The sequence below is a fragment of the Raphanus sativus genome, chromosome 6 (assembly GCF_000801105.2).
Source record: "Raphanus sativus cultivar WK10039 chromosome 6, ASM80110v3, whole genome shotgun sequence".
NCBI lineage: Eukaryota > Viridiplantae > Streptophyta > Magnoliopsida > Brassicales > Brassicaceae > Raphanus > Raphanus sativus.
In genome coordinates this window covers 19465611-19595610 of record NC_079516.1, presented here as the reverse complement: position 1 = coordinate 19595610, position 130000 = coordinate 19465611, and the positions used below count along the sequence as shown (strand labels likewise).

At 33.6% G+C, this 130000-nt stretch overlaps 21 protein-coding genes, 1 long non-coding RNA gene, 1 other non-coding gene and 2 pseudogenes across 27 annotated transcripts; 13 read left to right on the top strand and 12 right to left on the bottom strand.

The window, feature by feature from the left end:
• Positions 1-11038: 11038 nt before the first annotated feature.
• Positions 11039-13265, top strand: LOC108806068 (farnesyl pyrophosphate synthase 2). The gene is made up of 10 exons (XM_018578094.2): positions 11039-11340; positions 11414-11554; positions 11642-11845; positions 11941-12029; positions 12122-12173; positions 12260-12355; positions 12437-12481; positions 12561-12650; positions 12741-12812; positions 12902-13265. Exons 1-10 carry the CDS (start codon positions 11107-11109, stop codon positions 13028-13030), a joined length of 1152 nt encoding a protein of 383 aa, XP_018433596.1. The 5' UTR covers positions 11039-11106; the 3' UTR covers positions 13031-13265.
• An 804-nt stretch (positions 13266-14069) lies between these two features.
• Positions 14070-15732, top strand: LOC108812084 (DNA-directed RNA polymerases IV and V subunit 4). The gene is made up of 9 exons (XM_018584241.2): positions 14070-14228; positions 14317-14382; positions 14465-14533; positions 14622-14696; positions 14785-14896; positions 14988-15065; positions 15171-15204; positions 15290-15358; positions 15474-15732. Exons 1-9 carry the CDS (start codon positions 14177-14179, stop codon positions 15546-15548), a joined length of 630 nt encoding a protein of 209 aa, XP_018439743.1. The 5' UTR covers positions 14070-14176; the 3' UTR covers positions 15549-15732.
• A 4055-nt stretch (positions 15733-19787) lies between these two features.
• LOC108812081 (subtilisin-like protease SBT5.4) lies at positions 19788-23031 on the top strand. The gene is made up of 9 exons (XM_018584235.2): positions 19788-19875; positions 19968-20080; positions 20161-20258; positions 20326-20490; positions 20574-20676; positions 20748-21629; positions 21708-21825; positions 22087-22300; positions 22384-23031. The coding sequence occupies exons 1-9, from the start codon at positions 19792-19794 to the stop codon at positions 22917-22919; spliced, it is 2313 nt and encodes a 770-aa protein (XP_018439737.2). The 5' UTR covers positions 19788-19791; the 3' UTR covers positions 22920-23031.
• A 333-nt stretch (positions 23032-23364) lies between these two features.
• On the top strand, positions 23365-26315 carry LOC108812082 (probable galacturonosyltransferase 4). 3 transcript variants are annotated; one of them, XM_018584238.2, is made up of 9 exons: positions 23365-23557; positions 23636-23670; positions 23751-23792; positions 23877-23952; positions 24045-24217; positions 24386-24633; positions 24717-25074; positions 25159-25734; positions 25855-26315. In XM_018584238.2, the coding sequence occupies exons 1-9, from the start codon at positions 23455-23457 to the stop codon at positions 26128-26130; spliced, it is 1887 nt and encodes a 628-aa protein (XP_018439740.2). In that variant the 5' UTR covers positions 23365-23454; the 3' UTR covers positions 26131-26315. The 3 variants fall into 3 exon arrangements, with proteins under 3 accessions (XP_018439740.2, XP_018439738.2, XP_018439741.2); XM_018584236.2 differs by having other exon boundaries at positions 23366-23557; positions 24042-24217; XM_018584239.2 differs by having other exon boundaries at positions 23367-23557; positions 24042-24205.
• Positions 26302-28376, bottom strand: LOC108812083 (myb family transcription factor PHL7). Its single transcript, XM_018584240.2, has 7 exons — positions 28136-28376; positions 27780-27926; positions 27580-27656; positions 27425-27467; positions 27288-27345; positions 27120-27189; positions 26302-27038 (listed from the first exon to the last, which is right to left on the bottom strand). The coding sequence occupies exons 2-7, from the start codon at positions 27895-27897 to the stop codon at positions 26538-26540; spliced, it is 867 nt and encodes a 288-aa protein (XP_018439742.1). The 5' UTR covers positions 27898-27926; positions 28136-28376; the 3' UTR covers positions 26302-26537.
• A 2132-nt stretch (positions 28377-30508) lies between these two features.
• Positions 30509-32419, top strand: LOC108813394 (NDR1/HIN1-like protein 2). Its single transcript, XM_018585934.2, has 3 exons — positions 30509-30643; positions 30827-31684; positions 32091-32419. Exons 2-3 carry the CDS (start codon positions 30875-30877, stop codon positions 32175-32177), a joined length of 897 nt encoding a protein of 298 aa, XP_018441436.1. The 5' UTR covers positions 30509-30643; positions 30827-30874; the 3' UTR covers positions 32178-32419.
• Positions 32420-32687: 268 nt separating this feature from the next.
• LOC108813395 (fasciclin-like arabinogalactan protein 19) lies at positions 32688-33500 on the bottom strand. Its single transcript, XM_018585935.2, has one exon. It carries the CDS (start codon positions 33435-33437, stop codon positions 32688-32690), a length of 750 nt encoding a protein of 249 aa, XP_018441437.1. The 5' UTR covers positions 33438-33500.
• Positions 33501-33603: 103 nt separating this feature from the next.
• On the top strand, positions 33604-34963 carry LOC108813396 (cytochrome b-c1 complex subunit 6-1, mitochondrial). The gene is made up of 5 exons (XM_018585936.2): positions 33604-33725; positions 33839-33873; positions 34291-34375; positions 34516-34605; positions 34688-34963. Coding segments are annotated over exons 2-5 (210 nt in total). The 5' UTR covers positions 33604-33725; positions 33839-33871; the 3' UTR covers positions 34721-34963.
• A 319-nt stretch (positions 34964-35282) lies between these two features.
• Positions 35283-36949, top strand: LOC108813466 (CAX-interacting protein 4). 2 transcript variants are annotated; one of them, XM_018586029.2, is made up of 3 exons: positions 35283-35388; positions 35621-35716; positions 36002-36949. In XM_018586029.2, exon 3 carries the CDS (start codon positions 36061-36063, stop codon positions 36814-36816), a length of 756 nt encoding a protein of 251 aa, XP_018441531.1. In that variant the 5' UTR covers positions 35283-35388; positions 35621-35716; positions 36002-36060; the 3' UTR covers positions 36817-36949. The 2 variants fall into 2 exon arrangements, with proteins under 2 accessions (XP_018441531.1, XP_018441532.1); XM_018586030.2 differs by having other exon boundaries at positions 35342-35388; positions 36036-36949.
• A 317-nt stretch (positions 36950-37266) lies between these two features.
• LOC108813465 (uncharacterized) lies at positions 37267-39285 on the bottom strand. Its single transcript, XM_018586028.2, has 3 exons — positions 39038-39285; positions 37656-38812; positions 37267-37559 (listed from the first exon to the last, which is right to left on the bottom strand). The coding sequence occupies exons 2-3, from the start codon at positions 38770-38772 to the stop codon at positions 37528-37530; spliced, it is 1149 nt and encodes a 382-aa protein (XP_018441530.2). The 5' UTR covers positions 38773-38812; positions 39038-39285; the 3' UTR covers positions 37267-37527.
• Positions 39286-42631: 3346 nt separating this feature from the next.
• On the top strand, positions 42632-44362 carry LOC108806371 (BTB/POZ domain-containing protein At2g13690). The gene has a single exon (XM_018578464.2). The coding sequence runs from the start codon at positions 42698-42700 to the stop codon at positions 44261-44263; it is 1566 nt and encodes a 521-aa protein (XP_018433966.1). The 5' UTR covers positions 42632-42697; the 3' UTR covers positions 44264-44362.
• A 1191-nt stretch (positions 44363-45553) lies between these two features.
• On the bottom strand, positions 45554-47157 carry LOC108806946 (sec-independent protein translocase protein TATC, chloroplastic). Its single transcript, XM_018579163.2, has 4 exons — positions 46763-47157; positions 46376-46665; positions 46005-46295; positions 45554-45925 (listed from the first exon to the last, which is right to left on the bottom strand). The coding sequence occupies exons 1-4, from the start codon at positions 47028-47030 to the stop codon at positions 45716-45718; spliced, it is 1059 nt and encodes a 352-aa protein (XP_018434665.1). The 5' UTR covers positions 47031-47157; the 3' UTR covers positions 45554-45715.
• Positions 47158-48271: 1114 nt separating this feature from the next.
• Positions 48272-50585, bottom strand: LOC108808022 (pentatricopeptide repeat-containing protein At3g05340-like; annotated as a pseudogene).
• Positions 50586-51054: 469 nt separating this feature from the next.
• LOC108808021 (origin of replication complex subunit 4-like) lies at positions 51055-52778 on the top strand (annotated as a pseudogene).
• On the bottom strand, positions 52773-54641 carry LOC108813216 (fructose-bisphosphate aldolase 3, chloroplastic). Its single transcript, XM_018585706.2, has 4 exons — positions 54398-54641; positions 53979-54248; positions 53788-53897; positions 52773-53625 (listed from the first exon to the last, which is right to left on the bottom strand). The coding sequence occupies exons 1-4, from the start codon at positions 54551-54553 to the stop codon at positions 52986-52988; spliced, it is 1176 nt and encodes a 391-aa protein (XP_018441208.1). The 5' UTR covers positions 54554-54641; the 3' UTR covers positions 52773-52985.
• Positions 54642-70647: 16006 nt separating this feature from the next.
• Positions 70648-71484, top strand: LOC108809342 (E3 ubiquitin-protein ligase RHA2B). The gene has a single exon (XM_018581490.2). It carries the CDS (start codon positions 70750-70752, stop codon positions 71209-71211), a length of 462 nt encoding a protein of 153 aa, XP_018436992.1. The 5' UTR covers positions 70648-70749; the 3' UTR covers positions 71212-71484.
• A 1499-nt stretch (positions 71485-72983) lies between these two features.
• TRNAN-GUU (transfer RNA asparagine (anticodon GUU)) lies at positions 72984-73057 on the top strand. The gene has a single exon. It is a non-coding gene; the product is annotated as a tRNA-Asn (tRNA).
• A 143-nt stretch (positions 73058-73200) lies between these two features.
• Positions 73201-75561, bottom strand: LOC108811187 (amino-acid permease BAT1). Its single transcript, XM_018583226.2, has 8 exons — positions 75350-75561; positions 75003-75263; positions 74910-74928; positions 74603-74822; positions 74341-74522; positions 73969-74258; positions 73750-73879; positions 73201-73679 (listed from the first exon to the last, which is right to left on the bottom strand). Exons 1-8 carry the CDS (start codon positions 75535-75537, stop codon positions 73332-73334), a joined length of 1638 nt encoding a protein of 545 aa, XP_018438728.1. The 5' UTR covers positions 75538-75561; the 3' UTR covers positions 73201-73331.
• A 6680-nt stretch (positions 75562-82241) lies between these two features.
• Positions 82242-83639, top strand: LOC108808020 (putative F-box protein At2g02030). The gene has a single exon (XM_018580226.2). The coding sequence runs from the start codon at positions 82242-82244 to the stop codon at positions 83622-83624; it is 1383 nt and encodes a 460-aa protein (XP_018435728.2). The 3' UTR covers positions 83625-83639.
• Positions 83640-90149: 6510 nt separating this feature from the next.
• On the bottom strand, positions 90150-91573 carry LOC108808019 (reticulon-like protein B15). Its single transcript, XM_018580225.1, has 5 exons — positions 91537-91573; positions 91202-91385; positions 90948-91077; positions 90788-90857; positions 90150-90700 (listed from the first exon to the last, which is right to left on the bottom strand). Exons 1-5 carry the CDS (start codon positions 91571-91573, stop codon positions 90150-90152), a joined length of 972 nt encoding a protein of 323 aa, XP_018435727.1.
• Positions 91574-103572: 11999 nt separating this feature from the next.
• LOC108808018 (uncharacterized) lies at positions 103573-104829 on the bottom strand. Its single transcript, XM_018580224.1, has one exon. It carries the CDS (start codon positions 104827-104829, stop codon positions 103573-103575), a length of 1257 nt encoding a protein of 418 aa, XP_018435726.1.
• A 2021-nt stretch (positions 104830-106850) lies between these two features.
• On the bottom strand, positions 106851-107918 carry LOC108811166 (reticulon-like protein B15). Its single transcript, XM_018583208.1, has 5 exons — positions 107882-107918; positions 107503-107686; positions 107249-107378; positions 107098-107167; positions 106851-107008 (listed from the first exon to the last, which is right to left on the bottom strand). The coding sequence occupies exons 1-5, from the start codon at positions 107916-107918 to the stop codon at positions 106851-106853; spliced, it is 579 nt and encodes a 192-aa protein (XP_018438710.1).
• A 1132-nt stretch (positions 107919-109050) lies between these two features.
• On the bottom strand, positions 109051-110443 carry LOC108805980 (60S ribosomal protein L7-2). The gene is made up of 6 exons (XM_018577990.2): positions 110227-110443; positions 110032-110129; positions 109890-109947; positions 109697-109776; positions 109509-109611; positions 109051-109426 (listed from the first exon to the last, which is right to left on the bottom strand). Exons 1-6 carry the CDS (start codon positions 110398-110400, stop codon positions 109211-109213), a joined length of 729 nt encoding a protein of 242 aa, XP_018433492.1. The 5' UTR covers positions 110401-110443; the 3' UTR covers positions 109051-109210.
• Positions 110444-111896: 1453 nt separating this feature from the next.
• LOC108837335 (uncharacterized) lies at positions 111897-113851 on the top strand. Of its 2 annotated transcripts, XR_008934947.1 has the most exons (5): positions 111897-112182; positions 112800-112856; positions 113019-113162; positions 113357-113477; positions 113563-113851. It is a non-coding gene; the product is annotated as an uncharacterized LOC108837335 (long non-coding RNA). The 2 variants fall into 2 exon arrangements; XR_008934946.1 differs by having other exon boundaries at positions 113019-113477.
• A 10422-nt stretch (positions 113852-124273) lies between these two features.
• Positions 124274-127084, bottom strand: LOC108806225 (uncharacterized). The gene is made up of 6 exons (XM_018578276.2): positions 126381-127084; positions 126057-126274; positions 125760-125976; positions 125241-125326; positions 125066-125157; positions 124274-124780 (listed from the first exon to the last, which is right to left on the bottom strand). Exons 1-6 carry the CDS (start codon positions 126681-126683, stop codon positions 124557-124559), a joined length of 1140 nt encoding a protein of 379 aa, XP_018433778.2. The 5' UTR covers positions 126684-127084; the 3' UTR covers positions 124274-124556.
• Between the last annotated feature and the right edge of the window lie 2916 nt (positions 127085-130000).

The window sequence follows — 130000 nt, the reverse complement described above, 5'->3', positions numbered from 1 at the left end:
TTATAGTCGTTTTTAAAAAGTCAAAATATAACATATAAGAAAAAAATGTAAAATTTTTATTATATATTTTTGTGATTGATTAATATCTTTGATCTTACTATTAAACTAGAATAATAGTGCATGGTGAGCTTATATAATAAAATTAAAAAATTAAATATGTATATGTGTTTGAATTTTTTTAATATGCATACAATTATGTTTTCTTTAAAATAATCATTTATATGTTGGGCGGAGCATTTGTAATTGTGAATTGAATTATATTTTAAATTTATGATAAACATGATCGATTTGAGCTTAAATTTTTTATCACTTTTTATACCTAGAAAAATCATAATGTGGTCATCAAGTGAATTTCATTACAAAAACAAGTTTTACAATTTTTTAAATAATTTATTTTAACATCACTAAGAATTTTTTAATTTTTTTAGAACCATCAGCTTAATATTATTTCAAAAGTCAATTTACTTTGACCTTATTATTCACCATAGTTTTAAAAAGTTTCTACTAAACGTCTAAATTGATACAACCAATTTTCTTCCCTTAATTTGTTAGCTGAATATATATATATATTTTAGTTTGAATATTTATTAAATAAAATCCATATTAATTAAATTTTATAATCATTTGTATATTTTATAACAAAAAAATTAAGCCATTGATCACAAAAAAATTCAAAGTGGGATGTTTAAATTTCTAATAATTGATCTTCGTTTTAAAAAATTCAAAATATAACATATAAAATAAATCTATTTTTATTATATGTTTAATGTAATTGTTTAATATCTTTTAATAATATAAAATTAAACAAAAAAGAGCTAAGATACAAAAATTGTTATCAAATATTTACTATTTATAATCATTAATTGTCATATATGCGTTAATCATATTAGGTAATTCCGTAGCTTTTATTTAAGAAAAGTGCGAGACCTTACTTTAGTTAATAGGAGGTATGATATCATATAGTTGACATTCGATGTATTTAACGAGATATACAAATCGAATTGGACCACCATATTTTTCAATTTGAATGTATGATGACGCGTAAGATTAATTGACTATTTAATTGATTGCCACATAAGCAAGAGTTTTTTTAAAATTATTACAAAATTAAAGTTACTATTTTTCAAATATTTCTCATTTAATATATAGGAGATACTAAAAAATTACAAGAAAATTTCACAGCCATAGAATTCAAAATGAGAAAATAACCAAAATGGTAGAGAAATGAGCACAAAGTTTAAAAACAGAACATTCATCTAATCTATTAAAACAGAGTCTTATTTTTTATCTACTATAAACAAGTCTTAGTTAGACCATTTATTTGGTAGCCTAACAAAATAAAAATCTAATTTACCTATAATATTTTCTCTACACTCTCATAACAACCAATCAACCTTTTATAACGTATTTACACTTTTGACCAACCAGTTTTACGCTTTACACTATAGAACGATTCCATCATCAAGAAGGTTGAATGTGAATAATATCTATTATCTTTCTGACTTCTAACATATAATTGTCGAGCTTACATAATTCAATTTCTAGAACTCGAACAATGACGGATTGAGTATGTCTTTTCGTATGTCTACCAGTCTGATTTTTTGAATGACTACCTATTGACGATGTCAGTATTAGTTTCTGCGTGACTACCTATTGCCGATGTCATATTACTTATCACTTCGAATCAGTATTAGTTCATGTCTCTCCGGATCAACTTCTAACATCATCAGAAACACGGAATCATATTAGTCTCTGTCCCAGTATCTTCTTCAGACTTTTCACCAGGTGAAGAAAAAGACTTCCATTGGTCCTTTAATATCGGTTTACTTTTGTAAATCTTGGTCCAAACCGGTTCTCATAATAAAAAAAAACACGATTTACATAAGTGATACTTTTTTTTTTAATTAAAGAAAATTATATTAATTCATCCCATAAGATATTGGGCTCGGAACAGTACAGACGCGACGGAGAAACAGTCGGAAACCTAAAAAAAAAAGACCATATAGCTAAGACAAAACAACAAACAGAGCACAGCAGATCTAGAACAAAATCTAAATCATAAGAGAAACAGAGACTCGAGCGAAGAAAAGACGACGCAAGGGGTATGAAACCCCAACTCCGACGAGCACGGATGGTTAACAAATCCCGATGTTACCGAAACTTCACGCTGGCCGGCGTGCACGAACCGACCATTGATCCATCGACGGCTAATCTTCAGAGCCAGAGCCATCCTCGGAGGCATCCCGCGGCCCCGAACGCTGGGATCGAGAAGAAACCCAACTCTCAAATCATTCTCCGCCAAGCTCGTTCACGCCTCACCGTCGCACACGACTCTCGGTTTCCACGCACAAACCGCCATCTCCAAGACGGGCTCGTCGACCACCGGAAGCCTCCCACAGCGAGGGCGCAGAGAGAAAACCCTAGTCCCGATAGATAACTTGCAAGAACCCGGTGTGCCTCCGCCATCCTCTAGCAGAGATCGACAACCTTCTCTCGACGACCTACCAGAACCTCAGTCTCTTCATGGCGGACCACCGCGACAGAGTCCAAAACACCGTAGAGTAAAAAGAGATGTGCCTCCGGCGAACATCTACCTTCCATCAATTTCGTTCAGGATCCGACAAACAAGAAAAGAAAAAAGGAGGGAGGGAGCATCCTAAGAGATCGACAGTACGTCGATGGTCGGAGCTCTTCCCAAACGAGATCTACTTTTGGGAAAGTTTTTGAGAGGAGCGCCTGTAAACAATCGCCGTTCAAAGGCTTTTTGCCAAACTTACATAAGTGATACTTAACATACAAGAATAGATAGAATATATAGATAAATCGTCTAAGTAAATTATCCAAGAATATTCTCTTACTTAACTATACGTCTATACATAATCCAATTCCTCGATGATAGCAAGATAATATCTAATCTATTAAATCAAATAATATCAAAACAAATCACGAGTATTTCCAATTCCCAACGACAATATATTCGCTTTTAAATAATAACAAACCTAACAATATCCCCTATGTATATTAATCTTGGAGCATTGCAACTTTTATATATGTTCCATCTAAATATATATTACATTTTTATTAAATTAATTACTAAATTGGTTATTAGTGTATAAAAAATATTCACAATTCTTTCCTTAAATAAAAGTTACGGAATTAACTAATACGATTAACATATGTATATGATAATTAATGATTATAAATAATAAATATTTAATAAAAAAAATTGTATCCTCTCTCATTTTGTTTAATTTTATATTATTAAAAATTTAAACAATCACATACCCACAAAATAAAATTTATATTTTTCTTATATTTTATATTTTGATTTTTTTAAATGACTATAAATTACTAAAAATATTAAAAATTCCACTTTGAATTTTTTTATCAATGAATGAATTTTGCTGTTTTGTTATAACAAGATACAAATGATCATAAAATCATATGAATATATGAATTGTCATTTAATATATATTCATATATTAATATCGTTTATATTAAAATACATACAATATAAAAATACATAAATATATTAATTTTGAAATTTGCATTGAAAAACTATCACATTAAAAATTTGGTATTAATGGTTTTAATTTTTGTTACAGAAAATATACAAATGCTAATAAATCATATGATAATAAATATTTATATTGAAATATATTATATATCTATGTCATATATTCAAATTTAATCATATATCATATCAAATAAATAAAATAATTATTTGATTTACCTACTAAAAATATTGTAAATAAACAAGAGATATTATTTTGATTTATGTAAATATCTAATCTCATATATCAATACTATTAAAATAGGAGCGATATTTATCGACTACTTTTTGGACTATCAAAAAAGTCTATGTTGGTCATTTCTCTAATAATCTAATTAACTTAACATATTATATATATTCATATATTTAAATATCTAATTTAATTGTAATTAAATATACACAATTCCTTAAATAGAGGAACTAACTAAGATATTGTTTTTATAAACTAATGAATTTAATTTATATAAATACGATATTTCATTAAAATGACTTAAATTTTATTTATTAATGTAATAAATAATTATATATGTCTATTAATTCGTATATATACAACTATATATTAATCCTAATGAAAAAAACATACATGAAATCTTTTTATCTATTTACAAGTAGTCTAGATTGGACAATTTCATTGATTTATATTCTATTTTTTCTCTTACAACTAACTTAATTACTATTAAATATATACTATATTCAATCTATTATTTTAATATTTTCAAAATAAGATATCTAAAAAGATATTGTCAAGTATCATTTTCCAAGATTTTATTTGACTAATATCTTTTAATATCTTTTTATTTAATATGTAAACATAAAATTCTTTTAAATATTTAGTTTTAAATAATTAAATTCGTATTAATATTAATAAAATTATTTACAAATATTAATTCTTTCATTATAGAACAAGAAATAATACCCATAATATTTATATTCATAATTAAATTAGTACATCAACTAAATATAAAGTGACTTAATTCATTTATTAAATATTTACAAATCATAAAACTAAAGACTAACATACATTCATGAATTTTACCACATATACTTCAAAGTATTAAAACAAAATAGTAAATTAAGATATATAAAATAATAAATAATTACATAGTTAAATTAAAATATCAAACATAATCCAATATAGTATGATATGGGTTGAATGAAATATAGTTAATTTATAAAATATTAAAGTAAGCTTTGACCAGGATAAAAATAAAAAATAAATTTTTACTATAATTTACAGTTTTAAAATATAAGTAAATTAATAAGGACGGGTTATATAAATGAATTATTTTAGTTTCATAAAATTATATTTATTAATTTTAATTTAATTATCTATAAATAAAAAAATTAATAAAAATACATGTATGAAATTTCTAATTTTCAGTAAATAAATTAATGAAAAAAACTGATTCCATATATCCGGGTCAGGAAAATATAAATATATTATCTTATTTCAAAAATAACAGAACGGTTTATATATCTCTTGAACAAAAAATAAAAAATCATAATTGAACTGAAACAGAAATCCAAAACGAAAACAACCTAAAACCAAAACCAAAACTGAAAATCGAACATCATATTTAAACATATTGGTGAACAAAAAGACGGGTTAAATAAATTTGTCAACAAAATATATATATATAAATATCTTATGTCCCAACGAGAATCATCAAAATGCAAACTTTTAAAATTGATAATAATCTCAGATATTTAACAAATCCGAAAGATCAATGTATAAGATAATGACAAAAAAAAAATTTACATGCCCTTTGAAAGGGCGGGTCAAACTCTAGTTTCTTATTAAAGAGAAACAATTATTAAAAGTAACCTTACTTTGGTATTTTAATTACAAGCATACTTTATAATGATGTTTCACTTCTAGATTCACTTTCAACCAAGTTTTACAATTACTCTTTCTATACTAGACTTATTACATATAATTGCAATTGATACCACTCATATTTGACTTGGTACATTGTAATTTATTGTACAACTAGGACGGGCCCGCCCTACGGGCAAGATTATAATTTTGAAAATAACTTAAATAATTAGAGCAAATATTTTAGATTTTTGTTTAATATTTATTTTTACTTTAAAATATTTTGCTCTATATTAGTATGAATCATTATATTTTTATTGTTATTCTCTATTCAGTTTTATTCTCATTAAAATTAACTAAAGTTTTCCTTACAATTAATAAGATTGTTTATTTGAAATTTTATTCTGTTTTTATTTTGATGGTATAGAATTGTTGATTTATTTGTTTAATTTGAAGTTATCTAGTTTTATTTATTCTCTTACATTATTTTATATCGTGTGTTTCATATTCGACTATATAATTACATATTTTATTTTTACACAGTTGTGGATCTATGTTTATAGTTTTTCTTAGAATTCTTGAAATAAATATTCAAAATGCATTCTATATTTGTTTAGTTAGAATAACTTAACATATATCTTTTATATAAAAAAATATTCATTTTTGTTTTTATATTTGAATAACTAAACATATATCTTTTATATATAAAAAATAATTTCTGTTTTTATATTTTATTTTTATTTCTATATTTTATTCTATTTTTCTTAACATTTGTTTTTATTTTTATTATGTGATTCCACCGGACATAAAAAAGATAGACATTTTAACAGAGGACGGCGACGCAAACCGATAACAGGATCCTTGAAATCATCGGCAAAGGAAACTACAGAGACATGTGTGCAGCAGTCAACACACACACGGGAGAAAAAGTCGTGATCAAGAAGATTAACAACGGCTTCGAACACATCTCCGACGTGCTTCGTATTCTCCGTGAGGTGAAGCTTCTTAGGCTCCTGAGGAGACTCTCGCTATTGAGTTCAAGAAAATGGACACACGTTAAACAATCAAGTCCATAATGCAAAAGATTTAATGATACAGTGAATTTTAGTAATAAGACATGTGTCGTCTTCTGATGCATCAACTTTATTTTAATTCATTTAAATATATTTTTATTTTCCTCTCATTTTCTATATTTTCTAGTTGATGTTAATGTTCAATATTTTAATATTACATGTTTGCTTGTAACATGCTTTAAATTTAAAGTTGTTTCTATGACCCCTGTATGTCACATGTTTTAGAACTTTGTTTTAAAATTTAATGGGTCTAAATTCCTAAATAGAAAATTGCACATTAGTTCGATCCGTAAATAATGAATTCGAGAGATAAAATGAGTCCAAAAAATCCGAAAAGGTTCCACACAGAGTCATCAAATCCTCATAAATTACTGAAACTCATAAAAGATTTCCTTAAAACTTTCATGATTTATGTTGACCTTTGAAAAGTTCATGCTTAAAATGGCCTAATTTTGAAAGTTGGGAATTTTTATGACTTTTTTTCGTTTGATTTTCTTTTTGTAATAATTAAATCTCAGCTTCAAGACTAATCTTATCATGTTCTCTTTTGTTTATGTACAAAAATTCAATCGAATACACAAAATTCAGCAGAAAAAAGAGTTGAATCGAATAGTCTTCGTACCCTATATTCACAAAAAGTCTTAAGAGAAAACAAACAGTCAATCTCTATAATTATATACAGTTGAAACAAAAAGATAAATAAAGAATTTATGTCTACTGGCTAAAAATAAATCTATCCAGAAAAAAAACTATAAAAAGTAGAAACGAAACACACAAGGAGAGCCAATAAAAGTGAATAGTATAGCCATGCAAATTAAAGCATTCATATAACTCAAATATACGGTTACATTGAGATCCAGAAATTGGAACTACCTAACAGATATAAACTCAGCAAATAGACATATTCTACATTACTATAAAATAAGAATCAATAAAAATGCAAACCATGACCAACAAATCAATCAATATAATGATTAACAAATCATAATAAAAATCTCAACTATAACATCTGCGTTATTGTTTCAAACATTCTACGCTTTTTGCTCTAAAATAATTACAATTAATTTAATGAACCACTCCATATCCTTTAGTTTCTGAAATGGTTTTAAGCAACGATCTACATGAGATCTTTGCGTAAATGTGATCAGAACTATTGGAGGTTGCAGCCACAAAAATAGAACCAAATTCATCTTTCTGAGATGTATACAAAAAGAAAGTAAAAAAAAGGAGTGCAAGACCAAAAAATAGAGACATGGCGAAGTTAATGCCAAAAGAAATAAAAAAAAGAAAGTTGAATAATTATAAATGTTTACTCCGTAAAAAGGAATTCAAATTTGTTTATAATGATGATAGATCCTTTATGTTTAAGATAAAAGTCAGTAAAACTTTCATGATTTATGTTGACCTTTGAAAAGTTCATGCTTAAAATGGTCTAATTTTGAAAGTTGGGAATTTTTATGACCTTTTTCCGTTTGATTTTCTTTTTGTAATAATTAAATCTCAGCTTCAAGACTAATCTTATCATGTTCTCTTTTGTTTATGTACAAAAATTCAATCGAATACACAAAATTCAGCAGAAAAAAGAATTGAATGGAATAGTATTTGTATCCTATATTCACAAAAAAAGTCTTAAGAGAAAACAAACAGTCAACCTCTACAATTATATACAGTTGAAACAAAAAGATAAATAAAGAATTTATGTCTACTGGCTAAAAATAAATCTGTCCAGAAAAAACTATAAAAAGTAGAAACGAAACACACAAGGAGAGCCAATAAAAGTGAATAGTATAGCCATGCAAATTAAAGCATTCATATAACTCAAATATACGGTTACATTGAGATCCAAAAATTGGAACTACCTAACAGATATAAACTCAGCAAATAAACATATTCTACATTACTATAAAATAAGAATCAATAAAAATGCAAACCATGACCAACAAATCAATCAATATAATGATGTTTTAAAAAATCATAATAAAAATCTCAACTATAATATCTGCGTTATTGTTTCAAACATTCTACGCTTTTTGCTCTAAAATAATTAAAATTAATTTAAATATTTCAAAGAAAAAATCAAAATTTTATAGGACACGGACCTAGTATCTATAATAATAATATCCAAAATAATATGATTTTTATGTTTAATATTATTACTACCATTTCCAATTTATCTTTTATACATTGAAATAATAAATTACTTAGAATTTATAATATATTTTATTAATTTTGTGAATATTGAAATCCATTCATACACTTTCAAAATTATATTGGTTATGTCCATTTCTACAAATTCATACCAATCATCATTTTAATTTTTAATTATTTTGAAAATAATCATAAAATATCCAAACAATAATGAAAATATATGTACACATCTTAGGTGAACAACAAAACTCGTGCAATGAATACAGCTAGTCTTATTTGATTTAATTAGAACAATAATAGATGTACTTTTTGTTTAAGTGTTTTTTTTATTATTTCAAGAAATTTAATTTTTAGATACCACCTCAAAACATAATCTTAATTAAAAATAAGTTTGTGGCTACAGAAGTTTTGTACAAAACCGGTAAAAACTGAAACTGTATTCCAAAATGCTTAAATACATGAGATATTTAAAATATTTATTGTGGTTTTAAACAAATATTTAAACAGAAGTAATTTTATGTTAAATTTCTGTACCTTTTCACGTATTATAAAATGTATATTTCGTTTGTTGTTTTCATTTTGAATTTAGAAAATTATACGGTATGTTTTAGTTTATAAAATTTTATATGATTTAAATGAATAGTCAAAGTCAAATTAAACCTGTAAAAATATGAACCGAAACAAAATTTATAAATATCTAAATGAAATTTAAATAACTACTTCCAAAAATTTGAAACCAAAAATAGACTCAAACCAAAATCTCATTACATAATTAAACTTAATATTTCATTAATAATAAATGTTACAATATCACCAACTTAAAAGATTTAGGAGTGAACTATATATTTAAGCGGATAAAAAAAGAATGATCATGTTTTAATAACATAAAAATATTTTGATACGCGTTTGAAAGTGCAGGATATTTTATGATATAAAACTTCATTAATAATTTTACAATTTTTTGTTAGTTTGTAAGAATTTTGTCTATTTAAAATATTTTTGTAATTAAATTAGGGGTCTTAAATCCAATTCTGATAACATGTACTCTTCTTCGTAAAATTTAATTTAATGAAATTTTAATTAAATTTCTAAAGTTTTAATAATTTTGATGTAAAAATAACGAGCACTCTTCTTCTCCTTATGAATAATAGTTGAATCAATCTTATTTACCCAGTATATTGTGTTGATCCTGGGCTGGGCCCCTTTTGAGTTTTTGATTATTTTCAATAAGGGGGGATTTGAAGAAAAAATAAAATTCTTTCAAATTCTCAATTCAATAAGCCTCCCTTAGTGAAAGTTTTAGTTGATCAAAAAAAAATTGTGTTGACCTTTTCGGCATATACAATATTACACATGTCGAAATTATGGTTTAGACAACATAATAATCAAAAACTTCAAATCAGATAGTATTTCATTTAAAGTGATCAAATAAATCATATATTAATAATATACTTAATGTCATACGATAAAACATGAAAGAAAATTTAATATAATTTTGACCGAACAATATATTAATACATAAATCTAATTGTCTTTTTGTAATTATATAATTGATCCAACACATCTTTAATAAAATATATAACACGATATAGTAGCGCAATATATAGTATAAACAATAAAATAAAATAACAAGACTATAACTATTAAATATTTTTATTTTGAAAATTTTATATACTTATCGTAAAACATATATTTGTGCGGACGCACGGATAAATTTATTATTAAACTTACACTTTAAACAAGTTAATAAGTTATCTACTCTAACCTTCTCCGCATCCCTTTGTCGTGGATGAAATCGTTTTTATCTAATAATCTAACTTGTATAATCCGTAAACAAAAATTTTAAAACTCACATTTGTGCAGTTAAAATTTGCGAATAATCCACCATATCCGCGAATAATATTAAAAATAATAGTTTACAAAAAAAATATTAAAAATAATTATTTTAGTTATATAATAATTATTTAAATTGTATTATTAAATGAATTATAATTAAAATAATATAGATATTTATAATAATTTATCTATTTTTAAAAAATTATTATTTGTAAATAAAAATCTATTTTAAAAAAAAAATTGAGGGTTGGTGGTATCCGTGACATAAATTCTGCTGATCCCCACTTGCATTCGCTTCGCCTAAAATAAATTTACCCCGCAAATAAAAAATTTCAAACCGCTCAATCGGCATGGACCCTGCATCGGGTCAAACGAGGCGGGACGGTATAGAGCAAAATTCCCAGAGCGGTGAGTCCTCCAACTCCAAGTGACCAAAAAATGCCCCGACCCAACACGACGCCGTGGCATCTGAAAAGGCCCATTATCATCTGGGCTTCTCTCAGCCTCTTTCTTAATTAAATAAAAATTAGAAAATTATTATTGGCTGCGCTGGCTTTCCTTGACAAGTGTTAAAGTGGGAGTTAGGAGCCAACAACCCCGACTGTCTTGGGGGAAAGTAGATGGCACAGGTCCGTAAATAACAAGAAACAGTAAAGGGTAATTTGGGGAAGAAAGCTTAAATGAGTTTGAGTGGTTGTTGTAGGAATCTGAGAATCACAATAAAGGCTCTTCTGCATTTACATCTCAGGCGATCCAGTCTCTATCATCGTACCCAAAGTAGGCACCTTTCATCCTCCTCTTCAATGGCCGATCTCAAGTCAACCTTCCTCAACGTCTACTCCACCCTCAAATCCGACCTCCTCCACGACCCTTCCTTCGAATTCACCGATGAATCACGTCTCTGGGTCGAAAAGGTACACTCTTTTCAGATTCTTCTCAGATCCGTATCGTGATTCTCTCTCTCTCTCTTTCTTTCTTCATTGCCAGATGTTGGATTACAATGTACCGGGAGGGAAGCTGAATCGTGGTCTCTCTGTCGTGGACAGCTTCAAGCTTTTGAAGGAAGGTGAAGATTTGACCGAGGAAGAGGTTTTCCTCTCGTGTGCTCTTGGTTGGTGCATCGAATGGGTATGTTAAAAAGTTTCGACCTTTATTTGAATCTCTAGCTAGATCCTGTCTTAATCTCTTGTTGTTTGTTGTTGTGTTATGTTTCAGCTTCAAGCTTATTTCCTTGTGCTTGATGACATTATGGATAACTCTGTCACTCGACGTGGACAACCTTGCTGGTTCAGAGTTCCTCAGGTTGGTATGGTTGCAATCAACGATGGGATCTTACTTCGCAATCACATCCACAGGATCCTCAAGAAGCACTTCAGGGGAAAGCCTTACTATGTTGACCTCGTTGATCTCTTTAATGAGGTTAATAATCTGTCTACACTCATTTTTTACAGAGCTGAAGCATTGGTAATTAATTTATCATCCTAGTCTATTCTTTTTTTTTGGTAATGATTTAGGTAGAGATGCAAACAGCTTGCGGCCAGATGATTGATCTGATCACCACCTTCGAAGGCGAAAAGGATTTGGCCAAGTACTCATTGCCAATGTGAGTCAAAAGTGTGTGTGCGTTTTCAAAATATTTGAATATGAAAAGGCAGTACGTTTTTCTGACTAATGAAAATGGTTTTCAACATGTAGCCACCGGCGTATTGTCCAATACAAAACTGCTTATTACTCATTTTATCTCCCTGTGAGTAGAATTTCTTTTGTTACTCATTCTATAGAGTATATATATTTTTAGATATTTCTTGTAACGAGCTTTGTTTTACTACTTAGGTTGCTTGTGCGTTACTTATGGCGGGCGAAAACTTGGAAAACCATATTGATGTGAAGAATGTTCTTGTTGACATGGGGATCTACTTCCAAGTGCAGGTAGTTTTGCTGCTATTGTAATTCATGAGAGTTTTTTGATAGGCTAATGCCAGGAGCTTGAAAGTTCTTGTTTTTGTGTAGGATGATTATCTGGATTGTTTTGCTGACCCAGAGACACTTGGCAAGGTTTGTTTTTTTTCGGACTTATTTGACTGTGTTAATGTGCTTACTTGATGCAAGCATGTTGGAACGTTTGATAATGCAGATAGGAACGGATATAGAAGACTTCAAATGCTCCTGGTTGGTGGTAAAGGCATTGGAACGCTGCAGCAAAGAACAAACTGAGATATTATATGTAACAATCTTATTAGTTTTTTTTTTCTTTTTCTTTTCAAAAGGTTTTGTATTTTGGAACGTGAAAGAGGTTTTATTCTGATAATTGTAGGAGAACTACGGTAAACCCGACCCATCAAACGTTGCTAAAGTGAAGGAGCTTTACAAAGAGCTTGACCTTGAGGTTTGAAACTAGTTGGAACCTACACAACTAACATATGTTTGTTCTATGCTAATTTGGATCTGGTTTGATGATGTTTGTGAACATGATAGGGAGTGTTCAAGGAGTATGAGAGCAAAAGCTACGAGAAGCTGACTGGAGTGATTGAGGCTCACAAAAGTAAAGCAATCCAAGCAGTGCTCAAATCCTTCTTGGCTAAGATCTACAAGAGGCAGAAGTAGTCAGTCTTAAGCCTTTCCAGATTATGTCTTTGATTCTTCTTTGGTGATTTGTGTAATTCTGTTAAGTGCTCTTCATTTTCTTAAACTAAAAAGTTATCATTTCCACTTTTATCTATTCACAAAATTTCGTCCCTTTAAAAAAAATTATATATTAAACCTTCAGTTAAAATGCAGGGATGGAAACTACAAAGATATGGCTTTGATAGTTGGTTATATTAAAACAACAGTATACATAGTTGTTTTTTTTGTCATAAATTGATGATTATCAGTTGATATCATATAAGTAATAGATTGTTAGAGATTATTCTCTGCAAACAGGCGTGTGTTCTTAAGTTTGGAGAAGTTGATTTCATCTGAGATAGTAACTCTGGTGAATCGATTCTGTGTGTTCTCTTTGATAATCAATCATATATAGTTGAGTGCTTATCACCAGTATATTGTAGACAGAGAGAAATCTATTTGCATTCTAGAGTTTCTGTTGAGACTGTTTGTAATCTATATTGCCATACAGTTTGAAAAACTTGGATATGTATGTAATCAACTCAATGAAAACCATAGTCCCCATAGAAGTGAAGTTGAAGCCCAAACATTCTTTATTCTTCTTATGTTTTGAATTGCTGACTTCTTGTCTCTAGTGAAAAGCTTAAGCTAATGTTTTGTGATTATTTTATAGATGATCCGTTTTCATTCAAAAGAATATGTTGATGCTCCGCCTTAAACCTCTTTGTATATATGTTTGTATGGATCTGATTGGTTAGTATTGTATCTTTAGATTTTTTGTTTTAGAAATTAGACTGTGAACTTTTTAACTGTAGTTTAATTTTTCTGCCATAGATTTATTTCTAAAGACATCCAAAACACCAAACAAATGCTGTAGAAAACTTGATTTCTAGAGCTAATACAGTACATTACTTTTTCTAAATTTTGGCTTTAGATTCATCTTTGACTATCTCAAGCTCTAGTTCGCATGGAGATTCAGTTTGGGCCTAATTTATGAAAAGCATAAAAGCCCATTCACGGCCCGTTAAGTACACTGACCAAAGTAAAAGCAAATGAAGAGAGACATTCTAGAATTGCCATCTCCGCCGTTTGTTGCTGACGACACTCTCCTCCTCTTTGCTTCCGTCTCGATCATCGGCACTAGTCATGTCGGAGAAAGGAGGAAAAGGGTTCAAATCTGCTCTCAAGTCTGCTTATGGTATCGTATTTATAAACCAACTTTCATCAGATTTTCTTACCTTCTTTGTCGACATTGTCTTATTTTGAGGGTTTCATGGTTTATGTAGGAGCCGGCAAGGACGATAACTCAACCAAGTCCAAGAAGACAAGGAAAGTTCAGTTTGATCCTCAAGGTTTGCCCTTTTTTTGCATAAAGCTCCCAACTTTAATCGTGTGGTGACTCTATAAACTGTTCATCTTCTGTGTTCGTCTTAGGCCCACGAGAGTCCAAGTACACGTTTCTTCAAGACCCTGATGACCAGATTCAAGGTTCTTCTGCTAAAGGTATCAACTTTCGTCTTTGTTTGATATGCTTTTCAGTCTTTTGATTGTGTCTCGTTTGCTTTAAACTCTTGCCTTTTTGGAACTATAGGTGGGAAGGGAAGCAAGGCTAAGAAGAGCTCTCTGTCTAAAGAGTCTCAGCCGCTTGAGCTTAAGACTGATAAGGGTTAGTTAGTTACATCTCCTACTTTCTCCACCAAGGCCCTTCTGTGCTCTCTGCATGTTAATACATGTGTGGTGGTGTTTGTTTGCAGAGCTTCCGGAGAATGCAAAGTGCTTGATGGATTGTGAAGCTTTTGAGATTCTACAAGGCGTCAAGGAACAGATGGCTGTTCTATCTGAAGATCCTAGCTTAAAGCTTCCTGTGTAAGTAACAACATACACGATATTGTGTTTTGTTTTTTCCATGCGGGAAAGGTCTTTGGATTCTCACTAACGTTGTGGTTTTGTTTTTCAGGTCTTTCGACAGAGGACTGGAGTATGTGAAGTATGGTCGTTGCTACATGAATCCTCAGTCTGTCAGACAGATCCTTGAGTATCCTTTTTTTAGCTGTCTTCCTTGATCTTTGATGCAGATTTGTGCCATTCTCTTATGTGATTCTGTTCTGTGTTTGTAACTTAACGAGTATGATGATATCAGGCCTCTGAAAAAGCATGGTGTCTCTGAAAGCGAGGTACTGAACTTAACCAAAGAGCTTTCATTCATTCAGACAACAAACCCTAAGCAGGTTTCTAAACTTTTTGTGTTGTATTTTGCAGATGTGTGTGATTGCCAATGTTTGTCCAGAAAGCATTGATGAAGTCTTTGCTTTTGTTCCATCCATGAAGGTATGCATTATCGCTCGGTTCTTATGCTTTATGTGTATATGTTTTAGTTTCATCTGTGACAAAGCCAATCTGAGTTTATTTGTTCGGTGCATTTTTGGTTTGTGGATTTATACAGGGAAGAAAAGACAAGATCAGTGAGCCCTTAGAAGAGGCATTGGCGAAGCTCTCCAAGCTCAAAAGATCTGCTTAATGATATGATGTTATCCAAGCTGTTTAACCATAGTAGTAAAGTAAGGATGTTTAAGTTGGGCTTGGGTTTTTTCTTTGGCATTAAAATGAACCTACTACGCAAGGGTCGGGTGTTGTAAATGATCTAATGATGTGATAACAACATTTGATGTAAGTTTTAATCGTTATGGAATGTTCTTAAATCATCAAGCACATTAACCAGTCACTTGAGTTCATTTAACGACAGATGTCAAACTGAAATCTAGTTTCTTCAGAATCTGGACAAAGCTTTAGCTACTTCTACACGATGTCCTTACACAACCAAGTGCTTTGGTCCTGCACTTTTCACACCTCAGACACACTTTTAGCACCATGATTTGCTGATCCCAGTGACAAAATTTTGTTAACTGTAGTTGCTTAGCATATCTAAGATGAAGATACCAATTGATATCAGTGACTTGCTTAGAGAGATGTACATAGTTCTCGTTATTTTGACTATTCGGCAAATCTCTCTTTTAGGGTTAGCGTTCAGATACCCATTCAGATTCGGTTCTAATCTATTCGGGTTTGAGGTTTGGGATCAAAGATTTCAGTCTTATGGAAAACATGACAAATCAGCAAAATCGCTTCTCAAATAATAGTATAGATGACTTACAAAATTATTTTACCGTATTTTAAAATTATTTATAAGAGTTTATCAAACATATATTAAATGAGAAGTCACTTGATTGATTTTTTCTTACATGTCCATCATTTTTTAAGTTTTAAGAAAACTGTTATGTTTTTCCTGGTCAATAATTTTTAATTTTTTTCATTTTAGTTTAGATTTAAAATCAAAAATAAATTTATAACCAGTTAATATCACTTGCCAAATAAACTAAATTATACTAAAATTAATGATTATGGTAACTAACTTTTGAAATTATATAAGGAATAATAACGTTTGATCAATTCTCTTTTTATTTATAAACTAGTACATATTATAATGAACGATTTTTTATAACTTTTTAATTATTTTAATTAGTGATAAATAAAAGGTAAGTCTAGAATTAATTATTATCACTTGCCAAATAACCTAAATAATATTACAAATAATAATAATATGATAGCTAATTTTCAAAATTATAGAAAGCGTAATAATGTTTGATCAATTCTTTTTATATTTATATACTACACAAAATAATGAATATAATACAATTTATAGATATCGATATAATAATTTCATATTCATATAAAATATAATTGTATCTATAATAATTATTAATCGCTTGTAATGTTCATATATACTTTATAAATAATTAGGCTTTAAAGATTGAACGAATTATATTGAACGGAACATGTAAGAGCTTTGATTAAAAAATGGTTTGCATTTAAATCAAATAATAAAGTAAAAAAGTAATGTTATGATTCAAAAGAATTATAAGATGAATTTTTGGTTCATTGATTGTATTATTTGTATTACTATTAGAGAGATAAATAAATATTTGGCCAAAAATATAAAAAATAGCAAAACATTAGTAACAATTTGATAAAAAAAACGAAATAATCATGAAAAAAATAAGAAGAGGCCGAAAAATGTATAATATGTATTAGAGAAATCAATGTGATAATTATATGTATAATTTAGTAATTGTTATTACTAACTATTCATCAGTTAATTTTACATCAATTTTACGAAAATTTTACAGCATTCTATTCATAATATATTATTTTCATACAAATTTATATCTATGAATTTACGGACAATCACTTAGCAGTATTGCATTACGTCGAGCTGATCCATTAACTATTTTTTGTTAGCTTCTTCTTCTACGTTAAAACCTGAATTGGTTTATGATCAAAGAGAAGTGCTTAACTACCACAAAGGAAATACAAAAAAAAAATTGTTGTTCTTTATCATGGGAGGTTGATGATATTCATCAAACTGTTCTACATTCCAGTTGTACCCTTATTTTTATCATATTTACAATGTCATGTCAACTTTAGAAAATTTTAATTAATTTCACCCATTAAAAACTCAACCAATATCAGATTTTAAAGAAAACTCAACCAATTAGAACCAATGATTTTCAAAACCAATCACATTACCACGCAATCATAATCAAATGCCACAATATCAAACGAGTCATTTTCCTGCTTTATTATCTTCTTTTTTTTTTTACAAATTATGTAACATTATAATTTATTCACGTTAATGAACTTTGTTAACGAAATATCTAATATGAGCTAGCAACCTATATAAATGTGAACCCATAAAACAAATACAATCCTAATCCGTAAATATAAAACCTAATAATGATAACTAAATTTTGATTCGCATGGATTTGATTATTGGATAAAAATGTTGGTTGTTATTAAGTATTAATTTTTGAATTTTGATCTACACATTTATGTTAAAAATAGATATTTAATTTTTTCATATCCAACCAGGATCCGGAGTTAAATCGGTAAATCCGGTGATTATATAATCTGGTTCAAATTTAATGAAAGTTTTGTTAATAAAAATATGATAAACCCGATAAAATATCAAACAACTATAAATAATCTGTGACCTAACCATGGTTGGCCCATTAAAATCCTAGAGAAAACTGATAATATTTCTAAAATTAAACTTTTATATACTTTTAAGTTGTACATAAAATTGAAAAACAATTAGATTTTGTAATTTTCTGTACTTTGCTGATTTTTTTTATTATTCGAAAATGATGAAAATGATGTTAGAAAACCAAAATTTATTTATATGACAATATATATTATTTTGTTATTTAAATTTTTTGATGAATAATTTAAGAGAAATTTCCTTAAATAGTCATTTTAGTTCACAAAAATAGTCTTTTCAAGGAAAAAAATGACCAAAAGAGATTTTAATAAATGGTAAATGTGCATTTATAGCCTTAGGTTTTTAGGATTAAGGGTGAAGTTTGAAGGATGAGTTCAAATTAAAAATAAAAATAAAATTTTCAAAACAAAAAAAAAGTATTTTGGTCATTTTTTTTTGAATGCTATTTTGTCGGAAATATTTCAAAATACATCAAATAGAATATGATATAGACTATCTTAATTAATACATAATTGACCGAGTTATTGTTTATATTTATTTCTGTAAATCTTACATATTTAAAATATATTTAAGGGTATATACATTAAAATCTATATAAATTAATAATGTTGTGACTTTGAAATTTTATTAATTTATAGAGATATTAATTTTAAAAAAGTTTCCTTATTTAATTTTTTAAAAAATATATATTTATTCTAAGATAAAAAATATTTTATTTTAGTGTATAGACATTAATTGTTATTTTTGAAATTTAACATGTATATTAATGTTATTATATTATTTGGAGTATATAATATATATTGCATAGAACTTAAATGTGGTTTTAAATATTATATTACAAAATATCATCAAAAATATATTAAGTGTTAAGAAAATATAAAGATAATTCCATTGTGAATATAAAAAGAATATAATAATAGGTTCTTACTTAAATAAAATATGTATACATATAAATTATTAATATATAATTTTAATGAGACCATATATAATTACATAGAATTTTCTTTAAAAAAAATATAATTTTATTATTTTATTGATTTATGTCAAATTTTGAACCGTCCCAAACTGGGACCAACGAACTTTATTAATTTATAAAAATTATTAATTTATCAAATATTAATTTATAGAGGTTCTATTGTACTTAGTAATATCATATGTTAAGAAAAATTGTATAAGATATAGTTTCTTAAAAGTATTCTACTTAGATCAAGTTACATCCATATAATGTTTTTATTTTAATAGTATTGATCTAAACCATAAACCATGTTTTCTGTACAAATATATTCCTAACACTATTTGTTTTTTTTTTTCTAAAAAGTAATTGTTCTTTTTGAAAAATATATATTAAACTACTACTATAAACAATCATCTAATTTCTATTATTAATTTATTATACTTCTATATTGGAGAAACTTATATACGAACTTCTATAACTTAATATATATATATATGTAACAATATGTATTAATTATATATGTAACAATAGGTATTGTAACTTGGGCAACAATATATGTATCCCTTTCTTATTAAAACAGAAACACAACTTTATGATTTAGATAGAGAAGAATCCATCAAAATAAATAATTTATGATTTATTTCTTTTTGTAGAAAATGTATGATTTATTTCTAAAAAATATTTCAGTTTTAATAATATATGGATTTAGATACAAGCTACCGTATATATACTATGCTAGATACAGATACAATGCTATCAGCTATGACGAAAACTCTACTTCCATTGTTAATCATCTTCTTTCTGTTTCATGTCCCTGCTTTTGCTGTGAAAAAGGTAAGTATCTTCTAAAAGGAACACGTTCTTGTTACCTATGTGAGCTTTTATATATTAACAAGAACAAGACTGTTGTTTTGATTTGACTATAGAAGTCGTACATTGTTTACTTGGGATCTCACTCACATGGCCCTGAAGTCTCCTCCTTAGCCCTTAAACGTGTAGCTGAATCTCATCATGAGTTGCTTGGAACCTTTTTGGGAAGGTAACATATGACCTTGACGTGTCTTTTCTTTTGTGCTTATATTCTTAGGGTTTGATCTGATTCCCATGCATCTTTTACAGTCTTGAGAAGGCTAGAAACGCAATCTTTTACTCCTACGGCAGACATATCAACGGCTTTGCAGCTGTTCTTGAAGAAGAAGAAGCTGCAGCTATTTCAAGTAATTCAAAACTCTCTTTCTCTTTTGAGTTTAAAACAAACTTCAATTGCTCTCTGTTTGAACGCAGAGCATCCGAGTGTGATCAGTGTGTTTCTAGACAAGGGAAAGAAGTTGCACACAACACATTCCTGGGAGTTCATGCAACTGGAGAAGGACGGTGTGATCCCTTCAAGTTCCTTGTGGTCAAAGGCAAGATTTGGTCAAGACACAATCATCGGAAACATCGACACTGGTTTGCAATTTTTCACTTTCCTCTATTCCTTTATTTACTAATAAATAAACACTAAACCCACAAACCATCTTTGTTATCATTAGGTGTTTGGTCTGAATCCCAAAGCTTTAGCTCAGGTGGTCTTGGACCTGTTCCTTCTCGATGGAAAGGAAGTTGCAACACCGCTGGAGATGTTCGTTGCAACAGGTTATTATTACATCTTTTTTGATGTGTGTACAAAGTATATAATATATAAACTAACAAACTACTATTTATAGGAAGCTTATAGGGACAAGGTACTTCAACAAAGGGTACTTAGTTGCTACGGGTCATAAAAGCAACTCTTCCTTTGAGTCAGCTCGTGACCATGAAGGTCACGGCACTCACACGCTCTCAACAGCAGGAGGAAACTTCGTCCCTGGAGCTAGCGTCTTCGGTGTAGGCAACGGAACAGCAAAAGGAGGCTCTCCATTGTCCAGAGTAGCTTCCTACAAGGCCTGCTGGCCTCCCTTTAACGGCTCTGAGTGCTTTGACGCTGATATCTTGGCTGCCTTTGATATGGCCATTCACGACGGTGTTGATGTCCTCTCCGTCTCACTCGGTGGTGACCCTGCTGAATACATGGACGATGGCATTGCCATCGGCTCCTTCCACGCTGTTAAGCAGGGCATCACTGTGGTATGCTCCGCTGGAAACTCTGGTCCCGCCCCTGCAACTGTCTCGAACGTAGCCCCTTGGATACTCACCGTAGCGGCCAGCACGCTCGACCGTGAGTTCCAGTCCTTTGTACAGCTTGGGAATGGTGAACGGTTCAAGGGAGTGAGCATGTCGAAGGCCTTGCCTGATGTAGGGAGAATGTTCAGCCTCACAACGGGAGCTCAAGCTAAACTTTCCAATGCATCTGCTATAGATGCGATGCTTTGCAAAGAAGGCAGCTTAGATCCGCACAAGGCAAAGGGAAAGATCATGGTGTGTCTGAGAGGAAACACATCGAGAGTGGACAAAGGGAGACAAGCAGATCTGGCTGGTGCTGTTGGTATGATACTATGCAATGATAAGGCATCAGGGAATGATATCACAGCTGATCCTCATTTTCTTCCTGCTACACATATCAACTATTTCGATAGTCAAGCCTTGTTCTCTTACGTTAACTCCACTTAGTATGCCCCCTCTTATACTTGTTTTCTTTTGTACTTCTGCTTCATCGTTTTGATTATAATTAATATGTTTGTTTACAGTTTAGAGCCCATGGGAACTCTTACTGCACCTGTACCAGCTTTTGGCATCAAACCAGCACCGTTTATGGCAGACTTCTCATCTCAAGGACCTAACACTATCACACCAGGGATCCTTAAGGTTTATTATATTTCTTTCTCTTCTTAGAGCATGTTTATTGGGGGTTATTAGCGTGAAATTCTTAGCAGGATATAGGAAACCGTCTCTTAACTTTTAACTAACCCCCCCCCCCCCCCACTAAACATGCTCTTAGATGTATGCATAGTTTTAAACATCGGGGTAAATTGGTCATATACCCAAAACGATTTTCTTAAAATCTGACTTATACCCAACTCAAATCGGTTTAAATTGTTGCTTACTTTAGAGTATGTTTTTGATTAGCCTGACGTTACTGCTCCTGGGGTAGACATCATAGCGGCCTACACAAGAGAACAAAGTCTCAGCGGCTTGGAGCCTGATCCTCGCACGACTGCATTCTATACAGAATCTGGCACTTCCATGTCCTGCCCTCATGTTGCGGGTGTTGCCGGTCTTCTCAGGACAATGCACCCTACATGGAGTTCAGCTGCTATCAGATCTGCTATCATGACCACCGGTATATATATGCTAACAACCTCCACCTATTCTTTTACCATTTGAGATACACACTCTCATTTTTTTGCTTTCACGTGCATGCAGCGAGAACACGAGACAACAGAGTTAGTCCCATGCTCAACGGGTCTTACGTGAAGGCAAACTCGTTCAACTACGGATCAGGGCATATCAGACCAAACCGTGCAGGAGACCCCGGACTGGTCTATGACTTGACAGTGCATGACTACTTGGACTTTCTTTGCGCAGTTGGGTACAACCAAACAATGATCAAACTTTTCTCAGAGAGCCCTTCCTACAAATGCCCCAAGGAAGCAACTGTGGCGGACTTGAACTATCCATCCATCACGGTGCCTAATTTCACAGGCGGCTCTGTGACTGTGACCCGGAAACTGAAGAACGTAGGAACCGTAGGCACTTACGCAGCAAGAGTGAGGGAGCCGTATGGAGTGTCCGTGAAAGTTGAGCCGAGTGTGTTGAAGTTTGATAGAGTTGGTCAAGTGAAAAGCTTTAAGATGACATTGAAAGCTAAATGGCTTGGAAAAGACTACACCTTTGGTGGTCTCACATGGACTGATGGCAAACACTATGTTAGGAGTCCTATTGTTGTCTCTACCGCCTAGTTGATCTGATCTTCTTTCATTGAACCTGTTTTATTAATATATAGCCTTTCGCTTTGACTTTATACCTAATGCTGTCACAACAACAATTTTATACAATTTTTTTTTTTGATAATTTTTTTTATACAAGTTTTTAATCGTTTCGTTTCTCAAAACTAGTAATAACAAGGCCATGGAGTGTTCTCAAATCATCAAGGATAGCAACTCATGTCACAGAGTTCATTCAAAAACACATAGCAAATTTGAGACATTCAGTGCCAACTAAAACAGTGTCGGTTTAACAGATTAGTGAGCTGTGTTAAGTGGAAAATCTGGACCACATGATCTTAACACAGAAACAATTAAACATCGTTATCATTATAAATAATTAAATATATTTTAAATATATTCACCGAGAAAGGGTAAAAGCGTCTTTTGAAGAACATCTAATTTTCACTTGGTTCTCCTCTCTCTCTCTCACTAAAAACAATCATTAGCGCGAGCATATTGTTCTATCTCTCTCGATCTTGATGCGAAGGCGAAGAGGAAGACGAAGACGATGGTGAAGTTTCAAAATGTTGTTCTTTTCTTCTTGCTCCTCACGGTAGCTGCTCCCATCCTTCTCTACACCGATTCCTACACCTCCGTCAACACCCCATTTTGTCAGTTTCCTCTCTCTCTCTATCTCTCTAATCTCCGATTTGGTTGGTTTCTTATCCTCTCTGTGTTTGATTCTGTAGCTAAACGCGAGTTCCTCGAGGACGTATCCGCCCTGGTCAGTGTCATTCTCTTCTTCTTCTTTTTCCTCCATGGCTGAGAGTTCTTTAAATTTACGCTTTATTGTTTCTTGTTCAGACTTTCAATTCCGAAGAGAATCGTTTGAATCTGATTCATCGGGTACTTTTCTCTATCGTTGCAAGCTACTTGATTCGCTTCAGATCCTTCTTAAATTTGCAATCTTTGTTCCAATTGTATATTTAGGAATCTCCGGTAGATGTTAGAAGAGGAGTCGTGGGTGTAGTATACTCCAAACTAGACTCGGATTCTCCGTCTATAAGTACTGCCACTTCCCCTTTTATCTTGTTTCTTTCCTCTTCCATCTCTTTATTCTTTACGTGTTGGTTCACAAAAGTTTTCTTTTTTAAGAAGCTAGAGACCAAGTGTCTGCTCGAGTTCTTTCGGCCACCGACGATGAAACTCAGTCTCAAACTGACAATACCATCAAACAAGTCACTGATCATGCAGTCTCAGAGATGGACAAGCCAAATGACATGCACGCTTCTGATGAGAAGGAGAAGGCTCACAATACGGTACTTTTCAATGTGAATTCTACACTACATGGTCACAATTTTTCTTTTAATGAGATTGGTTTCTCCTCATTGATAGGCTCTAGGTTTGCCTTTATGCGTTGGTAGTATAGCTTAGAAGAAGCTGATTAGTGTAGTTGTCCTGTCCACTTAATTTCCTGCTCCGATGTCATCATCTTGTAGGAAAGGATGCGTGTTCAGTTGACCCAGAAAGAGCCTAAAGACTCTGGAGCTGAGAAAGAGAGTGGAAATGTGATGATCCCTGATGCTCAGGTGAGGCATCTTAAAGATCAGCTGATTCGGGCAAAGGTCTATCTTTCACTTCCAGCTGCCAAGGCTAATGCACATTTTGTGAGAGAGCTTCGTCTCCGTATTAGAGAAGTTCAACGGGTTGTCGTAGATGCCTCCAAGGATTCCGATCTGCCAAAGAAGTAAGTGTCCTTAAAGTGCAGTTGGAAAAAAGGTTCCTTCCTGTGATTAATTTCTCTGGCGTTTTTTTTTAATAATACACCAGTGCTATGGAAAGAATGAAAGCGATGGAGCAAACATTGGCCAAAGGCAAGGAGATTCAAGATGACTGTTCCACAGTGGTTAAGAAGCTACGTGCAATGCTCCACTCAGCAGAGGAGCAGCTACGTGTCCATAAGAAGCAAGCCATGTTCTTGACGCAATTGACTGCTAAGACGATTCCAAAGGGCCTTCACTGCCTCCCTCTACGCCTCACTACCGATTACTATGCTTTGAATTCGTCTGAACAGCAATTCCCCAATCAGGAGAAACTAGAAGATAATCAGCTGTATCACTATGCCCTCTTCTCTGATAACGTTTTGGCTACATCTGTTGTGGTTAACTCTACCATAACCAATGCCAAGGTAAGCTTTGACTTTGTACGTCTGATTAAACATTTAAATAAGCTTCTTTGTGTAAAACTCACTGTTTTAATGGTTTATTGGCAGCATCCCTCAAAGCATGTCTTCCACATCGTTACTGACAGACTCAACTATGCGGCAATGAGGATGTGGTTCCTAGACAACCCACCAGGCAAAGCCACCATCCAGGTTCAGAACGTTGAAGAATTTACATGGCTGAATTCAAGCTACAGCCCTGTTCTCAAACAGCTTAGTTCTCGATCGATGATAGATTACTACTTCAGGGCACACCATGCCAATTCAGATTCCAACTTGAAGTTCCGGAATCCAAAATACTTGTCCATCCTTAATCATCTTCGTTTTTACTTGCCTGAGATCTTCCCCAAGCTCAGCAAGGTGCTCTTCTTGGATGATGATATAGTTGTGCAGAAGGACCTTTCTGGTCTTTGGTCAGTTGATCTGAAGGGTAATGTCAACGGTGCTGTTGAGACTTGTGGGGAAAGCTTTCATCGCTTCGACCGTTACCTCAACTTCTCAAATCCACTCATCTCCAAGAATTTTGACCCTCGAGCTTGTGGATGGGCGTATGGTATGAATGTTTTTGACCTGGACGAGTGGAAGAAGCAAAACATCACAGAGGTTTACCATAGATGGCAGAATCTGGTACGCAGGAAACATATTCACAAATGATTTAGTTGCTTGTAGATGTGGGGGATGTTGCATCTTTCATTGCTTTCAACAATGGTTTGCTGATCTTATACACGAACTGTTTTGAACTTGCAGAATCAAGACCGAGATTTGTGGAAACTAGGGACGCTGCCGCCTGGTCTCATCACATTTTGGAAACGAACATACCCGCTAGACCGGAAGTGGCACGTGCTGGGTCTTGGATACAACCCTAGTGTGAACCAGAGGGATATTGAGAGGGCAGCCGTCGTGCACTATAATGGCAACCTCAAACCATGGCTAGAGATTGGGATCCCAAAATATCGAGGCCTCTGGTCAAAGCACGTCGACTACCAGCACGTTTACCTCAGAGATTGCAACATCAATCCTTAGAATTAGAGTCTCTCTATTGAAGAGCACTGTAATATGATTGAAATCTTTATTCCTTTTGTTCTTTTGATATCTTCATTACATGAAAACCAAATTGTAGATGATACGGTAAACTACATTTGTTCTGATGTTATTGAAATATATCAGCTACTACTGTCACTATTTGTAATGAAATAGCTTCACAAGAATCTTCACTGTGTTGGGTATAAGAAAGTACATTTGTTTTGTATTTTTACCAAATTACAGTACAAAACGACATATATTCATTGTTCATGCTAGTGGCAGTGTCTATAATTAAGAGAGTTGTGATCACCTCACTAAGAGGAAACTCCTAACTATTAGGAATAAGCATAGACAAACAAAACTACATGTGATACACTCAACTACAGATGCCACCTGATACACACAACTCATAGATCGTCTCCTGAAACCTTGTCCAATCCATTTTCAGCCCCAAGCAGTGATGTAGAGGGACGGTCAAAGCCGAGAGCATGGTCTGACTGATGGTAAGAAGCGTTCAAGCCTGATTCTAGTATTGGGTGCGCCACTACCATCTCCTGTGTATAACCAGCTGCACCTCCTCTCACCAATCTAGGCCTCTTTGATGATCTCTCTTCTCCTGCGCTCTCGTCTTGAGACCCAAGGTTACACCCTGAGTCTGGTGTCAATGGCTCCCGGTAAGATGAAAGAGATTCGTCAACTGAAAGGCTTTTGTCTGGTCCACACTCCTTGCCAGATTTATCTTGTAGGGGAGACTCAGATGTTGGGGCAGGTGTGGCAGGATCTGATTCACCTGTTACTGGGCCTGAGGAGGGCTCGCCAAGAGCTCCACTGAGTCGTTGTTGCTCTTCAATTATCTTCTTCAAGTACTTCCCTTGTGCTTCTATCCGTAGTTGGAGCTGTCTTTGCACCTACAAAAGCATCAAAGAATGTCACATTTACGCACACTAACTGCTTGACTATTTCTTAAAGTAGCATGGGTGAAGGCATACCTCTAGTTGCTCGTGCAATCGTTTCTGAACTTCCATCTGCAGCTTAAGGGCTTCAGTTATCTGCATTCCACTGTGATTGAAAAGTTAGTCTCTTTATGATCATTTAAATTGAAGCACCAGGCAGTAGTAAGCACCACAAATCAACTCAAACAATGAAAATTCACGTACGATGAACCGTCCAACCCAGAGAGCACATCCCCAGATTCTTTCTTATCAGTTTTCTTCCCTGAAAAAACAAAAATAAGATACCAGTTTCAGCCAAATAAGCATGGAAGAAAAATGAAGGAAAATTAATGTCTAGCTACCTTCAGAGGACGAATCTGGCAGATACTTTGCAAGTCGATATTTCTGAGTTCAAAACACATTTGCCAAAATCAGCAAAAAGAAACTGGGTGTGATGCAGACAAGGTTAAGAGAAAGAGAGGATAGAGTAGACAATGATATCATATTCAGAATATACCTGTAAGTGACTCTTGACATGATAAATAGTTAACCCTTGAACACCCATCACTCTAAGAACGCCTTTAGGTGTGGCTCCTTTTGAAAATAATAAAAAAAAAAAGAGAAGAGATTCAATAACTCTAACCATAACCAAACAAACAAGTCGTCTCATCTCATAGAGAGATAAACATGAAGATAAAAAAAAAAGGGGAGACTGACTATCAGGGCCACCAAGTTGAGCAACGGAATCAACGAAGCGTTCGTGTAGCTCATGGGTCCAACGCAAACGTTGTTTGGAAGCATGACTCGAATTGTTCCCTCCGTTGTCTGCTTCCATCAGGGCTAATAATATATAAACGTGCAAACCTAGGCATACAAAAAAAAAAAAGATTGCTTGTGAGAAACATTCAATTTGCTAGAACATTAAAGCTTGTCACTTTGGAACTAATACGACGTCGAATAGGTCGATAAAGTTTCCCCAGATCATAGATTTTCCCCCACTAAAAATAGAAGGGGGGTTTTGTTGCTAGAAAGAGAAAGCAGAGATGAAATCGAAGGATATAGAACCAACGAACCTGTGTGTGGCGGATCTACAAGAATCAAACGACGGCGTCGTCACTCCATTTTCGGAAGAACTTTGCTCTTCTCCCCACACTCTAAATCCAATCCGATATAGGTTTTGTCTGTACGCGGGTGATGTTTTGGATTTCACTCAAGTCGTTGTAAAATTCCGATTGTTCCCGAGGAGCGGCGGTGCTGCAGAGTCCACCGGTCGTCGTCCCCTCTCAGCCTCTTTCGATAGATCGATTTCGAGACACTAGCATTCTATCTGATTTAATGGGTCGAATCTCCCGCTTTAGGCCCATTAAGACCCGTTAAGGCCCAAATATTATACAAGTGGTTTATATCACTTTGGTGGGTCCGACTCAGCAGCTTATTTCTTTTCCGGCTTCCACAGCTTCGAAAATGTTGAGATGCTTGATATAGTTCTCCTTGTTGAGATGCTTGCTGAGAATGTTGGCATTATTGATGATGTATCTGGAAGAGCAAAGCTTTTTCCTTGTCCTGCCTGACGCCTTCCTGGATGCATTTCTCATATTGTGGATCTTTTGATAGAACCGTATTTTATAAATTACGGATTACTAAATATTGTAAAGAATAAAAATGATAAAACTATATCAAAGAGTAAGAAAAAGATGATACAACTGCAGAGGCGAGATATTATTTTTTTCCTTAACTCAAAATACGTTCCGTAGTGCGACGGTTCGATAACGTAATGAATCCCATGATACAACTGCAAACAATTTTTTGAATTTGCGTCACTATATCAGAAACCTGGCGAAACTAATTTTGTGTTGTACTCTCAGACACAAAATAAAATAAAATAAAAACATCACTATTGCATATGGAGGAATTGTACTTGTTGGTTTTCAAGTGTGTCTTTCGATCTATTCTTTCTAAATGGCTCACAAGCCTTTATATAAAAAATACAAAACATCACATTATGCTTTTGAGAAACCATAACATACAAGAGATTAATGGAGTTTTAAAGTCAAAAAAATCAATATTGTCATTAAAAAAATTTAATTCTTTTGACTTAATTTTTAACGACAGCGATAAAAAATATATTATATATTTGACCAAATCAAACATAAATAATATTTCTTTTAATTTGGGTTTGCATTTTATGTTTATACAAACATAAATATAGTCATGAATAAGTAATGGACATAATATCCAACTAACAAATTCAAACCCAAATATCCAATATATAACATTTGTTAATTTTTAATATTTAGCCAAATTCATTTTGGACTTCCATTTCTCGTTCAAAACCAACTCTGATTTTGACATACGAGTACACTATTTCATAGTGTCAAACATTCGGTTATTCCGACGAATGTCTTCGTCCCGAAACATACCGGAAAATGATCTTAAACCATTTCGTCAAAAACGAGTTCCGGCATCTTTACCTCTCTTTCGAAGACACTGGAGCAGTTACAGGTATTTCTTTCTTTCCAAGTTAGGAACTATGTGATCAGACTCTGTAAGCTATAAGGTTTAACAGATTAGCTTATCAACTTCTGTGTGATGGAATCTTATTGAAAACCGGAAGTTTTCAAATGCGCTTGCTGTTTTGGTTGTTGCCTCTGTTGCGTGGATAGTGTATGAGGTACTATCCTGCCAAGCCTTATGTGATACTGATGTAGCGAACTGTAAACTGTACTATCCTGCTTGCCTGATAATTTTGTCCCCTGCAGGTGTATTTCAATTTTTCAAAGCAACAGACCCATTCAATGAGCGACGGCAGACTGCTTGGACCAATAACTGCCTTCTGGGATGTTATATTGCATTTGTGTTGCTATGTATTATTTGCTATCTCTGGACCCCGTCGCAGAACTCTCAAAGGTATGTTTTTGCAAGCTATGGACTTACTGAAACGCAAACTGTTCCAGCTGAGCATGTTGTGCTAGTCTTGTGGACGCCTTTTTGGCTAGATGCTAGTGGTTCAATTTGTTGTGTCTATATAGAGAAATGGATGCTAACTGTGACACTAATGGCTTGGACAGATATGCTTATTCTGGAGAAGTGGATGAAGAAAACGAGGAAGTTCAATCTCTGACAGGGGGAAAGCAAGATGGTGATATTAGCTTTGTTAAGCTAGAGAAGAATACAGGCTCGGCCACGGAAGAAGATTTTGAAGCAGATAAGAGGGAATGAGAGAGAGAGTCAGCAAAAGAATAGGCTGCCATCTGTGCTTTGATAAGTAAATATAGTGTCTTTTAGCATCAAGGTCAACTTTAGCACAAAGCAGCCAAAATGATTTTACACAAATTATCTTCTTATGAAGAGTAATTGCATGTTTGTATTTTGAGGTGTCTATCCTCATTTGTTTTCTAGTACATAAAAGCCTCTGTTTCTCGCCACATGGAATCATCAGTTTCTCAATTTGAGTGTTGCATATACAATCATTTTTGGGGAACCATTTTCCCTTAGGAGGGTCCAACATCTGAATCATGTAACCGTTCTCTGTTCAGCTTAACCTCACTCAGCATCCCATTTGAGTCTACTTGTATTCGAAGGTGTGTGTGTTTTCTAAAGTTTAGAATTTGGTGTAAGAAAGATTGAGATTTGCCTTATTTTATCTTTATTTTATTTTTATTGTGGTTAAAAATCGTATATTAATTAGTCGTGTCAACACTGTCCTGACGCGGAAGTCTCTCTCTCTCTCTCTTTTGCTCTGTCATTTTTTTTCCTCAACACAGCCATTGCGGTGAGACTGGACAGGGAGAGAGAGAGAGCTTCCACCTACCATGCCTCCACCTCCGCCTCCTCCTTCTAGACCCAGTCTCAACGGCAACACAGGTCATCATATCCCTCCACCACCTTCAAGACCCAGTCTCAACGGCAACACCAGTCATCACCATCTCCCTCCTCCACCTTCAAGACCCAGTCTCAACGGCAACACCAGTCATCACCATCTCCCTCCTCCACCTTCTAGACCCAGTCTCAACGGCAACACCGGTCATCATGTCCATCCTCCTCCTTCTCACACGGTGAGGCATCAGCAACCGTATTACCGTAGCTACTCCTCCTCCTCCTCAGCCTCATTCAAGGGATGCTGCTGCTGCCTCTTCCTCCTCTTCTCTTTCCTAGCCCTCCTAGTACTCGCAATAGTACTTATCGTGATACTAGCGGTGAAGCCGAAGAAACCACAGTTCGATCTACAGCAAGTGGCGGTAATGAACATGGGAATCACCTCCATGGACAACCCCAACCCTAGCGTCTTAGATCCAACCACCGCCTCCCTCTCCTTCACAATCCGGATGCTGTTCACCGCCGGGAACCCGAACAAAGTCGGGATCAGGTACGGTGAGTCCAGCTTCACGGTGCTGTACAAAGGCTTGCCACTTGGGAGAGCGACGGTGGCGGGGTTCTACCAGGAAGCGCACAGTACGAGGAACGTGGAGGCGACGATTGCTGTGGATAGAGTTAATCTTATGCAAGGCAACGCCGCTGAACTGGTCAGAGACGCTTCGTTGAATGATCGAGTCGAGCTTACGGTTCGTGGAGACGTTAGCGCTAAGATCCGAGTGATGAACTTCGATTCCCCAGGCGTTCAGGTTCTTCATTTTCTTTTCAGTTCTTGTCTTTTTTTTTAGCAACTTCAGTTCTTGTCTCAAAGCTTCATTGTCGGATCTGTGTTCTTGGTGTGAACGCTAAGAAAATAGAAATTACCGCAAACAGTAAAAAACAAACTGCGGGTTAAATTGAAAAGGAAACGAAGGATTTGTAGTTAAGTAATAGATTCCTTTACACCGACCACCACCACTAGTCCTACTCTGCTTTCACTTTTGGCCTTTGCTTCTTCTTCACTTTTGATTTTTTCTAGGAAGGATCCACGTCTGCACTTTGCATTTTTTTTCTTTAATCCACCAGCTAAAAAGATTCTATTTTAGACTTTTTAAGTCTTTAAACTTCCATTTATTATTTCATTTAATGTGAAAAGAGTGATGTGTTTTTATGTAGGTATCGGTGAATTGCGGGATAGGCATTAGTCCGAGGAAACAAGCTCTGATTTACAAGCAATGTGGTTTTGATGGCCTTAGCGTCTAATTTCAAACTGTAACATATAAATTCTAGTGATCACACTCCCAAACTGTGTGGAGGAGTTGCAAAAGAAAAAACAGAAAAGTTCGAAGTTCCAAAGCCAAAAGTGGTAAAGAAACGGAACAGAGGATCCATCTTGGAAGTTTTGTGTGTGTTTTTGTTTCCTTTGTACAAGCAATATTTAGAAATGCAACAATGTTGTTTACTAAAGTCACTAATCACTTGAGTAATTAGCATATGTTTCTCTAGATGCTACATATCAAAAAGTTCCGTGATTTTAGACATTATATCTGAAAAGAAACAAAAAAACTTTGGCAGTTTTCAGCTACCTTGATTTTTGTATAACCGATGGTAATATTATTGTCAGAAACATTTTTATTTGAAATTCAATGTAACACAACAACTATTCACACCACTCGCATACATTTTCCTATGAAATTTACAAAATCCAAAAAGGCGTCATTTCGAGTTGGCCTAAGAAAACAAATGATCCAGTAAGATAAGGCCACGTGTCCATCAGAATCCGTTAATCCAAGAATCCCCGTCACCAACGATCAGATCTTCTTCCAACGGCGGTTGTGAAACTGGAACCTCCCCAATCCGCGGCGGCTCTGCTGGTGTACTGCCGAAAAACTCAATGTAATCCTCTGGCGACGGTGAAATCCACCACGTGCTCCTTGGCGATGGCGAATATGCCGGCGAATCAACGATAGGAGGCAAAGCAAAGGCGCGGTTCTCGATGTCAGTCCAACGCGATCTGCTGAGCGGGAGAATATTAGCGAGGCCGTGGACAGCGATATGCCGATCATAGAAAAGACGGGGGAGGTAAACTTCGACGCCGTCGAGATAAACGGAATCAGAGGAGGAAGGCTTAGTGAGAAGGAGAGAGTGCGAGGGGAGGAAGGTCGGGACAGATGAGGCGTTAGGGAGCGATCGGAGCTCGGAGATCGTGAGGCGGAGAGGTAAGGCGTGGAGGCGGAGGGTGGAGATGTACATGGGGAGAGAGTACCTCATGTCGAGGTCAAAAAGCATGGCGTCGGTGGGGACGAGGAGGGTGAGAGACTCCGCGGAGAGGAGATCGAAGAGGATGTCGGAGGTGGTGATGGCGTTCGCGAATAGAGCGCGGCCTCTGACACGGAGGAGTGAGATGGCTATCTCCAGCTCTTCCGATGGGACTGCTGCGACGGAAGGAGAAGAGAGACAGAGGATGAGTGCGACGAAGAGAACGAAGGACGTGTGATGATAAACTGATGAATTGCTCGCCATTGTTGTGAAACTGAGCTGAAAGAAAGATCTAAGAGGTTCGTTTCACAAGTGAAAGAAGCAAGAAAGCTGAAGCAGCGGTTACGAGTTTGTTACGGAAACTGAGTCTGTTATTTTAAACTTATGGGCTTAATTAATGGGCCTAATAAAAACTGATACGTTACAGGCCCATATACTTCAGAAGTGGCCCGTTTTGTAACCGAAACTTCAACCATACAAACGAAGAAGACGATGAGAACGGGGGAAAATCGAATCACAACAATTAGGGTTCATCGTTTGGCGATCGATCAGGTAATCTCACTGAATTCTAGTTTAGTGTATCATATAAAAGCATTTATCGTTCATAATCTAACCCTACGTTGTTATTCTCTGACGGAAATAATGATTCATTTTTCTCCTAACAGTGAAGCTTGCGATCCTTTATTTCCAATTTCACCATGTAAGTTCCTTATTCTGCAAGCAATTCTCTGGGTTATAATCCTACTAACCATTTACATTTTAATCTCACCATATAGAGGGGTCTCTTATATAGTTATATGTTAGAATTGAATAATCTCCTTTTGTTATCCCTTAAGATTGTAGTTTATAATATTGATGGCTGTATTTCATATCGTAATCTGGAATTGTTAGTCTCTATTCATTTTCTTACCTAGCATATATTTTTGAAGGGTTTTAATTTATGAGTAAAATGTTTATGAGAGCTGTGTAGTAAAAAAAAAGGGGAACTTGAGCTTCATACCTTAAAAGCTCTGCTTGATGTCGCTCTGTTATAGTTTTAAACATATCATATAGCTAGTTGGTTTATTTTACTTATCTAACGTTTGATGTTCCATCCTACTCTGTGGTGTGATTACAGGGCGGATGTAGAAGTTGTTGATCCGAAAAAGTGCCTCGAGGAATCTTGCAAACCAAAATGTGTGAAGCCACTACTTGAATATCAGGTGAAATATGCGTATACAACTTAGCTGTCATTTGTCATAACCTTGTTTTGCTATACACTAGTATGTACTTACGACATAAAGGAAGCGACTTGTTGTGGGTTCACACAACTTCACATCTTGTTTTTTGGTTGTGGGTTCAGGCGTGTGTGAAGAGGATCCAAGATGATGAGAGTGGCCACAAACATTGCACTGGGCAGTATTTTGATTACTGGCAATGTGTTGACAAATGTGTAAGTGTGTTTGAATGGTGTGTTCCTATATATACACGTAAAGTTTCATTTCTAAGATGAATATCGTTTTGTTGATATGCAGGTCGGACCTAAGCTGTTTGCGGAACTAAAATGATGGGAGAGGAAGTTGGCGTATTGAGTCTCTGTCTTGTATTTTTTTTTTCTTTCTCGAGGGTTTATATAAAATGCAGTGGATACTGAACATTACTGCAAACCAGATTGCAACTGGTTCCTTCTTGGTTTTGTTTCTCTGGCAAAGCTGCGAATCATTTTATCTGTTGGAAGGAAGCCTTTTTTGAGTTTGTGATACTTCATTAATGCCTAATAAATGAAAATAAGAATGCGATACATTTCTGTACGGTTGTGGTTTGTCTTCAACTGTTGTTGGATGAAAGTTTGAACAGCATCTTAGTTTTTAAAAGTAAAAGATCGAATGCTATTGTACCATTACCAAAAACACGGTGAAACTGGTTTAAGGTGAAAGTGATGTAGTTAGTCATTACGCAGGGGAGCCCATCGGAAATGACTTGAAAGTTTTACTCGGACAGAGAACGTAAAGAAACGGCAAGCTGTGCTTAACTTTTACTTGTAAGCGACAAGATGTGTTTGGGATTTATACATAAACGGCACGTAACACAGGTTAAAAATAAGTCGGGTTTATATGCGGACAAAACACGGGAACATATTAATTCCGGACAAAACCTGTCGAAGAACATTCCCGAAAAAGAATAAAGAGAGAAGACGAAGCCCTAGCGTGTTTGCCTTCTCCTTCCTTTCCTTACGGTAAAATATCTCAAATTTCAGATCTTAGTTTAAATCAAATTCGCGGTTCACCGATCTTTTAGATCTGTGTTTCAATTTCCCCTTATACCTTGTGTTTTGAGTTGTCTTGATGCTCCGATCCACTCGACTTTGTTGATTTCTTTAGTCTTTTCTATAGGTTGATTTTGTGTATGTTTAGTTTCTTGGATTCTTAGGATAATATAGTAAATATGACGCCTCCCCTCTTTCGCAGATTCGTTATCAATTCGCTCTCGTAGCTTTCAGGAGCCTTGCTTGCTTCGCTACGCTTCTCCTCTTGGTCTAATCTTAGAACTCTTACTCGCATCAGGTAAGAAGTTTACTTCATATTTTTCTCCTCGCATTAGTATCAAAGCTTTTAGATCTCTCTAGGTATTTGCAGTGGAATGCTAAACCCTGATAGAAACAACTGTAAATATGTTGAAATTCTTGTTTTTGATGCTTCGTTAGGAGTTGTTTTTTTTTTATGAATATCCCAGTTAGTCTCTGTGTTTTGGCCTTGATTGTTCTTGATAAATTCATTTGTTGTGTTGTTGCTTGTTTTCTGTTGATGGAAGAGCTAACATTGTTTTTTTTCTTTCTTCTCTTTTGTGAGATGCACTTTTGGTTATATTCATACCAAAATGCAGATTTTCAGCTGCTTTCTGAATCCAAATGGACTGCAAGAAGTTCATGCAGATGGTCGAGGAGAAGAGAAGGCAAATTCTTGAGAAGAAAGAAGCTCCTTTGAAATGGGAGCAGAAGCTTGAGGCGGCTGCTAAGGCTGCTGAAACCAAAGAAAAGAGGTCGAAGAAGCGAAGAAGACAGAGTGGTGAGTCTGAATCTAGCTCTGAAAGTGATAGTAGCTATGAGTTGAGAAGAAAATCGAGAAGAACTCACAGTAAGCACCGAAGGCATTCAGATGACAACGATAGGAAGAAAGATAAGAGATCCAGAAGGCATAAGAGGAGGTCCTCAAGTTCAAGGGATGATAGCAGTGATGAGTACGAAAGCTGGTTAGAGGACGAGCACAGGGTGAAGAAGATAAGGAACCACCGGAGGCACAAGTCGCATAGCTCAGGACAGACTTCTGATGATGACACTGCTGAAGATGCCAGAAGAAGGCATGCTAAGCATCACAGGCACGGTGAGGTGGTTACTTCAAGTGATAACGAGGAAGAGAGAGGAGGAAGAATAAGACACAGGCACAACAGAGGTTCAGCTACCTCCAGCGACTCAGACTCAGAAGATAGACGGAAGAATAGAAAGAGAAGGGAACATAAAAGGTATCGATGGGAAGAGTCTTCAAGTGAGGATGATGGAGCAACGCGAAGGAGAAGGCATAATCATAAACATGACAGAGAGTCATCATCCGAAACTGATGGAAGGGTGTCAGATGAGAACAGAGAGCACAACAGCATAGACAAGTGAAAATGTGAACGGGCATTAAAAAGTGAAAGTTGTTTAATTCTTACCATCATCAGAACTGAATGTTATGTGCATCCCAGTCAAAACTATTGTGTTTAACTGCTTGTGATACTCTCTTAGGTTATTTTTCATTTTACATCAGAACTACGCAAGTAATCCATAGCAGAAGCAGAAGCTCCAACCAACTAGACATTGAAGCCATTCCATGCTCAAATAGCTGAGGTTGATTTGTTCAGTTGCTTGAATGAATCCTATCCAAACGGATATCATAAACGAATCCGACATGGATAGAAACAAAAACCAAAAGACAAACTAAGTGAAGCTTCGGACACCCAAAACCATTCAGGTTGTTGCCTGGTCGTGTGATAGACCTATCATTAACTAATTCATGACTGAAGAACGCAAAATGGTCAGATTCATTTCACCGTCCATTTTCTCCAAGTTACGACAAAGAATCAGAACAAAAGATCACCAACGATACTATCTTTTATATAAATGAAAACTTTGGTTCCGAACAAAGCTTATTACTATTAACAAAATTACAAAAGGCTTAGAAACAAACTACATAACAAAAAAAAAAAGTTGAAAAAACGAAAGATTGGGACCTGATGCAAACCAGAAACATTAAACAAAATGAAAAGTTTTAAAACAGACACTATCCAGTGAGAAACACACAGCCTCAAGCAAAGACTTGAGATGATAAAACACTCTTCTTCACCTTCCTTCTAGCCTCCCCCCGCCATTGCCTGGCTCAAGACACAACATATCACATTGAATTAGATAGCAATGAAGAAGGAAACATATTATATATATACACTATTTACAGATATGGAGCTTCTTACATGGAAGAAGGCTTTCGGTGAATGGGAACACAGCAGGGTTCACAAACCGAGTAGGAGGCCTGCCCTTTCTTTTCCACTTTCTAGTATTGAAATGATAACTCCACAAGTGCGTCCCAGTCACACACAAAATCTCCTTCTCTGATGACGTCACGAACAATACAATTTCATCGTCCATAAATGGAAAATCATCTCTGGTTACAAGCACCCAACCAGCTTCTTCTTTCCACACCCATACGTCAAAGTAATCCGCATGTAGAACCACCAGCGACAGAGACCCTCCCATGTTTATCAGATACGTACCACCAACCGTTATCCCGTCTTCTTCACGCAGGTCCGTCGAGTAGCGAGGCAGCTCCACAACTCCGAACCTCTCTTCCATATCCACAGAGAGTATCACACCAGGATCTTCCAAAGAAACAAGCCAGTAGATCTTCCCTCCTGCAAAGACATGACCTGATCTGTGCGGGCTGAAACAAGCATACATTGGTAGATGAAGCACAGAGCCGATGCTCCTCCACGCGCCGGTACCAGAAGAATACACTTCACATTCGTACGTTTTCTCTCCAACAGAGAATATCCTGAAAATTTTGTACTCGCTAACGTCAGGACCGTACGCAACTCCGATACTCGGTTCGGTCCATAAAGATGGTCTGCCTCGAGGAAGAAGCAGAGTCTCTTCAGTAGACGGGTTACAGATCCATATCTGATAATCCTCTTCGCATTCATCAGAGAGTTGGTTGATGCAGCATACTAATCCGTTGAACGAAGATATCATGTGCATGTAGTGATGATCAACGGTTCTTCCCGGAGGATCAACCGTGGCATGGTGTCGAAAGCTGAACTTGGACTTCCCTGGTTTCAACAGATACAGCTTCATAGCGCTGTCTACTCTAGGACAAGCTATGTATGACGAGGGCTTCTTGTTTCTCGATTGAGCTAGCTGTTCTGTAGCGAAGCTTTTGCTGCTAACCGAGCCGTGCCAGTATCTGTTAACCGTTTTCGCTGTACGGATGGATTTTACTGAGAGTCGAGATAAGATGTCACGAAAGACATCCCCCGCGGATTCTACCTTGTGCCATGTCACTCTCTTGCGATGCTGAGCTCGCGTCTCCACCATTTTCTTTTTTTTTTAATGTTTGCTTCTTGTTGCTAAGCCTCTGCATGGACAAATTAAAGAAAAAAACGAAATTCACAATTGCGAATTAGCAACAAATCATTGAATATTGATTCCCACGTGATCGATCACATCAAATCAGCAACACAATCCATAATTTCAATTTCTATGTGGTTTCCATTTTCGTCATCGATCGCTAAAACGCTCGGATCATTCATAACGGATTCAGGATCAGAAAAGCGGCAAAAGAAACAAACCATCGCTTTACCTCTTAAAGACGAGATAACGGCGAGAGATTAATGTGGTGGCAAGTGAGAGAACGTCCAGAAACGGAAACAGATTCTTCATGACGGCAAGAGTATCTATTTTTGTTTTTGTTTTACTTTCTTTTCCCGTGAAAATCGAGATAAGAGTGTGAATCTGAAGTACACGTGTTTGGTAAGAGAGTGAAGAAGAATCAATTCGTGTTGCTGATTCTGAGATTAGAGTGACTGACGAGTTTTTATTTAGCTTTTGATCCCTAGACAGACACTAATTGGGATTTGGGAATTCGGATATATCCCCGTTTCTAAAGGTGAGCTTGAAAGCCGTTCGGGTTCGTGTCGAATAATCTGAACTTTTTGAATCTTTCGCGCTCATCTCGAATATTTTTATCCGAAATATTTATTAGAATTTTAAATTGATTTATTTATACTATTATTTACGAAGTGAATTTTCGTAACAAAACTCTCAGTTTAAAAGTTAAAAAAATTAATATTATTTATATCTTTAATGAATAAAATATTTATTTTAACTCTAACTAAAAGTAAAAATGAATTTAGTTTTTTTATTAGATAATTTTACACTATCTTTAATGAATAATTAATTCTTTTAATATATAATTAATCATATATAAAAAACGAATTTCAATAATGTAGTAGTTATCATTATCTAAAAATAGTTTATATTTCGTTATAAAATCTTTATTATCCTTAATGAATAAATTAATTAATTAAAATATAGTCAAAAACGAATTTCAGTGATTTAATAATTCTTATAATATAAAAATATTTTATATTATGCTATCTAAATAATATAATCTTACATTATAAAAGTTTTTAAGAAGATAATTTATATATATATATATATTTATAGTTTTATATATATGTAAGTATTTACAAATTTCTCTTATGTGATACAAAGTATTAGGTGTTTTCCTGCACCATGTGTAGTAAAATTGTTTTCAAAATTTAATTTATATTTAAAATAAGGTTTATTAAATATTATAGATTTTATTATTTTATCCATAAAACATGGCTTTGAATAATGTTTTTGATTACGTTATTTAAATAATATATTTTATTTATTTAAATATTAAACTAAGATAAAATGGTTTTTTATTTAAAAATATATTGTATAATTATCAAAAATTTGAACTAACAATATCTATGGAATCTGTAGATATGTAAGAATCTAATGATTTTACGATTAGGAATCAAATTTTTTGAAAAATTGTAGCAATTTTTTAAAGATTTAGTAATACAAATTGTATAACTATAGAAAATAAAATAAAATATAATTTCGAAATTTTAATGCTATATATGAATATATTTATTTTATAGATGATGTATATACGATATTACCATATTTAAATAAGTTTATCAAAAATAAATATCAATATTAAATGTAAGGTAGAGTTATTACCATATTCTAAAAAGTTTACCAAAAATATAAATCAACATTAAATGAAATAATCCATGTCATATTTTTCGGAAACCATGTTATCAATTTTAGTAGCCATGTCATATTTTTTTGTGAAACTGAGTGTAGAGAGAACATGTTACAAAATCACTTCTCAAATATAGTCTAGGGGATTTCTGTTACGGTGAAAAACTTTGTATATATAAAGAATTTTATTGTTTCTTTTATTATTAAATATTTTGAATGCATGAACAATAATTTATTTTTGTATTATTTGAATTAATAATATATATATTTATTAATATTTTTAGATACTATTATTTATGAAGTGATTTTTCGCAATAAAACTCTCAACTTGCGGCCACAAACCATGAATCCTCTGATCATGTATGAACGTTACCACCAGATTATGGAAAGATGTCTTAGAAGTGAAAATCAAGCTGCACCCTACATTGAAGGAATCAAGTTGTACTTTGTACAGGACAGCACGACAATGAGGCTGTTCCACCTTAAGAAATCTGCTAACAAAAATGAAACATATCTATACGGCATCTTAATGTTATTCATAGGAAACCCCAAAAAACACTTCAAGTATACATTCACATGCCAAACACACAACAATCCGTCATCGATTTCCAACTACCATCTATCATTGACAATCAAGTTAATTTTAAGGACTCAACAACTGAAAGCATGGAATTCATGTTAACAAACCATGACATTCACCACCCCAACTCAACCTTATTCAAGAGACAACCAATATGTGATGAATGTACTAAAAGACAACGATAATATCTTAGCTAATGATCTATAAGTTATTCTAACCATCAAAAACTACAACCGAAAAGTGACTGCAAGACTTGATGTCGATCTAATCAATCACCAATCTAGAGGGAACTAATACGCCTCTATAAAAAAGAAAAACAATATATGAACTATATACTTTGGAAATTACGACTATGTAAACGATATTTGCTCTCTTGCTAGCGGCACAATTTCCATTTTCCATCAATGAATTTGTACAAACATAAATTTTCCAATATGTAGAGAAAATAATCTTTGATTCTAACTTAAATAGAATTAATGTGGTTTATTATGGTTAAATTACAGCTTCATTTCTGTATTGTTTTCTACTTTGGTTTTAATTTTAAAACAAAATACAAAATAATTTATCCCAATAAGTATATATTTTCCATTCTCATCATTACTTTCTCATAACAACAACAAATAACAAATACTTCTCAAACGTAAAATAAAGCTAAATCTATAAATTTATACTTCAAATGCCAAGACTAATATATACAATTCGCATTTTCCTTTCAATATATCTTCACTACTAAAGTTAATAGACATTATCATCACCATGGATCAAAAAACATGCTTCACAATTCCAGGTATAACTAAAACTTTTAATTACCATCCATCTTAAAAAAAATGTCTACATCAACAAAACACAAATTACAACAATACAAAAATATACTTCATTCCACACAGAAAAATTAAGACACATATCTATACTTCATTTTTAACAACTAGTCATTCCGTTAGACCATAATTTGATATACATTACAATTAAAATAATATATATACAACATAATTTAAAATGAAAATTGCACAAATAGACAGACATATACGAAAAGAAAGGACATGTTTTTGATGCTGTTATCATCACTGAATCAAAATTAGTAATTTTGTCATAATCCACAAGTTGGGAAACCAAACAATTCATCAACAATCCAAATCTTAAATTCCCTAAAAGTTCTATAGAAAAAAAAGGACTAGTTTTTGTCGCTCATTTTTTTCTCTTTGCCATCCATAAAATTTCAACACTCATGGTCTCTTTAATCAAATTGTCGAGACGCTGAAAGAAGTAGAGATAACCCCATGTCTTTAGGAGGATCTGTCAAGCCTCAGCTGCAGAGTTGTGGAAATATATTGAGTTACCTGGATGGATCATCCATGTGAGAAAATAACCAGTTGGTCGCCCCAGAGCATTAGAAGTATTTATGGCAATGAAGCTGGTTAAATCCCATCGAGACGAGTTGTGCAGCTATCTCCTTATATTGCAGAGAAACTATGAAACATATTAAACCTGAGTCAACTAACTCATATATATTAAAAAAAAAAACTAACTCATATAATATTATTTTCTTCGAGTCCTTTGCCTGCTTTCTGGTTTGTTAAAGGCTTCTAAAAAATTCATCAAAGTTAATAGCAAAACAAAAACACCAGAGCACTTCACTTGCTGATGACAATGGGCCTGGGCGACTCCGAGCAGCACCGTAAACCTACATATTCCGGCACGGGTCCTCTTTCTAGGCGACGATCATGGTGCTGCTCTTTCGCCGTACCGCCGGCGAGTCCTGATGTTCGTTCAATTTCATCTCGTAACCACATACAAGCCAAGACCCAGACCCAGCCGCCGCAGCATCGGAGGACCAAACCGGTACCTTGCTCACCGCAAAGCTCTAGATCTGCTTTAATCGACCCTCGTCGGATCTTATCTCCGGGTCGTGTTTCTCCCATAGATTCAGATCTCAACATCAACCCTATGCAAGAGACTAGTCATGAAGAAGAAGTGGTTGTAGATTCGTTACCAAATCTTCGTTCAGAAAGTTTCCGAGCACCTAAGATCGAGACAAGTGTCTCAGATTCGGCTAGGGTGAGTCTGAACGGTGGAGTTTTGGTGCTGGAGCTTAGCTCGGAGGTTCTATCAGCCAACTCGGATGTGTTCGCTGCTGCTTTGATTGCTGCTGACAAGTCTTCTTCACCTTTGCAAGTCTCTGATGTGGAGAATCTTGGCGTTTTTAAGGAAACTCTACAACTCATGTTTGAGGAACGCAATGGCAACGGCATTATCAAGAAGCTCATGAAAATGGGTGTTTACAGAGCCATTGATGTACTCGAGGTAGCCGCTGGAATCAAATTCTCTAGAGCCGTCTTTTCGTGCCTGGAGTATCTCCGAGCTGTTCCGTGGACAGAGGACGAAGAGGAAAGACTGAGGAGAGTTCTTGCAGTTCATAACTTGGATGATGCTGAAATTTTGGCAAGGTTTAATTCTAACGAGACAGAGAACAACACACAAGAGAGCTTATCGAAGCAGCTTGTTTGGTCAATAACCTCTTGCAGCCATACAAATCCTCCTAGAAACGAGCTCAAATCTCTGGTGAAAGGTATTCTTTGCAAAAGTTCAGTGTACGAAAAAGAACAGCCTGAAATCAACAAGGAAGAGATATATAAAGCAGGCAAGTACTGTGTGGATTCACTTGTTAAACTGTTTGGAAAGGGAAGTAGTAACAAGAGCGGAAAGCCATTGGTTGAAGGTATATCGAGGGAAGTGGAGAACATTAATTGGCTGTTGGAAATCATGATAGACCGGGAGATAGCAGAGGAATTCGTGGAGATATGGGGGAAGCAAAGAACGCTAGTGGAGATGCATGAGGAAGCGTCGCCGATGGTGAGGTACGAATTAAGCAGAGTAACAGGGTTAATGTTTATTGCAATGGGGAAAAGGAGAGTGCAGTGCGGAGGAGAAGCAAGAGCGGGGCTTGTAGATATGTGGTTCAGGCCAATGTTGCTAGATTTCGGGTGGCTGCAAAGGTGCAAGAAGGGATTAGACATGAGGGAAGTGGAAGAAGGGATGGGGCAGACGCTCTTAACACTGCCATCCAAGCTTCAGTATCAAGTGTTCATGGAATGGTTCAGGTGGTTCTCTAAGCACGGGACTGAGTGTCCTAATCTCAGTAAATCATTTCAGATTTGGTGGCGCAGGTCTTTCCTTAGAGGTGTTGATTCTTCTTCTACTTGTAGGTGAGACAAAAGTGTTTAAGAGACACTGTTAGGGTGATAGCTTATGTAACTTTTTTCTCCTCTTGTATGTTGTTTCCACTTTGCTATGTTTGCATCGAAGCTAGTTTAAGTCTAAAAACAAAAAAACAAAAACACCATATAATATTAAGAAACAGGCTAAATGATAAAAGGAAGTGGAACAGAGAAGGAAGAACAAGATATACCTCTTTATTATTAGTTGCCTCCTGCAATGGAATGTTCAAAGAAAGAATACAGTCTTCCCTCTTATTTATATGAGACCTCCCAGATGAACAAAGGATCTTATCTTTTACTCCTAACTTGAAGCTCCTAAGGGGTCTAAATCTGATCTCATGTTGTTGCCACGCTCAACTTTGTCTAGCAAATGGAGGAAAAAGTCAAGAGCATCCTACAAGGCAGAATGGTGTTAGTGAGTGTGAAATTTTAATGAATTTAGTAAATAGATGAGGTGGTTTGGATAATATAAATATGTATAAGTTCAAATAATTTTCTCTTAAAATTAGGCATACCTCTGTTACAGGAATAGAGTACTTCCCAGATAGTAAACCATGTCCAAGCTTTGTCCTGCCACCAAAAGTTTAGAAAATGAATATGAAAACCTGTCATTCAATTGTCCCTCATGGAAATCAGATATAAAAAATATTGAATAGCATAGGAAAGCCATAAGAAAAACTTGAGGATGGATCATGAAGATACACAGAGCATGTACATATATATAATGTTAAAACCTTTTTTTTTATCTTTACAATGTCAAAAGTTCAACCGCATGATAATAGGAACTCCAGAGTATAAAAATTCTGGCAGAAACTCCAATTGCATTATTGAGGTCCAAAGTTGGATCAGCAGGAGCCGTTTCAAATGCCAACTTTTAGCTCTGATGTGAATAGTGTATCTGTAACAATTTCAGTACCAGAGCTTACTCCAGGAATTCTAAGAGTAAAGGTTTGTTTTGTATTTACTTATACAAGTTTTTTTTTTCTTTTAAAAAGGAAACATTGGCAATGCCATCTACCTGCAAATAGAGTTACCCTGAAATAAATGAATGGGTCGAGAAAAGAATCTGCAACGTAGCTGCCAAGTAGCAACTAGCAAAAGAAATGAAACGAGCATCCGTCTTTTAATGCAATTATATTCAACTTGTTTCAAGAGAGATTTGCATATAACATGTTGCAGATCATGTTCATGGTAATGGTTGGAACTATCCCTGTCTCCATCATATTGTGGGGCCTTTTGAGTATAGGGTCATGTCGTTTACGTATAATAAACACCAATCTCCTCAACCTAATGTGCTCTTTTTGGTTGCTAAAATTTATACATCCAAAAAAGATTAAGATTCAAATGAACAATTTAGGTACCAAACTGTGGTCTCTTGCATGGAAAGTGATATATATACTCTACAAGATACATGACTTTATTTGTCTTTGAACAGCCAAGTTCCTCACCGACCTGTGAGCTTGACCATCCACGCACCACCCAAGTATAGCCCCAGAAGCGGCGTTGCTAGGAGCATCTGAGTGACAGGGTCTGTCGAGGGCGTGACAACAGCTGCTACAACCACCGCACCCACCACCACATATCTCCATATTGAAAGCATTTGATCTCCCGACACCACCCCTACTTGTCCCAGGAGTAACTGAATTACCGGAACCTGTTAAAACCAACAAAAAAGTCAAATTCCAAATGGTGAACATACCAAAAAGATGTATATTATTCTCACTGACACTTACCTGGAAAGAAAGGCCGGTGCTGAACATAAGAACTAGCACAAACTCAAAGTACTGGTCGATAGACCAGAGAGATTCAACCACACCTTCAGCGTAATTCACAAAGAAGTTCAAGGCAGCAGGGGTTAACACCCAGTAGGAGAAGGCAAGTCCAGCATAGAAGAGCAAGGAGGAACCAAACACAATCGGCCCCAGAAACCTTCTCTCAGCTCGTGTCAGACCAGGAAGTACAAAAGCTATGATCTCATACAAGATCACTGGACTCCCTAGTAGAAGCCCACAGTAACCTGAAACCTGCACCACAACAAACAAACAAAAGAAATCATCTTTCTTGTTCATTTGAGGAAGCTAAAGAGTCCAAGCGGCTCTCTGACCTTTAAAGTAGTGAAGAAAAACTCGCCAGGAGCTAGCTGAAGAAACCTTACGCCCTGATTTTTGACTGGGGCTTCAAGAAACACGATTAGATCTTTGGAGAAGGCGAAGCAACCCGTGATCGCAGCTCCCACGGCCAAAACAGAGACGAAGATTCTCTCACGGAGCTCCTCCAGGTGATCGAATATAGTCATCTCTTTGTCATCAGGGAGCTCCTCTTTATCTGGATAGAGAAACTCATAGATGGAACTTGATTTATCTTCTTGCTCAAAGGATGCATCTTCTTCCACACCTGTTTAAAAAACAATTCAAGAAGAGTATATATCAAAATGACAATCCTTGATCATCCGACAAAATACAAACAAGAACACATGAGTGTTTGAACATACCTGGTCTGTCTTGTACGGCAGAGCCAAGACTAGAAGTAGTTTCCGTTGGTGAATCGCCGGAATTTTCATCGAGAGCTGACAAGCGAACCACGGGTCTTAAGACTTTGCCACACCGTCGCGTTGCACCGTATCGGAGTCCACCTTCCTTCCACGAGTTGCAGAATTTCACAGTGTAGTAGTAGGGACGCTTTCTAGGCGAATCAACATCGCGACTTGTGAGGTGGAAATGGTGGATTAGAGCAGCAGAGCTCGTGCTTGTGCTCCCCATATCTTCTTCTCTACGATCAATCAGTCCTTTGCAAGAGCGTCAGAAAACGATTGGTTCCAGTTCGCTAGAGTTTCCTTTGCCTCATCAAAATTTACACAACCCAACCCAATCCTTTCGTCTGTTTTTCAACACTTCCGCCATAATAATAATCTACACAATATGATGAAAACGACGTCTTAGAGAAAGCAAAGCCCATCACGGCCCAGACACTTCCTCACAAACATAGGGAAACTCTAGTTGGACATTTCTTTGGGGTTTTCGGTTAGACCATAAAGAAAAAAATGATCAACATATTTTATTTAATAGATCAAAAGACTTCAATACCTTAGATATTATAAATACAAATAAAATATAAGAAAAAATAAAAAATATTAGATTATATGTTTTTAAAAGTTGATTTTTTTTTATAAATTTGAGAACAAGATAACACTTAGAAATTTCATAAAACTGGGATAATATATTTAAATAATTTATTTTTTTGATACATTATATTTTTAGATATACTCGGTCTTTTCCAAACTATACGCACTATAAAATTAGTTTTAGTACGATAAAATCAAATTAATTAAAACAGAATCGAAATAGAAAATGAGTTTGGGTTTGATAGTACTGAATAAATCGAATGGATATTTGATATAGTAACCAAAACTGAATAAAAATAAGAAATTGATTAGTTAAATATTAGTATATTTATAAATAAATTTTAATAATATATACATAGTTTATTTTATTATTATATTCATAACTAAAACATTAATTTTAATAATTTATTATTTTGTTTGACGTTAAAATTAATATAATTTTTGCCATTTTCATCCAAATAAATAAAACAGATTTTTATTTGTAATGGTAAATATTTGTGCTAAAATATATTTATATAATAATATTATGATATTATTATTTTCTTTCTTTTACTTTTATTTAAATAATGTGGAAAATATTATATTTAAAAGATAGAGTAAGGAATACATATTGAAAAAAGACCAAAATAGCACTAAATCAAGTTTTTGTCACAAAAATAACATCACAAAGAATAAAATGACCAAAATAATTTTTATTGAAGGGTAAATATGCATTTATAACCTTTAGGTTAATTAATTTACCACTTAGGATTTAGATTTAAAGGGTGGAATTTTAAGAATGTGCTCAAATATTTAAAAATAAAAAATAAATATTAAAATTTTCAAAACAAAAAGGTGCTATTTTGGTCATTTTATTTTTTGAGTGCTATTTTTGTGACAAAAACTTGAAAAATGCTATTTGAGAGATTTGCCCATACATATTTATGTTTTAATTAGTTTTGATTTCTAATCATATAAACTAAAATTTGTTACAAAAGATAAATACACCTCTTATCAGTTCTGTAACCTTCATCTAACATAACAACAAACAATTCAGAAAGAACATCATGTATAGCCTCTGCTTGTAGATGCAACTTGTCGTTGACAGAAAACCTGTGTATTTGATTCTCGATTTCAATCCAACTTACGCCTGCTTCTTTACTCACTCCCATTGCTTTCATTCTCTTGATCGTCTTCGCCCTCTCCTTCCACTGTCCTCTAGATGAGTATATGTTGGCTACAAAATATGAGGAGCTGAGCTATCAGGTGAAGACAGTAATAACTGCTCAGCGGCATATCTCCCCATTTGAGCGTCATTATAGAAACTACAAGCACCAATCAGTGCATTCCAAACATGACAGTCAGGTTTCTTAGGCAATGACTCTATAAAGCTCTTTGCTTCTTCTAGACGACCAGCTCGGCCCAACATGTCAACGATACATGCATAATGCACCGGGCTAGGCTCGATTCCATGGACATCTTGCATAGTTTTCAAGAGCTCTTGGCCTTCGTTGATCAACTTTACATGGCTACAAGCATGGAGCAGTGACAAAAAGGTAACATCTGTGGGATTCACGTCTTGCCTTATCATTTCTTCGTATAGTTTCAGGGCAGCCAATCCGTGTCCATGGCGAGCAAACGATGCGATCATTGAGCTCCATGAAACGAGGTTCCTTTCTGACATTCTTCTAAAGACGCTGAGTGAATCATCTAGATCCCCGCGTTTGGAGTACATGCTGATGAGTCCGTTGTTAACAGAGGTGTCACCGGAGAATCCTCGCTTGATAACCAAAGAATGAAGCTGCTTGCCTAAACCCAAGGAATTATCGACAAACGAGACTCCAAGAACAGCTGAAACTACGTTTGAATCTATCTCAACGCCAGCTTGAAGCATTCTAATGAAGAAATGTGTAGCCTCTTCCTCTGACCCATTTTTTGCTAAACCAGCTAACATCACAGTAATCGAAACTGCATTAGTTTCTTGAACAGACTCAAAGATCCTCCAGGCATCTTCAATGCTTCCACATTTAGAGTACATATCCATTAGCTTAGTCTCAATGCGTAACTCTGATTCAATCCCAAGTTTCCACAAAAGAGCATGAATCTGTTTCCCTTGTATTACCCTCCGTGACCCGGAACAAGCGGATAGAGCACTCATATAAGTTACTGAGTTTGGTTGAACCAATCCTCTACGCATCAAACTTAACAATCTTAAACCATCTTCATGCAACTCATTTTGTACCAAACCAGTAATCACAGCCGTCCAAGTGATGACGTTTCTTTGCCCCATTTCATCAAAAACCCGTCTCCCAGAAACCGAACATCCACTTTTGTAATAGGCCGTGATCAAAGCGCCCCCCGCGGTGATATCCTTGTCACAACCGCTTAAAACTGCTAAACCATGAATCATCTTGGTCACAAGACACAACTCTGGTGTATCGCAAACCGATAAAGCCATCGTCAAGGTTGCTTGATCAAACCCACCGGGTCTAAGCATGCTCTTAAGCAACACAAAACCGGACTCGATCTCTCTGTTCTTCAGCAACCCACTCAACACTTCATTCCGAGAAGAATTATTTCTCATGGGCATTTCGTCGAACAGCTTGAGCGCATAAGCTAACTCTCCGCGTGTTACGTAGAGTTTGAGCAAGGCGTTCCAAACAACGAGAGCCTTGCGATGGACGTCAGCATCTAAGGGCTCGAAAAAAAGCAGGGCTTTTGACAATGGACGCGTGGAGACTAGGACCCAGATGAGGAAACGAGCCTTCTCTGCCGCTGATGGATAAGAGGAGGCTCATATCGACGTGGTTGAGGAGAAAGGTCGAGACTTGATGACTTGGGCTCGCCTGGATTGGGATTTTCCAAGTGCATAAGATGGTGGACAAGCAAGAAGGAAGGTGAGGGGTCAGTTTCTGTATTATCACCCATCTCGAATTCATTCACCGAAAAGAAAACAGAGTAACTCAAAACACTGGTCTGCTCTGTTTTTGATAGAATGTGCTTCTCTGTGCCTCCACAGAATAAACCAAGACTGATTCATCATGCAGACTATGTTCGCAACGAATCTGTTACGAAGAGATTCATGCAGACTATGTTTGTTCATTTCAAACTTAATAAAAAGCATGATTTGAGTTATAAAAAAAAATCTGTATTCAGTTTTTGCAGTATTTTATGTTTTGTTTTGTTTTGAGTTTAGAGAAAATGAACTGTCCGGTTTTGGGTTATGATGGGGAGAGTCATTTTCCCGCCAGTTATTCACGTTATTTCCGTTTCTAGATAATATGCTCTCAGAATTTGAAATGACATCGTTTCGATGAAGCAAAAGCCCATCACGGCCCATAAACTTCTTCTAATGCTTGGCTTATGATGGGGAGAGTCATTTTCCCGCCAGTTTCCAACGTTTTCTTATGAGCAAAGAGTCTCGGGCGGAGAAATCCCTAAAACTGATTCGCGGGAGGCTCTGCGATCCTAAGTTCGTCTTCAGACCGCATTCCGTTTCTACAGACAGCAGCAGGTTTCAACTACTTCAGCTTCTGTCTGAAAATTCCGTAAAATTGGATTCATAAAAAAAACTGTCTCTTTCTTTTTAGCAAGTTGAAGTTCATTGTATCGAACTCTATCACGTAAGGATGCAACAACTCCATCTTGCAACTCGGTCCTCTCGGTTCTGAAAAAGATGTTGTATGCTCCTCCTTCAACTCTGCTTCTATATACTCCTCGTGGCTTTTGATTTCTTCCTCAATCTAAGAGAAGAAGTTGACAGGTAATAACTAATAAGCAGCTATTTTTCTGTAATGAGCAAAACACTTTCTTCCAATGAACTTGTTTTGATAATCTTTTCAGTTTATTGCAACACCTGCTGTCTCTACCAGCAGACTCAAGCTTCCCATGTGGATATGTTTCTCAGTTCAATGAAAAGATTAAGGTCCTAAATATCCACATCCAGTCAGTACTATGCATTAGCTTTTTTTATGATGCCAGTTCTTGTTCTAAAAAAAACTGATAATTTTCAATTAATGTGCATAGTATAATATCAGACACGAGATTTAAAGACATGCTGAGGACATTTTTAAATGCCAATTCTACTGTCAGCAGTTTGCTGAAGTTTATGTAAGTTCTTCATTTACAAGGGTGAGCTGTTTCTTGTTAAAATAGTGTCACTTCATCTGTGTTGAGGCGATCTCTTGATGTTCCGCGCTATTTCTTCAATGATTTTGGAATCCGGCCTCCTCTCTCTTGAAAACTTCAAATCAGCATTTTCAAGTATGCAAAGGCAACCAAAGTTGGAAGCCGTTAGAGGTACGATAAGCCAACTAGAGAAAAAATTAGAGTCACTCGATTCTGACTGAGGATTTGTTTTGCCAAGCTGCGGTGTTTACTTATACATTTTTCTTGGGGAGATAATTAAATCAGTTTGTGTCAAACTGTGTTGACTTGAGCAGATTGTTCTATACTGGAGCTTTATCTTTTAGTATGCATGAGGAGGTTAGAAGTGAAAGGCAGAGCTCATACAACTTCTTCAGTGTGATGAAAGGTAATCTGTTACTTGAACCTGGGGGAAAAAATGTGGGTTGGAGCACTATGAAAAATGACTTGGGGTCCCATGTGTGTTTCCAGAGTATAAGACGATACATGATTCTTTACAAACCTCGGACTACTATGCGCAAAATGTCTGCCTACGGGTAAGTGTATAGCTCAGATGAGATGTAATGGTTTGTATATGGTGGTGATCCAAAATTGTTGGCATGGAAGGCATTTGAGCACCTGAGAGAGCAGGAAGTTATATGCTGCGCAGAGAATAGAGGACAGTCTCAGACATGTGAGTACCGTCCCATGAAGCTTTTAATATCAGCCTCTGAGCTTCACCAGGGAATGAGATCTCATGCGTGTTGCCCATGTAAGTCCATTTTTCATCTATGCTCACTTTTGCCTGCTTTTATGTTTGTAAACTAATTACAAACTTGGTGATATATATTTTCTGCTGAAACAGACCATTCTTCTCAAGTTATTGGACCATTGATCTCTTTGCTTTATTTTGTTCGTTTGGTATGTTAAACAAGTCTCTAATGACCCCTGTGATATGTTATTACTTATTTCATAGTGAAGCTACATTGTTAAGAACCAATCTTTTCAACCTTTGCTGCCTTGCCAGTTATATAAATTACATATATTAGAGGGAGAGAGGGAGCTTGTCAACATAAAACTTAATTTCTGATTACCAGTTCGCACACAAAGAAGACTAACAAGTGGTCAACTATATCTACTGTACTGAATCCCATCTAATAACAGAAGTTTATACTCAAAGGTAGCTGTCCGAGAAACAGAAACTAATCTTCTCTTTGTGCCTGCGAGATCTCCTGACAAAGGGGTTAACCACTTCACTTACAGACTGTACTTGCTGTGTTAACTAACCAAGTAGTTTAATATCTTGAGGAAATATAGATTTAGAGTTTCTCACATACATATATCATCGTCACTTTGTGAGTTTCTTTCTCATGGATGGAACAAAGATAAAACAAAAACAAAAACAAAACAAAAAAGGTGAAAACTTCAGAAAGAGACAACAAAGGGTCCTTATTAAGATCTCTTCAAGTTGGGACCAAATTTAAACAAATCAGTAGGTGTAACCCTTGACGAACATTCCTTTCTTAGCATCTTCATTCTCTCCCTCCGCTGAGTATTTGCCGAGCTGAGCCAATGAGTTGGCCTTTGCCCTAACCAAGAGAGCCTTCTGCGAGTCCTCAATCTTCTCGGGCTTCCCTTGCCACGTCCTGAGCACAGAGTTCTGCAGGGCACGCGCGTAAGAGAAGGACACATGCCACGGGTTCGGGCTCTGGTTCATGGCGTTCAGGTTCAGCGTAGCCTCCGCTTCAGACTGTCCTCCAGACAGAAACATGATCCCCGGAACAGCCGGAGGGACTCTCCTCTTGAGCATGGTGAGCGTGTATTCAGCTACAGTCTCGGGAGAGGCCCTGTTCTTGTGCTCAGCGCCTGGGGTAACCATGCTGGGCTTCAACAATATCCCCTCGAACATAACATTGTTCTGCGCCAAGTAGAAGAACACCTCAGACCAGACTTTCTCAGCAACCTCAAGCGTCCTCTCAATCGGGTGGTCCCCATCAAGAAGAATCTCTGGCTCCACTATAGGCACAAGCCCGTTGTCCTGAGAGATGGCAGCGTATCTCGCTAAACCCCACGCAGCTTCCTTCACAGCTAGTGCTGAAGGACCGCAAGGAATACTCACAACTGTCCTCCTGCAACAAACACATATACATACTCAGATCAACAAAAAAAAAAAAAATCATCACAATGAATATACATAGCCAGAAGAACATCAACCTATAAGAGTCAAATTGTTAAAACTTTCAAGCTAAATTGTCTATTAGAGTCTAAAAAATCTGAGGGATAAGACATACCACTTGGCGAAACGAGCGCCTTGCTTGTAGTACTCAGCAGAACGTGAAGCCAATCCATCCAAGCCTTGGCACCAAGACTCCTCATTGGAGCCAGGAAGGGGAACCAAGCCCTGTATTAAAAAAAAAAAACATACGATGGTGAGTAAACAAGAATTCAAATGATTTGATCTGTTAATTGTTCTGAAAAGAACCTTGTCAACTTTGATGCCAGGGACGATGTTGGCATCGTTCAAGCAGTCGACGAACTTCTTGCCGTCTTTGGTGGACTGGTAAAGCGTCTCTTCGAAGAGAATAGCACCGGAGATGTAGTCTCCGAGGCCAGGGGTGGTTAGCAGAAGCTGCCTGTAGGCTTGACGGTTCTCCTCGGTGTTGTCCAACCCGATCGAAGCGAGCCTCTTGCCGCAAGTCGCGTTCGACTCATCGATCGCTAAGATACCTCTCCCAGGGGAAGCAATCGTTTTCTATTTTAACAGATTTAGGCGAATCATAATCAGAAGAATCATCACGTTAAAGAGTTCGAATCCAGTGTAAAGTGTAAAGCTAAACTATCAATTGAGAGCGATAAACACAAAGCTACACTAATAGGCGGTATAGTGGAAGGGAGACTCACGGCGGTTTTGACGAGTTCGTCGGAGTAAGAACCGGCGCGGATCGCGAAGGAGACGCGACGAGGAGGAGAGGGAGAGGCGGAGGGGTGGGCGAAGGAGCGGTGGCTGATCCGAGGAGAAGAGAGAGCGTTTAGCTTGACGAAGCTTGAAGAAGCCATGGTGATGATCTCGAAGACTCCGCTAGAAAGAGAGAGAGAGATCTGAGATTGGAGAGTGAGAGAATAGACAGGCAGAGAGGCTTTGATTTGATGCGAATCTTTATATATATTTGGCATCGATTCCCCCACCAACTCCCACCCAAGCGCCTCCTTTTCCATTTTACCATCATTACCCTTTCGTAAATGAGGGATATTACGGTAATTAGTTACTAGACGCCGTTGACCAAAACAAAAAAAATGTTCATTAGACGCCAACAACTAACGTTCATTAATTTATGTTTTTGTTTCAGCAAGTAAAAAGCTTTTACCAGACACGCTGTGCTAACTCCAATGGGATACCAAAACACTCCAAATCTAATGTAATTTCATTCCTCCAAAACACTCAAATTTAATATAATTTCATTCCAATGAAACACCAAAAATAATATTTTCTCACTAAATTCTGTGTGATGAATAGTATTACACCAAGTTATATTTTATCATTTTTCATTGAATAGTATAATTCAATTATTATTATTAATCAATTCAAATTTGTTTCAATTGTTGCTATTCAGTTCAAATTTGTAACTAAACATAAATATATTATACTATATATATTTATATTATTTTTACATAAATTAAAACATTGATTATGATTTTTATTTAAGTTATATTTAATACTATTAAATTCACCAAACTCTAAAATAATTTTTTATTTTATAATATAGTTAAACATGTGTTACTAACTAAAAAAAATTACTAAAATAAATATATTTTTATGTGCTGTTGATAGTTAATCTTTTGTAATTTTTAATATAGTATTTTATATAAAATAAATACATGAATAATATTGTTAAATCAAAAATATAAACGTAAACAATTTTATAAACATAAAATTACGAAAATTTACAAACAATCAAAGTGTGATAAACCAATTATGTATCAATTTCAAATAATAAAAATATTAAAATTATTAAAATATAAAACATCAAATAATATATGATATACTTGGAGATAACAAAAAAAATTTAACACCAAAACACCAAATTTGGTGTAATTTTAACACTAAATTTGGTGTCATGGTTGGAGATGTTTTAAAAGTATCCATAATGGTTGGCTTTATTTTCATCTTTAAAAGTTTACTTTTTTCAAAAAGAAGCAAAAAAAAAACATTTCTCTCAATGGTTTGCTTCATTTTCTCTTTTCAAAAATAATATTATAAATATATTCTATCCACACTCAACTATATTATATCTTCACTTTATTATTAATTGTTAATAATACTATCTTATGACTTTTCAAATTAACTATTTTTACCCGAATATTTTATTTTAACAATAATCCAACACAACTATTACTTAATATAACATTATAGATTAGTGCACAAACATTAACAAATAAACAAAGAACATTAAACTTTATTAGGAACATTAAATATATAATTTCGTACAAGTAATCAACTAAAATATTCCAAACTAAAAAAACATACTTAATTATCTTACATTCTTCTAAACTCAGTTAAATTTCTTTAAAGTGAATATTTTCATGTTCGTCGATATTAATATCTAATTAGGTGAAAATAATAATATAAAATTCAAAATTAATTGGGTGATACTAACGTATATAATTTATTTCATCAAAAACTAAAATAAAAGGTAAAAACTAAATTACAATTAAAAATGTTCATCTTCAAAAAATAAGATATTAACAATATATCTTCAAATTTGAAGAAAAACTGTTCATTATTTCATTTTGAAATAGGAAATAAATTACCATTGAAATAAATATTTTTTCAAATAAAGCAAAAAAATGAAGCATCATTGGAGATACTATGAAATTTATAATCAAAAAGCACTTGTTACCAATAGTTTATATAATTACCAATATGACATGACATTTTATAAAATATGAATTTTAACTCGAAATTAAGTAAAAGAAATTACCAATAGTTTATATAATTTCTACAAGTAGTTTAATATTAAAACCTCACATCCAGACCAATTAAGGTTCGAATTGCGGTTTGAATGTGGTAAAGCCCAACTATTGTTGTTTCTTCTACCCAAAATACCCTTTTTATTATACCCCTTGCCTCTTCTTAAAAGCCAATAAAAAGACTGCCAATCGGATGCCATTGCTATAGTTTTCTTAATAAATAAATACTTAAATTATATATGACCTAATTTATAACTCTAACAAGTGTGCGAGAGAGAAGGCCCGGATACCCAATTTATAATAAGTTGGGCTACGAGTAAGTGCGCATTTATAAAACAAATAGGTAAACGGGATACCTTCTCGAGTAATTGGTTGTTGGGCCAAGTATTAATGGGCTCAGTTCCAGTTAAAGATTAAGGAGTCTACGACGGCTTAGGCTGTCATTGCCTGTACATAGCTCGAAGCTTTCGTTATCTTTTGCGAAAAGCCCCATTTGCGGACATACGTCCAAACATTGGTGTTAATCATCGTAATCAGATGAGGAAAATGTGAAAGAAAAGAAAGAGCTAAGAATGTGCAAGTTCCCAGAAAAGTATCAAAATGAGAAAGTAAAACTATTTTGTTTTTATCTTACCCAAAAACAAAAACTACCGTGCTTTTATCATACTTGCTTACATATACATATCTCTGTTTTACATGTTTCTCAAAATTTGAAAACTATCAAGTACGAATGTACGATTGGTAGGTATGCAAAATTTATATTTAAATTATAATTAAAGTGAATTTTATCAAAATTTATCATTTTGTTTTTCACAGAAGTTTAATCCAAATGCACTTGATGGTATGTCACTCACTCTTCTATTTTATTACAACAGAAGTCACAACTTTTATTCATGTGTGATTTTTTTAAAAAGATTGATATTTCTTAGAAAATCATATTTTATTTATTTCTATTTAACATGTTGACATACTTAAGATGTCACATTTTATATAATCAACACATATATAACTTCACCTATAAAATTGTTTTAATTTTACTTTTAATTATAAAAATTCTGTTGACAAAAATCTAAAAAAGTCTTACAAGAATATTTAAATATTTTATATAATAATGCTTTAATTAATTTGGAATTAGTAGTATTCAAATCAATTTAAATTAATTATATGAATTAAATATTAAAAACTATACTAAATTAATAATAAATTTATTTTATTTTTTTAAAATATTTTATTATAAATATGATGCACCATTAAAAGATATTTAATGTAAACCATGTATAAAATTTACTAAAATAATAATCTAAATTATCTGAACATAACAATATATTTATTTATAAAATCCTCATATATATTAAAATTATAGATGCAAAATTATATTTTAAACACAACAAGGAAATATAAATGATCCTAAGAAAATACATATTCTATTGTATAACTAAATAAATGTTAAAAATATTTTAAAAATCTTATGATGATGACAAAAACATTTTTCATGCAAACTGTAGAAATAATAAATATATATTTTGAAGGGTGTTATCTTTTTGATTATTTCAATTAAATTGTATAAAAAAGTCTTTATATATTAATAATGTCAAATAAAAACTTAAACAATAAAATTATAGAATTACATTATATATAGCATTAAAATATAAATCATATATTTAAATGTTTACGATTATATCAAAGTTATGTATTTATAACCTAAACATAAAAAAAGTAATCGAGAATAAAAAATAGAAAAGGTTAAAGAAACCCCCCCCCCCCCCTCCCCCCAAAAGACCAGTTCCTATACTTTTGACTTTTGAGAACAAGATAATTGAATTACTAATTAGTAATAATGAACCATTTGATATTGACATACTATATTGACCCATTAATAAGATGTATATATTTTAATAGATAAGAAGACTTATATATTATACAAATCCTAGTTTAAATTTATATATGTTTGAATTACATTACATAAAAAATTATGTTCTAATAATATACCTTTGAATCTGCATATTAAAAACAAATCAAAATTTTATTGAATATTCAATCATTTATTTTATTTCTATAAATATCTAATACTAAATGCTTAAAGATTAGTGTATACGAATATTTTAAATTTTCATAAAATTCAAAAAAATACTAAATAAGAATTATTTTTTACTACTACATAACTTAAATTGAAACTAGATTCATTTATTAGTTTTAATAATAGATAAGGAAGTAGAAAATAATTTTCAAATATTTTGAACTTTGCCTATATTAATCTGTCAGATAATCAAACACAATCTAACAAAACATTAATATAATAAGAAGCAACAAATATATGTTTAAAATAAAAATTGAATAAAACAAACAAAATTTAAAATTTAGGTATTTGAAAAATAATATAAATAATTAAATATATATATATATAAAAATGAAGACAAACATCCGCACGATTGTGCGGATCAAGCTATATTATAGTTTATATAGTATCTACTTTATACTAGGTCATAGTCTTTGTTGTAGTATTATTTATCGTGTTCACACACATTACATTCAATATTGAACCATCAATAAAAATACATTATTAGTTATTGTGTATACGAATGTACGATTGGTATGCAAGTACGAATGTACGATTGGTATGCAAACTTTTATATTTGAATTATAATTAGTGTGAATTGTATAAAATTAGCATTTTGTTTTTCACAGAAGTTTACTCCAAATCCCCTTGATGCTATGTCACTGTCTCTCTTTATAGTAGCCTGCTTCATACTAGGTCATAGTCTTTGTTGTATTATTTATCGCGTTCACACACACGACATTCAATATTCAACCGTCAATAAAAGTACACTACTAGTTATGGACAGGACTTTGGGCTGGGTGAACCTTTAAATTCACCACTTGATTTATGACTAATCAATGTGACATGTGGATAATTAAATAAAAATATTAAATATATTTAAAAATAGCTAAAAAATAATAATGTCAATTCTAAACCCTAAATTTTAATTTCTATGCCCTAAACATTAATTCTTAAATCCAAACACTATACCCTAAACTCAAATTCTAAACCTTAAACTCAAATTCTAAACCCTAAACTCAAATCCTAGACCTTAAACCCAAACTGTAAACCTTAAATCTAAACCGTAGATCCAAATGCTATACCCTAAACCCAAACCGTATACCCTAAAACCAAATTCTAAACCCTAAACCCAAATCCTAGACCTTAAACCCAAACTGTAAACCTTAAATCTAAACCCTAGATCCAAATGTTATACCCTAAACCCAAACTGTATACCCTAAAACCAAATTCTAAACTCTAAACCCTATGAATTTACGGTTTGGGTTTAGGGTTTAGGATTTGGGTTTAGAGTATACGGTTTGGGTTTAGGGTCTATGATTTGGGTTTAGGGTATAGAATTTAGATTTAGGGTTTACTGTTTGGGTTTAGGATTTAGAATTTGAGTTTAGAGTATGCGGTTTGGGTTTAGGGTATAACATTTGGATATAGGATTTGGGTTTAGGGTATAGGATTTGGGTTTAGCGTATACGGTTTGAGTTTAGGGTATATGATCTGGGTTTAGGGTATATGATTTGGATTTAGAGTATAGAGTTTTGATTTAGGAATTAATTTTTAGGGTTTAGAAATTAAGATTTAGGATTTAAAATTGGTATTATTCTTTTTTTAGCGATTTTTTATCTACATATCACATTGATTGGTCATAAATCAAGTGGTGAATATAAAGGTTCACTCGAGGAGGTGAACCCAAGTCTTGTACATTAGTTATTGTGTATACGACTCTCACTCTTATCTTTTTTTCTCTCTTTCCTTCTTTCTTTTTGTTCAATTGCAAACTCGTAACGTAATTGCTTTCTTTTGCTAGGAGCATTTTCATTGGAGATTTCTTAACCAAAGTATCACATCCACAAAATAATAATTAAAACAGAAATAATTAACAAATGCTTCAAAACGTGTATCTCAAATAAATATTTTAAGAACTTTTTTAAATACTATAAGACACATGTCATATTTAGATTATTGGTATAAAAAATTAATTTAAATTAATACTAGCAGATTTAAAAGATAATAATATCTTATTGTTAAGATACTCAAATGAACATTCCCACTGTTAAGATTGTTCTAAGGGTCTGGTGAAAAAGAACATGAACATAGTGCCAGTCTTAATCAGGTTAGTCTTTTTATATAAACGAACAAATTTGATTAAAAACATGGGTAAATCTCATTTTTCTGTTTTAAGACTATCTGTTTTATAGAATATATCATTAAAGCAAAAATTATTCTATAATAGAGTTATTATATTTTAGGATAAATTATAGAGAAGAAAAGATAGTGTGCTATTGAAGATAATCAAAAATGAATGGCCTGACCTCATTACTCATTTAGATCCATTCATAATTAACCCAAGTCTTCTAGTCTTCTTCTAGACTGCCGACACGTCTTGGAATAAATAAAATGTAGTGTTGTCGGAGATCTTTGATTAAACAACTTAGCTCATATTGATGATAGCTTCTTTTTTCCGAAACAAATATCGATGATGTCGGGACGCGTTGGTCCAAGAAGACATTGGAAGTTGGTGCTGCCTGGGTATTACGTGATTCAAGAGGTACGATTCTTCTTCATAGTTGCCGCTTGTTTTCTCGAGTACGGTCGAAAGCAGAAACGTATTTTCTTTCAGTCGTGTGGGCAGTGGAAAGTATGGTATCTCACAAATGTCAGCAAGTCTACTTTGCATTTAAATGGGGGTTGCTGGTCAATGCTATCAATAGACCACGAACATGGCCTTCCTTCAAGTTCAAAGTATCAGAGATTCGATGTTTGCTTGAGGAGCTTTTAGGCTGGCGAGTCCTCCTTGAAACCTATCATGCGAACAGAGGAGCCCTCTTAATTGCAGACAGTGTGGTGACGGGGAACAGATTTCAGTCATATGTGGCTACTGGTGCTCCAGGATGGCTACTCAATTGATTTGTATGGGGTTGGTTTTCTGCCTGTTGTGGCTTTAGTATGATTTTTTGGTATAGTATAGTGTGTACTTATATCTTGTACACTTTTGATGCAATGAAATATGGTAGTTGGCAAAAAAAAAAAACAAATACTGATGATAGCTAAGCATTTTTTAATTTAAATATATTACTCTCTTTGTTTCAAATTTTACTCTAATGTAAAATATTAAGAAAAATTATCTTTATTAAAAATATTACTAAATTATTATTTAAAACTAATTTATTTAATTATAAATAGAAATAATAAAAATTCAATATGTTACACAATTTTTAATAAATTTGAAGTTAAATAGATTTGTGTAAACATTATCTATTATAAAATAATTTTTTTTCTCTAAAATATCTAATATATTGAAACAGAATGAGTAAAATCAACACAGAGTCAATTTGCCAAAAACCCAAAAATAATTATGAAATTAGGTAAGTGCACATGATGGGACAACTTTGGTGACTATAAACCAAAGTGCCATAGGAAAAGATTTAGAGTATTGAGTTAATTATGAGATAAGTTGTGTGTATAGCATGCAATTTCTCAATCAACACGTGAAACAAGAATTTTAGAATGGTTACAAGTTCGACTCGAACAAAAACTCATTATTCAATGTATTAGAAGAATAGTTTAGTCCACACACTGGCTAAGTATCTATCTTATTAAAAATCAAGTACAAAATCATTTTGTTTGGTTACTTGGATAAGAGTATTAAAAAAATTTGGTGTGCTTGGAAACATGGGTTGTAGTCTTTTTAAAAAAAAAAAATTTTGTTTGGAAACAAAGATAGTAGTATTAAACAGAAAAAATAATGGTCTTAAGTTATTAAGTTCATTATAAAAGAATGTTGTCAATATATATATAAGAAAAATACAATACAAAGCCCAATTTGAAATACCAACTCAAATTATGGTTTTTATATTTCATATTAAGTTTTTAAAATATAATATATGTAATTATTTATATGATGATACATATTAAATACTATTAATTATATGATTACTTATATGATGGTACATATAAAATACGATTAATTATCTGATGAAATTATACGATATATAATAATGACTAAGGATTGGTTTTCAGACATCCATACGGGTTTGGTTCTGATCGGTTTGTGTTTCGGATTTTCGAGGTCAAAGATTTCAGTCCTATTAGGATGTTTCTAAATTTTTGTTTGAGTTTGATTCGGATCTTTGCGGGTTTGAGTTTGGATAACCTATTTAAATTATTTTTAAAGTTTTAAATCACTATATATTTTAAATTTCTCAAAATCTATAAATAAAGTAATATATTACCTATAAATTTAAATAACATATGTCAGAATACTTAAGCTTAACATATCAATTGGTTTGATTTAAAATTTTGGATACGAAATCAATAATTATTTTAAGTATTTTTGGTGATTTGAGTATACTTTAACTATTTCAGATATTTGTTTTTGACTATCTATATACATTTTCAAGTATTTTAAACCAATTTAAAAGTATCATTCTTGATGTTTTATATACGTTAAATATAAAAATAATTAATATATAAGTATATAAATCTATTTTTAGATAATTTCATGTACACGAATACTTCGGTTCGGATCCGATTCGGTTCTTTAACTAACAAAATTTTGAATAATTCGAATATTTAATCAATTTATATTCAAGTTTGGTACTATATTTACGGATTGGTATCAGTTCTGTTCCTCGGATTCATTTTGCCAAATCCTAATAATTACATGAAAAACAAATATCATCATATTTTTTAAAATATACATCCGAGGAGGTGCAGAGATCAAAGCCTATAATCATTTGTTTTAACAACAAGCCAAATAAATATGTTGATTGAAGAGCGAATAAAACAAAACTAGAGAAATACATAGTTTACCAGAGATACTCTATGTGTCTAATTTATTATAATTTTTTTTTTGTTAAAATAAATAAATTCAATAATTACAAACAAATAATATATTTCATAAACGTGAAAAATAATATCCGCGCTTTCGAAGCGCGGATCAAAATCTAGTTTTAATTAAACGATAAACCTTATAACGCGTCTTGATGCAGTTCAGTTCACATTACACATGTCACCGAGAATAATTGACTCTCAGATCTTCTAGGTACTTGTTCACGCTTCACCATGCTCTATCATTTTCTAATACGATTTATAAAAATAATCAATTAGCTGATGATCTTCCAGTTCAGGAAAAATAGTTATTTGTCTTTTAACGCTGAAGTTACACCAATCGAGTATTGACTGGTTGGTGCGTGGGGAGAGGCATAGAGGACCACGTTGTTGCTTGCTTGGCAATTCTTATACAAACAAACCATTGTCCTTTTTTCATCCTTTTTTTTTTTCCATCTAATAGATATATATTAAGAGTCAAAGCCCAACAGGCCGAAGCCCAAGTATTACAAACATACAAGCCCACACATAGGGTAACCAGAACCACATTCAAATAGGCCATAAGACTTAAAGCCCAGCAGAAACGAAAACCCTAATAATCGAAAACCCAGCACCTAACCACGCGTCTAATCTGTGATCTATGCGGGACACGTGTCGCAGCCTCAACAGCAAAGAGCTACACGTCGCACAGCTACCGCGTCTTCACCGCCACGATTTCATTCCGGTGATAACAGACACCGTTTTACCGGGAGACGTCCAAATCCACCGCACATATCGTCGAGCCCGGCTCTCTTACTACGCGGAGAGCGTCATCGGGACTTCCCGATATCTCATCCAGAAGAGCCGTCGGAGTCGACATCGTCACCACCGTGGCTTCTTTCCCCAGAGAGCATCACCGAACAGTCGGGATCTCATCCTGAGGCACCGCCACCACACATGCAGAATAACTAGCCGGAAAAAAACAATGGTTCAAAACAGAACCGCCGTCTAAAAGGAGGTAAAAGCCGACCGTTCGCCTTTAGGAAAAAGGAGCAACGCCGGAGTCAAAAAGCCGGACGTTCACCGTGAGTATGGAGACACGCCGGAGCCGATAGTCTGCCGTCCACCGATGAGAGGATCGGCGCCGCACAAGAAAAGAGAAAAACAGAGAAGATTTCAAGTAAGGAGGCCGGACCGACGGAGGCTGAGTGAACCCATTCCACCGGCCGGAGACAGTAATTTACGGTGGAAGTTCTAGAGAGAGGCGAGAGCAAAATTCTAGAGAGAGGTCTTGCCGAGTTTTCGCTTTCCTTTTTTCATCCCTTCTTCGTTTATCTTTTTCATTCTTTACTTACCCAACTTAAATTGATATTTATTATTCGATTAAACACAAGAACGTGGACCTATAGATTGGTCACAATTAGAGCACTGATCATCGACTACCAATAATGGAGCTGGATTTTGGTTTCTAGAGTTACGTGAAACACATTTTTTTATGTAAAAACACACTAACGTGCAAATCTTAACCATTATTTTATTGTTATTGGCACCGATGGCGTCTGGATCAAATCCTGCTTATCTAAACACAAAATATTCTGGTATACCCACCGCAAAATTGCATTCGGGTTATTTCAAAAAACTAAGTGACCATCACTTAACAGATTTATTTATACTGGTATCTAACCTGAAATCTTTGTGAATTTACCTAGATCTTCAACCACTTCTCCATAGAATGAGTTAGTGGTAAAGTCGGCTTAAATTTCATAAGGTCATATTAGTTTGAAAGCTAAATAATATGTATAATTGTTTTTGCTATTTAGAAACCAAATAATATATACATTTCAGGGACTAGGATAAATACTTCTCCTGTCTTTTCTCATGATCAGTCTAGTTAGCATATCTAATTAATATATGAATGGAACTTAGTATTGCACTTTTTAAAAATACAAATTAGTATTGTTTTTTTTAGTTTTTAAAACAGTGTTTTAACTTTAGCTACTAAGATTATAAAACAGCAAACATAACAAAACAAATATTGAAATAAACAATCAATGAGTAACATACTAAAAGTGTGATTGTATTGTAGTTCTAGCGCAAAAGATTGCGCTATAAATTTTGTTACTCCTATTAACTCTGGAGCATTACCAATCAGATTCAACTTTATTTTCTCTTATGATTCCAATCACTATTGAAACAAAAGAAAAAAAACACACTACACGTTACTCTACATTTTATTAGAGTATTTGTTTCTTTGTTTTCCTCTCTATCTCTCAACTGTTTATTTCCTCCCAGTTCCATCTTTTATATTACTCAATTTCTCTAAAAATTATCAATTATACGCTAGGAGCCCGACTGGAAATCATGATAATTTTTTAGCTAGAATTACTTTTCTTTCAGTTCAGCTTATACTTTTACAAATCAGCTAAAATCAATTTCTATCATTTTTTATGTTCACTACTGTTTAACGGGAGGGACATATTATTATACTTTATTCATTCACTGATTTTGAAGTAAAAAATAAGTTACACCTGATTTATTTTTTATTTTTATTTTTTTACTCTGACTTTTCCTATTAATTATTCTATTTGAATTACTCCTACTTACTCTAAAATTCACCAGTGACACCCTAAATATTGTATTTTCGAAAACAAATAATGTTCTTTTCATTCAGCATATATATACATAAGATATTTTGATTGTATAACAATGTGAGAATAGAGAAGACACGCACGCGTTATTGATACGAAAGAAAGATTCCATCGGAATCACAACCAGGGAATGAAGATGACAAGATGTGGAGGAGGTGGTGAGTGTTTTTAATTAGGCTTCACTTACTAATTGCGATGTTAATAACTACTCCCTCTGTTTTTTTAAAGATGTATGTTTTGATGTTTTCACACATATTAAAAAAACACATTAACTATACATCATTTTTAGAAATTATCAAATTCCAATGCATTTTAACCAATAGTCTTTCAATAAATTCAATCAGTTTTATTGAAATTTGCAATTTTTGTATAGAAAACATAAAAAATACATCTTTGTGAAACAATTTATTTTTCTAAAACATCTATCTTTAAAAAACAGAGGGAATATGTTAAATCAAGAGAGAGTCGATGTGGTTGTCATTGCTTGGTTAATGCCATGTCTTAACCAGATATCTTAATCCCAACTTGTTCTATTTTTTAAGAGTCCCTTGGATCTCCATATCTTTTTGGACGGCGGGACACCTAGTTAACATTTCCATCCATTCCTTATTCAATTAATTATGTTTCTTCTCCAAAATTTATTATTTTATGTTCATCAATGTACTCTTACCCCGGTCTCACAATATAAAATATTTGTTTTTATTTATTTATAATGTATTTTACTTTTCTTGAAAAATAAAATATTTGATTTTTCGAACTGTTTGTATTCTACAGTACTTTATGATTGGTTAGATTGTTTTTTATTAAATATTAAATGAGGTTTCCAAGTAAAACAAAAACAAAAAACAAAACACAAAACACAAGAACAATTTTTTAAAAACTTTTAGATTTTGATCCGTACTTAAGAAATTGCGGATTAATTTTTGTTCAAAAATCATTTAGTAAAAATAGAAATTTTACACACATATATATATCACCAAAAATTGTTTACAAGTATATAATTAAATTAGCATTTATATAAATATTATTTTGTGAAAATAAGAACTTTTGTATAACCTGCTTAGTATTAATTTTAATTATATTTTAAAATATAAATTAACTGTATACCATTCAACCCATCTCGTACTAAATAAATAGTTACATATTTTTGAAATAATCCACAAAAACTGTAATTATAAACATAATCTATAGATGGATGTACCATATAATCAAATAATATTAATATCAACTGAATTTAGTATTTTATTTTTATCAAATTCAAATATTTTAAATTATATTTAACATTCTAATTTAAATAGAAGTATTAAAATATAAAATTATTTGTTATTTTAAATATATTACTTTATTATTTTGTTTTAATCTTCATTTAATTATGGTGCTTGACATTATTATGACTTTTTATTATTTAAAATAATATACACTTACATTTTAAGTAAAAGATTATCAAGATAGAATCTTCGGAAAAATACTTATGGATATCATAATATCTTTTAAGATATTTTATTTTTAAAGTATTTAAATAATATGTTAATGTAATGTGTATATTTAATAATCAATAAGTTTGTTATATGCAAAATAATGGGAAGTTAAATAAATGTAGTGGTCCAACATAATTTTTGTAAGTAGATTTTTGGTGTTTCTGTTTTAATAGTATAAGATGTTCTTAGACTTTGCATTTTAGCTAGAATAGCTTATTAATTAATGAAATAGAAAAAGTACCACTGCTTAATTTTTTTTAATAAACTCATCATAGGTAGCACGAAGTGAATACTAGAATTTGCTTGAATCAATAGAACTGATATGATATAATTCGATAATAGAGCATTACAAGTAATACATACGTCACGCGGGGGGAGACAACAAACGAGGCGGGGATCGTGCTAAAATCTTCGTCGAGTCCGCAAATGAATAGCTAGATCAAAGTTTACATAATAATCATAAAAATAACCCACAAGGCATAATTAATTAGTTGGTTCCCTGTCAGTTGTTAATCAAAGAATAATCAGCAAAACGCCGTCCAAAACCTTTTTATATTGTGCAAAATGGCTTCTCTAGTGTTCCACACTTTAGTATTTTATTTTTTTTGTCGTCAGTTCCACACTTTAGTAAATAATTGCATAAACGTAGATATATAAATTATTAAATGCATTTAGCCGTTTAGAAAAAAAAAAACTTAAAACGGAGGTCGACGCTATATATTACAACTCTATCCATGTTAGAGAATACTTAAAACTCCACAATAATAAGTAGATTGTGAATAACATTACATAGTTTATCTTAATTTATATTTTGGAGCTGATTTAGAAAGAATAAACATTTTTGTGTTACCATGGAATACCACGTAACACAAAAACCGTGGCACATTAGATGCCATCGTACCTTCAGCTCTCTCTGGTTCCTTAACTCAATCATTGAATGCCTTTTAAGTTTGTTTGGTCTTTGAGAATACGGAGTAGCTAAAGTAAAGCTAAAATACAAGAAAGTCATCATCATCCTCTTCCGTGTTTGTTTGTGAACCTTTTTGTGTGTGTGTCTATGAATTAATATCATGTAATTTAACTATTTTATGGAATTTGAACACATAACCTAAAAGTATGATTAGATAATTATGAAACTGTAGTCTTGTCGTTAGTGAATAAACATTTGTTATATGTAAATGTGTTGGTTGTTTATCCTTTGAGTTGAGATGTTTGATCTAAGTGTGATCTATATAAGAAGAAAATATGGGTGTTACCTTGAAATACCACGTAACACAACATTGGAAAAACGTCTATTTAAACATGAATTTAATCCATCGTGCCTATTTTTTCTTGAATTTTATAGTATTGCATATCACATATCAAATTACATAAGAATTCAAAATACTACATGAATTTTAAGCATTGTGTATTTTCATTCCCGACTTCATAGTAATGCATATTTTATACTAAGCTAAACAAAAATTTAAAAATATTACATAAACTTTTAAAATTGTGTTTATAACTGACCGTCAAAATGTTATCCAACCATTAATTTAAAAATATTGTTTTTGATAAATTCTGTAAATTTTAAAATTTTAAAATACTATATAAATGCCTAAAATTGTTTATATATATTGAACATCAAATATATTATTCATCCGTTAATTTATTAAAATGAGCTTATTTTGGATAAATTCATCAAAATGTCGTCATCTTAAACAAATTCTATAATTTTTTTTTCAAAAAAAATTGGAAGGTTCGAACTCTCATACTGAGAGACAAGTAAGAACATATTAACTACTAAACCAAAGTAACTTTTTGTATAAATTTGTAAACATCAACTGATATTTAAGTTTTAGTTTAATCAAATAAATGTTATCAAGTTTTATTATTTAAGTTTTTTTATCAAATAAATGTATAATTATTTATATTTTAAATTTAACTTTGAAAATCATTATTTTATAAATATAAACTAATGACTATTCATTTAAATAATTACTTTATATTATTACTAAAAGTTATCAAATTTTATTATTTCAGTTTTATCAAATAAATTTATAATTATTTATGTTTTAAATTTAAATTTGAAAATCACTATTTTATAAATCTAAACTAATTAGTATTTATTTAAATAATTACTTTATAGTATTACTAAAAGTTCAAAAAAATTTGTAAAAATTTAGAAATTTTGTTGTATTGCCTTAGATGAGAGACAAACAATATTGTTTTGATAAAATCTGTAAAATTTAAAATTTAAAATACTACATGAACTCTCAAAATCATGTTTATATATATTAACTGTCAAATATATTAGTCAACCATTAATTTATCAAAATGATGTCATTTTGAATAAAATATGTAAAATCTAAAATTAATCTATAAACACAATTTTGAGAGTTTATGTAGTATCTTAAAATTTTACAGAATTCATCAAAATAATGCCGTTTGATTAATTAATGGTTGAATTACACTTTTGACGATCAATTTATATAAGCACAATTTTGAGAGTTCATGTAGTATTTTTGTTTAATTCAGTATGAAATATACATTAGTATAAAGTTCGGGAAGAAAAATACACGACACTTAAAATTTATGTAGTATTTTTGAGTTTTTATGTAATTTGCTATGGAATATAATTTGATATGGAATAAACACTACTACAAACTTTGGGAAGTAATATGCACAATAGGCAAAGTCCATGTTTTTTTTTTAAAAAAAAGGCAAAGTCCGTGTTGAAATAGGCATTTTCCCCAACATTAGATGTCATCATACTTTTAGTTTGTGTTTTTTTGTTGTGGTTCCAAAATTCAAATCACTGAAGGCCAAGGGCCTTTTAAGTTTGTTTGGTGCTTGAGAATGCGGAGTAGCCAAAGGTAAGCTAAGATACAAGAGATTCATTCATCACTATCCTTCTCTTCCGTGTAAGCTGAATTCAACCAGGAACAGCTTTTGACTTTCTTTCTTTCTACTAATTTCATAAAATCGAAAAAAGGATCGGGAGGGGGAATAACTGAAAATACAAAATTATGTTGGCATAGTTTGTGATAAAATGAAATTATGTGGGTGAATAGTATGAAGATAGAAAAGAAGAGAAGGACTGATGTTGATAGGGTTAAACAAAAAGCAAAGAGAAGGGTCCCGCAACACGTGACCTGTATGTCCCATTCATCTTCATCTTCTCCCTCTCTCTCTCTCTCCTCACCTCCTCCATATAAAGAAGACAGCAGATGCAGATTAAGAAAAATAGCAAATCCCTAAAGTTCAAACACACTCTCTCTAAAAAAAATCTCTCTCTCTCTCAGGAAGAAGAAGAAGATGGGGTTACAAGGTCAACTCTCTGACGTTTCATCAGATTCAATCCCTCTCATGCTCGTCGCTCTCCTCGCTACTCTGTTCAAACACGTCCGCTCTTTCTTCCTCCGCTTCTCCTCCTCCTCCTCCGTCGTCGAAGATGCTTCTTCTCTCTCCATTTCCTCAGGGTTTGCTAACATCGCCGTACTCGCCGACCAGCTCAAACTCAACCGTCTCTTCTCATACCCCTACGACCATAACGCCGCCGCCGCATCATCAGATTGCATCGTCTGCTTGTCTACACTCAAGACCGGAGAAGAAGTGAGGAAGCTGGGATGCAGACACGTGTTCCACAAGCAGTGTTTGGAAGGTTGGCTTCAGCATCTAAATTTCAATTGTCCGCTTTGTAGATCTCCGTTGCTTGGTCGTGGAGGCGGATGTGAATCGATCACTTCTTCTTTCTCTCTTCTCTCAGAAGCTCAGTGAGTTCTTCATTGTCTGATGAACAAAAAAAAAAGAAAAGGGAAAGAGAGAAGAAGAGTTTGGGCGTTTTTTTGATCTCGCTGGCTTTCTCCTCTTTCTTTTGTTTTTTTTTTCTTTAGGGATTTGGGTGATATTATTATTTTTTTTCTTCAAAAGGGGATTCTTCGAAATCTCTTCTATATATTTTTTTTTTTTGAGGAATGTCTCTCAGATCAGATCGGAGAGGTTCTTTTGTTATTCAAATTTTCGCACATGTAAATTTTCTAGTATGAAAAGTGTTTGTGTTGTTCAGAAAATTAGCAAAATCGAAAGCTAACAATACGCATAAATTTGTAAATTGTTCCTGCACAGACGAGAACTAGTACTATTTGCATTTTACTCTTGTGTTTTTTTTTGGGATATGACATTCTCAATCCTGCAAGTAAAAAACACCAGCAGGAACAAGTCATCAACACTTTCCATGTGATGGGACCATGATGTCTATAGTTTTGCACTTCTTTCTTCTCCTTTCCTCTTCCACCCTTTGCATTTTACCTTTGAAAAAAAATTGTTTTCAAATTTATCCAATCAAAGAGCAATGGGCATGGGCAGCTTAAGATCCTCAGACAAGTCTTTGGTTAAGGATTACGGTAGCATTGCCTCTGTGTAGTAGTGCTCTTTGTTAAGGCCTATGGTGATTTCATGAGATCCGTAATATCCTTTGTAATTGGTAACTTAAGCTCCTTTTAAATCTTTTGCTCTGTATTAAACTGAAGAAAGAAACAACCACCCGAGCGGGCCATTTGACCCAAAATTTTACCTTAAACTAAGCCTAACCCAACCACAAGCTTAACCAAGTAAACCGAAGCCTTTTCCCACCCAAACCCAAGTAAAACTGAAGAGCTACGTGAAACACATTAAAATGTAGTGGTTGTAAAATGTTACCGACTCGAAACTCTGAATAATCAATTAATGTATAAGAGAGACGAAAAAACAGCCAAACATGGCAATTTGCAAATCCATGCCTTGCTGTAGTTAGTTTTTTTGAATAAGAAAGTCAATGACTGAATCACAGCCACTCAACCGTAAACCCAAAACTGGAAATGTCTGTTTTTGTTTTCTAACTACAAAACGTGAGGTTTTGTATTTTTGGTGAGTAGTGGACTTGAGGGTGGAGTGTAGTGCGCAAGTTGAATCCAACAGAATACTTTCCTAAACCCAAAAATCATAATAGCATATATTTATCTCTTCTTCTTGTTTTTTTTCCATCTATATAATCGGTCAAGAGTGATTTCGTTGAATGGAATTTTGAAAAAGCAGACAAATAAATTAAAAGCCAAAGGCCAAACAACTCAAAGTACTCTTGAATAGTTGAATGCATATGTAAAGTACGGATATGGAACTTTCAACAAACCACAAAGCAGCTAAGTAGAATTTTCTTTTGATTGTTGACTTCTACATGTTTTTCGCGTTTTGTAGATCCACAGATGTTAAATTAACGTTGCTTCAAAACACTCCTTAGGACCTATATGTTACAAGGTATGAGGTATCTGAAACCTTAGAAAAAACAAATGCATTACAAGATCACAAGTTAAAAAGTAAAAGGCTATAAATATACCAAGAATAATCTTAATCTAGCAGGTCTCTTGACGGGGGAGAAAAATACTACATTGTTCTAGTTTTTTTTTCTTTTTTGAAACACACATTGTTCTACTTTTGATTGTCCGTTTTACAAGTCAAGTTCTGGCAAGTACGGTAGAAAATAATTAAATTTATTTGCTTACTTAATACACAAAGCTGGAATAGCTCAGTTGGTTAGAGCGTGTGGCTGTTAACCACAAGGTCGGAGGTTCAACGCGTCCTTCTAGCGTTCATATTTCTACCTTACCCTCTTTTTAGCTGTCATTCCAGGACACTATGAGATGTTTTTTTATCTTACATAAAGGTCTCATTTGAAATTTCCTTCAAAGACTTTGATTTGATTATTATCCTAGTTGTTAATTTAAGTTAAACTTTATAGTATAGGAATGTGAGATGCTGTTGCTTGCTTTGTATATATAAGAGGTAAGTTACAGCTAGAATGCTTTACTATATGAATGAGAGCAACAAACATGAAACAACCCCCACAAGATTATAAACTTGTTTCAGCCAAGAATGTTGGAGACCGGTCCAGTAAACCAATGGCGTGCACTTAGAAGCCAATACGAGAGGATTATGGCCAACACACCAGCGACTGCCACCGGAGTGTAGTTGAGTGTCTCGGCCGTTATGGGATATGCAACGGGAAGTGAGAAGAGAACGGAGATGGTTGCAACCCATATGACTGCCACCCACCCAACCACCATTCCGTACCTCCCAAGGCTGAATGGTCCAACCACAAAGGTGTTGCGTGACAATGTCACTCTTAGAAGGATAGGGATTGCGTATGCTATGTACAGTCCAATAGTTGCTATCGACACCATTGCTTGGAACGCCACTATGCTCCCTAGTGACTGCCAGTTTTTCATCACATCAGAACAGCAAATCTAAACACATATAAAGAGACAAAGATAGGGGACTTACGGTGAGGGCCATACAAAATGATATGGAAACAGAGAGCCAAACTGCGTTAATAGGAACCTCTTTGCTGTTCACTTTGTGCCATAAGGGAGACAATGGCATTGCTCCATCTCTGGAAAACGCATAAGCCATCCTGATGTAGCCAAAGCACATGCATGCATATGGTCAAAATGCAAAATACAAACGATGCTTATAAGTTTTAGACCAAACACAAGTACATACCTGGAGTTGCTGGTGACAGAGCTCATGCCACAGAAAAACACAGCAACCGCAACAATGCCTAAGCACACAATCCCTCCAGCACCACTCCCAAACCTGCTCTTGAAAGCTAAGTAGAAGATCTCAGCAATGGCGTACCCACCAGAGTTATTAGTCTCACTCAGAAGGTAAGGTATGTCTGTGACCGTATAGCATATGCCCAATATATAACCCCATCCAAACAGAATTGATATCCCAATTGCACTGATTATTCCTCTTGGACCGTTCTTGTCTGCGTCGATGGTCTCTTCAGTCTACAACATTTTTTTTAATCTTATTACATCATCAAAGCTTAACACAATCATAGAAACAGAACCCATTTGTTTCAAGACTCACCATGTGGGCAGATGCATCATACCCTGTAATAGTGTACTGGCTCATGAGTAGCCCCAAGACAAATATGTAAACGTAACTGGTAATACCGACTTCATTGTCAGTGTTGAAATGAGTGAACACAAACTTAGTTGTTGCTCTTTCCGTAGAGACCAAAGGGATCAGAATCATGAGTACCAAGACACCTGAATAACAAAACAACAGATCCTTTACTAACTTGCTCTGCTTTGAGACATAACACACAAACAAAGAGATGAGAAGGTACCTAGTAGGTTCCAGAGAGCAGCAATCTGTCCGATGAAAGACAAGACTGAGATAGGGAGACTGTTGAGAAGTGCATGTATGAACAAGATTCCACCATGGATGGCAATCACAACATAGTCGGATCCTTCATATCCTCCTCCGTTTTTACCGCCGGTGGAGAGAAGCACGATCACTTGAATCAGCTGTGCTAGAGAGAAGTCAACGCTCGCCGTCACTGCCCACTGCAAATACACAACCTATAACTTTCAGACAGACCACAACAGTGATCTATATAAGTTAAAAGTCTTGGTCTGAACTCTCCAACAAACCTGACCAACGATGTTGAACCTGAAAGATTGAGACAAATCAATTTAGAGAGAGAAAGAAACAAAGATTCATGCAGAAGAAGAAGAGTGTACTACCAGCCGGTCAACCAAGAGGCAAGAGGAGCCCATCGTGGGCCAGCAAGCATAGCACTCCAGTAGTAGAGACCACCGGAAGTCGGGTAAGAGGAGCAGATCTCAGCCATTGACAACCCCACACACATAGTGAAGCCTCCAGCCACGAACCATCCGTAGACAAGAGTGACTGTCCCGCCGAATCTCAAGCCGGTGTTATAGGTGGTGGTGATCCCGGTGAGGACAGAGATGATGGAGAAGGAGATGGCGAAGTTGGAGAAGACCCTGGAAAGTCAAAATGTTTAACCTTTTTAGAGATAAAAAAGAAACTGAAATTCAGATGGAGACAAAACATAAGAGAGGAGACAGACGAGAGGTCACGCTTGAGCTCTTGCTTGTAGCCTAGCTCCTTGAGACGGGCTTGGCCAGAATCTACAGACTGATGATCGCCGGAGATTCCGACCATAGCTGCTTTGTCCGAAGGTTGTTGGGATGTGTTTCTGTTAGTTACGTAACCATCCAAAAGTCTAACCTTTTCGCTTTGGTTAGCTTTTTCCATTTTTGTTAGTTAAAAAGCTTTAAACTGTCTTTGCTTACATATACACAAATCAAATCCGTTGATTAATTGGTTCTGTACTTGTCATTGGTAGCGACATCTTACCCATGTTAGTATGTTACTCTTACATTTTCTTTTTGTAGTTTAAACAGCTGTAAATTTATAATATCGAGGGATTCTAAAAGATGTGGCGTGTGATCTTCTTTGTCTATACACTCCAGAAGTGGCCAAAAGAGTAGATTCACTTACAAATGTTAAAATACATGTGGAGGTTAATATATTCATATGCAACTGTAGCATCCACAGTCTCTCACGATGACCAGATATAATGAATATATAGTTTAGTTGTTAACTACATCAGCTGGACATAATCTCCTAATTAAGAGTATTATTGTGATAGTTATGTTTCTAGCCAGTTCATATGATGATAAATATTGTTATACTAGGATAAGATCCGCGCCTCGCGCGAGATGAATTTGTTATTTTTATTATATTTTAGAAAATGAAATAATAGTTCGGTTTTATTTGGATTAGGGTTAGGGGTGTTCAATCCGAATATCGAGTTGGTTTTGGTTTGGTTCGGTTTTTTCGGTATTTCGGTTTGTAAAATATAACTAATATTCTAAATACATATTTACTTCGGTTCGATTTGGTTTATATACAGCCGGTTTGCATTTTATTCGGTTTTATACCAAAAAAAATTATTTAGTTGGAGATCATATTATATATTATACGAATTTTGGAGTCATGTTGTCAAAAAGTTATTTATTAAAAAATATTATATATTTAAATAAAAGAATAAAAAACAAAAAAAAATTCTATCATCTAATAAAATATCAAATCTAAAACTAATATTAAAGCTCTAAATTTAAAAAATAAATATAAAAAACAAAACATAAGCATAAAAGAAAAGGTTTATTATTCTTTCATATTTAGTGTTCATCAAATTAATATGTATTCGATTGAACACAACTATGTTTGTTTAAAGATAAAAAAAAGTTGTAAAGAATTTCAACAAATTGTTATCTATCAAATTTATAATCTTTACTTCAATTTAGTTACTGTTAAAAATAAAGTAAAAATATCAAAAAGAAAGACTAAGAAAATAAGAAACTTCACTTGTACTAAATTGTTACTTAATTATAGTTCAAGTGATTCAAGTGATTTAATATATATGAGATAAGTTAGGCTAGATATTATTAATTGTAGTTATGGACCAAAATCCATTTTGAATTTATGATGAGCCTGATCGATTTGGATTTAAATTTTTATCACATTGTTTATATGTATAATTAAAAACTCTAATGTGGTCAATAAGTCATTTTTATTTCAAAAACAGGTTCTACAATTCTTTAATATTTAACTTTCACATCATTAAGAACCATATTAATGATTTTAGAACCATCACCTTATTATTTTCAAAATCGAATTACTTTGACTTTAATCTTCCACATAGTTTTGAAAGGTTTCAACTGGACGACTAAATTGATGCAGTCAATCTTGTTGCTTTAAATCGTTGGTATATATATATATATATATAATTTAATTTGAATATTTATTAAATAAAAATTCATATTAATATAAATAAAAATTCATATTTAATATTAAGCTATTGATCACAAAATTTTCAAAGTGGGATCTTCAAATTTCTAATAATTTATAGACGTTTTGAAAAATTCAAAATATAACATATAAGAAAAAAATTAAATGTTTTTATTATATAGTTGATGTGATTATTTAATATCTTTTAATAATATAAAATTAAACAAAAAGAACTAAGATACAAAAATTATTATCAAAAATTTATTATTCATAATCATTATTTTTCATATATACGTTAATCATATTAGGTAATTTCGTAGCTTTTATTTAAAGAAAGTTATTTAATTTGAATATTTATTTAATAAAAATTCATATTTATACAATTTTATGATTATTTGTATCTTATTATAACAAAACAAATTAAGCTATTGATCAAAAAATTTTCAAAGTGAGATCTTCAAATTTCTAATAATTCACGTTTTCAAAAATTCAAAATATAACATATAATAAAAAAATCTAAATGTTTTTATTATATAGTTAATGTGATTGTTTAGTATCTTTAATAATATAAAATAAATAAATAAAACAACTAAGATAAATATTTTTTTCAAATATTTATTATTCATAATAATTAATTTTCATATATACCTTAATCATATTAGGTAATTTCGTAACTTTTATATAAGGAAAATGCGAGATTTGTTTTTTGCACAGTATTTATCAATTCGATAAGTAGTTTAATAAAGTGTAATATAAGTTAAGATTGACCAACATATTTTTCTAAGAATACTATATTTTATATAGTTATTTATTAAATGAGACTTCATAATCATATGATTTTATGATCAGCGCTTATATAATAAGTTTATAATTTATAAATGTTTTTGAAAATTCACAGAAAGTTTTAATATTAAAATATTTATGTAATCTTATATGGTATATATAATTTAATTTATATATATTTGTTTTATTATTAAATGATACTTTTTACACATATGATTTTAAAATCATGTGCATCTTTTTATAATAAAAATTAGGCTTGGGTAATCCGGGTCCTCGGGGCGGGTTAGGGGCTAGTCCTATCGGGTCCGGATCTTTCAGGTCCTGAAAATTTAGACCCATATAGGTGCCTGTAATTTTTCGGGTCGGTTCCAGATCGGATCTTGTTGGATTCGGGTCGGTTCAGGTCTATAATTCCAATACATGTAAATACCTGTAACATTTCGGGTCCATATCGGGTTCGGATATTTAAAATCTAAAAAATATATGTCATACCCAAACTCACTCAAATTTAATTAATATTTGTCATATAGATCTAAATATTTACAAAATAACTTAAATTAATCTATTAGTAATTAACATAAAACATTTTTAAACTCTAAATTTTATTTTTAAAGCTTCATATTACTTAAAAATGTTAAAAAATACTAATAAATATGGTTAACAAAAGATATTCAGCTAAATAAAAAATAATATATATAACACAAAACACAAAAAATCATAGTTTTGAATATACATGTTTTAAGTTGGGTATAAATCGGTTCTTGTCGGGTCGGATCTATTAGGGTCGGTTCTTTTCGGGTCCGGGTCTATTCGGGTCGGTTCTCTTCGGGTCTGGATCTATTCAGGTAAAAGAAATTTAGATCCAAAAGGTACTTGTAAACTTTCAGTTTCGGGTTTGGGTCGGGTATTTTCGGACCGGTTCTGGGTCGGGTCTAGGTTAAAATGCTCAGGCCTAATAAAAATGTTAAACCTTTGATCATTAATTTTAACATAATAATTTTAATAGTTTTAGTCATTTATTGTCGTTTTTAATTCAAAATATAACATATTCGAAAAAAATCTAAATTTTAATTTTGTAGCTAATTTGATTGTTTATTTTATTTTAATAATATAAAATTAAACAAAAAAATGATGGAGGAGATAATTTTTTTTATCAAATCTTTATTATTAGAATCATTAATTATCATATATATATTAGTTAATTATGATAATTCCGTAGGTTTTATTTAAGGAAAGAAAATAAAATAAATTAAATTGGATCATTCACTTTTTCAATTTCAATCTAAGCTTGCCACGTAGAATAGTTTAATACTCCAATTGAATGACACATATGATATAATTTTTTTTTAATTAATACAAACTTGAGTTTCTAATTTTCAAAATATTCCTCCTTTAATATATAGGATATTATATCTGCGTATAATAAGGCTAAACATTGGACTATTGGTTATTCAAAAAAAAACATTGGTTTTTAACAGTGTTGTTAAAACCGGACCGGCAAGTGAACCGGATTTTTTGGGTCATGGGTCAATGTGGTTCGACCAGATTCGATCCGGTTCGATCCGGGTTTGATTAGAGTAAACTAAATTTAATGATATTTTGAATATGTATATTCTTACAAAGATAAAGATCATATCAAATAAAATATTTCAATAACCATAATGTTTAGAAATTTTTAAAAAGTAACAAACTAAAAATATAATAAAAGTAATAGAACAATGTAATAGTCCAAATATCAAATCAATAGAAAAACATATTTAATTTTTATTCTCCGGATTTTTGTCACTCCAAATCTTCATCACCTTTACAAAAATTATAGACACATTAGTTAAAAATTTATACTATGAAATAAAATTAAAAATTATACCATGATTGAGTTCTTCAAGTCTAAGTTTTCAATTCTTAAAATCTTCTACAATACCTTGAGAAGTAGATATCTTGTGAGTTGCAATCATGAATAGACGTCAAAGACTCAAGAGAAAAATATGAGATGGCTTTACCTTATTAATCTGAATCCTATTTTTATTTTAAAAAGGAAATTTTAATTGTTTTATTAATAAATTTTTGATTTAATACAAGAACCAGGGTTTAGCCGGTTCGTTGGGTCGCCGGTTCACGGGTTTTTAATGGTTTAATAGGGGTTTTTAACCGGTTCAATTATAGTTGAGTTTTGGCATTAACCCAACCTGCATTTGATTCCGGTTCATGGTTGAACCTGGTCCGACCACCGGTTCGGTCCGGGTTTAATAACACTGGTTTTTAATGATTTTGTGACTTCGAAATAGTGGAATATCACAAAATATTTCTAAACATGCGGTAAAAATTCTATAAATATAAATTAATAATATTGAAACTTCAGAAATTTATTAGTCTATGATGTTATTAATTTAAAAACTTTATTTTTGGAATTATAGAGATAGATTTAACTGTTTTTACTAGATTATTGATATATTTGATGTATGATGATTACATATTGTAGAATACAAATTCACTTTTATATATAATTGGATAAAATTATATATAAAATTAGAGATGAAATTTAGTTTTAATAAAGATAAACAACATTTTTTTTCTGTTTAATTATGTCTATATAAAATTTATATATATGATAACTATTAATATATGATTTTAATGGATCCATTACCTAAAAGTTTTCAAAATATTACTATCTTATTATTTTATCGAATTATGTTATATTTTATATTAGCCAAACTTGGTACCAATATCTTACTAATTTATAATGTTTAATAATTTATAAAATATTAATTTATTAAATTTCTAATGTAGCTAATAAGTAGTACATTACGGCATCCACATTGGTTTATAATTTTTTTAAGTTTTTCTACCACAAATTTTTATATTCAAAAATATAACTTATAGAAATTTGACAAATGTAAAATAAATTCTCAAACACATAATAAATCTTTTAACTGAGAGATTTTCTCATTCGTGAAACACTCTTTGAAAGACTCACGGATGAAAAGTATGGCCTTACGGTAAGGCCCTTACCTAACAACTGAATGTGAAATAGAGCTAGAAAATGAAAGTAAATTTATTCAGAAAGATAAAATTACATTGTTAGTGATATGACTAAACAGGACATATGAGATTTATCATGCTTCTCTTTGAGTTGCTCACAAAGTTGAGCATTAAGAGTATCTCCAAAAACAAAATATATTTTGAAGTTTGCAAAACTTCATATTTGAAGTTTTAAGTTAATTTTCTCTAAAAACAAAACTTCAAATATAACTTCAATTTTTTTTATACTATGCTCTTTATATTTATGATACTTAACTTAATTCATAAAACTTTATAAATAAATAGCGAATATATAAAAATATTATAGAAATATTAATTAACAAAATGATACAGTAAAATATATAATTTTACATCGAAATAAAAAATTAAATTAAATTATAAGTAATATACTACATTATTCTATAAATCTATTTTCATAATACTTTTATATATGATCAATTAGTGCATTTGTTAAGTTTCTTTTCTAATATTGTTTTATCTAAATTTAGTTTTCAAAAAATATTTTAAGTTTTATTTAGTTTTTTGTGTAAATTAAAATTATAAAAGCAAATTTGAAGTTTTTATAAGTTATAAAGTTTTAAAAGGTCAAAAAGATTAAAGGACAAAATATTTAAAAATCATAAATATAATATATAAATGCAAGGACCAAAAAATCAACAAAAATATATGAAACTTCAAATTTGAAATTTTGAGTGGTAATATTTTTTCTATATTTGAAGTTTTGAAGTTTTTTTTTAGAGCAAAAGATTTTATATTTGAAGTTATAGAGTGTATGGTCTAACAACGTTAAGTTACTCACAAAGGATAACAACATTAAGTTGCTCACAAAGTTGAGCCTTAGAAAGTTAGACACATGAGCTCTATCATGCTGCGCTTTCAACATGCCTAATAATTAGTCCTTTGGTGTATTGAGTTGTTTGTCATATGACTCATATATTTTCCCTTTTTCTTATTTACGTTACCGACTCTTAGGGATTTTTCTCTATGAGGATGTTACTTTTTCTGTGAATCCAAGTTATGTTTGACTTTTTTTTTGTTTGAAACACCCAAGTTCAGTTTGACAAAACCGATGGTTAACAACAATAAACCAAAAAAAAAGGAAAAACAACAGAAACGTGTTAAAAAGAAACCTATTATCATAAACCTAATCACAGCAGCAATACAAAATAAAAAACTTGTTTCAAAAGGAAAAGAAAAAAAGAAAAAAGGAAAAACGTTAAAATTGAGGTATCTATTCCAGTGCTATAAATTGGAGTCAGAAAGAAGAAACGAAGACACAGAGGAGTTTATAAGTCAGACACAGAGAGAGAGAGAGAGAGAGAGGAATGAGAAGTGAAGAGACGATGGTGTTTCAGAATTGGAGCTGGAAGAAGAAAAGCGAAGATCATGATTCATGGTCTGAAAGTTGTTGTTATTGTAACATGAGAGAAGAATATCTTGATACATGGTTTGAAAGTTGCTATTGTTATAACTTGAGAAGAGAAGATACAGCGTTACAGGGTTGGAGGAAGAAGAGAAGAAGAGACGATGATGATGGTCAGAGCAAGAGAAAAGAAGAAGAGACACGGTTTAGACATAGGACAGATGATTTACCATTTATAAACGACGATTTGTTAGAAGAAATCATGTTGAGGCTTCCAGCGAAAGCCCTAACTCGATTCGAGATCGTGTCTAAACACTGGAGTCGTAAGATCAAGTCTAAATATTTCAAGGATAGATACATGTCGCATCAGAAAACAACTCAAGAACCCAAATTCCTATGTCTCCACGAATCTTTCTTAGGTCTTACTCTAACGAGTATGAGTTTGGACTGGTCTTCGACGTCTTGTCTAGCGGAAGAAGGCCCGGTCTATCACATTGAACCAAAAATCGACCAATCCACCAGAGTTTCGGGTAGTTGCGAGGGTCTTGTCTGCATATTCGACGAGCACAAGCCGACAAGTCCGATTATTGTGACTAACCCGGCCATGGTACGTGCTCAAACCCTGCCTCTTTCCTGGTTTCAGCGTCAGTGCTTAGAAGACAATAATAACAACAAAAATCAACCTCCACAGTTCCCAGGACTTGGGAAAGACGACGTTACAGGAACGTACAAACTAGTCTGGCTGCATAACAACGAAAGCAACTACACCTTATCATGCGAGGTTTTTGATTTCGAGGTCAAGAAATGGAGGTGCCTTGCGAATACGCCTTGTGATGTACGCGCAAACGAGGAACCAATATTCGCAAAGGGATGGCTTTACTGGATCATTGCAAATCGGAGTAACGAGTATAATATTCTTGGTTACAATATTCACACGGAGATGTTTAGGGTCTTTACAAATACGATTGTTTCCGAGGCATGTGATTTTAATACGATTACTATGTGCAGTCTAAGTGACCGTATCTGGGTGACAAATAACATGCCAGAAGGTGATGGTATGCAACACTTTTGGAGGATCAAAAACACAATGGATTCCGAGTGGGAATCGGAGAAGCTGTTCTCCATAGACCCTTATTTGATTTCCCCTGGGTTTAAGAATACCTCAACGGTTGAGCCGTTCATCACACTTAAGGCAACTTCCAAGGACAATAAGAAGGTTATCGTCTCAAGGTTATATTTCTCCAATCTCGTACATTTGCTTTCTAGTCCCACTGGCCAAGGCCTAGTTTTTGGTTCTGCTTTTACTGGTCCTGGTTACTGTACATTCATTCCTTATTTTCAGAGTTTAGACTTTCCATTGTGAACTAGCTTATTTAGTATATTAAAAAAAAAAAGAACAGAACATGATCGTGTGTGTTTCGCATATACATTCTTGACAGAATCTGTGCATAGAAGTAAACTTATTCCATTGGTTAATTAGAGCATTGTATTTTCTTATTCATTAGTGTTGTTTTCTTAATTTTAGAAGACAATCCCATGTATATCAATAGAGAAACATTTAAAAATTGTAAATTGTAGTTTGTAATAATTAAAAAATAGTTTTGATGAATTGTTATTTAATTAAGATGATAATTAGTATGACGTGACAGCTTAATAGTCAATTGAAAAAAATGTAAGAAACCAAAATCTAACATATTAATCCAAAATTTAGGAAACGTTATTATTTTCTTGAATAAAAGCTATGGTATTATCTAATATGATTAACATATATATACAATCAATAATAATGAATAATAAAAATTTGATAATAATTTTTGTATCATTCTCTATGTTTGTTCAATTTTATATTATTAAAAAAAATTAAACAATCACATTAACAATATAATAAAATTAGATTTTTTCTTATATGTTATATTTTGAATTTTTAAAACGATTATAAATTATTAAAATTTCTAAAATTTCCACTTTGAAAATTTTGTGAACAATGGCTTAATTTGTTTTGTTATAACAAAATACAAATGATCATCAAATCATATTGATATGAATTTTTTATTTAATAAATATTCATATCACTACGATGATCATAAATGTTTTATTTTTAAGATTACCACTTTGAAAATTTTGTGATCAATGGCTTAATTTGTTTTGTTATAACAAAATACAAACGATCATAAAATTGTACTGAAACTTATTATTATTTTTAATTAAAAATAATAATAAGTTTGATTTTTTTTTTGAAAAAAAAATCTGTATAATTTACAAAACAATATCAGAAAATACTATTTTTATTATAAGAGTTAGGAAAGAATGTAATAAATAAATTTGTTTTCTATTTCAGAAAACAAACTAAACTCAATACTTAAAACTTAAAAATTTTATTTGAAAATTTAAAATTATACACAGTTTACTTACTTTTATTTCTCAAACAGAAAAGACAGAATTTTCTGACATGTTTTGTAAATTTTAGAGAATCTTTAAATTTCGTCTGAAACTTATTAGTTAAAATAAAAAATTTAGATATTAAAATGAGCATAGTTTTAAAAATTTGTAATAAAAAAGTTTAAGTATTTAAAAACTTAACGAAATTTAGTTAGGTTACTTCTATGGAATTTTCCCTTAGATTAATAACACACATGAGAAAACATCCAAATACATATAAAAGTTTGTGAAAGTTACCTCCCAAAACGGAACTGAGCCAGAACATAAACATAAACCATTACGTCTGCTCTCGGAATATCTGCTTATGGATCGTAATCCGTGGTCAGAACCTAAGGCGAAATGTAGAATGGACTTCCAACACACATCCGTGAAGTTTACTCCTTTAGATAACAACATAAATCTCAGGATAACAGAGGAAAGCTATGCAAAACAAATATGTCTTTGTAAGGAACATAGCAGGCTTTGAGGAACATAGATGCCCCCACCCGGACGAGTTAGTCTAGTGGTACCCCGAGGCTTCGGCTGAGGGAACACGGGTTCGAAACTCGGGCGGGGAGGCGTGTCCAGGGCCTTAACCGGTACAGACGTAGGCTGGTGCCGGGCCTAGGTGGTGGGTCCCGAAGGGACCAACATCTAGTTAATCAAAAAAAAGAAAAAAAAAAAAAAAAAAAAAAAAAAACATAGATGCCCCAAAAATTAGTTGCCCTAACTTAAGAAAATATGGATACTGGCGTAGCAAGAAGCTCGTTAATGAATGAGGTTCGCCAGACCTCATGCTGCAACTTCAGCTACTTCCAAGTGGTTAAATCTAACCGAGTATTCACTCCCATGAATGAAGAGTAGATGACTGGCCAAGGAATATGTAAGCAACACACGTCACCTTAGACAGAAAATTGGATCAATACCTTAGAAATCCAACATTACGTATTTTCAAGCGAAGTGCAGGACTTCCAAACAACAATCAACAATGTATTCTCCATCTTCAGGTGGCGATGGAAAATTGATACAGGAAATACAATCATGCCACGTCATCATCACATTAGAGATAATGCAACAGAAAGCTCTATAAAAACAGAGTATACAGTTTCATTTCGTTAAACCAAGAAAAATTGTAAACATGAGGCTGTTAAGAGTCTTCTTCTCTCTATTGTTCTGTAACGTCTTCTCCATTGTGAATCATGGAGAATTTGCTCATGGCTTGTTGAGAACTCTCTTCTTCATTCTTGAGTTATTTACACCTGAGAACAGGATCTGTATTTCGTGAACAATGGTTCTTTGATTCTATCATTTCAAGGTTTGATTTGTGTGAGTTGAGTTGAATACGGTTTATCTGTATCACAAATTTGCTTTACAAAGAAACCCGGAATTTGAATAAACACATACAATCAGCAAACATCAACATCAATAAAACATGTGTCCTTGAGCTGAAAGAACATTTTTTAGTATGCAGTTTACAAAAAAAAAAAAAAATTTATCTACATACCATTGCATAACGATAACTAACTCCATATCTACATACCATTTGCATTGATAAAAGAAGAATCGAGCCTGAAATATATTCAAAAAATAGTTTTTTTTAATTAACAACAGATACGCATTAAACAAGAGATAATGGTAAGAGTACTGATATAACTCAAAGAAACAAACAAATCAAACACACACATAGCCTAGATATGATTGATTTTTTTATTAATGGTGAGGATTGTCAATTTCGATCTAGGAGTCGAGCAACAAATCTTTTTTCTTCAACTTCGGAGTAATATTAGAGTATCTCCAAAATACCCTCTTAAGTAATGGAACTTCAAATATATAGTGTCATTATTCAAAACTTTAAATTTGAAGTTTCATATTTTTCATTGTATTTTGATCTTTAAATTTCTCATATTATATTTATGATTCTTAAAATATTTTATCTTTTAATCTTTTTAGTCCTTCAAAATTTTATAACTCACGTATTTCAAATTTGCTTTTATAATTTTAATTTTACAAATAAAATTAAATAAAAACTTTAAAATAAGTTTGTTTCAAACTAGATTTAGATAACAACAATATTAGAAAAGAAACTTAACAAATGGACTAATTGATCATATATAGAAATATTAAGAAAATAATTTTACAGAATAGTGTAGTATTTTACTTGTAATTTAATAATGTAATTTATATGTAAATTTATATATTTTATTTGTATCATTTTGTTAATTAATATTTTATCATGTTTTTATATATGTGCTATTTATTTATAAAGTTTTATAAATTTAAATTAAGTATCGTAAATATAAAAACCATAATATAAAATATAAATTCATTTGAAATTATGTTTGAAGTTTTGTTTTTAGAGAAAAGTATCTTAAAACTTCAAATATAAAATTTTGCAAACTTTACTTTAAAATATAATATTCTTTTGGAGATGCTTTTAGTTGCTCAGTTAAATAGATTTGTGAGTGGATCTGATGAGAGAGATATACTGTTACAGTTAATAAACACGAATGAAGATGACATATAGAAGCGGATGTAGAGAGGTGGGAGGGGGGGGGCAGCTGCCCCATATGAATTTTTGGAAAAAAAAATATTTTCATTGATTTTTTTGAAAATTTATGATTATGCCCCCTATGATTTAAGTTCCACCTTTATACTGCCCCTGGTGAATCTGTTGGCTGGCTCCGCCAGTGTATAGAAGTAAATAGAGATTACGTTTCAACTTTAAGAAAAAATGTCAATCGACGAATTCAACGATTGGCCGATTAGTTCACACCGCTTTTGTCACTAACAAAAAGCAAGAAAATTAGGAGAAGCCACCTGTCACTAACACTGTCGGTCCTGATATATTCATGGTCCAATACAAAATAAAAAATGAGGCCTTTAAATAATACATAAAAAAATTGTCAACAAAAAAAACAACCAAATTTATAACTAAAAATTACTTTAAAGCTAGTAAAAACAGTTTTTAAATATTGATCTTTTTACATTTTTCCTACAAAATCACCAATCAAACTTTTATAATCAAGGGCTTTGATCATATCTCTTATAACATATAAGAAAATTATGATAAATCACCATACAAACCGCTACAAATCACTTCAAACCACTCTAAACCTCTTAAAATCAAAAGCTGGTTCCAGCTAGCGTTTGTGGTTGCGGGCGGTTGCGGTTGAATAAATAGATATAAAATTAATTTTAAAAATATTTTAAAATTTTAAATTAAAAACTAAAAATCTGAAAATAAAAATATTAAAAATAAATATATATACACATTTTAATTATTAATTTAAATTCACAAACAGTATCATAATTTTTTTAAAAAATTTTAAACTAGCTATTCATTAGAATTTTTTAAAAATTAATATAGATACAAATAAAAAGTATTCTTTTAAAAGTTTTAATATAAATTTTCAAAAAAAATTATTAAAATTATAACTTTCAACTAATTAAAAATAAATAAATAAATAAATAAAATATTATTATTAATTATATTATATTAATAGTTATTATATTTTATCAAGATAGAATGTTTTTAGATTTTTTTATAATGTTATAATATGTTTATATTGGTAACTTATTAAACCGCTGCAATATTTCATAATTAACCAGTCATAAATATCCCGCAAACGCAACAATTTTCAAACGTTGTGCCAATTATACAAAACGCTAAATAACGCTTGAAACCGCAACCACCCGCAGCCAGAAACTCCAGCAACTGCATCTGCAACAGCTGCGTTTGAACCAGTCGGACCCTTAGAGATGGTTCATCACCTTCTTAATTTATCAAACAGATTACAAATAACATATTGATATGTAAATAACAACATTGAAAAAGTAGCCCAAGATTTTTAAAATAAAGAATAGGCCCCATACGGAAGTATCGCATGTATGGGGTCAAACTCGGCGGGAAAACGGCCAATTCCACCATGAACTTTACCTCTCCATTGTTTTCATACACGAACTATCGGATTAAGCCAAAACCACCACGAACTAATTTTTCTTTTGAATTTCAACCATAAACTTTGTCAATTTGGTTAATTGCTACATAACCGAATCTGATTTTGGTTTACCTAGCTACGGGTGATGGTGTGGCACACACGAGCCTGTAATAGGTTTGGTCGGTTTAGTGTCAAACCAATTTAAAAAAGAAGAAGTTTAAAACAACGTAGTTTTGTCATCTAAACTTAGCACATATTTTTTTTAAAAAATTAGGGTTTGTCGTTAATCACAGAAACAAAACGAAGAAGAAGAAGGCGGAAAAGAGAAGCGACATGGGAGACTGAAATCTAAAAGCAGAGGAGTAATTGTAGGAGAGTTCGAGTTAGAGTGGGCTTGAAGAACCGAGGAGTGTTTTCTGTGACTAGGGAGTCTGTTGACAAAGCCTAATCAAAAGGTTAGATAACCAAATCATATACAACATCTTACTAATATGTATTAAAAACTCTTAAATTTTCATTGAAATATCTGGACATACCTCATCTTTCAGATTCGCTAGTCACAGAAAACACTCCTTGATTCTTCAAGCCCACTCTCCCATGTCGCCTCTCTTTTCCTCCTCCTTCTTCTTCTTCTTCTTCTTCGTTTTGTTTCTGTGATTCACGACAAACCCTATTTTTTTTTAAAAAAAATATGTGTTAAGTTAAGATAACAAAACTAAGTTGTTTTAATTTTTTTTTAAATTGGTTTGACATTAAACCGACCAAACCTATTACAGGCTCGTGTGTAACCGAAAACAAAACTATGTTGTTTTATATGGGGTTAACCTACAGATTTCGGAAAATTTTCATTATCATCACCCGAAGCTAGGTAAACCGAAATCAGATTCGGTTATGTAGCAATTAACCAAATTGACAAAGTTTATGGTTGAAATTCAAAAAAAAAAAATAGTTCGTGGTGGTTTTGGTCTTAATCCGATAGTTCGTGTATAAAAACAATGGAGAGGTAAAGTTCATGGTGGAATTGGCCGTTTTCCCCAAACTCGGCCCTGGTCACTAATTGCTCCATGCTATGTTCCAGGTGGATGATTATGGAGAGATCAAAATTCAACTCTATTATAATAGATAGATAGATAGATTATTGTTTCTCCTATTTACTGCATAGTAACAATGTTTATGTGTTTTTTAGAAAAAGAAGAAAAATAAAAGACAGAAAGTGAACTTCTTTTATATTGTATTAAAGTGTAGATTGACCCATACATTCTTGAGAGGTTCGGCAAAGAAGTAATCTTCCTTCTTTGTTTATTAAACATTTTACATTCTCATGAGTTGGTTCATTATCTAGATTGTTTTCTTAATATTATCATTGCAAGTTTCAGATTTAATTGGATTTATGATCATCTACGGATTTATAAATACAAAAAGATATAGTGTCTTTTTTTTTCTTTTCTTTTTGAACGATGATATAGTGTCCAAGTACCCCTTCTATCAAACAAGCTCAACAATGATAATAAAGCATATATGGTTTGCTTTAGTTAACGCACCGACCGTCGGAACAGACGGAACCTACGGACCGAGTGACGGCTTGGCCCATCATTATCCGATGGCTCATTAGCCGTTGATGACCCATTAACCGTGGATGCGGGTGGTCCATTAGCCATGGGCGCAGATGGTCCACTAGCCGTGGGTGTGTGTGGTTCATTAGCCGTCGGTGCAGGTGGTTCATTAGCCATAGACGTGGATGGTCCATTAGTCGTGGGCGTGGATGGTCCATTGGCCGTGGATGTGGATGGTACATTAGCCGTGGACGTGGATGGCCCACTAGCCATGGATGTAGATGGTCTATTAGCTGTAGACGTAAATAGTCTATTAGCAGTAGACGTGAATGGTCCATTGGCCATGGACGTGGATGATCCATTAGCATTAGCTGTGGGGGTTTGAGGCGTCACATTCTTTTTCTTGGTGACCCTGGATTGGAATATTTGAAGTGTCTTGTTCTTCACTTCTGATAGCTCCCCAATGAAATTGTCAATGACCACTTGATTTTTCAGGTACAAAACTGGAATCGTCATCGAGCTGACCAGACCTGGAAGATGTGTATCAACAAAACATTAGAAAATTAAAGAGAGAGAATGAAATGACAGCTTGCAAGGTAATAAGGAGATCTGCTTACATATATACAAAATTGTGAGGAGGTTGATTTTGCTCCCAATGGTGTGTATGATGGCCACATAAAGGATGGCCTACCATACAAAGAAAGTTTAATAATTGAACAAAGGATTTTTGTATGAAAATTAGGAAATAGGTATTGTTGAGTGGTAGCAAAGATTCACCCAGAGAGAGGTTTTAATGTCTTCGCCATATGCAATCACGTAAAGCCTCAAGAAAAGACGTTCGGTCCTTAGAAATAAGACTCTAAATGGGGTACCTCTCTTTCTGATTTCTTCAGGAGTGGGAGGTCTCCTGTTTGAGATATCATATCATATATATAATTTAGCTTATAATGTTATTTGTTCTCATAAGGGCTGGATCTGGATCACCTATGTTTTAAAAAAAAATAGACGATAGAGTGTGTATTGGTAAGTACCGAGTGAAAAGGAGCTGTCCAAACTTGACCCAGATGAAGAGAAGCAGCATCAAGAGTAACCAGATTGAACATAGGAACTGTACAAGTCGGGTCTCCATGATCTCCAATATGCACCAGCTAATTGTGGCCATTACAAGTACGATGCCTGATATTATCTTGTTTTTCCACAAACAGAACTCCGCCACTGCAACAATATTCCAAATGCGTTAATCTAAATGTGAAAAATCAATTTATATTCCCCATAAAATCAATATCAGGTCTTACTCATTTACTAATAAATGTGAAGAAAGAAAAATTTAAATAAAAGCATGATTAGTAGATTATTATGCTGTCACCTGCTCCTCGGCCAAGTATTTGATCCACGAGAGACATTGCTTTTTGTTGTGATTATAGGATTAGGGAGACCTGCGACCTCTATAAAACATAGTCAATCAGGATTTTATGTGTAAATACCATTTTGTCTCTCATGGATGTCAGCTTTCTTTGGCATAATTTAACTCTCAGTTTAACTATATCAAGGCTAAAAACTTATAGCATATTTAATTAATTGTTCCAAACGGGGCTCGTTCCCTCCTATAACGAACATGGTCATAAAACATATAATATTCAATTTTGTTCAGCCTACCAGTTCATTTCGATGTTAGTTAACCAATCTCAAAAGAAAATTCTATTGAGTAATTAAAGTTGAACTTATTCCTTATATACGAACGATTTACAGCTATACATCTTTGGACAAAATATCTAGACGCTTCAAATCGATAAAGAAGGAACATTCTAAACAACTATATTACATATTTACAAGCTACACATGAACATATATGCACATACACGTTATAAATACAAAATATAATTAGAAAACAAACAAATTCTATAATTATGAGAAATCACAAGCAACGTGAAAAGAGAAACAAACAAAACAGCAAGCATAGACATATACGGACATGCGTACTCACGTTATCTAAATATGAACCCAGTATATTCTTAAGTTGTTGAGAATAGCATGCATTATATAGACATTGGCATACAAAAATCTGGTAACCTTCTTTCCTCCATGCGATAACTTTGCTGATAATCATTATCTTTGTTTTGTTTGGTCAACAATATGTTACATTTTTCAGTTGATTTCTTTCCTCAATAGTATATATGTATTATATGAATCTAAATACAAAGTATGAATCCAAAAGTAAAGTTTCATATGCAGATTCGTTTCCTTCTTAATTTTCAAACAAATATTTCATTTCCTTTCCCATTTATATTTTTCAACACTTCATTATTTTCCCTTATACATTAGATAAATGCAAAATTATTATATTAAATGGTGTAAATATCATTTAAAATCAATGGATTCATGTATGGATGTCAAAATGGATAAACAAAACGCAAAGTAAACTAACTATATCAAAATTGTTTTAAGTTTATATGAATTATGGATTGATCCATACCATTTGAAATGGATTGTATCGATCCATAACTCATTTAAATTAATTTGTTAATCTTTTTAAATGGTTAAACCATGAATACTAATTTTATAATTTAAATTGTTAAGCAAAAAAATATTACTTTTTGGGCTTAAGCATAAAACATTGTTTATTTTGGGCTAACAGTGTTTTATGGTTTTCGTGAAAAATACAATATTGTGATAATGGTATAAAACAAAAATTTTCAATTTTGGCAGGATTCTATTCGCGGTTTTGGTGAGAAATTTTGATTTTTGGTTTTTGGATGAAATCTCGATTTTGTGGGTTTTGCAAGAAAATATTGTGATTTTGATGGGAAAACTCAATTACAGTGTTTTTAAAAACATAATTTTGTATTTTATCGTGATTTTGTGGTTTTGGCTAGAAAATACGATAATAAGGTTTTGGCAGGAAACACGATTTTACGGTTCTGGTGAGAAACAAAAAACTTTGAGGTTTTGGGGAGAAAACATGATTTTTATATTTTGACGGGACAACACTATTTTGCATTTAGCGGGAAGATATTATTTTGTGACTTTGGTGGGAAATTTGATTTTGTAATTTGTGGAGATAAAACATATTTTTTGGTGGAAAACACTATTTTACAATATTGGAAAAAATCAATTTTTTTTTATTTTGAAAAAATAAATAATTTTGTGATTTTAACGAGAAACACAATTTTGGGATTTTGGTGAAAATATGATTTTATTGGTTTTGTGAAAAACTCAATTTTGCAGTTGGCAAAAGAAAATACATGATTAGATTTGTTTTAATAAAAAAACAAAATAATGTTTATATAAAAAACCAAATATTATGTTTATATATTTGAGACATTTGGGTTAAATTGATATAGAGAAAAACAAATAATACTTGGTTTAGTAAAATCGATAGAAATTTGGTTTGATCATTTTTATATATTTGATTTAAGTTTATGTTGATTATAAAATTTTATTGGTTGGCTACTGAAAACTCATTATCTATTAGACAACCAAACCAAATCTATTAACCCATTTTGTCAATTAATTTATTTATACCCAATTTTCTATCTATCAAAAATATAGATAAACTATGTCTCAAGATTTTTGTGCAACTATTAAAAAATTCTAGACCCTTTGCAATTTTTGAATATTTGATAAATCATGTCGGTTTGCTAATAACACGTGGGTGCAGACCGACACCAATGCTGGAGTCAGTCCGCACCATCTTCATAGTTTGACATCAAATTAATCTTTTTGTCTTTATCTAAAATATTAATACTGAAGTACAAATAACTCTGTTCCCTTAATTTTGCACAAATATTACCACTTCTTGCCACTGCCATCAAAACACAGTAGTTTTGTCTTAAATAGTTTCAATTATGATGACCAAAAAATCGTGGCCTTTAACTCCTTAACACCTTTTGTGGACTTTAAATCAATGACATGGCCCAGACTATTAAACCAATCTATTCGAAATATCAAAACTACTAAACCATTCAATTCACATCTATGTTATTAAAAGGGAAACAGTCTTGAAAAATCAACTTATACAAGTTGTTTTAGACTCTTTCATTTTTTTAATCCAACCTATTACATATAACAAAATCTTATAACTAACATATTTTATAACAACTTAATAAGATTCTCCTTCATTTAAATAAAGCCTATTACTATTATTGACTTTAAATATTACTATAATCTAAACCGTTGACTTCTAACATTTTAAATATGTGCGTAAGAAAGATTTGTATAAACCTCTGTTTCTATTACTAATGTTTATATAATTTTTTGTATCGAATAGATGGTGTGGAATTAATTTAAAACAACATTGTACCTCATCTATATTATTAAAAGGAAAATCACTACCAAAAAAAATTATTTAAAAAAATTGTTGAATTCTTTCACTAACTAATTATTTTTCGTCCAACTTTTGAAAAATTGATTTGCGGATGCGGGTTATGAATTTTTTTATGCGGGCTTAGTATGAATTGGTGGATTTTGGATCGCGGCTACCCGTCGACCCGCAAATTATTTAAAAAATAAAAATTTAAAAATTAAATACTTTTTTAAATACAAGAATTTAAAAATAATAATTTAAAATTTAAATCATGTATAAATTTTTTATTATAAATATACTTTTATAGTAATTAAATTAAATAATGATTTTTAAAATATGTATACAACCTACGGATAACCACAAAATTAAGCGGAGCAGATGAATGTACAATATTATTTGTTTGCAGGTTGTGCGGATCATATTTTTATTTTTCAACCAAAACAAAGTTGAAAATCCGCGGGTTGGTGGGTCAGCGGGGCGAGTTCGACCCGCAACTCAGTTTTAACCGTGCGTATACCGGATTAATTTTTAAATTATAATATATTTTGATCTAAATTTATACACAAATATAATTAGAAAAATAAAAATATAATCAGAAAAAAAAAAATATAAAAATTAAATTTAAAATAAAAGAATATACCCGCCCTTTTAAGGGCGGGTCAAAATCTAGTTTCTCTTTAAGATTCAAGATTCATAATCTCCAAATTCATTCAAAGTGTATCTAAATCTGTAAAAACCCTGAAAGAAACTTGAAAATGTTGGAAGTGAAGAAGAGAAGAGAAGAGAAGAGAAGAGAAGAATTGGTCTATCTTATTCAATGAATAATGGATCCTTTATACAGGATTACAATAGTTTGGGGATCAAGTAGGATTTAGTGAACAAGTAAACTTGATAATCAAGTAAATCTAATACATTCCATAATAGACATCACACAATATTCATAACATTTCCTCTTGATGTCTATTATACATGTGCTTTCAAAACGCCGTAGATGCTGTCTCGTTAAAAACTCCACCGGGAAAACCTAATGGGAAAAACCATGGTTAAGGGGAAAAAAGTGCAAAGCGTAATGACTTCCCCTCATGTGCAAATACGTCGAGATCTTTGAGACAACGTATTCCGATAAGAAGAATTATCTTCTAGGAAATAGCAGTGGGTAACGTCTTCTTGAATTAATCAGCTAAACTGTCACTTGTACAAACATGTAGCACACTGACATTGTCATTCTTCGATAGTGCCTGAGTCTTGTATGACTTGATCATTTTCTTAGATTCTCTTTATCTCAAAAACTTTAGAACAGTGATAGATTGTCATCTCTCAAATTGTAACATTCTCTTTGAGTATCTATCTTTTGTATGTTCTTTGTTGTCTCGTTAAAATCTTGTCATCGAAAAACTCAGTGAGATAAAAAGCTATCCTAAAGAAAAAGAGTACAACCACACAACTATCATATGTCTTCCCCTCGAAATAATATCTTCAGGATATGCATTTCCAATCAAAATAAATCTCTTCAGAGAATTGAGTTTAACAGCATAAACTCTAATTATTTCTATTATGATATCTAGGGTCTTTAGACTCCTTATCCATAATTCTCTTTTGACTTAGACAATATTTTCTTGGTCTATTTGGACTTCAAATCAAATTTTTTATATACAATCGTCTGGACATTCGTCTCGTACATACGACTTATTCATTTGTAACTATAATAGTTACTATTGTGACTTTCTTTCTTGTCATATGAAATTACATCTTTCAATTATGAAAGAGATTAATAATTTTCTTAAGTATGGTACTTAAGGACCAGCCATATATATAATCATCTTAAAATCTTTAAGGATCTTTAAGATAACATCTCTTATTCTAGATGTCTTGTTTGGAACACATAACAATATAGTCTTTTCAAAGAATATGTTATAACTCTCCAATAGTTTGTATTTTATATTCAGATCAATGATTCTATTGATTCATAATATCTTGATAAATACAAATGAATACATTTGTTAACCTTATAATGTTTCATATATCCCATAAAATATTTTTTCAATTCGACCAAATAGGGAGAGTTCTGAAGAACATGATTTTGATACCATCAATCCTTTATGGATTCAATCTTTCAGGGATTAACATTTTCAAAGTTGATTGTATAATTCAAGTTTTTCTTTTATTACCAGACTATAAGGAACTTGAAAGTAGTTGCAACAACTCTTCACAATCAATTTCATATTGATCATTCTTTGTCTGCAATGGCTCATTTACATCTCACTTATTTTACACCTTTTTAGTTCAAATAGTTCTCTATTTCGCAAGAAGTCTATATATTTGTCTATTGTATCTTTCTGATTTGACCAATCATTTCTTTGTGTACACTTTTCAATAGACTTTCTTTCATGATCCTCTTTCTCATTTATCATATCAACTGCTACTTTGCATGCATAAATATCATCGACATCAATTTGCTTATCAATTCCATTTTATTTCATACATGACATCAACTATTGAGATCTCTTCATTGTCTCAAGTACCAAAATTTTTTTTAGTCATGTTTAATGTCTCTTCTGTAGATCATTCAAAAACTTTATTTCCTCTTGACCATTATATTTATGCACCTTTCCATTTACGAGGATTCTTATCTTTGGAACCAATTTGTATACCACGCTACAGGCGTGACTAGCAGTTTGATATTTTTCTTCTAGAACATCAATTCTTATTGGAGCATTGACAGCTGGTATTGTGACTTTATCACTCTATTTATGTGGGTCAGTCGTCAATGTGTCTGACAACTGATTTACTAAGCTTTGTAATTGAATTATCTTTTGGACTATATTTCACATTCTCTTTAATCCGCGGATTAATGATAATTCATTCAACTTATTCCAGCTGTTTGTTTTCTCCCCCTTGTGTTGGAAATACTAATTCACTTTTAGCATTCATATAGAGCCTTACTTATATCTTTCGGGGATTGCTGAATATTCTTAATCATCAATGGAGATTCATATCCAACATATATTACCAAACTCATTTGAAAACACATTTTAATTAAGATCTGCGTATAGCAACTGGAATGTATATTGTACATCCAGAATTCTTAGACGAAGATGGTTGGTTTCTAACCCAATAACAATGGTGGGGAGAACTAGTGATTACTTGTTGGCTTGATGCGAATTAGTGCTTCTCAAATATTTTAGCACTTATCCCAGTGAATTTGTTATAGTCGTCAAAGACGTTAAGACATGAATTCATCAAATATTATAAAGATACATGGTAGGTGATCATTTCACCAACATCTCTTTTATTCATGCCAATATTTTTTCTTTGACTGGTGAAAACTTTATTACCATTTTATCGTATGAGCAAGCAACATATGTAAAAATCATTCGGAAGAATCTTCTTGTTCTTCAGGTGATTATTCACATAAATCTTTTAAGTATTATTCGCATTGTTACTGAACCAAAATGGTATAACTGGTTCATGCCAAGTATTTTGTAAACTTCTGGTATTACATTAATCTTTGTGTAGTACAATCTATAATAGGATGTAGACATTTTCAACAATACTTTTACTACCTTGAAAATAATTTATGATTGTGAAGAACTTAACATTTCTTTCGCTTAGTGTCTTTGCATAATTTGTCTCAAATCTCTATGGATTTACTTTAAGAAGGATTTATCAATCTTAATTTTAGTATAAACATAATCTTCTGGATGTTTCACTTAATATAAAATGTGAGATTCTTTAACTCTTCCCCTCTAGATGAGAATACTACATGTTTATCAATCTCGAAAGAATCTCATTTTGAATCAACAACATACCATACATGGATCATGTATTCTTTCCTAGATCCTTTTAACTTTTGAGACTTATAAGAATATAATATAAGGATTTTAAATTGCATTCTTATATACAATAGTATTATGTACTCTTCTAGAGTATTCATATCCTCCTCTTGAACATTCTATAAGATCTATACCACATTGTATTGTACTCACAATAATTTTATTTCATCTATAGATGACTAACCATATCTTAGATGATTCTTTATTACCATCTTTATTTTCTCAACTTCAAGTGAGAGTATGAGTTCTAAAAAAAAACTCTTTGAATCTTGACCTTATTTCTATCCACATTCATTTTTATGTTCACTTTCTTGACTATTTATGTGGATTTTATTTCTCAATATAAAATTCCTTGTTCTCTTTTAGAGAAAGGATCATAATCACTTGATTTATCACTTATATCAATAGCTCATTTTGTTTTTCAATCTCAAAGAGACAAAACACAGTTATAAACTTCTTTCACTTCTTTTCTCAATGTGTCTACTGGACATTATTACTTGTGTAAAAAAATTCTTCAAGAAATTTTACTTTTACACACAACATCTAACATAGTAGAGCTTTATTTACAGATTTCAAGTCTTGTAATCTTTAGATGCAATATACATGCATAATGAACTTTAGGAAATCACATTCAGATGATCATACCTTTCTTTGGATTATTGTCCAAAATTTGTGGATCTTACAAGGTCAAACCTTAAACTTAAAACTCTCATATATAATAGTAAAGAAATATAAAAAAATATTTCAAATTATATAGAAATATGTATTATCATAAGAATATTATTATATCAAGAAATAAATAATACTCTAACAATAACTATTATATGGACTAGAATTTTATGCTATTTAACAAGGTTTGAATTCAATAAATAAATTTACTAAATAGGTTATTACACGTATTAACTTCCACGTAAAGTATTTTACCTAATAAAAAGTTTTTTTTTTTAACACTGAGTTTATCATTCAAGAGCAAGGGTCAAAAGACCCAAGCTGAGGCAAGCCTCAGGAAAAATACAAAGAAAACTAGGCAAAGAAACAAAGAAACAAAGGAAAAATAACAGAATAACAGAAGAAGATAAAGAAAAAAGGGAAATAAAACCACCAATAGGCAGTGCAGCAGAAAAACCTATCTTCAGGATCAAGTTAGGCCGAAGAGAGAACTTAACGAGAGCTCCCTTCTTCTTGACGTAAAAGATGTTGTAACCAGGAGGGACCTTCGGAAGCAACGTAAGACTGAAAGTGTAGATCCTTGGTGACACTCTCAGCGATCAAAGACGCCACTTTATTACACACTGGAGCCACATGTTCCACCCTTTACTCTGCAAATCCTTGAAGAAGGTAGAGTATATTTGCTATCAGGGGACCCGTAGGAGAGTGAGGAGACGGTTTGAGGAAAGCATCTCTAAGGGTGGAAGACGACGTCTCAATGATGATCCTATCCAATTGATGACTACGCATAGATTCAATGGCCCACCTCAGAGAGCAGAGGTCTGTAAAAAGTGGGTTAGCCACATTGGAGAAAGATCTTCTACTATGCAGAAGGGTCTTGCCTTCTCTGTTACGTACAACCCAAGCTCCACCACTATTGGCTGAACTGTTTGACCACGAAGAAGCAACATTGCATTTGATCCAACCAGCTGGGGGTTTAGACCAGCCAACCACATTAGAGGTATGATCACGATTTGGGACTGCATCAGAGCGGTGGGGATCCTGAATCTCTCTCCAAACCTCAGCTTCCATAATGGCTTTATCCAACACAATGGCAGGATCCAGACGTTTATACTCAAAGCAAAAGAGGTTCCTAGCTTTCCATATATGCCACAGTAGCCAAGGAAAGACTAACCCTGCATTAGGAGATAGTGATTTCTTCTTGCTACATTCCACCAAATGATAGATGTTCAAGAAAACCGAGTTAGACCAAGATCCTGATGGAGGCATAGGAACCGATGATAGAGACCAGACCTCCCGAGCAAATCGACAGTGGAAGAGGACATGATTAATATCTTCTCGTCCACTACCACAGGAGGAGCAAGTAGCGTCAATATTGATGCCTCTCGAGCGTAATCTCTCTTTGACATCCAAGGCACCAGAGAGAATTCGCCAGAGAAAATGATGCAACTTAGGTGTAGTTTTTGCTTTCCATATAGATTTCCATAGTCGTTGTTCCAAAGGAGATGTAGCCGACAATGGTAGAGACTCCAAATCCTCTAAAGTTTCCAGCAGATCATAACCACTTTTAGAGGAATAAGCTCCACTTTTAGTGAAACCCCACACCACACAATCCGGTTGAGATAGGCGAGGTTGCATCTTAAGAATAATTGCAGCTTCCTTTTGACTGAAAGTTTGCTTGACTAAGTCTTTGTTCCAAGCTCCAGTGTTGTGGTCCAGTAAATCCTCAACTTTCAGAGTAAGATCAACCACAGAGTCTGGTCTATATTCTGGATTTCGAGGAACATAGTCTATAATCCATTTATCCCACCATACATTCGTGGAGGAACCGTTACCAATCTTAGTAACTAAACCCTGTTGCAAGAACGCTCTGCCATGTAGCAGACTCCTCCAAGCAAACGACGGTCTAGAACCTATAGAACTCTCCATGAAGGTGTTGTTCCGGAAGTAACGTTGCTTTAGTACTTGGGCAACAAGCGAGTTTGGATTTTCCATAATCCTAGCAGCTTGTTTAGCTAATAAGGATTGGTTAAACTTCTCAAGATCCTTAAAACCCAAACCTCCCTTATCCTTTGACCTGCATAACTTCTGCCAAGCTATCCATGCAATCTTTTTCTGATTGGTGCCACTACTCCACCAGAACTCTATCATCGCACTTCTTAGATTAGCGCATGTATCTTTAGGAAGACGGAAGCATGACATTGCATATATAGGTAGAGCTAAGCAGATAGACTTTAATAGAATCTCTTTTCCCCCTTGAGAGAGAGACTTAGAGAACCACCCATTCAAACGTCCTTGTAGCTTCTCTTTCAAAAAGCTAAGGAGCTTCCTCTTTGATCCACTAAAGCACTCTGGGAGTCCGAGATAGGTACCTTCACCTCCATCCTTCTCGATTCCTAAGATAGCTTTAAGCTCCACCCTTATGTCCGGAGGGACTTTAGAACCAAAGATAATAGAGGATTTATCAAGGTTAAGTCTCTGTCCCAACGCATCACCATACAGCTTAAGACAAGCTATGATCTCATTAGCTTCTGATAGAGAAGCTCTGCATATCAACAGGCTATCGTCAGCGAACAATAAGTGATGAACTTCCGGGCCTGATGAGCCAATGCCGATGCCATGTAAGGAACCAGAGGCCGCAGAGTTGTTTAAGCAATTCACTAATGCCTCGGCACAAAGGAAGAAGAGAAAAGGAGATAAGGGATCTCCCTGCCTGAGACCACGCTCTGGTTTAATGTAGCCATGAGAAGACCCATTTAACAGCACTGAGTAGGATACTGTACTGACACAAGCCATGATCCATCGCACTATGACCCTGTCAAAACCGAACTTCTCCAGTAATGTTTCCAAAAAGCACCACTCCACGCGATCATATGCCTTGGACATATCCGTTTTTATCGCCATGAAATCTTCAGCAACTCCATCATTAGTCCGCAGAGAGTGGACCATTTCATGGGCGATAATAATGTTATCGGATATAAGCCGACCCGAAACAAAAGCTCCTTGTGTCTCTGACACTAAGTCTGGCAGAACCATCTTGAGACGATTGCAGATGATCTTCGAGATAATTTTATATTGAACCGCACACAAACTGATCGGTCGCATATCCTGCATACGAACTGGGTTGGAAATCTTCGGGATTAAGCTCAGTTGCGTGTGATTCCAACCTGTCGGGATGACTGCAGTCTCGAAGAAAGTTAATATCTCCTTGATGAGAGCAGGACCAACTACATGCCAGTACTTATGGTAGAAAGAACCAGTAAGTTCATCTTCACCAGGAGCACTACCTCCATTGAAGCTCATGGCAGCTTTGCGTATCTCCTCCGGGGTAACTTGAGCCGAAAGCATAGAATTCATCTCCTCTGTAACACGAGCTGGGAAACCATCAAAGAGGGCCTCCATATCCGCAGGGTTAGAGCTAAGAAAAAGCTCTCTGAAGTAGTCAACTGCTATCTCCCCTTTAGAGCCTTCAGAGAAATGCTCATTACCCAGTTCGTCAAGAGCATAAGAATCTTATTCCTCACTTTACGGCCTTTGACCACATTGTGGAAATACTTTGTGTTTCTATCACCCTCTTTCAACCATTCTTCTCTACACTTTTGCCTCCAGAACTGTTCCTCTTCAATGTAAGCAGCAGAGAGTTCACGTTTAATCCTTTTCATAACAGAACGTACAGGATTAAGCTTCGAAACCTCAAGCTCATATGCTGCCTTAAGCCTCAGGATTTTCTCATGAGAGTTCAAATCAGAAGATTTCTTCCAGCGAGAAATCTCTTTCCCGCAACTAGAGATTCTGTCCATAAGACTGATTTGTGAATCCATATCACCCCATCCCTTGACTATAGCTGCATCAAAACCTTCTTTCTTGAACATTCTGTTATCTAGGTAGAAAGGCCCTCTCTGCAGTTCACGCAACTCCAGCACAAAACCTATCAGTAGATGTCTGTGATCTGATCCCCACTTGCCTCCATAATCGACACTGAAGAGGTTGAACCATTCATCATTCCCAAAGCATCTATCTAAGCGGCACTGGACCCACACTTCATCTCTCCAGCCTCCTCAAGACAGAACATTACCAGAGCTCCTTAGCTCTCTGATTTTGCAGTCATGGGCCATATTACGGAAGCCCCAAAATGTAGACTCCTCACGTACTGCTCCCCCGAGTTTGTCGTCATTAGACATTAACTCGTTAAAGTCCCCGGTAAGCAACCAGGCTTCATTTCTCCTCATACCAATCTCCACCAACCGATCCCATACATCCTGTCGTCTAGCTCTCACAGGATCACCATAAACACATGAAAGAAAGAAGACTATTGATTGACAATGCACCTTCATATCAATAATCTGTTTATCTCCAGAAAGAATTTCAATATCATAACTATTCTTCCAGAGAACAGCCAAACCTCCACTTAGACCCAGAGGCTCAACTGTAAAAATTTTGTCGTAACCCAACTCATTTCGTAACCACTCCATATACTCAAACCTTTGCTTTGTTTCCATCAAAAACATAATATCCAGAAAGTGTTTTCGTCTCACTTCCCGAATACTCTGAACTGTCTCAGTGCTCCCTGCACCTTGACAGTTCCAGCTCCAAACACTCATTGGATGTGCAGCGGCTTCAAACCGGAAGCCACCGAATTGGTTGTTGGAGTAGAACTTTTCTTAGACGGAGACATAGAAGCAGACTCAGTCTTACGCTTACTACCAGACTCAGGAGGGATAGGCGCCTGATCAGAAGGAGAAATGATACGAGTGGTAGACTTCAGGGCCTGAGCTTTCCTCTTCCATGAGGGGGGTCGACGACGAGCAACTTTCACGACCTTACTATCACCGGCAGATGGAGTCTGTGAAGACATACCAATCTGAAAACCCGTAGTGATATTAGGCGCTGAGTCACCTGCTATACCAGAGCCTTCAGTTTTAGAGTAGCCTTCCTGATCATATTGATCTCCCAACAAAGGCAGAGAGCCTGTTGTTCGAGCACGCTGACGAGCTGGAGGAGAGTGATCATGATCTGACTCCGGGTAACAGAACACATGGCCTTTACCATTATCAAGATTCGAAGTGAATCTCGCTGGTGCGGCAACATGTGACTGACCTTGATCCTCTATAGCCTGTCTGACTCTCATTATCCTTGCTTGACGTTCAGTAGCATCAGAGTGAGATATGTAGAGTAGAGCAGCCTTTCGTTCCTCAGGAGGAAGTTCCGGGAACATCACAGGAAATCCAGGAGGAGCCTCAGTAGTCACCTTCTTCGCAATGGTTGGGATGATTTCTGAGGGGGATTTCTCACCACTAGATGAGGGAGTAGCGGTCTGTGAGTTCTGTTTAGGAGCATTCTGCAATACTGGGCATCTAAACTTCTCATGAGTAAGACGGAAGCAATGATGGCATTTTTTATGGATCCTCTCATACTCAAACTCTACTGTAACTGTTTTGTCCTTGCTCACTGTAAGCTTGCGAGAAGGTTTAGCTGGATTCTCCGAATCAAAGGTTATCAGAACACGGATGTAGTCCTTTGTGTGAGAGACTTTAGGATCGTAAGCCACCAACTCAACATGACCAATTTCGGACGCCAGTCTGTGCATAGTATCACCAGTGAAGAACTTCATCGGTATGTTTTTGATTCTGATCCAGATCTCCATATAACGCAAGAAGTCAGGAGGAGGGTCAGCCGTCCATCGTTCAAGAGCTATAGTCCAGTGATTATATGACCAAGGTCTGTCCTTGAGCACAGTAAGGAGGTCTTCTTCACGCTGGAAGATGAACTGAAAGCGATCTCTAGAGAGAGCTATGCCTCTGACTCTTCCAACAACACGCCACGCCGTCGGCATATACTCGATCATTCTTCTCATGTGTTAGACAATCCGGGTTCAGCAACCTACCCAATAGGCTGGTGGAATTTTCATCGAAAATCCTGAACCTAGGGCTGTCAGGAAGCGTCAGTGGTTCTTCCTCATCGGCAATAGACATTGACTTGAGGCTCTGGTGCAAAAGGTCCGCCATCGTCGTCGACAGAGGAGCAAGCAGCCGTGATTCTTTGGGAGCAAGTCTGAGCAAATCAGAGAGAATTTCCCTTTGATAGCGCAAAATTGAATACTGATCTTTAATGACATCATGTTAACAAGGAAATAAAATCAATCTCGAGCTCAAATAAGGAAAGACGTGTAGAAAAGGAGATTTTCTTGGGGAGCAAGTAAGGTAAGACGAGAGTAGATTAGGAAATTTGGAAATATATTTCCAAAAAAGATACCGTAGCTATAAGCCGGTAATTGAATCCACTCAACGGTGAGAGAAGAAAGAGAAAAAAGATATAAAAGGAAACTAGATCACCGGATATCGCCAATGATTAGAGAGAAAAATAATCTGTATTGTATGAACACTTGCTCTGGGGAAGAGAAAAAGTTTATTAACCTTGTCATTGTATATGAAGCATGAAAAAATTACTTATATCAATAAGTGGAGATCGGAGATGTGGCGTATAGATGCTGTTGGAACACTTTATATTGTCCAGATAGTTACAATCTCAAGCAAAATCTTCTCTTTTATAAAGAGAACATATAAACCTGAACTATTTAAAATATTGCTCATGAAAACATGGCCATTACATTAGTAACATCAATATTTTAATATCAAATAATTTAAGTCATATAAAACAAATTTTGATACAAGATTTCAAGCAAATAAGTTGATAATCTATACGCAGCAGTAATTTACTAAACCATTCGTAAGCCCTAAAAAAATATTAACATGCAGCCACATAAGACCACATGCAGCCGTAAGAAATTATATCCACATCCACATGCAACCATAAGAAATTATATAACTTCGTAAGTTATTAAAAAATATGCTGAGAAATATTAATCATTAAGCTATATAAACTAATATGCTGAGAAATATTAATCATTAAGCAATATGCACTCGTATGAATAAAAAACATTAATATGTGTAGTCTTACGAGTGAAAGCAAAATTAACAATAAACGATAAACATGTATTCTAACGTGATGAAATCAAGAAAATATAAGCATCACATAAGAACATATACGAATATAAACCATAATAAGGTTTGAAAATTAGCTTATTATCATCGACAAGATCTCTTTTAAATCAAATGATTTTCTTTCCTTGAAACAAAGATAGATCAATATTGTCGACTAAAGCTCCTAAGCTCATACTGTGTATGAATCCATTCATACAAACTATAAATTGATAATAAACATGATTTAAAGAAGGATTAAATATAGATTAAAACAATAAAAGAAATATAAATCTATATATATTAGCTTAAAATCGCTAGAGCTTCGTGCTGATAACGTGTTGTAAATAAAGAAGAGAAGAGATGAATTGGTCTGTCTTATATAAATGATCCATTACTCATTGAATAAGACAGAACTTAGGGACCAAGTAGAACTTAGTATAAGATTACAATAGCTTAGGGACCAAGTAGAACTTGGTAACAAGTAAACTTGATAATCAAGTAAATCTAAGACATTACATAATAGACATCACACAATATTCATAACAGAAAACATAATATAAAAACTATAAAATAGGAGTTATATCATGATCAAAACCTATAAAAACTATGATATATCACTTATTCAAAACCAAAGCATTATTTCAGCATAATGGCAACACAAATCAGCAAAAATCAGGTATTTTTCATGGAAGCTACATCCTAATCGAATATAAAACCACAAACAAACCTATCAGACTGTTAAGCAGATTATTGCCAGACTCGCAATATCAAACTGCATTACCAATGTCACTAACACTACTACATAAACTAGAAGTTAGTGATATAGAGAGAAGATTTTTTAAAAAAGCATATATGGCCTGCTTCAGTATATCCGGTAAACTCCAGTGACCTAGTACTACTCCTCCTTGGTGGCCCTAGGAATATTATTGAGAACATTAGATTTAAGTACTTCAAGTAACTTGTTCTTCTCTTCCGATACCTTCCTAATGAAATTGTCAATAACCTCTTGAAATTGCAGGTACAAAACTGGAATTGTCATCGAGCAAACCAAGCCTGGAAGGAGTGCGTATTGAAACAATATTAAGAAATAAAAGAGAGAGAATGAGATGACAGGTTGTCCGGTCATTTTGACATTTTCTTACATATATACAACATTGTGAGGAGGTTGATGTAGCTCCCAACGGTGTCTACGATAGCCACATAAAGGATGGCCTGAATACATTGGAAGTTTAATAAGTGAATAAATGTGTCTTGTATGTAAACTAGAAAAATAGAGTGGTGACGAAGATTCACCGAGAGAAAGGTTTTGATGTCTTCCCCATATGAAATCTCGTAAAGCATCAAGAAAAGGCCTTCGATCTTTGAAAATAAGACTCTAACTGGAGAATTTTCTAGTTTGATTTCTTCAGGGGTGAGAGGTCTCCTATTTGAGATATCACAGCATGTATATCGTTAAGCTTATAGTGTTATTTGCTATTAGAAGGACTAGATTAGATCAGATCACCTACGTTATAAAAGAAGAAGAGGGTGTGTGTGTGTATAAGCACCTAGTGAAAATGAGTTGTCCAAACTTGACCCAGAAGAAGAGAAGAAGCATCAAGAGTAATAAGATTGAACATAGAAAAGGTACAAATCGAGTCTCCATGATCTCCAATAAGAACCAGATAAATGTGGCCATTACAAGTGTGATGCCTGATTTTATCTTGTTTTTCCACAAACATAAATCCGCCACTGCAACAACATTCCAAATGTGGTTAATCGAAATGTAAGAAATCAAATTATATTCCCCCTAAAATCGATGTCAGGCTTTACTTATATTTCTAATATTTTTTGAAACTGGGACAGTTCGATTCATATCAAAGTCCTAGTAAGTAAAGGATAAGAAACTATCTATTTGATTAAGAACATGCTAAGTTATGATGTCACCTGCTCCTTGGCCAAGCATTTGATTCACGAGAGACATTGCTATTTGCTGTGATTTTGATATTAAGCAGACCTACAATCCCATAAAACATATTCAATGAGGATTATATAAGAGAAATTGCCATTTAATCTCTCATGCATGTCAGCTTTCTTTGGCATGCTTTAAAATCTTAATTAAACTATTATTATCACCAAATATTAGGAGGTGTTATTGGATTCTACATTTATAAAGAGTTAAAAAGATTTGTATTTTGTTATAATTTTGGTGTTATTCCATTAAGTGTTTTCAAAACTATTTTAGAGTCTGGTGTTATTAGTTTATGAATTTAAAATAAGTAGTTGAAAGTTTTTGAAAATCTAGTGTTACTGGATTCATCATTTTACAAAATTAGTAAAAATCTTGTGTTATTCAAAAATATAAGAAAATACTTGATTTATCATTATTTATAAATGTGTTGTTATTGGTTTATTGATTTTACATAATTTCCTTCATAAAATCTTCTTACACATTGATCATGTATTCTCAGAGATATTCATATTTAAGAAATAATTAAATAGATCATTTATCATTAGTCACGTAATTATTAGTGCACGAAGCTTCTCTTTACTTCTTCTCTCTGCTCTGTGTTGTTCCACTTATCTCTGTCCACTCCTGGAAATTCAGATCTCGTATTTATCTCACAACCGGTCACAGCCATTACTTTTGCAAAACCTGCCATCGTTTCTCGACTATTTCCTCCTATCATCTTTTGAACAAAATATCAGGATGCTTCAAATACGTAAACAAGAAACATTCTGAACAATTAGATTAGACTTACAATCTACACATAAAATGTATGCACATACACGCGACAAAAAAATGTATGATCAAAAACAAATTCTAGAATTATAAGTTATAACTTAACACACAGGAAAAAAAAAATTCCAAACCCGAATAAATTGAATTAGACTGAATTGCATTACTTAATACAGAAAAAAATCAGTTGCAAAAAAATATATAACGAAGAAAAAAAATTCTAAAATTAATTTACAACTATTGTTCCATTCCTTCTCTCAAAATAGAATTGTGGCCTCTTGAAATACAGACGTCAAATAAATCAAAGCAAGTCGAGTTGGCTTTCACAGAGTGATCACTTTGCTGGATTCAAATGTACTGTTTCTTAAAGAACTGATAATGCGTAGAAAAAATAAGTTCATCAACCGCTAAAATCCAAACACAATAATAGCAGAGAAAGCTCCGAATGTCTTTTAACATAAGAGAAAATATCAAAATCCAGAAGCAAACACATGGTGAAGTAGTCAAGTTCATAGATAATACGACAGACATCTCTTCTAATTCATCCTCCTGATAAGCTCATTGATGAAGTTTTCACGGTTGCCGGCATCACCACCTTCAACGTAGTGATTCCTCTTTTTCTTAAGACCGCCGAGGGGTGCCTTGAGCTGGAATGGCCACAGGAAGTTGTTGGCCTCCTTGAAATGAGGTCCAACTGTTAGAATCTCGTGAATCAGATCCTCAGTGCAGATGATCCCATGTTTACCCAAAGCCTGAACAGAGAAAAAAACCTATCACTTTTAATTCACAACAGAATAACAACATTCAAAGAAAGCTTTAGGGAGGATTTAAAACCTGCTCAACGATGGAGTTGTCAGTCAAAGCCACCCTCTGGGAGTTAAGCTTTCCGTATCCTCTCTTGTAGATTAATTCCTTAACACTCTTCAAGTTAGGGAATCTGAATTAAAGGAAAAGAAAGGGTCACTAACTCTGTCACCAAGAATTGTTAACATAGGCATAAAAAAAAGATCAGATGTGTATACCCATAGGTCACATAAGGCTCAACACGACGAAGCATGTTCATTGTAGCCTTGTTGACTTTCAGAAACACACCGTTGAAGATCTGCATTTTTACATATCCAAAATGAGAAGAACTCGACAACAAACAAAACCAGAAGAATATAAACCCACTAATCTAAGACCTAACAAGGATAACATGGTATGGTTACTACAAACCTGTCTGAGACGCAAAAGCTGAAGAATCTTCTTTGTCTTTGGGTCAATAGCATTAATACTGCAAATAAAACAAAAGATAAGAAACCAATTCACATGTTCTCTAACGAAATGCTAAAATCATCTCTAACGCAACAAAACATACCCACGAATACGGATGATGAACAAGAGCTTCGCTTCAGGGTCAACATAGAAACCACCTTTAAGCTTAGCCTCACGTTTCAACGAGATCAACTCCTTCTCCTATATACAACAATACAATGCTCATTCATTTAACACAGAACCAACCAAACCTAAGCTAGCACGATACAAAATCAGAGAAAAGAAGAAAAGGGTTTACCTTCTCGGCGTACTCCTTGGCGTACTGTTCGGCTCTTTTGTAGATAAGCTTCCTGTTGGCGGCGTTGGTCTTCTTGGCAGCTTCGGCGGTCTGTTTCTTAGCGAGAGCCCACTCCTCCTCTCTCTTCCTCTTCTTCAGCACTGACTCTGGAACTACAACCTTCGACTCTGCCATTTTCCCGATTCTTGCAGATCAAACAAAGGGAGAGATGAATTTCAGTGCGGCTACGAGGTATATAAGTCACACTCAAAACTAGGGTTAAGCAGAAACTTAATGGGGGCTCATAAACCCCATCTTGCATTTTTCTATTGGGCCCAAGGTCCTAATCGTGCATTGTAAATCTGTATAAATAGAAGCCCATAAATATATTTATTTTATTTTTTTTAACAACAGCCCATAAATATATTTATTTGCGTAATAATATATATTTATCTAATCTATTAATATGTCCGAATATCCTTATATACTAAATCGCAAGTATGGCGAATAAGAATCTGACACATGGCTTAAAATTCAAAATAATTTTAATTCAAAATTAAAGTAGACCATTAATACAGTTAAATTTTTCTCGGAAAAATAAAGTTGATCTTAACTGTTCCTCAATCAAACCCACTATCTCCACCACTTTGCACGTAAATGAATTATTTTTTGTTGCGCAGGAACTCTAAAATCAATCGACCAACTGTTACAAACTAGGGCCTATTACAAACCTATATTCCTTCTTACGGGGTTTCTTCATAGTCTTCTTTTGTCTGCATCAATTTGAAACTTTTATCATTCATCACCTGAATTACTTTGTATGATGGGTTTCTCACTAAGTTTCATAATGAGTTCATATGAAACAATGAAACTTATGCTACAAACTCTGAGTAAACAAAACCATAAAAGCATTATATAATCTTTGTATTGTTCAGTGTTTAAAACTATTTTAATTTGCTGCAGACATGCATGATGAAAAATCAAAACTACAAAAAGGAAAAGAAGATATGAGCAAACAAAGAAAAGTTTGGATGATATATGTCGTGAGTAAAGTTGGTGAAGGTTGAAGACGAATGGAATAGACAGAGTTGCAGAACGTTTGACCATCCATAATTCAGGTAAACAATAACTTTTTTTTTTACTTTTTAATTTTTAAAATTAAATTTATAATCATTTCTTTTATTAATTTTGAACTTTTTCAAGTTTTCTTTTACAAATTTCCTTTCTTTTACAAATTTCCTAGGCTGTTTTAATAACTAATGAAAACAGAAAATAATTAATATTTTTAGATTATTTTTTTCCTGAAACCCTTAAATAATATTTCAAGAAAACAGTTTTCATTTAATAAAACAAACTAAAAACTCAGTTCACGCCATCTCCAGAAGATGATATGAAGAAATGACATTTCCGATGTCAATCACATTTCAAATTAATTATGTATAAATGTGTGTTAATGATTTGTTTATATATATATATAAATCTCCCACTGATAAATCAAAGTTATATTATACAAGTAACTTTAATTATATAATTGAAATTCGGTTTTCTTTGTAACAAAAAAATATTCCCATGCGTAGCATGGGCTCTATACTAGTGCCTTAATAATCCTCAAAAGCTCTTAATCCTCAGCATAAAAAATCAACCAATCAGGGACAAGTTACTCTTAAAATAACCAAGTTCAAGCCCATTTTCGTATAAACCTGATTTCTTCTGAAGCGTAGGGCTGATTCTTTTCGACTCTTCCTCTTCATCTTCACGGGTTGCTCTGTAGCTCCGTTCCGTTTGGTCCTCTTGATCAATCAATGAGGCTATTTAATATTTTCTTTATTGTTTCGTTCTAACTCCCTTTCTTTCTTTAACATATAAATTGCTGTCATATCTTCTCTGCTCCTCCACTCTACAAATCCGTCAATCATAACTCAGCTCATCCATGGCTAACAACAATGGGAAAATCATTTGCGACAGCTCCAGCTAATGGTAAATCGCAAAAGCCCTCACCTTTTTTATCAGAAAAACCCCCCACCTTTTTAATCATCCTAAATTTAAGCGTTTTCAGTATGCTGAGATGACATCGTTGTGGCTGCCTGATTTGGTTCATTGTTACTTTGTTGTTTCTGCTTCGTTTATCCCATGCGCTTTTTGGCGCAATTTGAAACACCTTCCTACAAAGATGTCATGTTTTTGTAAAATTTGTCTACCTACCTAATTCGTGTTTCATGAATCGTTAGTTTGGTTTTAATTCTCTGTGATTGTTTCTCCTACAGTCTTTCAAGATATATTGATTCATGTTTTTGTAATATTTATCTATCTACCTAATTCGTGTTTCATGAATCGTTAGTTTGGTTTTAATTCTATGTGATTGTTTCTCCTACAGTCTTTCAAGATATATTGATTCATGTTTTTGTAATATTTATCTATCTACCTAATTCGTGTTTCATGAATCGTTAGTTTGGTTTTAATTCTCTGTGATTGTTTCTCCTACAGTCTTTCAAGATATATTGATTCATGTTTTTGTAATATTTATCTATCTACCTAATTCGTGTTTCATGAATCGTTAGTTTGGTTTTAATTCTATGTGATTGTTTCTCCTACAGTCTTTCAAGATATATTGATATATTACCAGAGAAGAGCTAAACGTCTATTGTGATAAGGTGATTTTCTTGGTCATTTTATCAATATACATTTTAGAATATATATAATCTCATCTCATTCTTTTAGCCAGCACTAATAAAGCCATACTTTGTTCTTGGGCAACACATGTCAAGTATCTTATTTGTTTAAAAGGAACTTATCCCTGTGCTTGATTTATCCAGATTTATAAACATCAAATGCAAAGGACCGTTCCTGAATGTTTACCTCTGCGACACCGTTGTGGTAGAGTTCCGCCACAAGTTCAACGCTAGCCTATCTATCCCTGTCGTCGCCTTGATCACAATAGTAACACAACATACACTTACGTCAGTCACAATATAGCATCCTTCATTTTAACTTTTACGTCAACTGTTATTAGTTTGTCTTCAATATCAATAAATTTTTAGCTGTCTGTTTTGTTATAATCTAAATTTACGTATCCTTAGTTTACTTTTGTATTAGTACTATCTCCACGTGTATGTTAAAGTTAGCTCCATGTCGTCTCTAAATTAATTCACAGATACAGAGTGGAAATATTTGTACACGGTAATGGAGACAAAGCAACTTTTGTGCTTCTTGGAGACTCCGGTGCGGAGCCTATTGGACGACAAGTTATTGAGCTGATGGACAACTATGTGGAGGTAATTAAATTTCTCAAAAACTACACAACTCTACACAACTCTCGGGACACTGAAAACTCTCTCACTTCTTACTGAAAATTTCCAGGCAAACGGGGCTAATGGTAAGTCATCTAACCCAACGATGACGTGGGATGAAGTCATGAAGATAACAAGGCCAACGGCCCCTATGCTGGCACTTTCCTCACTGAACATTGGCACTTGATGGCCCACGCACTTCAGCATCTCTACATTACAACTGTGTTTCATTTTACGCTGCGTAGAGTTTACCCCCCTTTTCTCTTGACGTTCAGTATGCATTTTGTTCAACTTGCAATGATGCAATCTATAGATCTTTAAAATTTTCACCTTATAAATAAATTGTACACGCATACAAATGGTTACATTCCATAAATCAAATTTTGATTGTGCATCTACATTAACAACTAACATTAGATTTACATAATTGTGTTTTATTGGCGTATATTTTGGAAACGAAAGTTATAATGTGGTTGAGTTACAAATTTTCTTTTCTATAACAGATAATGGACTTATAAGTCATTGAAGGTGGACTTGATTTCACCAAAAAAAAACCAATGATGTCTACGAAACATACGGCTGAGGTTGCTTTCTATTGTGAAAATTAATAACAGAGAATGGACTTATTGTGAAATTTTACAGCACTGGAAGAGTTAAGTTACATTTACAGTAAATTGTCAAAGATGGAAAAGATAATTTACATTAAGATATCATGAAGAATATCGATTCAGATTCCCCTGAAAGCTGAGAACAACAACATTGCAAATGTGAGGAGGGAAAATGTTAGAATGTGTCTTAGTATGGCTTACCAAGTAGAACTCTTACACCATTTGGTAGAGTTTTGGCGACAGGTTCAGGAAGCTGCAGCATCGCCGTGGTAGCTTGACCATGTAAACCTCTCAGTTGATCTGATACTTCTTCAATACAGTTTGCCTGTTCAGGGTTAATTCTCTATAAATACTCTTCCGTCAGTTTTACAGGCATGTTCATTGTTCATTCCAACTTTATTTTCTATCTTCACATAAAGTTGTAAAGAAATAAGAGTCTGCTTATACATATCCATAAGTCTTATCCAGGAAAAATACCAGTGACAAAAAAAAATCCAGGAAAAATACATACCATGTGTAGCTGTTTGAACTTTGACGTTAGTGGTTTCCTTTGCGCTAGCCTCCTTAATGATAATGTCCATATTTGATACACTCACAAATGATGAAGGAAACCTCCTGCCACAGTCCCAAAAAGATAGAAGAATGTTTAGAATCTCGAGATATAAACTGAATTCGATAACCAAGATACAAAGTAAGAAAATTGACTCGAATATAGACCAAGCAGCAAGTGACTCATGTTGTTGTATCCAAACCACTCAAAACTCCATCTTCAAGATAAAGAGACTGGAAGGTTAGTAAAACCAGTTACTGGCATTGTGCTTTAAAACTTAAATTGGAGAACCTACGTGGTTGGTGTAAGAGTCCGCAGTTGGATTGAGCTTTTCAGGGGACGTTATCCTGTAAATCCTTTTGAAGATATGATACAGAGAAAAATAACAAAAATCGAAAATGGTTTCTGACACTAAAACAAAGATAACCAAAAGCAATTTAGTGCTTCTGATTCTTGAAACCAAGAAGAGAAGGCTGTTTTCATTTTCATAATCGTAACTTGTGTGAATCTAGGGAAGCCGAGTCAAGGGATTGAAATAATATTTTCATTTCCATGAACTAATTAATTAATATGCATTTCGTTAATTATCAAGATTATACATAATTTAGCCCCTGCAGTAAAAAAGTTTGTAAACCCTTTTATAATGAACCTGTCACGACTACTAACCAGTATGAGGAAAAGACATACCTGAAGTCTGCCATTCCCATCACTGAGTCTTTCTTCATGCACACAAAGCATAGAAGGGCTGTTCCATGTAATTTCTCTGCACCATTTTGATGTTTCTTTCTCCAAATCCTCTAGCTGGAGCAGAAAACATGTCTCAGCGAAGTAAGAAACAATTACCAACAAATAAAAACAACAACAGTATGGATAAGCTGTATAGACTCACGTCATCACCAAGTTTCTCTTTCCTAGTTGGGCGAATCTATTTTCGGTTTCACGCCGTTGCATCATACGAAAAAAGGAAACATGGAGCTAATCTCTTTGTCTTTCAAGTATTTGACGGGTTATAAGGGAATTGTACTCTACATGTGAACTTTTGAAATATGATCTAAATAAAATAACAGAAATCTTTGGACATACGATTCTTTTCTGCTCTATGCGATGGATTCTCATGATTGCGTCCTCTTCCATAGTCAGAGTCCACCATGAATCTAAATGTTTCAAGAAATCAAGAAGATATCATCAGCATCACCATTTCTTCATTATCAATAATAGTTTAACCGCAAGCTTTCATAGACATAGTACCGTTAAGAAGACGTTCAGACCAACTCCTCCAGCTTTCAGAGACATAAGCAGAAGCTATAGAAGCATAAAAATTGAAAACTTTTTAAGATCTCTGTTCCAATAAAAAGCATCTGAAGTTTTGTTAGAAACAATCCATCAACTTACTATTTTCTGTTTGGTTTCATTGAAATCAAGTAAGACCTTTTCTCTTGCTTTCTGAGCCAGCATTCCATCAAACCTAAGAAACTCAATTTCTCTTCTTGTGCTAAGTAAACTCAATTCATGTGAAGCTCAGACAGAAGAAGTTGAGAATTCACTGTGATTGTATAAACACTTACAAAGAGAAAAAAATTGAAAGCAAAAAGAGACTTCTCGAGAAGCTTGTTTGGGTTCGCAAGAATTTGGTTACAAAGAGAGGGAGGTTGGACGGATGAGAAAGCGTTGGATGAATTTGTTTGAATGCCACCATTAAAGCCAATTAATTAATCGCCATAGTGGAGGCCAAGAGTAAAATCGACGGTTTCAGACGATAGCGACAGAAGAACAGTGTGACGTAACAGAATAAAACTCTAATAGAAAATGGGCCAAATGACATTTTTTGGAATAGCCCAACAAACAAACAAAAATTAAGAGCTCAAATAGAAAAGAAAGAAGTTAAGAGCCCAAATAGAAGAAAAAAAGAAGCGAAATCGCTGAAAGCAAAAAAAAAGAACACGTGTCCAAATTTAAAACACTTTCTGTTGAAGTGGCTTCATGAGGAGAGTTCAAGTCTACTTTATTATTATAGATAGATTCACCCAATAAAACGTGCATTATCATACTCTATATAAAATGTACGTACGTGATAAACATTGCCATATGATTTGATTTTGATCGAAAGTCATATAGTGCAAGTGTCTTCGATGTGATAACCATTGTCATATATATTTTTTTTTAACTGAACATTGTCACTTGATCTAGAGTCATATAATTCATGAGTCTTCTTTGTTTCCTTGAGTTTACACATCCAATCTAGGTTTAAAATATATTATTTCCTGATTTTCTGTTCACAATATTTTAATATTTATGAATAATTAATACTAAAATATCAATATTTTAAAAAAACCGGACAGAACATGACTACGCATTGTAACTAGATCAGTGGTCAGATCGGTCCAAATCATTTTTGTAAAATTTTATGTCACTGATATAATCTACAAATGATATACAAATAAAACTAAAACTCCAAAAATAATATAGAAATATATTGGAAACTAATTTATTTACATAGATATTAAAAAATAATATTAACTTTTTATAAAATCTTCCTAAAATTTGCAATTTTTTAAAATTTCAAATTGAATTTAAAAAAAAAGGGTCTTAATATTGAACCGAGTCACCAATTTTAACGAGTTTGATAAGTTTTTGACCTTGCTTGCCGGTTTAACTCAAATCCAACTTTTACCGCAATTCAGGATCAAATGGTTAATTACGACATATAAAATATAAAATTATTGTATTTAAAATAATTATATAAACATTTAAATATATATTTAACATCAATATATACCATTAATTATGTAAACACAAATATCTATAAATATATATATAAATAAAATGAAACATTCACGTGGTTGCAAGGATCAAAATCTAGTTTTATTATATTAGTGTTAATGTCTTGCCGCTAGGTTTTCCCTACTATTATATAAATCTGACCTGATCATAAGATTAATATACTTACCATTTTGATATAATTTTTTGGTCATTCGAGAACAATACAAATAACTCAAAAGTTATAGTATAAGTAGAGATATACTATACAATAATATGAAATATAATATACTTTTACATATAAGTACAAATATTAGCATTTGACAATACATTTTTATATGATAGTCTAAGTTACGTTCTAGATGATAGATAAAAGTCATACATAGACAATTTTTACATTTTAATATGTAAAATATATAATAAATTCAAGTCTATATTTTTACGAATTAAAATAAGATAGCAACCAAACTATTTTATTAATTAATTTTTGGGTTATCCAATTAAAGTTTAAACCAGTTAAAATAAAATTTAAACCAATTCAGAAAATTTAAGTTGAATTATCTTATTTTGACACAAATATAATTATATTAAGATTAATTTATAACTTAGTGGTAAAATATGATCACAAATAAATTATGGTGTACCATCATCATATCATCTTTTTCCAATCAATTATAAGTTTAAATTTTTGATGAGTGCTTGATCTTACGGAGAAGAAAATGTCAAGAAGAAAATAAGATGTTTACTTAATCCAAACCGTTGAAACGATGGGGCAAAATTTCCATCTAATAAATCAATGGATATTCGCCGGACAACGTAGCCTGTAGGAATTGAAAAAAATACATTTATCTCAGCAAAAGAGTAGCTATATGTTTCTTTCTTGAGTATTTGCAACTCCTACACAGGGTAAACTTCATAATTAAGTAACTACCTAAATTCATTATTTGACACTGTTACTTTTTCTTAAAATACCCATACATGCAAGTCTATATCACATATTGAATTTTCTAGTTTTTTCTATTTAGTATTTACCAAATCCCAGACCTATTTTATTGGTCAGAATTAGTACACATGTACATACAAACCTCTATAAATTAATAATTTTGGGATTACACCAAAAGTGACTTCTCCCCACTGGACGCAACATTCGCTTGGGATTAATAATCTCGTTGTTCGCAACATTCGCTTTTGCATCTCCATCACCATTTCGCAAACTCAGCTGTGGTGTCGGAATATGTGAGCTCAAGGGATAACCTGAGGATTCTCATGAATCTTGTGAGGTATGACGCTTTATTAATTTGAATACCCTCCTCAAATCTGTTTGTTGTTCTTGATATGTTGATAGATTGGGAGATAAACTCTGTTCCTTTTGAATTTACAGGAGTTAAGCAAGAGCATCAAAAATGATTGATTCCGCAGCAACCGTCTCGAACTCTTCTCATGAACACGCATCTAGTTATGTTTGTGAAAGTGATCAATAGTAAAATGATCCTACACTAGACATGCATGCACCAATGAACAAATTGGATTCAGTCAAGTAGAATGTCAGTAAAGATTAGCCCTGCTAATTAGATAAAGTTTAGTACCTATGGATCCTTCGGTAAAACTGAGTAAAGACTCATGCACCACTCTTCCGGATCCGTATAGTTATCATGCTTTGATTGGTGGTCGTCTCTATTTGACAATAACACGACCGGATAAAACGTTTATTGTACACTGTCTAAGACAGTTCATAGCTTCTCCTACGAATATACATCTTAAGGCAGCTCATAAGATCCTTCGATACATCAAGTATAATTCGCTATACATTCATTTGAGATCCTATTTTTGGGATTGAATATACACTCTCTAAAACGTTATGAATTCTCATTATTAATTTGACAATAAAATTTGGAATCCATCAATATTTTTTTTTAAAATCAAGCATTATTAAAATTAAAAAAAAAACTTGGAATCCATCAATTTCTAGTAAACTAACTTCAGCAAAGTAAATTTTCAGTAGGAATTGATCTTTTAATAAGTTTGTAACTCATCATCTTGAGGATTTTATAGGAATTGATCTTTTAATAAGTTTGTAACTCATCAAAGAGGATAGATCCTTTGCTGTTTATATCTACATATGAGCCGTCTCCGAACTTGACTTTTCCTTTGATGTTCTCGTTGAGCTCTGAGAAGTAAGATCTTTCACCAGTCATGTGATTGCTCGCACCGTTGTCTAGATACCATATACCATCTTCTTTCTTGCTTGGCTCTAGTGAATTCGGTAAGACTTTTTCTTCGTTGAGATACACAACTTGATGCATGTATAACGCAGCTTCTGCTACCTCCGTCTCTGTCTTGTTGAGCTCTTGTTTCTCTTCTTTCTTCTCAGGACACACGGATTTGAAGTGTCCCTTCTTCTTACAATTGAAGCATGTGATCTGGGAGTAGTCTCTCTTCTCTTTGTTCCCCTCGCCAGTGTTGCTTCTTCCTCGTCCTCTACCTCTGTTTCCTTGACCACGACCACGATATGATCCTCTTTCTCTGCCTCTCGAGTTCTGATCGTTTGATGTTTCAGTACTTGAGAACAACATATTGTTTTGGTTATCATATGCAGTTTTGCCTTTGACTCGTTCTTCATATGCTTTGAGTCTTCCAATAATATCTTCGAACGAGGTTTTGCTTAGATCAAGCATCTGCTCTATTGATGCTGTCATGTGAATGAATTTCATTGGTAGACTGTTGAGAAGTTTCTTCACGAGCTTTGGTTGATCAATGCTCTGTCCCAACGAGGACGCTTTTGATGCAAGCTCTGTTAACTTACTCGTGAAGTTATCTATACTGTCCGAGTTTTCCATACTTAATCGATCGAATTCATTCATCAGCGTTAGTAGACGAGCTTCTTTAACGCGTTCAACACCAAGGTTTCTGGTTTTAATGGCTTCCCATATAACTTTAGGGGAGTCATCTTCTCCGGCTTGTAAAACCATCGCTTCAGGTATTGAACCGAACAGAAGTCCCGTTGCGAGGTCGTTTCTTTCTTCGTCGTTAGTGCCTGGGTCTACTGCACCCCAAACTTTGTGAACCTTTAACAGAATCTTCATCCTCTTTGCCCAAACAGTGTAGTTTGTCGTATTGAGCATCGGATAGATTACAGTACTCGGAAAGTCTTCTCTTCTTCCTAGTGGCTTCATCTATGTTAAAGCTTTTGTATCAGCCATGGATACAACTTCTCGATTTCACACTCACACAAAAACCTAAGCTCTGATACCAAATAAAGTCGCCTAAGGATCGAATGTGTGATATGCAAAGCTTGTTAATAAAACAGTTTCTTCGTTTTATTAAACTCTTAACTTCTTGAGATCATCTTACATTATAGATCTCTATATATAGGGTCTTAGATTAACCTATTACAATGTGATTAGGAAACTTAACTTAATCCTAAACCTATAGAAAAGTAAACTTGTCTTTATCCTAATTCTAATGTTATTCAACTTAACATAAAGAATAACTTGGTTACCAAGTAACCATTGAAGCTTATCCAACACGATCTTCGCTTCTCTGTAACACTGACGTCTCTTCAGTTCCTTTCTCTGACGACGACGACAAAACTAACTTGCCTTTTCCCCCCTCCATTGATGATGAATTGTCTCTGATCTATAAACTCCTCGATCTATGTCGTCTTCGTTTCTTCTTTCTCCTGCCTCCAATTTATAGAACTGGCCACTGTGGATGGATACCCTCACTTTTTACGTTTTTCCTTTTCTTTATTTCTTTTGGAACACGTTTCTGTTGTTTTTTCCTTTTTTTTTCCTTTTCTGAATAATTTCTGCTACTACTAAGTAATAAGATACTATATAATTAACCACATCTCACGCGGTGGCTTTCTTAAATAAATGACCAAAATCCAAGTACACTAAAAATTGAGAAGACTTACAATGTATGTCCTCTAATAAAACTATTCGTAAATCTGGAATTCGGTGGATGTATTTAAAATTGTTTGTATGTCAACGTAAAGTTTTTTTTGCTAAAACATGTCAACGTAAAGTAAAAAGTAAAAAAAAATGTTTTCCAAGCAAGTACTGCATGCTCATCTTTTTATATGCGTTTGCTGTTTACAAAATGGATAAAGCAGAATTTAAAACGCTAGCTTAATTAGTTTGAACAGAAATGTATTAAATTATGTGGGATCAATATGGGTTAGAAATGTAATAATATCCAACTTTGTGTCTATGTAATAATTAGTTGAGCTTCGATTTAATGATGTAGAGATTCTATCTGTAGTAGTATTGTTGATATAGAAAATCGGGTTTGGCAGCGTAACCCCGAGAACCAGATACAAAACCACCTTGAAAATACAAGACAAGAGGAGCATATGAGCAAAGGGCGGCTGGATATCCAGATTTCCAAACGGGTTTAAGATTGGTATAGCCGAACCGGCATACAAGTTAAAAAAATTGAAAGGAGCTAAACTAAAAAGATGATTAAACCGGGATATGGTAGATAACCAGACTTTCAATCGACAAGACATTATACTATCAAAATAATATAGGGATAGACAAAAAAAAGGAAGAAAAGAACGGCATAATTAAAAAAAATCGAAAGGTTTCAAATTGAAATAAATGATTTGGTACACTGAAATAAATATTTGGTAAAATTTAAAAGGGAACTAGAAAAGAAGAAGGTTAATAACAGAGAGGTAAGACTCATTATGTTTGTTTTCTTTTTCTCTGTCTCTAGTGTTGGTCTTCGCAAGAACTGGTGAAACTACGACAACTTGAAAGAAAATGTTTTCCTCAATGAATTATTGTGGCGAGAGTTCTGTGTAGACCAGTTTGCAACTTTAAACATAGTAGGCGGTTTCAAGAGAGAGGTAAAGAGATTCATGTTTCTTTGTTTCTTGTTTTGGCTTGGCTTATATGGTCGATTAGAAAAGATTAAGAAAACAAATAATGTCAATTAGAATTTTATATTGATAAATCTATGTAGTTTAGATAATAAACTGTACTACAGTTGCACTGAATCATAGGTAATTGGATGAGTTGATGACCGAGAACGAGAGAGAAATGAAGGAAATGATGAATCATAAACTTTACTGGTTGTAAGGAGTCAATCTGAGTAAGGCTTTGGTGGAGAATGTAAGATTAACTTTTATGATTTCTATTATGAAATCTATCCAAGACCATATTCTAGTTTAGATTAATTCAACTCTAATACTTTTTAGAGAAAAAAGAAGAAACACTAACCTTTAATCCATGCTTAATGATGATAAATTGAAATCAATGCACCAATTGATTTTCTGTATCCTTAACCTTCCACCTTCAATATTCTTTTGATGGAGAGGAATCAAATGTCTTTCTTTCTTTTTTATTGTTTTATCACGTTAATCGTTATAAAAAAGGAACATGTAGTTTATATACATTTGCTAATGAGAATAAGAATTATGTCTTTCTCTATTCTTTATTTATATGTAGTTATGTAGTAAATATTAACCAAATATAGAGAAATACATTAATACTAAAATGATAAGGATATAATATTATCAATACACCCAAATTCTAATGATTTTAATCCAAACCGAGTCATCAAGGTATCGTCTTTTATATTAGAATCTAAAACATTAAATGAACTTGAACTTTGTATTAAACCAAGACACACATAAGTCATATAAGAATATAAAATATTCTTAAATTCTTCTACTTTACCTTTGTGTTGTTTTAAAGATTTAATAACTTTAATGTACAATTTTACATCAAGTTCGGTTGATCTTTACTAAAATTAAAATTGATTGAATCATGGCGGTTGTATGAAAATTTATGTTAAAAATATATAATGATATTTATTTTGAGATAAAATAAAATAAGAAAACTAAATGACATTCTTTATAAAACAATGAGAGTAATAATTTGGATTTATCTTTTAAATCGTCATCATTCTTTCGGGGGCTGTGTGAACTATATATCAGACTCAAGTTGTTCTTCTCTTAAACTTCACTCGTAATTTCTTAGAATCCCTCATTAATTTTCTTTGGTGTTGTTTGACTTCACTTATTGTGAACCATTTATAATTGGTAAATGTAAGTATGCTTTTACGTGGAAGATTAACAGTTAAATGCGAACAAAATGTATAAAACTCACTCACAGATAAATTTTAATCAACATTTGATAAATCCATTTCTGAAAACACCAGGTATGACAAACAATAGTAATTGTTATAAGATCTACAAAAAAAAAGACCAAATGTTTTCCTTTACGATAGCCTATGTTGCCTTTCTAATGTTGTAAGCTAGGGTTGTGGCAATCGTGACACCAACATGGGGCACTGCAATAACAGCCAGAAGTAAGGCAGCCACGGTATCTATTGAGTTGAAGCAACCACAAGAAGATAACTTTTTGGCATTATGAACAAAGAGGTGTAAAGATTGAAAGATCACTTACATCTTTAAACACTTGGATTCCATGATGCACCTAAAGTTCTTACACTTTTCTTTATTCAAAAAAGAGAAAAGCATACGCAATATTTATGCAAACAAAAATGAAAGGAACATTAATTTTATGGGAAAGACTAATTTTAGTTGATCACTGATACAAAACACAACAATTTTCAGATTACCAACCAGTTATTCACAGTCACTTCGCTCTTTCTCCAGCAGCAGCATCTCAGCTTCTTCAATGTCACCTCGCTCTTTCTCTTGGATCAGCAACATCTTTGCTTCTCGATAGTTACTTCTCTCTTTCTCCAGCAGCAGCAGATTTTCTGCTTCTTCTCCATAGACACATGGGATACAGTAAATAGTAATAATTTCTAACCAGCATCAACATTTATCCTCGTCTTGACAGAGTTGACTCAATTCAGCATAATTTGAATGGTAGTTTGAACTGAACATATTCACATTAACTCCAACAGTTTCTATTGCAGACAACAATGGTATGTATTGGTATACAACAAAAAGGTTAGCCCATGATCCACATACATAACCTGACAAAAACAAAACTCGTTTATCTATAACTTACAGATAAAGCAACTTTAGGTCTGAGACCAACCATCAACAGCTTGAGTTTAATATATCAAACTCTTTGTGAACCACTAAAATTGTTTTCACAAATTCATTTTGACTGTGTTCCTCATCGAGAAACTTCCTTTTTTTAAATCGTACTAAAAGTTATCATATCAGCGGCGGCAGAAGAAGAGGAAATCAGGATGGCTAACATGACATGACCGCAGCAACTTGTCAGCAGCTTGGAAGAGAGAGTTCACTAGCTGGTGCTCAGAGCCTCCATTTTGTGTCCATACAAAACCTCTGAACTTGTATGAAGCGAGCCCAAAAACTGGCAATGACATCTTCTCACTCTCTATGGACTGCACAAGGCTCATTGGTTGTGCAATGCTTGGACCTACAAAGACCAAACGCTGTCATTAAGATCTATCTACCAAACACTCAAAAATGATTGATTCCCCCTAGTAACTGTCTCAAACTCTTCTCATGAACACACATCTAGTTATGTTTGTCAAAGTGATCAATAGTGTAATAATGGAACAAACTGGATTCAGTCAAGTATATCGTCATAAAAATTAGCCCTGCTGATTAGATAAAGTCCTAAGCAAGCACTCTCTTGATCATAGCAACCGTGTAAATCTAAAGTGTTGCTTGTTTTAACAGAATGACAGTTTTGTTTTACCTGCAAAGGGTGTGTGAAGGGAATGATACGTCAAGAAGCAAGCATCCAGATCCTTAACTGTAGGTCCTGTGGGTATTTTGTAAATTGGGTACCTGTAAAGTATATAATGGATTCTCAGAAGCATGACAGGATATTGGCAGCACGAAACAGCACTCAAAAGTACAAATAATAATACCATGCCACGGAAAACCAGCTTGAAGAAAGTAAGTCACAGCTTCTTAGCGTCTTCAGCTCAGGAAACCGAGCAGCGAGGTCAGATACCTGTAAGGCAACATAGGCAATAGTCAGAAATGAGGAGTCAGAGCAACAGACTCACACAAGTTCCTATGTCTTGTGAGCAGTGAGTTTAGAATGTGATCTGGTTTATGTGGATGACCATAACAATTCCTGACCACACTGAACATTTCTGATTAGATGATCATCCAAAAGTTGACCCACAAACGATTTGCCAACCACTCACAGTCATAACTTTAGCAAAAGAATTGACCAAAAAAAAAAAAACTTTAGCAAAAGAATGATGTTTTGAGAAAAAAACTTCAGAGCACTAAGCATAAAAGAGCAGATATGATGATGACCAACGCCTATCAAAATTGTAAGTTTCAGAGAATCCTATAGAGTTCATTTTACTGTTTAGCATGCCTTCATAATTCTTATATGCAATTCAAGGTTCTAGTAAAGAAACTAACACACAAACCTTATCAGCTAGAGGCTCACGGATGTAAGGAAGGTCTCTTTCGAGATACTCAAACATCAAACGACCTTGAGATCCTAAACGTTCACCGTCATCACTCGAAGAGTCTTCCAGATGCTGATCTCTCAACGAAACATGATCCATCCTTGCAGTAACCCGTTCAGAATCACTATCCGTGCTAACATCGCTACTAGAATCATCGCTACCATCACCAGGCCGTCTGCCATACCCATAAGAGAAGTGTTAACAAAACCCCAAACACTATTAAAAGTTTCAACAGATTCAGACAATATACATTACCTTGCTTTAAGAGACGAACTCAACGCGTGAGTATCAGCGTATATTTGAATCCCTGACAAGGAAGGCACATAGTACTGAATAACACGATCCTTGTTATTCAAAACAAGAGGCACTCCTGCCCCGTAAGCACTCCACTCCGCAAACGACTCCCAGATATCTCCAAGCACAAAGTAAGGAACTTTATCATCACCATCAGCTTTTCTCTCCCGTAACGACGTCTGCATAGATAACCCATCAACGTTATAGCTACTGGGTCCTCATAAAGGAACGATCTTTTTATTATTTAAGAAAAATAAAACGTGTGTTGACATGTTAAAACAAAACCTTGGGTAAGTACTGGGCCGGCACAGAAGGTGTGACCGACTCTAAGAAACGTTCAAGATTAGTCGGCCCAGAAGGAGACTCCTTCTCGCCTTCTTCTTCTTCTTCTCGACGTTGTTGTTCCTTGGGGTTATTATTAGCTGATCGGCCATTAGAGACGTCGCTCTGAGCTCTACGCAGCAGCTGATCGGCGGCGCGGTGGTGATTATTATTGGGCTTACGAGCTCCTCCTTTGGCTGAGCTGTAATAAAAAGGGTCTTCCCCGTGTCGCCCGCCTCTCGTCAACTGACATCCAGCTCCCAACATCTCTCCTCTCTCTTTCTTTCTTGCACAAATATCAAAATGCCACAACAAACAAACAAAAACAGCAACACAGTCTTCCCCCAAGTACTTGTTGATTGATTGACCTATCTAAGATAGGTCTAATTAGGAGTTTGTGATTAGGTGTCTTGTCTCTCCGATGAAGAAGCTTTTTGGAAGAAGACGGAGATTCCAAGAAAGGTTGAAATCGGATTGGAGTTTCGATTGAATAAAGAAAGACACACCCACCCAAAAAAAGGGATTTCGAAGGTCCGATTAAGGAGGCGAGGATTAGTGGAAGAGGGAATCCGAAGGAGGGAGGGGAGAGAGAGAGAGTATGAGATTCGGCTAAAAAGAAAATCAGGAGTTTTTTTTTCAAAAATGGAGTCAATGAGGAGAAAGTAGAAAGAAGAAGAAGAAGAAGAAGATTGGTTCTTGTTTGGAGGAGAGAGATAGAGACAAGAGAGTTTAATAACAAATTAGCCCCTAAAACATTTCTATTTGTAAATTTTGTCCTTTTATTTAATATAATCGTTTACAAGTCGGTTTGAAATTCATAAGTTGGGGTTTGTGAATGTAACTTTTATTAAATGTAAGGAGTAATATTGCAAATAAAGGATAAACCGAAGGCCACTTTAAGCTTTTTAATTCATGGTGGATACTGGGTGCTGACAAGATGCAAAAAATGGCAAATTGGCATATACCTAAATAAAATTCTTTTAAAAACAGCAAAAGAGAGAGAGAAAAAAGAAAGGCTGTAAGCTTTTGTTCCTTTTTTCTTCATAGATAAGCTTCAACATGTTGAATATAATTAGTTTTTTTTCAAAAGTAACATTTGGTTAATGTAGTTTTGTTATATATACGATGAGTGAAACTGTAAAAATATAGGTGTTTTCTCAAAGAAAAGAAAAAAATCTGTCAAAATATAGGTGGCCTCTCATTCAACTAGTGCATGCACATTTTACTACATGTGTGATGATGTATCATTACTTTACAATGCAGGTGGCCTCCCATCAATGAGTTTTCATTTCGGTGAAAGATGTTGACAACAATAATTAACATAACATGAATGTACTCTCGAGTCACGCATTGATTTATGATTATTACAGGAGATTGAGAGGGGTTATTAAGACAAGTGATGTTAATCACTCTTACAATATCTCATGTACACGTGAATCTGTATTCTGCAGTAACCGGCTAATTTATCAGTTTAAATATATTTTATTACGAGGGGAGGTCATGTGCACATGACCGACCGACACATTATAGTGTTCTTTTTGCCGTACATTGATGGCTTTCAAACAACTGATTAATAAAAAAGAAGCGATCGCTTGTGCTCCATTATGAAAAGAAAACTACATGGAGCATAAATGGAGTAGAAGTGGGAATTATTTAAACAAAATTATTTAACTTTTTGAAATTAACATGGATCTTATGTTTCTGATACAAAGGGGTTTTACACAGAGCTAAAAAGTATTTCAAGACTTTTTTATAACGTATGAAAAAATCATAATCCCTCTGTTCCGAAGAGATACTTGTTTAAGAAAAAAATTCATTTAAAAAAATATATATTTTAAAAAATTTCAATGTATTAATTAATCGTAAATTGTGAACTTTAAAAACATAATTATATTTACTAAAATTATATTAATTAAAATTATGGAAAATAGTTAATTACGAAATGATAATTAAAATTAGATATGTTTCTTTACTAACTATGAAAATTTTATAACATAAAATATTTTAAAATAGAGGGAGTATTATACAAAATAAATCCTTCCCATAAACCAAGAAGAAGCTTTCAAACTGACACCTCGAGCCATTCAACCCTTTGACGTGGTTCCATGTTTTTGCAATCTCATCTATAGTGTCCCCAGGGCCTCCTCCCTTCTAACAGCTTCCTCAGTCATTGCTTTAATAATCCATCGCTTTGCAAGTACTTATCTAACCTTTTTTTTTTGGGGTAAAATGTTAAATTTTATACTATTTTTTTTGTTTTTGACAGAAATTACAATGATAGACTAGTAGCGGAAATAACATGAGATATCAACTACACAGACAATCAATTACCAAAACCACCAACAAGCATTACGGACTAGGGTGAAACGGAGAGAGAGCGAGAGACGCTCGGACCTAACAAAGCAGAGAGCGGAGAGAAGCAACTTGGTTGCCACGAGCCACCGGGAGAAAGGCGTCCTCAAACCCTGGATACCACGGTACGAACTTACAGCTTCTTCGAAGATTAACCCGACAACTCCGCTAAGAAGAATACCAAACACGAACCCGCAAGACGCTGAGAAGAGACCCACACCGGCGGCACGAGGTAGAGTCGCGAGTCGACGATGCCGTCGTTCAGCAAAAAAAACTAGAGATTGCCGCCTCTAGCTCCGAGAGCCGTGACCGTTACACCCATTTAACCAAACCTCAAAACAAGAAGCTGGACCGAACGGAGCCCTACCTCCGGAGTAGACAAAACGCAACAAAACTTGGGCCGAGTTACTTATCTAACCTCTTGTCTTAATCATATCAAGCTCCCGCTGGTTTTCTCAAAGAGATAGGTTCTGTAGTACCATACTTATGCTCGTTTATGCTGGACTCTAGCCATCGATCTTTCTTTGTTCGTATACTCTCTTTTTCTTTTCTTATGCGATATTTTAAACCTTTTTCACAATGTTTCAAATTCAGTTAGATTCTATGTCCACAATATATATATACATAACTGAATTTTTTTTGAGCTAATTACCAATTGTGACTCAAAACTTGGAGTCAAACCCAAAAGAGTACCCCAACTTGGGTCAAAGGCAAAAGTAACCTAAAAGGCTATTGAAATTACAACTATCTCCTTGTGAACAAACAAAAAAAACGGATTTTTTTTTACGTTTCTACCCCTCGCAAGTCGTCTGTAAACAGACGACTTGAAAATAAGTCGTCCAGACGACTTTAATTTAAGTCGTCTGGACAGTTATTCTTAAACATAATTTAAAAATTTTGTAAAAAATATATTGATAAGTGAAAAATTGGAATTATGTAATTAACATATGTCTTAAGAGATATAAATTAATATATAACAAATTTCAATTGTTTTCAGCCCAGATGAGTGAAAGTAGTGAGTCATGATATTCTTTAGTTTATGTTTCATCAACATATGTTGTAGTATTGTATGTGTTCTTAGGGTTAGATTTTGGAAAGCATTAAAACCGTTTTTGAAAATTTTTAAAATTACCTAGGCGTGTTCATTTCTGTGTATAGTAAACACTATTGAAGTATAATTTGATTTTATAACGTGGTTAGTAAGTTAATTTAGTCATTTTAGTTTAGGGGTT

Coding starts and splice junctions, on each gene's coding strand:
- LOC108806068 (XM_018578094.2), top strand. CDS start 11,107: ATGAGTTTGAGTGGTTGTTGTAGGAATCTGAGAATCACAATAAAGGCT. Junction 11,341..11,413: donor CACGTCTCTGGGTCGAAAAG/GTACACTCTTTT, acceptor CTTCATTGCCAG/ATGTTGGATTACAATGTACC. Junction 11,846..11,940: donor TCGTTGATCTCTTTAATGAG/GTTAATAATCTG, acceptor GTAATGATTTAG/GTAGAGATGCAAACAGCTTG.
- LOC108812084 (XM_018584241.2), top strand. CDS start 14,177: ATGTCGGAGAAAGGAGGAAAAGGGTTCAAATCTGCTCTCAAGTCTGCT. Junction 14,534..14,621: donor TCAAGGTTCTTCTGCTAAAG/GTATCAACTTTC, acceptor TTGGAACTATAG/GTGGGAAGGGAAGCAAGGCT. Junction 15,359..15,473: donor CTTTTGTTCCATCCATGAAG/GTATGCATTATC, acceptor GGATTTATACAG/GGAAGAAAAGACAAGATCAG.
- LOC108812081 (XM_018584235.2), top strand. CDS start 19,792: ATGCTATCAGCTATGACGAAAACTCTACTTCCATTGTTAATCATCTTC. Junction 20,259..20,325: donor AGAAGCTGCAGCTATTTCAA/GTAATTCAAAAC, acceptor GTTTGAACGCAG/AGCATCCGAGTGTGATCAGT. Junction 20,677..20,747: donor GGAGATGTTCGTTGCAACAG/GTTATTATTACA, acceptor TACTATTTATAG/GAAGCTTATAGGGACAAGGT.
- LOC108812082 (XM_018584236.2), top strand. CDS start 23,455: ATGGTGAAGTTTCAAAATGTTGTTCTTTTCTTCTTGCTCCTCACGGTA. Junction 23,558..23,635: donor CTCCGTCAACACCCCATTTT/GTCAGTTTCCTC, acceptor TTGATTCTGTAG/CTAAACGCGAGTTCCTCGAG. Junction 23,671..23,750: donor TCGAGGACGTATCCGCCCTG/GTCAGTGTCATT, acceptor TTTCTTGTTCAG/ACTTTCAATTCCGAAGAGAA.
- LOC108812083 (XM_018584240.2), bottom strand. CDS start 27,897: ATGGAAGCAGACAACGGAGGGAACAATTCGAGTCATGCTTCCAAACAA. Junction 27,657..27,779: donor TCAACTTGGTGGCCCTGATA/GTCAGTCTCCCC, acceptor TATTTTCAAAAG/GAGCCACACCTAAAGGCGTT. Junction 27,346..27,424: donor GCCAGATTCGTCCTCTGAAG/GTAGCTAGACAT, acceptor TTGTTTTTTCAG/GGAAGAAAACTGATAAGAAA.
- LOC108813394 (XM_018585934.2), top strand. CDS start 30,875: ATGCCTCCACCTCCGCCTCCTCCTTCTAGACCCAGTCTCAACGGCAAC. Junction 31,685..32,090: donor TCGATTCCCCAGGCGTTCAG/GTTCTTCATTTT, acceptor GTTTTTATGTAG/GTATCGGTGAATTGCGGGAT.
- LOC108813395 (XM_018585935.2), bottom strand. CDS start 33,437: ATGGCGAGCAATTCATCAGTTTATCATCACACGTCCTTCGTTCTCTTC.
- LOC108813396 (XM_018585936.2), top strand. Junction 34,376..34,515: donor AGCCACTACTTGAATATCAG/GTGAAATATGCG, acceptor TTGTGGGTTCAG/GCGTGTGTGAAGAGGATCCA. Junction 34,606..34,687: donor GGCAATGTGTTGACAAATGT/GTAAGTGTGTTT, acceptor GTTGATATGCAG/GTCGGACCTAAGCTGTTTGC.
- LOC108813466 (XM_018586029.2), top strand. CDS start 36,061: ATGGACTGCAAGAAGTTCATGCAGATGGTCGAGGAGAAGAGAAGGCAA.
- LOC108813465 (XM_018586028.2), bottom strand. CDS start 38,772: ATGGTGGAGACGCGAGCTCAGCATCGCAAGAGAGTGACATGGCACAAG. Junction 37,560..37,655: donor CACCGAAAGCCTTCTTCCAT/GTAAGAAGCTCC, acceptor GTCTTGAGCCAG/GCAATGGCGGGGGGAGGCTA.
- LOC108806371 (XM_018578464.2), top strand. CDS start 42,698: ATGACAATGGGCCTGGGCGACTCCGAGCAGCACCGTAAACCTACATAT.
- LOC108806946 (XM_018579163.2), bottom strand. CDS start 47,030: ATGGGGAGCACAAGCACGAGCTCTGCTGCTCTAATCCACCATTTCCAC. Junction 46,666..46,762: donor TGCCGTACAAGACAGACCAG/GTATGTTCAAAC, acceptor TTTTTTAAACAG/GTGTGGAAGAAGATGCATCC. Junction 46,296..46,375: donor TTTTCTTCACTACTTTAAAG/GTCAGAGAGCCG, acceptor GTTGTGGTGCAG/GTTTCAGGTTACTGTGGGCT.
- LOC108813216 (XM_018585706.2), bottom strand. CDS start 54,553: ATGGCTTCTTCAAGCTTCGTCAAGCTAAACGCTCTCTCTTCTCCTCGG. Junction 53,898..53,978: donor CTGGCATCAAAGTTGACAAG/GTTCTTTTCAGA, acceptor TTTTTAATACAG/GGCTTGGTTCCCCTTCCTGG. Junction 53,626..53,787: donor GGCGCTCGTTTCGCCAAGTG/GTATGTCTTATC, acceptor TGTTTGTTGCAG/GAGGACAGTTGTGAGTATTC.
- LOC108809342 (XM_018581490.2), top strand. CDS start 70,750: ATGGGGTTACAAGGTCAACTCTCTGACGTTTCATCAGATTCAATCCCT.
- LOC108811187 (XM_018583226.2), bottom strand. CDS start 75,537: ATGGAAAAAGCTAACCAAAGCGAAAAGGTTAGACTTTTGGATGGTTAC. Junction 74,523..74,602: donor TGCTCTCTGGAACCTACTAG/GTACCTTCTCAT, acceptor TTTGTTATTCAG/GTGTCTTGGTACTCATGATT. Junction 73,680..73,749: donor CATTTTGTATGGCCCTCACC/GTAAGTCCCCTA, acceptor AAAAACTGGCAG/TCACTAGGGAGCATAGTGGC.
- LOC108808020 (XM_018580226.2), top strand. CDS start 82,242: ATGGTGTTTCAGAATTGGAGCTGGAAGAAGAAAAGCGAAGATCATGAT.
- LOC108808019 (XM_018580225.1), bottom strand. CDS start 91,573: ATGTCTCTCGTGGATCAAATACTTGGCCGAGGAGCAG. Junction 91,386..91,536: donor AATACTTGGCCGAGGAGCAG/GTGACAGCATAA, acceptor ATATTGTTGCAG/TGGCGGAGTTCTGTTTGTGG. Junction 91,078..91,201: donor GGACAGCTCCTTTTCACTCG/GTACTTACCAAT, acceptor TATCTCAAACAG/GAGACCTCCCACTCCTGAAG.
- LOC108808018 (XM_018580224.1), bottom strand. CDS start 104,829: ATGAGAAGAATGATCGAGTATATGCCGACGGCGTGGCGTGTTGTTGGA.
- LOC108811166 (XM_018583208.1), bottom strand. CDS start 107,918: ATGTCTCTCGTGAATCAAATGCTTGGCCAAGGAGCAG. Junction 107,379..107,502: donor GGACAACTCATTTTCACTAG/GTGCTTATACAC, acceptor TATCTCAAATAG/GAGACCTCTCACCCCTGAAG. Junction 107,168..107,248: donor ACATCAAAACCTTTCTCTCG/GTGAATCTTCGT, acceptor CAATGTATTCAG/GCCATCCTTTATGTGGCTAT.
- LOC108805980 (XM_018577990.2), bottom strand. CDS start 110,400: ATGGCAGAGTCGAAGGTTGTAGTTCCAGAGTCAGTGCTGAAGAAGAGG. Junction 109,948..110,031: donor TTCATCATCCGTATTCGTGG/GTATGTTTTGTT, acceptor TTTTATTTGCAG/TATTAATGCTATTGACCCAA. Junction 109,777..109,889: donor AGCTTTTGCGTCTCAGACAG/GTTTGTAGTAAC, acceptor GTAAAAATGCAG/ATCTTCAACGGTGTGTTTCT.
- LOC108806225 (XM_018578276.2), bottom strand. CDS start 126,683: ATGTTGGGAGCTGGATGTCAGTTGACGAGAGGCGGGCGACACGGGGAA. Junction 125,327..125,759: donor GTGAGCCTCTAGCTGATAAG/GTTTGTGTGTTA, acceptor GTTGCCTTACAG/GTATCTGACCTCGCTGCTCG. Junction 125,158..125,240: donor AGCTGGTTTTCCGTGGCATG/GTATTATTATTT, acceptor TATACTTTACAG/GTACCCAATTTACAAAATAC.